Source organism: Ceratotherium simum, chromosome 4 (genome assembly GCF_057802395.1).
Source record: "Ceratotherium simum simum isolate JZ-2026a chromosome 4, ASM5780239v1, whole genome shotgun sequence".
Lineage (NCBI taxonomy): Eukaryota > Metazoa > Chordata > Mammalia > Perissodactyla > Rhinocerotidae > Ceratotherium > Ceratotherium simum.
Genome location: NC_141903.1, coordinates 56,391,837 through 56,494,294, shown reverse-complemented (window position 1 = coordinate 56,494,294; position 102,458 = coordinate 56,391,837). Strand labels below are relative to the sequence as shown.

Genomic DNA, 102,458 nt, shown 5'->3' with positions numbered 1-102,458 from the left:
TGGTTTGTGATGATCACAGTCTCAGCGAATAACTCTAATGGTGGTTTATAAGCTGACTTTGGAATCTGTGATGTGATGTTATGCCAGTCTAATGATGTTGAGTTGTGTGTGTCACGGTGTGGCCCCACAACTGTAGACTCCTGGTTCTGAAGAGCAATGACTCATTTTGACATCACCATGGCCTTCAACATGGGCTCCAGGGAAAATTAGCTTTCTGCTTCTGGCTCCTCCATCCTTGGCATGAAGGACACAAAATAGGGAGGAGTAGTAAAGTAGAGCTTCCAGAAGGGACCAGACTCCTGGCCTGCTTACAGCTGGATTTTGTTAATTTTGTTTTAGTTTTTCTTTTTCTATTCTGCTTTATTTTCTTCTTGTATTAAGGACTTATCTGTTGTGTGTCTCAATATCTTAGAACATAGTTCATAATATTAGAGGAATGGATATTCTATCAAGGCACCTGACTATGGATTCAATTTGTGACTTAGTTTCCTCTTCCTCAGAGAGAGAAGTGCCAGAACATCAACCAAGTCACAAAGGTAGCCCTTCTGGAAGGAAGGGGGTGGCATTTTGGAACCAAGCGGGGTGGCCTCCTGTAGAAGACTTGAGGGCTAGCTCCCTGGAGTCACTGATTGTTACTTGACACGGTGTTTCTGGGGCCTGCTTGGTGCATTTAGAGGTACCTTGTGTGGGAACTAAAATTGCTGAACCCTAAGAGTTGCCGTCTTGGCGTCCCCAGGGTGGGATGTGGCTGAGTGAAGGATCTCTGAGAGTGAAGGATCACTCTCAGAGAGCCAGAGTGGCCTGTGCAAGGATCTGGGTAAGTAACACAGCATGGGAGAATGGACGGTATATGTATGAGGACCAATTTTTAACAACAATCCCAAGTGACAACAAAAACCCAAAAAGAAAATCAAACAAAAAACCCAAAAAAACAAAAACAAAAACTCTACAGTGGTAGAGTTAATTAGACCTTTGTTCTCTCTCCACTTAAAGTGTGGCCTCCTCAGCCACCTTCCATCATTGTGAATTTTCAGAAAAAGCTGGTTGGAGATATGGTCATTTGAAACAGTTTTTAAAATAAAGTTACCCTTTCATTGGGTAAATGCCAGAAGAATTCCATCATCTTTTGGGAGTGGGGGATGGTTTGGGAGGTGCCAGGTAGGAGCACCTCTATTCCTATTTTAGTTTAATATCTATCTCTTTAATCTTTGTCTTCCTGCTTCTGCCTTGTTTTCTTTTATTTTTCTATATTTATTATTTATTTCTACTCTTAAAATATTTATAAATTTTTTAATTCTTGTATTCTTAAATCTATTTTCATTTCTGTCTTGCTAATGATTATTTTAAATGTTTATTTCATGATTTTCATTCTTTATTTTATAAAATCCTTTTATTTTTCTAAATTTTTGTCATTAGGAATTTTATCATTTATGTATATATAATTTCTATTATTTTATATTATTCTTAATTTAAACTGGCAGGATTCTTTTCTTTGCTTAAAACTTCATCTTATCTCCTTTTTCTTTTAAATTTCTTTTTATTCTGAATTTTTAGTCAATCACTTCTTAAATGTTTGGCCTCTATTAACTTTAGATATTTTTTCTTGTTCCTTATCCTTTAAATTTTGTTTGACTTCATGATTTGTTTTTCTGGAACTTGGATCAAAGCTTGACCACCCAGGAGCTGCATGGACCTTGGAGCTGCCTCTATAACAACCCTTCTGAGTTCCATTTGCCCCTTCATCCCTTCTAAGGAGAGTGCTCCTAAAAACCTTACTCCTGATGACTCCAGATGAGTCTCCCTAGGGCTATACTTACTTTCTGTTTGTAGATGAGGGGGCTTGACCCACCAGGAGTTGTGAAGGTAGTTATTTGAGCATAGTGTCTCTAGGATCAAAATATACTGGCAACCAATAAAGTTGTTCCTTGACATCTATTAAAATGAAAAAACAAAAAAACCCAAAAAACAGAAAGCGAGAATGGAAGAGCAGGAGGCTGAGGGTGGTCATCCCGATAAAAAGTCATGATCCCTTGTTCTGTTCCCATGCTTGAGCCAGTCTTCAGATCTGGAACCCATTGACTGAAGAAGTTACTGGTCTCTAGGAGGAAGGACCTTGCAACACCATGGCTAGTATTTACTGAGATGATGCCTCCAGTCCTTCCACAAAGAGACCTATAGCCATTTACGTGGGTGACTTTACACTGGGGAAAGGGGAGTAACAAATTTTGAGGAGTATTGGACACAGGATCTGAGCTGATACCGTGAGACCCAAAGCATGCTACCCAGAGACCCAAAGTGTCATCATGGACCCTTATGAGACTGAGGGTTAACAAGGGCCAGGTAATAAATGGAGTCCTGGCTAAAGTCTGGCTCACAGTTCCTGAGCGCACAATTGGAATCGAGCTTCTTGGTAGTTGGAGTAACTCCAATATTGAATCCCTTGTCTGTAGAGTAAGAGCATCATAGTGGGGAATACCAAATAGGAACCTTGGAATCCATCCCTCCCTCCCCGGTTAGATAGTAAACCAAAGACATATTGTACTCCAGGGAGGATGGCAGAGACCAATGCCACCATTAAAGACCTAAAAGATGCAGGGCTGGCGGTTCCTATCATATTTCCATTTAATTCCAGACTGACTCCTGCAGAAACCAGATGAATCCTAGAGAATGACTGTAGACTATTGCGGATTTGACGAAGTAGCACCAATTGCAATTGTGAATGACTAGTTATTTTGAAAGGGTCAGTGTCCATTCTCACAGGATAGATAACCTATTTGAGGTACAGGTTTGCCTTTGCTATCCATGAGCCTCAGCAAGCATCATTATCTGGGGGCTTTTGGAATGCTTGATCCATAGACATGGAATCCCACACAGCATAGCATCTGACTTGGGAACCCACTTTGCCGTGAAAAAGTTGTGGGAGAAGGCCTCTGACTATGGGATTCACTGGTTGTAGCACATGCTACACCATCTAGAGGCAGCTGACCTTACACAATGATGGAAAAGCCTTCTAAAGGTGCAACTCAATTGCTGGCTTGAAGAAAATGTTCTGAAAAGATGGGGTGTTGTCCTTCATAATGCAGTGGATTTATTAAATCAGAGACTAATATGCTGTTTCCCCATTTGCAAGGGTACAAGTCTGGAAAACAATGAGTAAAGACAGGAATGGCCCCATCCACTATTCCTTCTAAAGACTCCCTAGGAAATTTTGTATTTCTCATCTCTGCAATTCTGGGCTCTGTGTGGTTGGAAGTTCTGGTACCCTAAGGGAATGCGCTCTTCCTAGGGAACACAGCAAGGGTATCATTGAACTATAAGTTATGGCTGCCATAGGGCACTTTGAACTCCTTGTGCTCAGGGACCAGCAGGAAAATAGAGGAGTTGCCATCCTGACAGGGGTAATTGACCCTGATCAGCAGGAAGAGGTAGGACTGTTTTTACACAATGGGGACAGCAACGTGATCCACTTGGGCACCTTCAGGTACTTCCTTTGCCCTGTTGTAACTGAGTGGACATGTGCACCACCCCTAGACTGAGAAAGGTATGACTATCAACTGATCAGACCCCTTAGGAATGCAAGTTTGGTTCATACCATCAGATAAGCCAATAGACCTGCTGAGGATAAAGGGAATCTAGAAGATGATGGAAGAGGGAGGGGGCGGGTACCAGTTGTGGCCTTGAGATCAACTGCTATGTCAGAGACTGTAGTACATCCCACTAACCTCCTTTTACTGATTTTCCACTCATAAAGAGAGGCCCATAAGAAACGACAGAGGAGCTGCTTCCTGAACCTGTCTGGAAAAATAGATCTGCACAGTGGTCGGTGGAAGCCATGAGAATGTACCTAGCTGACCTCCAGGGCACGTAATTGAAGGAGGGCCCAAGCTGCTGGGCTTGAAATCCATGCCTGAAGGAGGCCATGCCTCCTATGGGCTGCTCCTCACTGAGTGAGGTGAGACGTGGGAGACTCTCTGATGGCAGCCTTTGGGCTCAGGGACTCCCCAGCAGCTGTATCAACCCTTCCATCGACTGCAAGGCAGTCTAGAACACTTCCACCCAACCTTCTCTCCCTCTCTCTTTCACTTGAGGTCAGATTTACATTGAGGTCTTATGACTCTCCCATTCCGCCCTGGCTCCTTGCCTATTTCTTTTCTCACAAGCATTTTCCATGAAAAAAATCCTTGCACATTTAATCTCATCTTGGCATTTGGTATCTGCTTCTGGGAGGATCCAGACTCCCACAGGGCTGTGACTTTGTTCTGGCAGTAAGCAACTTACTTGTCAATCAGGTTCATGCTTCTGAGGCTTGATTTTAGGCTTTGGTGGGCCAGATCTAAAATAGTCTTTTTTTCTAGGATTAGTTTAGCCCTAAAACTAAGGAGTTTTCTTTCTGGAGTTTCTGATTAAATGCCCTGAAGTTCAACAAGGCCTCTCCACTCTGGCTGGCTGGAACATGAATATCTCCCAGCATTTTGTGAGCTCTAGAATTGTTCAGCTTACAGCTTTCTGGTTGTTTTTTTTGCCTGGCTTTATGGCATTTTATCCTGCGCACATGCAGCTAAGGATGCAGTAGTTGACTCAACAGACTCCTGTGCAAATTTCTCTGCATAACTCCCTCCTCTCTGGTATTCTGCTCTATTAATACAAGGCATCTCAGTCTCCCCAAACTCCAGTCTAGAAAGCCAGGATAATCATAAATGTTACTTCATTTGTGACCCTTCTCTTAGAGAGGAATCATGATCCTGTACTGATTGTTGTTTAATATCTGAAAACAGTTGCTTCATAAATTTTATCTCGTTTTCTGGCTGACTACCATAGGAAGGCAGTTATCACAGGAGGGCACATCTGGCTCCAGTTACTTTATCATGGCTGGAAGTGGAACCCCAGCACCAGCACCTCCCTTAGACCTGGGTGAGTGGAGCTCCCGCTCTGGTTGTGCCTCAGAGGGTACTGTGCTTTGGATGACCTTTTTTGAAGTTTTTAAGTCCCCTCTGCCCCTGCTGCCCAAGACCAGCTGGGGCCACCAGCACCATCCTGTTGGGGTGTCCTGAGTCCAGACTGGGACTCACATGGACTCTGGTCCCCATTTCTCCCCTTCTGGGTGCTCTCTAACCCAAAGCAGGAGTGTGGCTTAACTAGTGCGTTGCTTCCTGTGCTTGATGTGGTATTTCTTTTGCAAGATTATGTGAGATTGGGCTTCAGAAAGGTGCTGATATCCTGATTTTGGACGACTCCCACTCTCGTGGGACACAGTGTAAGTTCAATTCTCTGGTCTACCACTAGTCTACCACCGACCCTTGGGCTTTATTCATGTGTGTGGGCCCATGCATCAGTTCTCACATTCATATTCCAGCTGGTCTACAACACCAAAGGGGGTAAGGGGGGAATGGCACATGTCCTTTATCCTTTGTGCCCCCGTCATGGGCACCCAGGGCAGTCCCCTCACCCCCTCCACAAGCTCTGTACCATGTGTCAGGTGGTCTTCCGTTGGTGGCTGCACCTATTTCCTCTGAGAGCTTTTGAGAGCATTGCTCTGCAGTGCCAAGGGGTATGTTTAGGAAGTGAAAGAGCAGGTCACACATAATAGATCCATTCCAATATTTCCGTAAGCAGGGGCTTTTTGATTCCTTCCACTACAGTGGTTCTCAACATTAGAATAACTTGGAGAACTTTAAAAATACCAATACTTGGGCCACACCCAAGACTAATTGCAACAAAATTTCTGGGCATGGGGCTTCAGCATCGTTATTTTGAAAACTGAGGTGATTCTAATTTAATTCTGGCGTATCAGGCTCATTGACTGTAGGCTACTGCTGAGTTTAGGTTTCAATTAATACTAATCCAGATCTTCAAGCTAACATATTAAATATGGAGGCTTACATGAGAGCATCCTTATCATAAATTTGTCCTGACTCAATCTTATATTTGGTCTAACACCCTTAGAATCCTTTCCCATATACGTTTCCCAGACTTCTGCTGATACAAAATTGAAGGATTCTAGGAGTGTAGGCTTTCTTCCTGGAGAAGACTTTGCACCTCTTTTTCTAAAATGATATATTAGAATCTCATTTTGAGCCTGGAGGCAATGAGAAGTGCGTGGGTGAGGCCTGAGAATAAGTATTCCTTTTCAAGGCAACTGCTCCAGATGAGGCAGAAAGGTTTTTCTGCAAGGAGAGGTTGTTTCCTCAGACAGAATAGAGAGCTGCTTCCACCAGTAAAGAGGGTTCAGAGCAAACTGATGGGTTGAAATTCTCAGCTTTGTCTATGTCTGTCCAAATATCCCCACCTGAAGTCTCAGCATCCCACTCCTTCCTAAATAGTGCCCTTACCTTGGCACTAGAGACCTGGTGAGGTTGCACGTTCAACTGACATTGCAGCTCTGGGCCTAACCCAAACTATATTGGTCTTGCAGCTAGGTGAGGTAAGGGACTACTTTAAGTAACCATAGAGATTTTCTGACTGTCCATTTATACCTTGAGATGGGAGATGAAGCCTTAAATTTATCTTTTTCTTTTTGGCTTTCTCCAGGGCAATCAGAAGAAGCCATAATAATCCACAATCCTCATGATCACCATTGTCATCATAACAGCTAAGCCCTATAGTCATTCAATTCCCAATGCCTTGCTTTCTACCTGTAATCTATCCTATGCCACACTGGTGAGAATTTGAGTAAGCACTGTCCCAGCAAGGAGGATATTCATGTGGTCTTCAAATATGTGAGCTGTCCAATCCCATAATCACGTTTTGAGAGCCTATTTCCTGGGACAATTCCTGATAAAATTATCGTGTCAGGTCCCAACAGAAAATAGATTGCACAATCGATGGGTTTAACTGGAGAGAATTTAACAGAGGGGCTCTTTCTAGAAGTGTGGGCAGGATTAAGGGAGGCAATAAGGAATCTTTACACACCCAGGAACTACCAACAATGAGAAATCATTACCACACTTAAACCCCCAGGGGACAAGAGGAAGTGGTTCTACCAGAGCCTGGAGAAAGCTGGACTGTGGAAGAGAGCCACTCAACAGCAGCTGTGGCCATAGATGAACTCAGCCCTTGCCAGAATCATAGTGCTGTGGTACAGAAGGAGCTAAGGAGAAGAAATACCTCAACCTCTCTTTCTTTCTGCCTTTTGATCTCTTGATGATGCCTCCCATTGGTCAAATCCAACTGGACTCAGAGGTCAAGAGAGGCTGGCTAGGGCCGGCCCCATGGCTTAGCAGTTAAGTGCTCGCGCTCTGCTACTGGCGGCCCGGGTTCAGATCCCAGGCGCGCCCTGACGCACCACTTCTCTGGCCATGCTGAGGCCGCGTCCCACATACAGCAACTAGTAGGATGTGCAACTATGACATACAACTATCTACTGGGGCTTTGGGGAAAAAAAAAAAGGAGGTGGATTGGCAATAGATGTTAGCTCAGAGCCGGTCTTCTTCAGCAAAAAGAGGAGGATTAGCATGGGTGTTAGCTCAGGGCTGATCTTCCTCACAAAAAAAAAAAGAGAGGCTGGCTAATGCAGTTAGTAGAGATCAGCCTCCCAGAGCAGAGAACAGAGCAAAGATTGGATTGGATGATGGAGAACTGATAATAATTAGCCCAAGATAACCAATTTCTATACAAAAAGCTGCTACAGGAACAAAACAGACGTTTTTGAAATCTCTATTGATCTTAGCCTTTGCTATCTATGAATTTATCTTTGGCCACTGATGGGATGCTCCCAGGATATAGGAATTTAAAAAAAGGTTTTATTATTCTTGATCTTATTTTAATACTATCTAGTCCATGGGAAAGCTTCTTAGTGAGGTGGTAATAGAACCAGGAAGGGAAATAAATTATCCAACTCTTAACTTGCTGTTCAGTTCTCTACCTGAACTCCAGAACTTTCTCTGTTTTGTTTTTGTTTAGTGATCCTGATTTACACAAATGCTGAAGCTTCACTTGATGCTGACTAATGGTCTTCTGGCCTGTGAGCAGGCTGAGAGAGATGCCAGTTATAGGGCAGTGCTCGGTAAAACTCTTGCCTCCTCACGGCATAGGAAATGGGGTGGAGTGGTAATTTTAGAGAGAACACTGGAGAACTGAAGGTGCAGTTGGCAGGTCTGAGCTTCATTTTTGGGTGAGCTTCATTTCCTATGGCTCATAAACTGTGTGACAAATGATAGCCACATGGAAATTATTTTCTGTACATCCTTAGGTTAAAATAATGTTTGGCACCACACAACATTTCCCTGAGGTTTTGCTTTGTGATAGCTTCCTCTTTGTAAGTATTTTATTTAAATCCTGAGGCAAGAATGACTGTACCAAACTGTTTTCTTGAAGTATGGCAAGACTGCTAATTATCTTCCAATGTCCCTTTGTTCTTTCCTCCTTTTAGTAATAGAAATCCCTCCATAGAATTTTAGAGACACATCTAGTTTTCCTTAGAGCTAGACATGGCCATGTGATTTCCTTACCATTGGAATATGAACCAAAAAGACATGTGCAACACACCTGCATTGCTTTCCTAAAAGGCATCACATGCCCTCCGTGTTCTCTCTTTTCTCTTCACGGAGCCAGGCTGCAGATGTGGCACTAGTGAGCCAGTGTTGAGCTGGGGGATGGCCGATGTCGTGGAAGACAGCCACCGGCCCATCTTGGATCCTCTCCTTACCTCTGGACTATTACGTGAAAAAAATAAACTGTCTTGCTTGAGCCACTGCTTTTTTGGATGCCTTCGTTACAGCAGCTTAGCCTAAACCTTAGCTAATGTATCAGGGCTCATTTGGAAGTAACATATGACAACTGTTTTGTGCAAATTTGAGAAGTTCACCTGTAATCTCTAACTTCCCATCTAAATAAACAGATGACCAAACAAAATATTTTATTGAAAATCAAGGGGTTTTTCTTTTTGAGGAAGATTGGCCCTGCACTAACATCTGTTGCCAATCTTCCTCTTTTTTTTTTTCTCTCCAAAGCCCCAGTACATAGTTGCATATCGTAGTTGTAGAGTTGTAGCTCTTCTATGTGGGAAGCTCTTCTACGTGGGACGCTGCCTCAGCATGACTTGAGGAGTGATGAATAGGTCCGCGCCCAGGATCTGAACCCACGAACCCTCAGCCACTGAAGCACAACGCATGAATTTAACCGCTATGCCACCGAGCTGGCCCCGAAAATCAAGTTTTTTATTTGATTTTATGTAATTAGATGGATAGCTGGAAAAGAAATGAGCACATATTTTAATATATGTTTTTTAGTGTTATTATCTAGGATAGTTTTAGCCTTCATGTGTTTTTCTTCCTCCTGTTTTTTTAAATGACTGTTTTCCATACTTATGGTTCCCCCAGATTGTGTACAAGATACTACAGAGAAGAAAACACTCACAACTTTATCCTCCTCTTCTTTACAGTTTGTTCTCAATTATTATATGTGAACTGCCAATGTCAGGCAGTGTGTTTTCTAGTTTAGGAAAGAGAAATGGTTTACACACAGTTGATCTTCATTTTAAACACGTTAACTTAATGAAAGTGACTCAAGTATTATGTGCAATATGACAGAGTAGGAGAAAAAAATCCTTGGGAACTAATCATTTGAACCCGTTATTCATTCCACAAACATTTATTGAACATATTATGCTGTAAGGGTGCTGTGCTTGGTGCTTCATTGACACTCAAGCCATGGTTTCTGTGACAAATGCCTTTAATGTATAGAAGGGAAGAGAGCTATTTGCACATGTCTTGTATAAGACTGTAAGTGATGGGATAGAAGCTTCTGTTAAACAGCATCTCGTGAGGTTGTCACTAAAATACCTAATCAGCTTAGAAAATGATAAAATAGCACCACCAAAAATTAGGAGTAACAACTATTGATAGAATTTGAAGGAGTTTCTAGTTACTGCTAGTTTCATGCAGTCAGAAACAGGGCAAATCTGCCGGCCTGAAAGTACATAAGATGCTCCCTACCCTGCCCCTACCTCCAACTGTCCACTCCCTAGATCAGAAACAGGAGCATTGTTCTGACTAGAAACTGACAGGTGTCACCTGCTCTACAAGTGTGGTTTCTGGATGCAGCCAGAGTGTTACTGCTTCCCAATTCTCTTCTTCCCTTCCCCTCTTTTACTACATCCAATAAATAATACAACTCCTAGGGAGTTGAGGAAGGTATTCAGAGAGTGACATTTTGCATCCAAGGTGGTATTATCCCTGCAAAGGAAGCATTTTAAGTGGAGACAGAGACAAGAGGCAGCAAAGCCTTTTGGACATTAGAGTTTCCTTATATTCCGTCTATTCAGTGTCAGAGAACTGGACAGTGGTAGTGGTGGTCGTGGGGGCAGAGAGTAGAAACTTCATTTCAGCCTCATGGAGCCCTGTATTAGACCCACTTTCCCCATTCACAGGTGTGTAGGACTCTTGATTTCACTCTCTATCTACTTGGTCAAATATCTTTCTCATTACTAGGCCTGGATACTGTCCTGGCCCAAGTCCCAGTACTGATTAGAATTTTCCTTTTGTGTAACTATATTGTGGGGAGAAACGTGATTAATTCTCCAAGAACTACAGAGAAAAATGAGTTAAGATAAAAATGAAGAGAAAGAGCATAATAGACAAAGAAGACAAATGACAGAGATTCCACCCGAGAAGAAACAGAAGAAGCAATAATTGAAAACATAAGTCTAAAGAATTTTCTTAAAAACATTACAAATCTCAAAAAAACTCATGGTGTTCTAATTTTAAAAAATCAATGAAAGAGGCTTGCTCTTGAACACCTCCTAGCAATAATTTTTGAATTATGAGGATAAAGAAAAAAATTTCATATGTATCCTGACACAAGTGTAACAGAATTTTAAACAGGACTTTTTCTATAGTGTGCTAGTTTGAGTCTTCCAAGAAGCAGACTCCAAGATGGGATTAGATATGGAAAGGATTTATTGGGGAAAATGACTGTGGGAGGAAAAGGGCAGGGAGCCAGAGGAGGTAGGAGAGCCTTCAGACTGTGATGCTGGTCAGACTTCCATGTAGGAGGCAGGGAAGAGAGGAGGGTTGGATAAGAAGAGTCTCAGACTGCAATGGAGTGTTAAGAAAGTTTCTGGCAGGCCAATGGGAAGTCTTCCAGCCGGAGTTGCTTATCAGCTGAGTCCCTCAGAGGACCTTCATTAACATGCCTGCTATGCTCAGTCATTCATTGGCTGGGAGCGGCCCACGGGATGCGGGATGTGTGGCCTCAGTGTGAACACAGTGGTGGATTCAGAGCAGGAGCTGGGGCTGTCAATCAATTGCACTCACTGCAGCAGCAGATCTGAACCACACATTTTTATGGCCGCTTCATGCATCAGCCCAAACCCTGAGGATCATGGATGATAAGTATTGACACACTCTAAAAGTTTATAGACGCATGTAAGCAGGACTCAGTAAAGGACAGCAGAAGTAGTCTAGAGACTGCCGCTCCAGCCAGGCTCTAGAAGAGAAGGCTACAGTTTGGAATTTCAAAAGAAAATATTTGAAAGGAAACTCCTCTCTTCCTGGAAGGCAACTCTTCTCTCTTCAGCTGTCTCTATTCTGCTTTAATATCAGAAAAGGTATTTGCAACATAAATATCCAACAAAGGACTCATATCTAGAAAATATACAAGTCAATAAGAAAAAGACAACCAGTAGAAAAATGTGCAAAACCGTTGAATAAGCACTTCACAAATGAGGAAATCCAAAGACCTAATGATTATGTGAAAAGTCCTTAGACTTATTATAAATTAAGGAAGTGAAAATTAAAACCACACACATACCAAAATGGCTAAAATTTAAAAGTTTTTAAATTTTAATTAAAAAAATTTAAAATTGGCAAAGTTATGGAGCAGTGGGAACTCTTATACACAGCTGGTAGGAGTGTAAATTAGTACTGCCGATAGCTTTGCATCATCTACCTAAGTTGAAGGTACACACATATTCTATGGTTTAATAATTTCATCCCTAGGTATATAGTCAACAAAAATGTAGACCAGAAGACATACATACAAGAGTACCTACAGCAGCACGTTTCATAATAGCCACACATTAAAAACAACTCAAATATCCATCGACAGTAAAATAGATAAATCATACAATATGCATACAATGGAATACTATATATTGGCAAGGATAAATCAAAAGTTAAATGCAACATCGTGTGTGAATCTTACAAACATAATGAGCTAAAAAGCCAGATATCATAGAGTACATATTAAGGTTCCTTTTTACACAAACTTCAAAACTAGAAAAAACTAATATATAAGGATTAGGGATGCACATATAGGTGGTAAGATAACAAAGAAAATGAAGAAATGAATATAATAAAACTAGAGGACAGGAGTTTTTTGGGGAGGGGAGTTTATTAGACGGGGATGGTAGAGGGGTTTCTGGGGGTGCTGGTAATGACTTCTTTCTTTTTTCTTATTTCTTCTAGTCTTTTACTCCAACACAATGTTCATTTTTCAAAAGGATTCATATTTTTCCCTTAACAGTTCAATTGTTAAATTTCCAAAGCAACAGGTACAATTATAAACAAACATTCATCGACTAAACATCCAGAGTGACAATAACTTTTAAGCTAATGTTGTTTGCATATTCCAGGGTTTTAATAAGTAACAGCACTTGATCACTATTAATAATAAAACCTTACTATTTGCTTAGGTTTACGGTATGTTGTTCTTATTGTGATGAGATACACATAACATAATCTTTATCATTTTAACCATTTGTAAGTGTTTATTCAGTGGCATTAAACACATTCAGAGTGTTGTGTGACCATCACCACTATCTATACCTAAAACTTGTTTATCCCCAACAAAAACGTTGTACCCATTAAACAATAACTCTCCCTTTCCCCTCACCCCAGCTCCTGGTAACCTCTAATCTACTTTCTGTCTCTGTGTATTTGCCTCTTCTAGGTACCTCATATAACCTCATATCATCATGCAATATTTATCCTTCTGTGTGTGGCTTATTTCACTAAGCATAATGTTTTCAAGGTCCATCCATGTTGTAGCCCATATCAAAATTTCAATCCTTTTTATGGCTGAATATTCCATTGTATGTATATACCACATTTTGTTTATACTTTGATCTGTTGATGGACATTTGGGTTGTTTCCACCTTTTGGCTATTGTGAATAATGTTGCTATGAACATTGGTATACAAATATCTTTTTGATTCTCTGTTTTTAATTTTTATGGATATATACGTAGGAGTGGAATTTGCTTGGTCATATGGTAGTTCTATTCAATCTTTTGAGAAACTGCCAAACTATTATTCATAGAGGCTGCACCATTTTACATTCCCACCAGCAGTGCATGAGGGTTCCAATTTTTCCACATCCTCTCCAATACTTATTTTCCATTTTTGTTTTTGTTTTTTTTATTATAGCCATCCTAGTAGGTATGAAGTGGTATCTCATTGTGGTTTTGATTTGCATTTCCCTGATGACTAATGATGCTAGGTATCTTTTTATGTGCTTATGGCCATCTGTCTGTCTTCTTTGAAGAAATGTCTATTTAAGTCATTTGCCCATTTTTGAATTTGGTTGTTTGGGGTTTTTTTTGTTGTCATAGGAGTTCTTTATATATTCTGGATATTAATTCCTTATCGGATATATAATTAACAAATATTTTCATTTTCTAAGTTGTCTTTTTGATTTCTTGATAGTGTCTTTTTTTTGTGAGGAAGATCAGCCCTATGCTAACATCTGCCAATCCTCCTCTTTTTTTTTTGCTGAGGAAGAGGGGCCTTGGGCTAACATCCGTGCCCATCTTCCTCCACTTTATATGGGACACTGCCACAGCATGGCTTGACAAGGGGTGTGTCAGTGCGTGCCCGGGATCCGAACCTGCGAACCCCGGGCCGCCTCAGCGCAGCACACGCACTTAACCGCTTGTGCCACCGGGCTGGACCCTCTTGGTAGTGTCTTTTGATGCACAAATTACTTAATTTTGATGAAGCCCAATTTATTTTTCTTTTGTTTCCTGTGCTTTTGATGTCATATTCATGAAGTCATTGCCAAATCCAATGTCATAAAGACTTTCTCCCAATGTTCTCTTCTATGAGTTTTTTATTTTTACCTCTTGTGTTTAGATCTTTGATCCATTTTGAGTTTATTTTTCTATATGGTATAAGATAAGGTTTCCATTTCATTCTTTTGCACATGAATATCCAGTTTTGCCAGCACTGTTTGTTGAAAAGACTGTCCTTTCTCCATTAAATAGTCTTGGCACTTTTGTTGAAACTCAATTGACAATATATGGGGGTTTATTTCTGGGACATCTATTCTATTCTATTGGTCTATATGTCTGTCCTTATGCCAGTACCACACTGTTTTAATTACTTTAGCTTTGCAGTAAGTTTCAAAGTCAAGAAGTGTGAGTCCACCAACTTTCTTTTTCAAGATTATTTTGGCTATTTGGGGCCATTTGCAGTTTCATATGAATCTGAGGGCTGGCTTTTCCATTTCTGTGAAATAGGCTCTTGGAATTTTTATAGGGATTGTGTTGAATCTGTTTATCACTTTGAGCAGCATTGACATCTTAACAATGTTAAGTCTTCCTATTCCTGAACGTGGGATGTCTTTCCATTTATTTAGGTCTTTAATTTCTTTCAGCAATGTTTTGTAGTTTTCAGCATACAAGTCTTTCACCTCCTTGGTTAGATTTATTCTTAAGAATTTAACTCTTTTACATACGATTGTAAATGGAATTGCTTTCCTAATTTCATTTTCAGATTATTCATTGCTGGTGTATAGAAACACAACTAATTTTTGTGTGTTGGTCTTGTATCCTGCAACTTTGCTAAATTCATTTTTTAGCTGTAGCAGCTTTCTTGTGAATTATTTGGGATTTTCTATATAAAGGATCATGTTTTCTGCAAATATAGATAGTTTTATCTCTTCCTTTTGAATTTGGATTACTTTCATTTTTTTTTTTCTTATCTAATAGCTCTAGCTAGAACTGTCAGTACAATGGTGAATAGCAGTGATGAAAGCAAGCATCCTTGGCTTGTTCCTGATTTCAGGGGGGAAAGCTTTCAGTCTTTCACCATTGAATATGATGTTAGCTGTGGGTTTTTCATAAATACTCTTTATCATATTGAGGAACTTTTCCCTTTATTCTTAGTTTTTTGAGAGTTTTTATCGATAAAAAGTTGGTGGATTCTGTCAAATGCCTTTTCCGCATCAAGATGATCATGCCATTTTTTTCTCTTTGTTCTATGAATGCATTGTATTACATAAATGAATTTTCATATGTTGAACCAGGCTTTCATTCTTGGGATAAATCCCACTTGGTCATGAGGAATAATCCTTTTAATACTCTATTGGATTTTATTTGCTAATATTTTGTTGAGGATTTTACATCTATACTCATAAAGATAGTGGTCTGTAATTTTTTCTTGTGATGTGTTTATCTGGCTTGGTATCAAAGGATTGCTATTATAAAATGTTTCCTCCCCTTCAATTTTTTGGAAGAGTTAAGAAGGATTAGTTTTAATTACTCTTTAAATGTGTGGTAGAATTCACTGGTGAAGCCATCTGGCCCAAGACTTTTGTTTTGAAGGAGGTTTTTGATTACTTATTCGATTCGATCTCTATTTTCTATTTCCCCTTGAGTCAGTTTAAGTAATTTGTGTGTTTCAGAGAATTTGTCTTTTGGGTTAACTAATTTGTTGGCATGTAATTGTTTACACTATTCTGTTATAATGCTTTTTATCTCTGTAAAGTTGATAGTAATGTCTCCACTTTTATTTCTGATTTTAGTTATTTGCGTCTTCTCTCTCTCTCTTTTCTTTTGTCACTCTAGCTAAAGGGTTGTCAATTTTGTTGATCTTTTCCAAGAACCAACTTTTGGTTTCATTGATTTTCTCTATTGTTTTTCTATTCTCTATTTTGTTCATCTCCACTCTAATCTTTATTATTTCCTATCTTTGACTTTAGTTTGCTCTTTTTCTAATTCCTTAAGGTGTAAATTTAGGTTATTGATTTCAGATCTTTCTTCTTTTTTAATGTAGGCATTTATAGCTATAAATTTCCCTCTGAGCATTGCTTTCACTGTATCCTGTAAGCTTTGGTATGTTGTGTTTTTGTTTTCATTTGACTCTAAGTGTTTTCTAATTTCTCTTGTGATTTATTTTTTGACCCATTAGTTGTTTGATAGTATGTTGCTAATTTCCGCATATTTGTGCATTTTTCAGTATTCTTTCAGTTATTGATTTCTAACTTCATCCCACTGTGTTCAGAACAGATGCTTTGTATAATATCCATCTTTTAAACCAACTGAGACTTGTTTTCTGGCCTAACATATGGTCTATCCGTGGAGTAGTCTCAGGTGTGCTTGAGAAGAATGTGTATTCTGCTGTCATTTGGATGGAGTGTTGTGTATATGTTTGTTAGGCCTAGTTGATTTATTGTGTTGTTCAAGTCTTCTGTTTCCTTACTTATCATCTGTCTGGTTGATCTATCCGTTATTGAAAGTAGGCTACTGAAGTCTGCAACTATTATTGTAGAACTTTCTAATTCTCCCTTCAATTCTGTCAATTTTTGCTTCACGTATTTCAAGGTTATGTTATAGATGTGTAAATGTTTATAATTATTATATCTTCTTCCTGTATTGAAACTTTTATTAATATATAATATCCATCTTTGCCTCTTGTAACCTTTTTTGATTTAAAGTTTATTTTATTTGATATTAGTATAGCCACCTCAGCTCTCTTTTGGTCACTATTTGCATGGAATATCTTTTTCCCTCCTTTCACTTTCAACCTGTGTCTTTGGATGTAAAGTGAGTCTCTTGTAGAGAGCAAATAGTTAAATCATGTTTAAAAAAAATCCGTTCTGCCAATTTCTGTCTTTTGGATGGAGAGTTTAATTCATTTACATTTAAAGTAAGTACTTATAAAGAGGGATTTACTTCTGACATTTTGCTATTTTGTTTTCTATATGCTTTATTATTTTTTTATTTCCCACATTACTGCCTTCTTTTGTATTTAGTTGATTTTTGTATGGAACGTTTTGAAGCCTTTCTCATTTCTTTATGTGCATTATCTATAGATATATTCTTTGTGGTTTCCATGGGGATTACATTTAACATTCTAAAGTTATAACAATCTAATTTGAATTTATACCAGCTTAACTTCAATAACATACGACTCTGTTCCTGTACAGCTTGATACCCCCTTTCCTGTTTTTGATATCACAGATTACATCTTTATATATTGTGTGCCTAGTACCATAAACTAATAGTTGTTTTTTATGCATTTGTCTTTAAATCACATAGAAAATAAAAAGTGGAGTTACAAACCAAAATTACAATAATACTAGCTTTTATAATTGCCCATGTTTTATTCATTACCAGAGATCTTTATTTCTTTATATGGCCTTGAGTTACTGCTTACTATGCTTTCATTTTAACCTGGACTCCCATTATCATTTCTTGCAGGGCAGATCTAGTGGTAACAAACTCCCTCACCTTTTGTTTATCTGGGAATGTCTTTTTTTCCCTTATTTTTGAAGGACAGTTTTGCTGGATATAGAATTATAAGCTGACAGTTTTTTTCTTTCAGCATTTTGACTATATCAATCTACTGCCTTCTAGTCTCCACAGTTTCTGATGAGAAGTCAGCTGATAGTCTTATTGGGAATCCCTTGTATGTGACAAATCATTTCTCTCTTGCTGTTTGCAAGATTCTCTCTTTGTCCTTGGCTGTTGATGGTTTGATTATAATGTGTCTTGGTGTGGATTTCTTCGAGTTTATCCTACTTGGAATTTGTGGAGCTTGTCAGATTTATAGATTTCTATCTTGCAAAAAATTTGGGAAAATTTTGGACATTATTTATTCAAATAATGTCTCTACCTCTTTCTCTCTCTTGTCTTTCTGGGACTCCCACAGTCTGTATATTGGTTTGCTTGATGGTGTCCCACAGGTCTCATAGGCCCTGTTTATTTTTCTTCATCCTTGTTTTTCTTTCTGCTACTCAGCCTGGATAATCTCATTTGACCTATCTTCAATTTCACTGACTCTTTCTTCTTCCTAATTAAAAACTGCTGTTGAGCCCCTTTAGTGAATTTTTTTATTTCCGTTATTGTACTTTCAACTCCAGAATTTCTATTTGGTTCTTCTTTTAGAATTTCTCTTTATTAATATTCTCTATTTGATGAAATATCATTCCCATACTTTCCTTTAGTTCTTTAGACATGACTACGTTTGTTTCTTTTTTTTTTTAACTATTTAAAATAGCTAATTTTAAGTCTTTGTCTAGTAAGCCCAATATCTGAAAGTCCTCAGGGACATTTTCTATTGACTACTTTTTTCCCTGTGTATGGGCATACTTTCTTATTTCTTTGCATGTCTCATAATTTTGGGGGGCAAACATGATATTTTAAATTATGTGACAACTCTGAAAAAAAGATTCTCTTGCCTCTTTAGGGTTTGTTGTTGCTGACTGTTGTCATTTGTCTGCTTAGATACTTTTCTAAACTAATTCAGTAAAGTTTGTATTCTTTGTTGTGGTGGTCACTGATATCTCTGCTCAGTTAGCTTAGTGGTCAGCTAATGGTTAGACAGGGATTTCCTTCAATACCTAGAACCAATAAGTCTCCTAGTTTTTGCCAAGGGGCCCTGCATGTGTGTTGAAGCATCCTTTCAACACTTGGCTAGGCTGTTGACAACTCTGCCTTAGCCTTCACATCTGGCTTGAGCAATTCCTCAAGATTAGCTAGATGTGAGAGCTCAGGGCCTTCTCAGGTCTTTTCTGAGCATATGTACAGCCTTAGTCATGTGTATAGCCCTATGCATGCATGTGGCCTTGCAGATTTTCAGGACCATATTGGAGCTTTTCAAAGCCCCCTGTAGATATCTAATTCCTGAACTTTTACTTTTAAGATTCTAATGATATCTAATTCCTAATTAATCCTAATTAGGAATTATCTAATTCCTAATATCTAATTCCTAATTAGATATCTAATTATATCTAATCAAGATATCTAATTCCTGAGCTTTTACTTAGAGAATGGTCTAAGCATTTGCCTCAATACTGCCCACCTCAGTCAGTGGTTGCCTGTGGTTGTTTTCAACCAATGACCCTGGTGAAAGGCTGTTTACACTGGATGAACTCTGAATCAGGTCAAATAAAGATAGCCTTGAGAGTAGAGTCTTCCAGAGAATCACCAGATAGATCAAATAATGACAAGTCTTTGAGAATGAGGCTTTGATGGGACTTTTAACACTTTTATGCTCCTTCCAGTAGCTGCTAGGCTGCTGGTTTTCACCATGATAACAGGCTGTTGATTTTTAAGGCTACCGCAGAGCCGAGTAGAAGGAAATGAGAATAAAGCAAATGAAAATGCCATAAAGCTCATTGTTTTTTCTGAGATTGGGCTGTTTTTCTTGAACAAACACTCCCTGTATTGCTGCAAGCTTTTGGTTACTTTCCAGAGTTCTGATTAGTCAATTCTGACAGTTTTTCCAGTGTTCATATTGCTTTCATAGAGGAGAGGATTTTCAGTTGTCCTTACTCTTCCTTACTTCTGGATATCTGGTTTTTGACTCTTGATCAATTTATGATGTGCAATTAAGGTCTGAAATTCTCCCTGGAGGCCACTAGGGTTAGTTTCTTTACTGATGGTTTGCAACTGGATTTATGGGTCTGACAAACCTGGCTTGATTATTTAAAGGGCCTCTCTAAGAGCTTCTCCTTTGAGCTTTTTGTAAACAAGATTCCTCTCACAGACCTTGGTGGTTCAAGATAGTGACACAACATGGTCCATTTATGCAAATAAGGGCCCTTGGGGAGCTTGTATATGGGCTGCCTCTCTGACTTCCAGTGCTTGCCTGTATCCTCTTTCTCTTGCTGCACCATATCCTTTGCTTTTAAATAAAAGCCTATGTGAAGATATTCTGTGGAGTCTGGTGAATCCTTTCAAATAACCAAACTGGGAAAATCTTTGCAAAGGTATATCCATGCAATATAATACTATTCAGCTATAGAAAAGAATGTGAAAGATACTTGTGGACTAATATGGAAAGACATCTGGGATATACTGTTAAATGAAAATGCAAGATGCAGAATTGCATATTTGGTATACTATTTTTTATGTAAGAAAGGGGAGAAATACAAGGGTGCATAATTGTATCTGTTTGATTTGCATAAGGAAACACTGAAAGGATACACAAAAAAGCTATTAAAAATTATTAACTATGGAAGTGATGGAAGCAAGATATCTCAACAAATAAATTTTCATATTGTTTTGATTTTTGAATCTTACAAATATATTACCCATTCAAAAAATTTAAATTATCAAAGTAGATGAAGAAAAAAAGAAAAATTAGGTCATGTGGCCAAAGGGGATAATAAAGTATTATAGAGGTTCATAATAAGTACCAATAAATAAAGATGGAAAAATAATAGACATGCCAAAGTATAAACATAAACAACAAAAGTAAATAGCGACACAAGATACACAGGTGAAGTTTCACCTGGGTAGCATATAAAAGGCTTGGATTATTTTTTCAGCTTAGGCTATCTGAGCAGCATACATTTTTGGTGGGATATTTCTTTTTGTAAGGTGCTGTCCTGTGCATTGTAGGATGTTTAGCAGGATCCCTGGCATGTACTCACTAGATACCAGTAACACCACCTCCTGCCCCCAAAGTTGTGACAACCAAAAAATGTCTCCAAACCTTGCCAAATGTCCAGGGGAGAGGGGCACCAAAAGCATGCCCAACTGAGAATGACTGCTTCAGCTGATTTGAATAGTAACTAGTTTTTCTGAACAGCTCATTTAAAAAAAAAATTTCCTTCTAATTTTCCAGTGAATGTTTTCCTGATAGCTGATCTATGTCCCAGAACTACTCTTTCATTGAGATGTCAAATATTTCATATAATAGTATTTTCCAGTTCTTTTTTTATTATTAACGTAAGCATGGCTCAGCCAATATATTATTTTGCCATTTCTTTTGCTTGACATTAATGATTTATCAGAAATATTTCCCCTTTTAATAAGATATTTAAATTGATGAATCATTTGGTGTGATTTTGTTACTTTGAAACTTTTTGTGTGGTAGCCAATCTCTAATTCTTTAAGGATGTTAGAGAAATGGAATTAAATACTCATGTCCACGTATACACTTTTCAGTAGAGTTTCTTATATAAAATCGAGAAGAGGGCTACCTCTAATACGAATTTGAAGTACTTGTTACTGACTCCCTTTTTTTTTTTTTTTTTTATCTTTCCTTGGGAGTCTGGAATCCTTCAAAATCCTTCAAAACATTGTGCAGGGGGTGGTAAGGCCAATGATTAATTAGCTCCATATCTGTGACAATCCCCATCTAACAGTGACGTAAACGCAGAGGCTCTGGCTAGCTCAGCAGCTCACAATTCTGGCAGCCCGACTTGTGGTGGGTTATGTAGAGAGAAACAGAAGGAGCTGCTCCTCCCTCAGCTCTACTCAGGATCTTCTGAGAGTGATGCATGTGGTCATAATTATATTTAAATATGACTGTTCTGTTACTGAAGAAAGCAAATCAAACCTGTAATCGGGAACCTGGGCCACAGACTACAGCACAACCATCTGCGTGAGCTTGGAGACGAGTCTCCTTCCTCTTTGTCTCTTGTTCCGGAGGTTTTTCATGTTGATGTGATTAATTTCAGGTCAAGGAGCGGGGAAGATCACATTTTCCAGGAGAATCATCTTGGTTTACCCCGTCTCTGAACTCAGGTGGAAGGGTTTCTTCAACTGGAAGGGAGATAACAGTTCAAAGCAGGAAAGCGAAGACAGTTTTATGACTGCGACAGAAAATCTCTCTTCGTTCTGAAAAATCTGAAGGAGTCTAAAGACGGGATGCGCTCAAATAAATCTTCAGCCAGCAGCAGGATCTTTAACCAACCTGTCCTCCCTCTTCCCCAGCGCCTCCTAAGTGCTTGCAACCCGGTTCCCAGTCCACTCCAGCGCGTGCGTGCAGACTCGCTCACAGGCGGGGGACGTCTCCCAGGGGCGCCCGCTAAATGGCAAACAGATGCCCGACGTGCCAAAGACTTCGCGGAGGAGGGCACCGCCTGGGAGAGGCGTTCCAGCCCGGTGGTTTCCTAGTGGAAAGTCCGTACTGTCGTATTCTCTTTGCTTGAAAGGGGAGAGTTTTGAAAGCAGGGCGTCCCATTTCCCCAGGCAGGGATGCGGAGACCCAGACCCGGCTCCAGGACTGGAAACCACTTCCCAGCAGCTGAGGAGCTAAGTGGCGGCTTGCCGCCCGGCCCTTTCCTCTCCTTCACCCGGGGCACGCAGACGCCACGCTCCCTGGCTTTGCCTCGCTGCCTCCTCGAGCCCCACTTCCCAAGCCCTGAATAGGCCGCAGGACTCCCGACCTTGTTTCCGTCCTCCCACTCGCTGCCTGGGCCGCGTGAGTCCGAGCTTATTCGCGAATTAAAGGCCAAAGATTTGGCTCCGGAAGTTAGCTTTGACAGCACGGCTGTCCCTCTTAGGGTCATTTCAGAGAGTGCCCCCAAAAATCCCGGTACTTGAGCCCCCCCCACCCCCTAACCCATGAATCCCCGAGTGGTGCCCAGCAGGTGTGCTGCCGGCAGCTCCACTGCAGTCAAGGAGCTGCGGGGGCTCTGTACCTGTCTCTTTCCCGACAACACCTGAGACCGCACCGGGGCACACCCAACAAACCCCGTGAATCCAAATATCCCGACAGAGGTGTCCAAATTCGAGTTTGGTCCGACCGTTCCCCTCCCGCGGCCACTCTGAAAGCCTCTTCTGCGAGGTCTTTTCCTTCGGACTCGAAGAGGCGCGCGCTTCGGTGCGCTGGGTCCACCTCTGCCCTAGGCTCTGGCGGGGGCGGGGGTGGGTAGGCAGGGACCTGGATCTGATTAGCTAGGAGGGGGAAAGCCGTGGGCCTGACTGCTCTCTCCTGTCTCTCGGGCTCCTCGAGGAGGAGGAGGGACGGTACAAAAGAGGAGGGGCGGGGGTCCCATCTCTGAGCACCCGAGCCTGTGGTTTGAGCCGCCGCAGCCGGGACCCGGCTCTCACCTCGCCCCCGCCCCGGGCCCCAGCCATGGGGCCCCCTTCCAGCTCTGGCTTCTACGTGAGCCGCGCCGTAGCCCTGCTGCTGGCGGGGCTGGCCGCCGCGCTCCTGCTGGCGCTGGCGGTGCTGGCAGCTCTGTACGGCCACTGCGCGCGCGTCCCGCCGTCGGAGATTCAGCACCGCGGGGTCCCGGACGCCGCGCCCGTCCCGCCCCGCAAGCAGAAGGAGCCGCCGCCAACGCCGAAGTCCGGCCCCGCTCGTGAGCCGGAGGTGGCGGCCACTCCGAGCGACTGGCGACCCCCAGGGCCCTGGGACCAGCTGCGCCTGCCTCCCTGGCTCGTGCCGCTGCACTATGAGCTGGAGCTGTGGCCCCGGCTGCGGCCAGACGAGCACTCGGGGCCAGCATTGCGCTTCACTGGCCGCGTGAACATCACGGTGCGCTGCACAGTGTCCACCGCGCGGCTGCTGCTGCACAGCCTCTTCCTGGACTGTGCCAGCGCCGAGGTGCGGGGCCCTCTGTCCCCGGGCACCGGAGACGCCACCGTCGGCCGCGTGCCCGTGAACGACGTGTGGTTCGCGTTGGACATGGAGTACATGGTGCTGGAGCTCGGCGAGGCCCTGCAGCCCGGGAGCAGCTACGAGCTGCAGCTCAGCTTCTCGGGCCCAGTGTACCAGGACACCTGGGAGGGACTCTTCCTCAACCTCTACACGGACCAGGGTGAGCGCAGGTAAGGGCAGGCCGACCCCGGGCCTCCTCGGCCCCCGCGCGGGCTGCGGGTCCACCTGCTTACATGCGTCCAGGTGCGCATCTCCCGCCCTTCCCAGAAGCCCCCAGGCCGTCCCTTGCGACTTTTTCTTCTTGAACCACAGGGCGAGCGCCTCCTTCCTCCCCTTCCCTTCAGATAGTCTGCTCGGAATAAAGGCTTCGAGACCGTGGTCCTTCCTCTGGCCAGTTTTCGGCCCCATCCCTGCCTATCCAGTTTGTTTCTATCGTTGCCCCTTTTAAGGTCACTCTACCCTGGAAGTTTATCGTCCTTTTCAGAAAGCCCCTTTCTTCTCTACCCCGGAATTTCTTCACCGCAGTGAACAAATCCCTTGCTACTCCAAGTTTGGTCCACGGGCCAGCAATAGCTGTAATATCTGGAGCTTGTTAGAAATGCAGACTCTTAGGCCCCACTCTCGACCAAGGGGATCGTAATATGCGTTTTAACGACATCCTCGGGTGATTCACGGGCGTTCAAGTCGGAGAAGAGCCGGGCGGTAGCACCCTTGCCCGCTCCGCCGTTCCCTCCTGGAGCGCCGCTCGGCGCGCAGCTCCCTGCTCTGCCTCTTTTCCTCAGAACTCTGTAACCGCCGCTCTTGCAACAAACAGACCCTCTTTGGTGCCGTTTGTTCTCGTGTTTTTTCTTTTTGCTAAGGTTTTCCAAAACTTCGGAATCCCCTTTAATTCGTCCCCTCCCACCCCTCGCCTGCGGCCCGCGTCTCTTTCCTGCGGTGAGCATCCTCTACCCCGCCCGACTCTGAACGGCTCTGCAGAGCGTCGAGGGCGGCGCTTTCGGGATTCCTCCGCTGGAAAAAAAAAAAAAGAAGCGACAAGAGACCTCCCCTCCGAGCTGGCAAGCTCACTTAGTGTACATGTGTTCTCTTTACATTCGTTTGAGATAATGTCTCCCACACGGAATGCTTCCAGCTCAAAAATTGCCTCTTTCCACGCTCTGTGACCACATTACTGACCTCCGGCGAGCTGGCCAAATGGTTTATGTGGACGATACCAAAAGGGTCTTTTTTCAAACTGGCGATCTCCTCCTTCACTCACGCACTGGTGGAGCATTTGCGGTTTACACAACTGTATGTACTTTGCCCTTTAATATTAAAGAAAATGTTCTCAGATGTTCTATGAGGGGAAAACCCCCCCACTAAATTACCCCCTAAATCATCTCCTGCACTATTTTCAAAACTTCAGGGGTTTTAAAATAAGTTTAATGAACTGCCTTAGTAGATGTGTAATCTGTAACTTTTGTTTTTAAGGACAGTATGTCTGGTTTTTCTCTTTCAAAAATGTATTAATGCTTGAAAAATAGTTTTGAAAAGTTTCTCATTAGGATGATGTGTTACCGGATTTATGGGCACTGTGTGTGGAAATCTTTTGAAATAACTCTATGTGGTTCAGGGTGCAGGATTTTTCGGAGGAAAAAAATGGACTTTCCACACATATCGAGCAGTGTTTTCTGCTGTCAGTCAGTAAATCTGCAACTGTTCACCCATCTCTTCCTTCTTCCTGTCTTAATGCAGCTATGGCCCAGACAAACTGCTCTAGCAAACATGGGAAAGCAAAGTCTCTTTCCATTTTTCTGTTGAGCCGCCAACTCTAGTGGTGACTAGAAACCATCTTTTGAGAACATTAAAATTCAAACAAGCAGAAATCTTAATAAGTCCTACAGATGTTCGTAGACCCAAGTAGAGCTCCAGAACTGTGGCATCTTAGAGGAGTGGTTGCCTCTAAGTTGTTTTCTGGGTCTCTGCTTCTGAAACCACAAGAAAAAGAAGCCTGTCACTGAGCTTGAAGCCAAGGTCACACAGAACCTGGACAAAATGATGACTTGTGAGGCAGATTTTGGAAGCCCCACAGGCCTGAGTTTGAACCTGAGCTGTGTGACTTGAGCCAGTGTCTTCATCTGTCTCAGTTTGTTGTCTCATTCATGAAATAGACATAATAAGTGCCAACTTTCAGAGCGTTGTGAGAATTAAATGAGAAAGAGGGGACAGTGACTGGTACACAACCTGTGCAGTGAAAGCTACTATCATTAGCTCAGGGTATAATTGTTAGGAGCAGCCTCCTGTTATCTAAACATGGAACCTTCTACGTTCCTGGTAGATAACGAGTCTAAGAATATTCCCAGATGGGAAGCAAGTGCCTATTGATTTCACATTTTTCTTGGGATGTCTAATTCCAGCTGCAAAGGTTGGAACATGTTTACCTCTCTTCTTGGTGACCCCTCATCCCAGTGGGGACAGGCTAATGTTTTAAAATAATTTTACTCAACATTAAGGGAAAAGAAAAAGAAAATCATTCCAGAAAATACAAAGAGCATCACTATCCGACACTTCTAAGGTTGAGGTTATGATTTTCTAGCTTTAGAAGCTGTTGTGGATGCTACCCACCTATGTTTGCCCTTTCTCTGCTTGGCTGGTGCCATCGCATTTCTGCCGTATAGGAGCCATCTACTGGATGCCTTGAACATGTGCTTCTGTATATCAGAGTTTGGTTCCCTCCTTTCATGTATAGAAAGTCAAGAGCAAGATCCAAATGTTAATGTCCCTCAGAGCAGTATTTTCTTCATTCCTTGGCATATCACCATTTCAGGTTTTACAGTATTCACCTATCTCCAGCCATGTTATTTGCTAAAAAAAGTTACTTGACTCAAAAATATTAAGTAGATTTATTGAAAAGCACCTCTATACCATTGTCATGGATGGAAAACCACTTGCAGTTTATACAAAGTAATGGCACTGACTAGTTCACTAAAACAAAACAATGTTAATAAGTTCTACCCATTATTACTGCCTGCTGAAGGATCGGAAGGCTCTGAATCTGAAGGCTGCTCTCTCTTTGTTAAAAAAAGAGAAATTAAAACTAGATGTTCAAAATAAATAACACCAAACTAAGACTTTCTATTGACCTAATCAGAATGATTCATAAAATTGGAAAAGGACTGGCTTTCTCGTGTGTGAGTCAGATCTATATAACAGTGTGTCTGGGGGCTACCAAAAATCTTTCTCCATCTATACTTTGGGAAATCCCAAATTAGAGTAGTGGTTCACAGACTTTAATGTGCATCAGAATCACCAGAGGAGCATATCAAACATGCAGATTTCTGGGGCACACCCTCAAAAATTCCAGATAAGTACACCCATGTTCATAGCAACATTATTCACAACAAGGTGGAAGCAACCCAAGTGTCCACTGATGGATGAATGGGTAAACAAATGTGATATATACATACATGAGAATATTATTCAGCCCTAAAGAGGAAAGAAACTCTGACATATGCTACTACATGGATAAATCTTGAGGACTTTATATAAGGTGTCTAGAGTAGTCAAATTCATAGAGACAGAGAGTAGAATGGTGATTGCTAGGGGCTGGGGGAGTGGGGAGTTGTTGTTTAATGAATATTGAGTTTTAGTTTTACAATATGAAATGAGTTCTGGAGATTGGTTGCACAACAATGTGAATGTACTTAACACTACTCAACTGTACATTTTAAAATGGTTAAGATGGTAAATTTTATGTTACGTGTATTTTACTACAATTTAAAATTTAAAAAGAGAAAAAAAGTTCTAGATCATTGAGTTTTGAGTGGGGTTTGGAAATTTATATATTTCAGTTGCTTCAGATAATTCTGATGCCCACAATCAGTGCCCCATACTTTTTTCTAACTGTTGTTTTGAAATCATTATAGATTTATGTAAAGTTGCAAAGATAGTACAGAGAGGTCTCATGTACCCTTCATCCAGTTTCCCCAAATGGTTATATGTTACATAATTATAGTACAATATCAAAAGCAGGAATTTGATACTGGTACTATGTATGTATATTGTTCTATGTCATTTATCACATGGGTAGATTTGTGAAACCACTACTACAATCAAACCACTACTACAATCAAGATACAGAACTGTTCCATCACCTCAGAGATCATGCTCATACTTTCCCTTTATACTTACACCACCTCTTCCCCCACCATCCCTAACCCCTGGCAGCCACTAACCTGTTCTCCATCTCTATAATTTTGTCATTTTGAGAATATTATATAAATGGAATCATATAGTATGTGACCTTTAGAGACTGGCTATTCTCACTCAGCATAATGGCCTTGGGATCCACCCAAGTTGCGTGTGTCCATAGTTTGATCTTTTTAATTGCTGATTAGTATTCCATGGTACGGATGTAAAGTTTGTTTAACTCATCACCTATTGAGGGACATTTTGGTTGTTTCCAGTTTTTGGCTATTACAAATAAAGTTTCTGTGAGCAATTGTGTATAGATTTTTGTGTGAATGTGAGTTTTTATTTTTCTAAGACAAACGCCCAGGAGTACAATCTCTGGGTGGTATGGTAGTTGCATGTTTAGTTTTTAAGAAACTGCCAAACTGTGTCCCAAAGTGTCTGCACCATTTTACATTCCCACCAGCAATGTATGAGTGAGACAGTTTCTCTGCATCCTGGCCACCATTTGGTGTTGTCACTGTTTTTCATGCTAACTGTCCTGATAGGTGTATAGTGATATCTCATTGTGGTTTTAATTTGCATTTCTCTAGTGGCTAATGATGTTGAACATGTTTGCATGCTTATTTGCCATCTGTATATCACTTCAATGAAATGTCTCTTCAAGTCTTTTTCCCATTTTCTAATTGAATTGTTTGTTTTTTTACTGTTGAGTTCTGGGAGTTCTTTATATATTCTAGATCTGAGTTTGTTATGAGATACATGGCTTACAAATATGTTCTCCCAGTCTGTAGCTTGTCTTTTCATCTTCTTAATAAGGTCTTTCAGAGAGCAAAAGTTTTTAATTTTAATGAAGTCCAATTTATCAATTTTTTTTATAGGTCATGCTTTTGTTGTCATTTCTAAGAATGATTTTTTTAAGGATTTATTTTTTTAAGAGCAATTTGGAGTTTACAACAAAATTGAGAGGGAGATACAGAGATTTCTCATATATCCGCATCCCTACACGTGCATACCCTCCCCCATTATAAACATCCCTCATCAGAATGGTACATTTTTTTTTTTAACAAGGAAGAACCTATATTGACATATCGTAATCACCCAAAGTCCATAGTTTGCTTTAGGATTCACTGTTGATGTTGTATATTCTATAAGTTTGGACAAATGTATAATGACGTATATCCATCATTATAATAAAATACGGAATATTTTCACTGCCCTAAAAATCCTGTTATCTGCCTATTCATCTCCCTTCTCCCTGCAACCATTGATCTTTTTATTGCCTCTGTAGTTTTGCCTTTTCTATAATGTCACATAGTCTGAATCATATAGTATGTGGCCTTTTCAGATTGGCTTCTTTCACTTAGTAAAATGCATTTAAGGTTCATCTATGGTTTTTCATGGCTTGATAACTCATATTTCTTAGCGCTGAATAGTATTCCATTGTCTGTATGTACCACAGTTTATTTATCCATTCACTTACTGAAGGACATCTTGGTTGCTTCCAAATTTGGGGAATTATGGTAAAAGCTGCTATAAACTCTATGTTCAGGTTCAAATAAATTTTCAACTTCTTTAGATAAATATCAAGGAGCATAATTGCTGGATTGTATGGTAAATGTGTGTTTAGTTTTATAAGAAACCACCAAACTGTCTTCCAAAGTGGCTGTACCATTTTGCATTCCCACCAGCAATGAATGAGAGTTCCTGTGGTTCCATATCCTTGCCAGCATTTGGTGTTGTCAGTTTTCTAGATTCTGGCCATTCTGGTATGTGTTTAGTGATATCTCATTGTTGTTTTAATTTGCATTTCCCTGATGACATATGATGTGGAACATCTTTTCATATGCTTATTTGCCATCTGTATAATTTCTTTGGTGTGGTGTTTGTTGAAGTCTTTGCACATTTTTTTTTTTTTGTGAGGAAGATCAGCTCTGCCAATTCTCCTCTTTTTGCTGAGGGAGACTGGCCCTGGGCTAACATCTGTGCCCATCTTCCTCCACTTGATATGGGATGCCGCCACAGCACAGCCCGACAAGCAGTGTGTCGGTGCATGCCCAGGATCTGAACCCAGGCTGCCACAGTGGAGCGAGTGCACTCAACCGCCATGCCATGGGGCTGGCTCCCTTTTGCCCATTTTTTAAATCAAGTTGTTTGTTTTCTTATTGTTGAGTTTTAAGAGTTCTTTATATATTTTGGATAACAGTCCTTTATCAGATATGTCTTTTGCAAATATTTTCTCCCAGTCTGTGGCTTCTCTTCTCATTCTCTTTATATTTTCTTTTACAGAGCAGAAGTTTTTACTTTTAATGAAGTCCAATTTATCAGTTATTTCTTTCATGGATCCTGTCTTTGCTGTAGTATCTAAAAAGACGTCACCATACCCAAAGTCATTTAGGTTTTATCCTATGTTATCTTCTGGGAGTTTTATAGTTTTTCATTTTACATTTAGTGGTCTATGATTCATTATGAGTTAATTTTTTGTGAAGGTTGTAAGGTCTGGGTCTATATTCATTTTTTTGCATGTGGATGTCCAGTAGTTCCAGCAACATTTGTTGAATAGACTATCTTTGTTCCATTGTATTGCCTTTGCTCCTTTGTCGAAGATCAGATGACTGTACTTATGTAGGTCTATTTCTGGGCTCTCTATTCTATTCCATTGATCTATTTATCTATTCTTTTCCCAATACCACACTGTCTTGATTACTGTAGCGTTATAGTGAGTCTTGAAGTCAGGTAGTATTAATTTTCCAACTTTGTTCTTCTCCTTCAATATTGTGTTGGCTATTCTGGGTCTTTTGCCTATCACTATGAACCTTAGAAGCAGTTTGTCAATATCCACAAACTTAACTTGCTGGGATTTTAAAATTGGGATAGCTTTGAATCTATAGATCAAGTTGGGGAGAACTGACATCTTGATAATATTGAGTCTTCCTATCCATGAACATGGGATATCTCTCCATTTATTTAATTCTTCTTTGATTTCATTCATCAGAGTTTTCTATTTTTTCTCACATAGATCTTACATATATTTTGTTAGATTTATATCTAAGTATTTCATTTTGGGCATTGGTAATGTAAATGGTATTGTGTTTTTGATTCCAAATTCCACTTAGTCATTGTTGGTATAGGAAATCAATTGACTTTTGTATATTAACCTTGTATCCTGCAACCTTGCTATAATCACTTATTAGTTCCAGGAGTTTTTTTTGTCAATTCTTTTGGATTTTCTACATAGACAATCAGGTCGTCTGTGAGTAAAGAGTGTTTTATTTCTTCCTTCCTAATCTATACACCTTGTATTTCCTTTTCTTTACTTATTGCCTTAGGAAGAACTTCCAGTACAATGTGGAAAAAGAGTCGTGAGAAGGGACATCCTTGCCTTGTACCTGATCTTAGTGGGAAGGATTCAAGTTCTTACCATTGGGTATGATGTTAGCTGTAGATTTTTTGTAGATGGTCTTTATCAAGATGAAGAAGTTCCCCTCTATTCCTAGTTTACTGAGAGTTTTTATCATGAATGGGTGTTAGATTATGTAAAATGCTTTTTCTGCATCTATTAACAGATGATCATGTGATTTTTCTTATCTAGTCTGTTCATGTGATGGATTACATTAATTGATTTTCGAATGTTGAACCAGGCTTGCATACCTGGGATAAATCCAACTTGGTTATGGTGTATAATTCTTTTTATACATTGTTGGATTTGATTTGCTACTGTATATATTATTTTTGGTGAGGAAGATTAGCCCTGAGCTAACATCTGTTGCCAATTCTCCTCTTTTTGCTGAGGAAGATTGGGCCCTGAGCTAACATCTGTGCCCATCTTCCTCTACTTTATATGTGGGATGCCTGCCACAGCATGGCTTGATAAGTGGTGCATAGGTCCACGCCCGGAATCCAAACCTGAACCCTGGACCACCAAAGCAGCAGAGCGTGTGAACTTAACCACTTCCCTGCTGGGCTGGCCCCTGACTTGCTAATATTTTGTTGAGAGTGTTTTCATCTCTGTTCATGAGAGATATTGGTCTGTACTTTTCTTTTCCTGTAATGTTTTGGTCTGATTTTGATATTAGGTTAATGCTGTCTGCATTGAATGAGTTAGGATGTATTCCTTCTGTTTCTATCCTCTGAAAGAGATTACAGAGAATTGATATAATTTCCTCCTTAAAAGTTTGGTAGAATTCACCAGTGAACCCATCTGTGCCTGGTGATTTCTGTTTTGGAAGGTTATTAATTATTGAATCAATTTCTTTAATAGATATAGGCTTATTCAGATTGTCTATTTCTTCTTATGTGAGTTTTGGCAGATTGTGTCTTTCAAGGAATTGGTCCATTTTATCTAGATTATCAAATTTGTGGGCATAGAGTAGTTCATAATATTTCTTATTATCCTTTTAATGTCCATGGGATCTGTAGTGATGTCCCCTCTTTCATTTCTGATATTGGTACTGATATAGTTGGATTAATTTGTTGTTGTTGTTGTTGTTAGTGCTGTCACTAGATTTCGACTTCTAGCAACCCTGTGTACAGCAGAACAGAACTCTGCCTGGTCTTTTCACACCATCCTATCACTTCCAGTGCTGTATCAGACAATGCTCCACTGCTATTCATAGGGTTTTCATGGCCAATTTTTCAATTTTTCCAAAGTCAGTGGCCAGAACCTTCTTCCTAGTCTGTCTTAGTCTGGAAGCTCTGCTTAAACCTGTCCACCATGGGTGACCCTGCTGGTATTTGAAATACTTGGTGGCATAGCTTTCAGCATCACAGCAACATGCAGCCACCACAGTATGACAACCAATAGACTAGTGGTATGGCTCGCTGACTGGGAAATGAATCTAGGCTATGGAGATGAGAGCAATGAATCTTAACCACTAGACTGCCAGGGCTGGCTAGTTGGATTATTATTTACCATATTTGTTACTGTTTTCTATTTGTTGCCCTTGTTCTTTTTTCCTATCTTTGTCTTCCACTTTTCTTCTGCCTTTCTTTACTATGTTGTATCTTCCAGTCCATGAATACAGAATGTCTGTTCATTTATTTAGATCTTTGCTTTATTTCATCAGCATTTTATCATTTTCAGCATATAAGTCCCATACCCGTTTTGTTAGCTTTGCACCTAAATATTTAATTTTACTTGAGCAATTGTAAATGGTACTGTATTTTTAATTTTTGTGTGTTTGTTGCTATTATGTAGACATACTGAGTTTTGTATGTCTATCTTGTATTTTGGACTTGCTGATCTCACTTACTAGATCTAGGAGGGTTTTTTTTTTGTAGATTCCTTGGGATTTTCTATGTAGATAATCATGTCCTCTGCAAACAGAGACATTTGACTTCTTCCATTCCAATCCGTATGCAATTTCTTTTCTTTTCTTGCCTTATTTTGCTGGCTAAAACTTCTAGTACTATGTTGAATAAGAGTGATAAAAGTAGACATTCTTTTTTTTTTTTAATTTATCTATTTATTTTTTTTTCCCCCAAAGCCCCAGTAGATAGTTGTATGTCATAGGTGCACATCCTTCTAGTTGCTATATGTGGGACGCGGCCTCAGCATGGCCGGGAAGCGGTGTGTCGGTGCGCGCCCAGGATCCGAACCTGGGCCGCCAGCAGTGGAGTGTGAGCACTTAACCGCTAAGCCACAGGGCCGGCCCAAAAGTAGACATTCTTGACTTCTTGATCTTAGGGAAAAGTTTTTAGCCTTTTACCATTAAGTATGATGTTATGTGTAGGGTTTTTTTGTATATATTTTCTATCAAGTTGAGGAAGTTCCCCTCTATTCATGTTATTTGTGAGAGTTTTTTTTTTTCTTATCATGAATGGATGTTGGATTTTGTCAAACACTTTTTCTGCATCAGTTGATATGATCATGTGATTTTTCTTCTTTAGACTGTTAATATGGTGTATTATATTGATGGATTTTTGAATATTGAACCAGCCTTAGTGTCCCCTGACTTTGATAAGAGCAGTTGCTGTATAGTAAGGGAGAGTAGTGGAAAGCCCTTCCAATGTGGAGAGGAAGGCTGGGAAGAGAGAGAGAAGCACAAGTGGAGATAATAAGTGTTTTTTCTTTTCACCCTCCTCCTTCTGACAGGGTATGACACTGAGACGAATTTTCCTGTGAAAGTAATTTCTTAGGAAGTGTTCCCAAGAAAAACCAACTGGAGAACGAGGGAGTGTGACTGGGAAGGGAAGCAGGCCAAGCCAGGGTATGAGATCAATCGAAGTCCCATGGAGGAGAGTTCTGGAGAGAGTGTGAGCCATACCTCAAAATTGTCCCCATCGGGAGCAAGGGAGCAGGAGCATTTGTACCCCCGATATCTGTAAGTCGTTGGTTACAGACTGGCCCTTGGGCCAAGTTAATTCTCAGGCAGTCTCCTCCTTAGTGCTGCAGGCAGTGCAGTTCCACAAGGAGACACAGGTGCTGACTGTTGGATGAGAGAGCAAAAATGATATCGAGATCTGAGAAGATATCACAGAGTGCTGACATTACCTGTAGCAGGGTAGAACATAATGAAGGGTGGAGGATGCAGCAAAAATACCCAAAGAGTACCTAAGGAAGATCTCAGAGCAGGAGCCTTGTTCTTTCTTTTGTGGTCAGCATGGCTCTGCAGCCAGTGTGGCTTCTAATTCGTAGAATAGAAATGGCTTAGGCCATTGGGTCTAGATAGTTCAAGAGGTTCCCGTGATTTATCTGAGGCCTCATGGGATCTAGAATTTCGCACATGGCCTGAGGATATTGACGAGGGAGCTATAGATGGGCCACCATGCTAGGGATCAAAGTAACTGTGTTGCAGTGAATGCTGTTGAGTGCTTGCCCAAGGTGTGGTTCTGAAGGGAGTTGCAGCCAGGACTGGCCATGCGAGCTAGAGCCCAGGTAAGGGCCATGTCATCATTGGGGACCACTGAGCCTTGACTGTTATGAAGGAATGGTTCACAAGTCATACTAGTCAAGAGTATGCAGTCACACTAGTCTAGTGAATCCAAGAATTTCTCTCCGTTCAAAAGGTCTCCATCCTCTCTCCTCTTCCCCAATCTGGCATCTGGTATAAAGGAAGCCTCTTAGTTCTCATGTCCTAAGGAAATAAAGGAGCCCTGAAAGGGAATTTGGACTTTGAATTGACTATCCCCCCAAATAAGACTGTTTTAAACTCAGTAACAATAAATAACCTTTAATTGGTAAGCTTTCGTTTTTTTCCCTCTACCATCAGTGAGAACATGAGTTCCAGAGTATAAAGAGTTAATTATAAGACAGTTTGCTTTACACATCTGACTTTCAGTAAGTAAATTTTAACAAATAATCCCCTACATGTAAAATAAATGTCTCATCCAACACGAATGACTGGAGTTTATAACATTCTAATTCATCCAAGGTTTCCAAACAATTATTATCAAGGACTCCACGAAACATTATACTACAAAAGCATATTTTGTGTCAGTTGCTTCTAACCTTTGGACGCTATTGCAGAGGATGCTTATGCTAACTGCCAGTTACTCAGCTTGTTGAGGGTTGCTCAGTTATCTGATAAGAGATGCACTGGGAAAGTAAAAAAAAAAAAAAAAAGTTGCGTTTTTTTCTTGTAAGTACAAGTCACTCAAATGGCCCTGGACAACAGAATGGCTAACAAGTTGTCTTTGGCCATTTTAAAAGCATTAGGAGGCTTTTTCTGAAATATCTTCCCAGGGATAAAATTAGTTACTTAGAGGATCATGTTTCACTTGTACCCCTTGAAGATAAGCTTGATCTTCCATGAGATCCTTGTTCATAACACTAATCCCAATTAATAAATAGCCCTTGGAATCTCTTTCATTAGGGTGATACTGTACCATTACGAGTTATGAGAATTTTTTTTTTTTAATTTTCACCTCTTCATTATCTGTGTGCAAGACTCACATAAGGTATGGATAGATGTGGGAAGCATGGGATCTAACTCCATGAAAAACAATACAAAAACAATACAAAGTACTAGGGCCATCTCCTTTTCTTATTGACATAAGTAGATTGAGAAGGTTTAGAATGAGGTCTTTTTAAGTTTACTGTGAAGAAAATGCCTTCCTTTTGTTTGAAAAATCTGAAGTTCAGATGGACATTAGAAATGCCAAGCCCTGCCTAACCTGAGCACAACACTTTTGAAAGAATATGCCCTATGCAAGGACCATGCTCTACACGAGCGATCTTTTCCCCACCTTCCTGTTCCAGCTTTCTTGTGATTACTATTTACATGATATATCTTTTTTTATTCTTTTATTTTTAACCTATATGTGTCTTGATTTTAAAAGTGAATTTCTTACCAAAAACATAGTGTTAGGTCTTACAGTCTGACAATCTCTGCCCTTTAATTGGGATGTTTAGATTATTTACATTTGATCTAATTATTGATTTGGTTGGGCTTAAATCTACTGTCTTGCTGTTTGCTATTGTCCCATGTGTTCTTTGTTCTATTTTTCTCTTTCTTTGCCTTTTTTGGATTGAGTAGTTTTTAATATTTCATTTAATTTTAACTCAGCTAATTAGCTATATCTTTTTGTGTGTGGTGGGGGGGGAGTAGAGCAGGAGGATTGCTCTAAGATTTACAATATGCATCTCTAACTTATCATAGACTACAGTTAAATGATATTATACCACTTCACATATTATATATGAATCTTAGAACCATATCCTTCCATTTTCCCTCTCCTTTGTGCTGTGGTTGCTACACACTTTACTTCTACATTGGTTATAAACCCTATAATATATTGTTGTTTTTGCTTTAAACAATCTAAATAAATTTTTACAAGATAAAAATTGTTTTTATTTACCTATGTAAATACCATCTCCAGTATTCTTCATTCCTTTGTGTACATCTAAGTTTCAATGTTGTATTATTTTGCTTCCGCCTGAAAGACTTTAGTATTTCTTCAAGTTCACGTCTACTGGTGATAAATTCTGTCAGCTTTTTTTTGTCTGAAAAACTTTCACTTTTCCTTCATTTTGGAAAGATATTTTGTTGGGTATAGAATTTGGTTCTAGGTAGATTTCCCATAAGCATCTTTGCCATAAACATGTTTGCTGCAAGAATTTTTGCCACAAACATTTTCGCCATACAATTAGCCATAAGGTAATTTTGCTGTAAAAGATGAAATAACTGGTTGACACTTTTTGGTTTCATTTCTCCATTGACAAATCAATCAACTGCCTTTGGCAGACTTAATGTATTTAAGCTAATTGTCAGTTTGGTTTTATTTGCTTTCCATTGACAAAGTTCTTACAGTACTCCCATTTTTATATTTCCTACATTTCCTGAAGAACTTTGGAACGTCTGTCAATGGACATGTGACACTATTGCATTTCACAATGCAATACAAAGCTCAGTTACAAATATGCATCCTAGTATTTGAAAACTGATACCTCTGTTAATGAAGGAAGAAGTTTTAGTGAAAAAGAAAAGTGTGATGGATGCCAAATGAGGAGAACAAATCATGGTGTAGATTCATGGCAGTACTGCACACGTAACTGTTTTTATTTTGTGGATTGTACCTAAGCACTTGTCTTCCAAGTCTTTCATTCATAATATTATACAATTTTTTTGTCTCCTTGTTGATTTGTATCCTTGTAAGATATATATGTATACATTTATTTATTTATTTATGGCAAAGATATATGTGTGTCTTTTACAGCAAAATTGCTGTAAAATTCAATAAATTTGATGTTACAAAAATTACCAAAAGATGGAAATGAAAACATACTGTCAACCATTTATTTTATCTTTTATAGTAAAATTGCATTATGGTCAATTAGTTAGGCTGTGAAAATGTTTTCACCAAAAATGCTTGTGGCAAACGTGTTTGTGGTGAAGATGCTTAGGGTGAAAATACCAGACAATCAAATTCTAGATTGGCAGGTTTGTTTCTGTTGTTGTTTTTAAGGTCAGCAGTTCAAAGATGTTATTTTATTGTCTTCTGGCTTGCATAGTTTCTGAAAAGAAGTCTATGGATTTTAATTTTTGTTCCTCTATATGTAATTTGCCTTTTTTCTCTGTTTTTGAGTTTCTCTTTATTAGTTGTTTTCAGTGATTTGATTATGATTTACTTACCTCAGTATGGTTATCATCAGTTTATCCTGTTTGAGGTTTAAGGAGCTTCTTGTATCTGTGGATTTATAGTGTTCATCAAATTTGAAAAAACTTTCAGCCATATTTCTTAAATTATTTTTTCTGTCCCCTGCATCTTCTCCTTTTATTCTGGGACTCTAATTACCTATTAGGCTACCTGACATTATCTAACAGATCACTGAAGTTCTTTTCATAATTTTTCAATATTTTTTCATTGTGTATTTTATTTCAGGTAGTTTCTATTGTTTTGTCTTCAATTCCATCTTTTCTTCTTCTGCAGTGTCTAATCTGCTTTTAATCCCATCCAGTAAAATTTTTAAGATATTACATATTTTATCTCTAAAATTTCTACGTTTTTGTATCTTTCATTTTATGCCTTATTATGTTCATGTTTTCCTTTATGTCCTAGAGCATATTAAGCATATTTATAACTGTTTTAACATCCTTGTCTGCTAATTTCATCATCTCTGTCAATTTTCATTTTGTTTCTAACTTCTTTTTCTCCAGGTTATAGTGCACATTTTCTTGCTTCTTTGTATTTATAGTAATTTTTAAACAGCTTTATGGAAGTATAATTGACATACAATATACTGTACAAATTTAAAGTGTAAAACTCAATAAGTTTTGGCTTATGTATACATATGTTGTGGTGAAAGCATCACCACAATCAAGATAATAAACATATCCATCAACTCCAAAATTTCTTGTGCCTGTTTATAGTCCTTCCTTTCTACACCACCATGACACCCTCATCCCCAGGAAACCATGGATCTGCTTTCTATAACTATAGATTAATTTGCATTTCATAATGTTTTATATAAAGGGAATAATACAGTATGTACTTGTTCATGTCTGACTCTTTCCACTCAGGAGAATTAATCTGAGGTTCATCCTTGTGTGTATCAATTCCTTTTTATTGCTAGTAGCATTCCATTGTATGGCTATACCACAATTTGTTGATCCATGCACCTGTTAATGGACATTTGGTTGTTTCCAGGTTTGGGCTATTATAAACAAAGCTTCTAGAAATATTCATGTACAAGACTTTGTATGAATTCATTTCTCTTGAGTAAACAATTAGGAGTGGAATGGCTGGATCATATGGTAGGTGAATGTTTAATTTTTTTAAGAAACTGAAAAACCGTTTTCCAAAGAGTTGGACAATTTCACATTTTTGTCAACAGTATAAGAGAATTCTAATTGCTTCACATCCTCACCAACACTTGGTATTGCCAGGCTTTTTCATTTTAGCCATTCTAATAGGTGGTTTTCATTGCAGTTTTTTGTGTTTTTTTTTCTTTTTTCTTTTTTTTTGTAGAGGAAGATTAGCCCTGAGCTAACATTCGTTGCCAATCCTCCTCTTTTTGCTGAGGAAGATTGGCCCTGGGCTAACATCTGTGTCCATTTTCCTCTATTTTATATGTGGGATGCCTGCCACAGCATGGCTTGATAAACGGTGCGTAGGTCCGTGCCTGGGATCTGAACCTGCAAACCCCAGGCCACCAAAGTGGAGCATGTGAACTTAACCACTATGCCACTGGGCTCGCCCCTTATGGCAGTTTTAATTTTTATTTTCCTAATTACTAATAATGTTGTGTATCATTTCCTATATTTATTTGCCATGTATCTTCATAAATTGTCTGTTAAAACCTTTTGCCCATTATTTCATGTTTGTTTTCTTATTGTTGAATTTTGAGAGGGTCTTTTTTCAAATATGTAATTTGCAAATATTTTCTCAGTCTGTGGCTTGTCTTTTTATCCTCTTAACAGTGTCTTTCAAAGAGCATAAGTTTTTCATTTTGATGAAATCCAGTTCATCAATTTTTCCTTTTATGTATCAGCCATATAGTGTTGTTATCTAAGAAAACATTGCCTTTGCCAAACTCACAAAAAATTTCTCCTATCTCTTTTTCTAGAAGTTTTATAATTTTAGGTTTTGTAATTAGATTTATGATCCATTTTGAGTTAATTTTTGTATATGGTGTGAGGTAGGGATTGAAGTTCAATTTTTTTTGTATATGGAAATTGAACTGTTCTGACACCATTTGTTGAAAAGTCTATTCTTTCTCCATTGAATTGTCTTTGTACCTTTGTAAAAAATCAGGTGTTCATATATGAGGGTACATTTTTGGATTGCCTAGTCTCTTCCATCGATCTATTTGCGTATCTTTATGCCAATTCCACGCTGTCTTGATTACTATAGTTTCATAACTAGTCTTGAAATCAGGGAGTATTCATCCACTGACTTTGTTTTCTTTTTCAAAGTTTTTTAGGCTATTCTAGGTCCTTTGCATTTTCATATGAATTTTTAGAATTAGCTTGTAAATTTCTACCCAAAAACCAAGTCTGCTGAGATTTTGATTGGGATTGTGTTGAATCTGTAGAACAATTGGGAGAGAATTCAAGTTTTAAAAATATTGAATTTTCCAACCTATGGATGTGGTATATCTCTCTATTTATTTATGTCTTCTTTAATTTCTCTCAGTGAGGTTTTATAGTTTTAACTGTGCATATTTTGCCTGTTGTGTCAGATTTATCCCTATTTCATTTTTAAAATCTGTTATAAATAGTATTTTTTTAAATTCCAATTTCCAATTGTTTGTTGCTGGTTAATTTTTGTATGTTGCTCATGTATGCTATAACTTTACTAAATTCACTTCTGTCTTTTAGTAGCTTTTTTGTTGATACTTGTTGTGACTTTGTTAAATTGACATTTGTTAAGGAGACCACCCAGGTGTTAGATGGTGAGCCATGGTTCAACAAAAGACCACAAGGGAATTGAAATAGAGAAGTTTATTATTCACAGGTCCTGGAAGAAGTACATGGCACGACTTGAGGGGTCACATGGGGAGGTCAAAACAGGGTACAGGCTGAGATCAATAGGACCTGGGGCACATGCCTTTATTAGGGCCCATGGTTGGAGTGCTTTGGGTTTCCTGGGCTAAGGCCAGATTGGGAAATTGGAAGTATTCCTTTCGCTTTAATTTTCTGGAAGGATTTGTGTAGAATTGGCATTATTTCTTCCTTAAATGCTTGGTTGAATTTTACCGATGAAGTAAATGCTTGGGCCTGGAACTCCTTTGTGGGATGTTTTTTAACTACAAATTATGTTTCTTTAATAGATATAGGGCTATCTATTAGCTTATCTATTTCTTCATGAGTGGGCTTTGGTAGTTTGAGTCTTCCAAGGAACTTGTTTATTTAATCAGAGTTATCAAATTTATAAGTATAAGGTTGTTTAAAATATTCTTTTATTATTATTTTAATATCTGTAGAATCTGTAGTGATGTCACCTCTCTCAACCCTGACATTGGTCATTTGTATCTTCTCTCTTTGGGGAGCTGGAGCCCTGGTTCTGGTACCACCCCTGCCACTTACTAGTTGTTTAACTAGTTGCATAAACTCCCAGGGCCTAAGATTTTACATCTGTAAATTAAGAGGCTAGGGCTCTCCAAGGTCTCTTCCACTTCTAATAGTCAATAAGTTTGATCAGTCTGCCTAGAGATTTATCTACTTTATTAATCTTTTTATAGAACTAATTATTTGTTTCATTGACTTTTTCTATTGTTTTTGTTTTTTATTTCAATGATTTATGCATTATTCTTTATTATTTCCTTTCTTCTTCTTACTTGGGGTGTTCATTTCTTTTTCTTTTTCTATTTCCTTAAGGCGGGTGCAAGGTCACTGATTCAAGATCTTTCTTCTCTAATACAGGCGTTTAGTGCTACTGCTTTAGTGGCATTCCACAAATGATGTTATGTTGTTTTTTTATTTTCATTCAGTTCAAAATACTTTCTAATTTCCCTTTTGATTTCTTCTTTGATTCATGGGTTATTTAGAACTGTACAATTTAGTTTCCAAGTATTTGGGCATTTTCTCATTTTTTATTGAGTGCCTGACCTTTTGTATTTTATGTTGCAGGTGCTGTATTTTGTTCTATTGCTTTAATGAATGCTGGCTTTTTTTGGATAGGCATGTAAGTTACTTGGTGATCCTCTTGATCCTTATATGATCTCTTGAGGCTTGTGTTTAAGCCCTTTGAGAGTGGATCTAAAATTGCCTTGAATCTAGGGCTTCTTTAGCTTGCTACTCAGGCTTTGCCCTTCTGTTCTCTGTTGAAAAAGCCATATATTCTGGATATTTCTGTACTCTGGCTTGTGGAAATTTGAACAATTCCTAGCGCTATGTGAGCTCTGGGGATTGTTCAGCTTTCCCCGCCCTGGTAGCTATTCTTTCCCCAACAACTTTTCTTTGCTTGACCTCATGAAGTGCGGCTTAATATTTGACCAAAGCCTCAAAGGAGATTCTATGCAGATTTCCGAGTGTCTTTCTCTGCATAACTATACTCCTCTCTTATACTCTGCCCTGCAAATTCTAGCTATCCTGGTCTCCCTGAGCTCCCGTCACTGTCACCTTAACTCAGTGAGGCCACTGAACTCTTTGTCAGTTCCCTTTCCCTGTGCTGCGGTTCAGAAATTGCTTCCAAGTAGAAAAACAGGGTGATCATAATGTTCACCTTGTTTGTTTCTCTTCTCTTGGGAATCATAGGCCTATGCTTCCTGTTATCTAATGTCTGAAAACAGTTTGGTTTATATATTTTGTCAGGTTTTTTAGTTGTTTTCAGCAGAATGCTAATTCTAGCCCATGGTAGAAAACAGAAGTCTCATAATTTCTAGATTTGATAATGCTAATAATTATAAAGTTAATTCTCAGTCATCTCTATGATATCTAAGTTTTCTTTTAGTATTTGTTATATTATGTACTTCAAAGTAGGCAGTGCACTGGAAAGGACCCCAGATTAGGGAGCTGGAACCCTGCATCCCTGCCACTTACTAGTTATCTAGTCAGTTGCATAATCTCCCAGGGTATCAGCTTTTACATCTGTAAATTAAGATGGTGGGAGTCTCCAAGGTCTCTTCCACTTTTGAAATTCAATGAAAGAGAGAATATATAATCCCATTCTTGTTCAAAGTGTCCTTTAGGAATACTTCTTGCATTTCTGATCATACCATTTTCTTTATAAAAGGTAAGATAGAATATGGAGGTATTTAGAGAAATGAAAATAGAAAAATCAAGAGAAGGGAGTGGCTTGCTAGTGTGAAATGGCTGGAGAAAATTAGGACCTTTACTTGGGTCAAATTAAGGTGAGAGCAGCACGATCAAAATCAATCAGTTTGTGCAGGTGTAGAAAGAGTGAACAGAGAATTGAAAAAGACTTCCTTCCAGTCGCTGTTTATGCTGGGAAATCTGGCACAGTCCTGGCGGTGTGACACACAAGAGAGAAATTTGAGTAATATTAGGAAAGAATTTAGAAGTCTCAAAACAAGGTCAGTGAACTCAAGTGCCAGGCACATGATGTTGTTGGTGTCACAGAGAAAAGAGGTCATTTCATTATCCTAGAGAGGTGGCGAACCCACATATTTCATGTGGCCGAGCAGTTTTCTCTGGGTCATGGTTTTGCTTGTCAAAGATTTAAATTTTGTATCTTTTAAAAACAAGTGTAACTAGTATATTGAAAAAGCATACCTCATAGTTCAGTGAAAAAGCAACCATGTTTCTCCCACTGTCCTTTCACAATTTAGTCTCTGGGGTCATCTTTCCTGCTCCAGCACGAATACTCTAGCAGCCTACAATTTCCTGCTCATTCTTAGGTGAGAGATGATCTATGGTCACTAAGTCACAAACACTGTCCAAATGCAAAAATTAGAAAATTCAGTCCTGTGTGATACTCAAAACTTTAAACTTAATTTACTGTCAAATCTCCCTTGCTCTCCCTCCACCCTCACTTCCCCACGCTTGGGCTGGCTTCAGGAGAGAAGCCTGCAGTAAGGGAAAGGGTAGTGGTCCTTTCCTTTCTCCACCTCATGTTTCTAGGTCTCCACTTCCATTTGAGAGCTGCTGTTTCAGCCCCACCAGGTCCAGTGGGACTGGAGGAGACAGAGAGAGGTGACACATAGAGCAGTTCTTACTTGAACCAGTATTCTCATCATTTGGTCTCACTCCGGTCTAGCAGATGTCTTTTCACCTTGAGATGTCATTTTTCTGGACTCTTCAGAGTTTTCTCACTATTTCTCTTTCTCCTACAATCCCCTCAACACTGCAGGATGCTTCTTCTGTTTTTCTGTTCTGATGGTCAGTTGTGACGCTTTCCTCAGCCCCTAGACATCGAGTAGTGCATCTCCAAACTCCTCTAGCCTCCTCCAGGTGGCTCTATTGGACAGAACCCAAGATAGTCCTCATACTGGCTCATTCTGTGTCTCAGGGCCCACAGCTCTTCCAAGGAACACTCATATATCCCTGGCCTGGGACTGACGTGGGTCCCAAGGCAGCAGCACTCTTCTTGTGCTGTCTCCAAAGCACTCAGTTCTCTTGCCTTTCACTTCCCACTTGGCAGGAGTTAGACTCCGGCCAATGTCAGTGTCAGCTTTCTCAAGAGTGAATTGGGCACCAGCCTCTGTCTCTCATCTTCCGGAAACACTTCTACTGCTCTCCAGGGATCTTCTCCCTCTAGCTCAGGGTTAGAAGCTTGTAGCTCCTCCCAACTCCCTGAGAGCTTGAGGGCTCGGCAAAACAACGCTCCTCTCCCACCAAGAAATCTCTTCTCTGATCTCTTTTCTCTCTGTTCCTTGACCCTTCTTCTATGACCTTGATGTAGCTGAGAAGCCCAAGAGGGGCCCATGGGTTCTCAAGGCCATTTACTTTGAAAATCTTCATGACATGGTCTGGCACCTTTCTTTGGAAGTTTACTTCTGCTGTTTTGTTGCCTGGTGGAAACGTCAGCTTTAAGATCCTATTACACAAGTCATAAACAAACATGATTCATGGGCCAATCCTTAAACCACAGTTGAGTGGTGTAACATCTGTCATTACTATAAACATTTTGATTTCTGAGCGTGTTATTGTATAAAAAAAAATTGGGGGGACAACTCTCCAAAGAGTCTTATTTAATTCTTGACCAGCTATGTTATTCAGCACTTGCTAACTAGAACTATAGGCATACGGAGTTCATAAAATAATTTGGAAAGAAATACCTTACTGAGTGGATATTTTTATACAGTAGTAGATGGACTCCCAAGGACATCATGTGGTCTTGACTGCTAAAACCTCTTCCAGCACAAGAAAGTAGTGAGTCCATGATTCTCTGGCTGTTCAAGAGGGCAGGAAAGGTGGCTTTTCAATACTGAGCCACTAGGAGACAAAGTCTCCCAAAATAACTCCCTCTGCAGCTGACCACTCTAAACCCAGACTTCATAGGCACCATAATAGCGTGTTTCAGTGAGGTTTGAAGGGAGGAGAGGGCGTGGATGGTTCTATTTTCTGAAGTCAGGATATTTTTACAGGGCTGCTTGAGTCCAAAGCAGAGAGAGAAGGGAAATAAATACCAGCCTTTGGTCTCCAGATGTGGCACAACCAGATCGTGTGTGCTGCTGGCTGGCCCAGACCTTTGCAGTTAAGATTGAGTCCAGAAAGGCTGTGTCTTGTAGAGATTTTTCCCTTTTTATTTGTTTGTATAAAACCAGGGAGGGAAATAGTTGAGTAAAATCCAAGAGAGTTTCTTTTGTTTTTCTCTGGAGACCTGAGTCATGGTATTGGAAGCACTTGCTTGAAATTTGATTTGGTAGAGTGGTGACTCTCTAAGCTGGTGTCTCCTAGACTTTTTGAACCTGTAGTCCCTTTTGATGAGCGTAAAAGTTTCCCCCTTCCATGCAGAGTCTGATTTTCCCCCTCCTCCCCACCTTGCAACGTCCTTGAGATTCATATGCTTTGTGCAGTCATAGCAGTGGAGAAGATATTATCAAGCTTTACTTTCTACAGTTTCTGTTACAAAAACAATAGCATTTGTTGGCTTTCCAAATATATAAGGATGTATTATATAATTAGATGTGCTTTTTCATGCTCATATCCTGCCATTTGTACAAAATGTTCTTCTGGACCTCCATGAGCCCTCTGAAATTGTAGGACATTTTGTACAAATGGCAATATATTAGCATGAAAAAGTGATGTCCTGAAGGCCATGTGTGAACTTCCAGGGGGACGGTTTCTCCCAACCCTAGATGACTCAGTCATGGCCACTTTCTTCCATCCTGTTGGATATCTTCATCCCTGTTAGAATCGTTTTTATAGCTTTAAGAGGATTTAGAGATCGTCTAGTCCCATCCCTGTATTTTACAGAAATGAATGTCCAGAGGGTTTAAGCAATTTTCCCAAAGTTGCACCACTCTATTTACACTGCAGATCCTGAACAGGAACCCAGGTCACTGATCTCGCTGCTCAATATTCTTTCCACTATATTGTCAATTACTTGATTCTTCTCTACTTTATCCCATACATTTTAAAGATAGCCACCAATACTACAAAACAAACAAATGCCAGTGTAACAAACTCTGCAAAAATACTTTGTATTCTTTTGAATATACTAATATCAATCTGCCTTTATTTTATAGTACCTCCAAGGCTGAGAAAATACTTATTCAATTATTATGAACTCATATTTTTGCCAAGTATTATAAATGGTACAGAAAAAAAATACATAACCCCTAACTTCTGGTAGTTTAAAATTTGTTAAGGAGACAAACGTGGTTCATATTCAGCTTGAGGTCAACTGTGACCTTTGGGACCTTTTAAGATGCATTGGTAATTAGTGATTACCAACCCTCCACCCCTACTCTGTAACTTATCCCTCCTTGAATTCTTCTATAGTTCATCTATTCCACGAACAATTTGTGAGATTGGAAGGAATACAGGAGAATTCAAAGGTCATTTATTGGTAAATTTAGTTACTAATAATATGAAAGCTCAAACAGCTGATGAATAAATGTAAAACAATAGGATATGTTGGAGTACATGAGGAAGCCATTTGGTTTAAAACTAACTTGGCCTGACCTTGTTTTTCCAGAAAGGCCTGACGTGGCCTGCTGAGCATGCATTGTACATCTGCTTCAAACATTTACAATCTCCCAAAGCCAAGAATGATGCCCTTAAAGATAGGGATGTTGTCTCCCCACAAATCAGCATTTCTTTAAGGATAAGCATTTCTTCCCAGAAACTAAGGATTAATTACTGACCTGTTTTAACTCATCTCGTGACCACTGACCTGCTGACCACCGACTTGCTGTGCTCACCTTGTGACCACTGACCTGCTGTGCTAGCTAAGCATCTTGTGATAGTAGTAAAAGAGATATTCTGTCGTATGTGTCATATTCCTGTCTTTGTTCCAAGACAGTATGTAACCACTCTGTACACCCCACTTCTTCGGAGAGCTTCCTCCTTTGATGGAAAACTTCTCCCTGGCTATCATCCTCAAATTGGCTAATAATAAACGTACCCCAATTTTGATTTATAGATTGATTATGGATTATTTGCATTGACACAGCAATAAGAGGCTGATAGTGTTATTATTTTCTAGATGGGGAAACTGAGGCTCAGCAAGAACGTGTCACTTGTTCAGGATTGCTCATTTGGTAGTAGACTAAGCAGAGTCTTGTAGCCAAAGTGGCTGGTGTCAGAGTCCACAGGCCTCCACGCAAGCAAGAGTATAATAAAGTGGAAAAAAGCAAATAAGACAAAATTGGCTTGTTGAAAATTATAGTTTGTTACACTGAAGTTATGAGTGCCTCTAATGAGCTGACTGTCAGAGGCTTTTGAATGTGCTGACGGTTCTGTGTGTCCTTCCTAAAGCTATGTGAACTTTTATGTGAGCAGGGGCCCTATCCTGGTGGAGGAAGAATTCACAGAGGCGGGGTGGGCCATACTCTCTCAAGAGATCTTTATTGAGTTTGCCTTTTATTTATCTAAGAATTGGGCCTGGGACTGGCCCAGTGGTGTAGTGGTTAAGTTCGCATTCTCTGCTTCAGAGGCCCGGGGTTCGCGGGTTTGGATCCTGGGTGCGGACCTCCACAGTGCTCATCAAGCCATGCTGTGGCGGGGTCCCACATACAAAGTGGAGGAAGATTGGCACAGATGTTAGCTCAGGGCCCATCTTTCTCACCAAAAAAGAAAAAAGAATTGGGCCTGAAGCAAGAATAAATGCATCAGAGACAGAGCATTAAGTCTCAGGACCTTAGAAGGGAACAGGAATTTATCATCCACAAGTGTCATCTAAAAATGGTTCCCAGGTCATAGAGTCTTGGAAAAATGGGATAATGAGACTACAGATTTATTTTGGGGAAAAAGTTGTCTTCTAGGATACAAGCTCTTATCAAACTCTGGCAGTGTTTGCAGAGGGTGGACCTGAGAATCTCCTTGTTTGTTCAAGGTACTCTTATCCCTAAGCCTTCCCCTATAAATCACCAGCGCACGGTGGGATAATGTCACTTTTCATATTTTTCCATGCAGATGGGGGAAGGAGCAGTAGGGACTTGATAAATCTACCCATATGTAAATGAAAGTTGTTTCGTTCAGTTGGCATGTACCCATGTTGTTTACTCCCAGGGGTGTGCAAAATAAAACTTTTTGCAAGTTTTCAACCAGGAAGAAAAGAGAACATGTGTGAAAAAGATAAAAGTGTGGACATTCTTCAGCTGACTTGTACTTTGGTGGAGGATGAAAGTAATAGACCATTCCCAAAGAAGTAATCCTAGCTTAAAAGATACTTGGTTCTCAAAAGCCTGGTGATGCATATTTGTTATAGTTGTTCCCATTTTGTTTGTAAAAGGTTTTAAAGGTATATGACGTAATGAAGTAAATATTATTTTGTGGTTGAAAATTAAATAGTTCTTTTGTATTTTAGGTCTTACAAGAATTCTAACGGGCAGTGAGAATTGAAGTGTGTGAGTTATGAGAGGGCAGTGAGCAAGATGAGGAGAAAACATTCTAGCTCCTTCCTGCATATAATTATGAGCCATAATCCCTCAATCTATTTTTTTTTCACTTCCACTGGTTTGAGATATAAATAAATAGATTTTTCCCCAAAATGTATTTCAGGGCGCTGTTAGCATCTCATATGGAACCAACATTTGCCAGGTATGTTTTCCCTTGTTTTGATGAGCCAGCTCTGAAGACAACTTTTAATATTACAATTATTCATCATCCAAGTTATGTGGCCCTTTCCAACATGCCAAAGCTAGGTAAGTAATGTTTCCTGTCATCTCACATATATATATTTTTATATGTTAATTATATATATACATAGCCAGCCCTGGTGATCTAGTGGTTAAGACTCGGCACTCTCACTGCTGTGACCTTGGTTCAATTCCAGGTCAGGGAACCATACCACCCATCTGTTGGTTTTCATATTTTGGTGGCTGCATGTTGCTGTGATGCTGAAAGCTATACCACTGGTATTTCAAATACCAGTAGGGTCACCCATGGTGGGCAGGTTTCAGGAGAGCTTCCAGATGAAAACAGACTAGGAAGAAGGTCCTGGCCACCCACTTCTAAAAACTTCGCCATGAAAACCCTATAATAGCAGTGAAGTATTATCTGATACAGCGCCAGAAGGTGAGAGAATGGCACAAAAGGACTGGGCAGGGTTCTGCTCTGCTGTACACCGAGTCGCTAGGAGTCAGAATCAACATGACAGCACTAACCACAACAGCAAAAGTAGCTTTTATAGCAATAGCTTTTCTAGGCACTGTGTTTGTAGTGTATTATAATTAGGGAGAATAGTCACATGGGGTATGTGTCAGCACCCACATCCTGGAGATGGTAAATCCTCATCTTTTTGTACTAGAAGCTGGAGACATTATACTGCTCCTATACACTGGCAGCCTCTGCCCATTAGTTTTGGCTTCAGCTATTGATCATTAGTGATAACGAGCTAGTGGGCTTAGTCTGAATCTGGTGCACAGATGTGTTTTATTTGGTTCACGTGACTTTTTTCTTTTGATTGAATTAATATCCAACTTTTAAAAAGTCAGAGAGTTCTCATAAAAGTCAAAATTCTTACTTCCTTGGAAACTGAGAACATCTAACAACACTGGGCCTGCAGCTCCTACATAACAGCGATAGTTACAGCCAAGAAGAGGTGACAATCGACTTGACAAGTGATTTCAAAGGTAGATATTATTGCTTAAGTTTACAGTGATTTGGACTAAAATCAATTTCTCTAGGTCAGTCTGAAAAAGAAGACGTGAATGGAAGCAAATGGACTGTTACCACCTTTTATACCACTCCCCTCATGCCAACTTATTTAGTAGCATTTGCTATATGTGACTGTGACCATGTCAACAGAACCGAAAGGGGCCAGGAGGTGAGTAAGGAAGATTCTCCAGGTAAGGGTACTATTTGTATGGCTGCAGGTTGTTCATCCATGCTTTCTGCATCCAGGGGTTATGCCTACATATCCCACTACCTCCTGGTTCTTGCTCATACTTTTTTCAAGCCCTGTTAAAGTTCTTAGTGTGGCTTTGCAGAAAGGGACACAACAATTCCCACTGCAGCTCTGTGGAGGGGTCTCTATGGAAAGGCTGCACATTAAGCTGACTCAAGGCAGGTTCTGAGCCCCTCCTCCCAGGCTGTTGCTGCCTCTCAGAGGACAGGAGAGAGTAGGGACAGCTGCCACACTAACACCTCGAAGCTCAGGTTTCCCTGCTGTTTACCAGCCTACACTGTTAATGCAGCCTTGAAGCTGGGTTGATACTCAAAATGTCAGCAACGAGTATGGCACGGGCCCCAAACAACCAAAGCAGACACCAGCTGGGACAACTGCTATGGCTGAAATGGCACACATGGGTTAAATGTCACCCCCATCTAGAAGCAGGCCTGCTGGGGTCCTCAACTCTGGGCACGCAGCACTTCCCCAGAGTTGTATAAAGTAGGTGATCTGTCCTGAAATACCTAGTTTTCACCCAATTATACCCTCATTACATAATCATCCTTTAGGAAAATATCAAGGTTATTGTGTCAGTACTTTATATACTGGTTCACTCCCTGTACCGCAGTGTGGAGGTAAGTAAGGCCAGTGCCTTAGGCCCAGTTCCTTCTAGTCAGATCAACCTCATGGAGCTGAGGAAAATCAGGCCCTACAGCTGCCTGAGGCTCTCTCCTGGGCCCGAGATCTTCCAGGCTCATGCCATTGACTTGTGGGGACAAGGAAGCTGTGGATAAGCCAAGTCTATCACCAGAGAGAGAATCACTCAAAGCTACTCCTCCTAATGAATTAATAAAACTGTGTTAGATGCAAACAACAGCTTGTTATCATCCTTAGCTGTTGGCTTCAGCCTGATTTTCCTTATTGAATAATCACTGGTAGATCCTTGGTATTCACAGAAAGAACATTGGCCAAGTGACACGTTCATAACATATATTGATAAATCTACTCAGGCATGATTTGGAAGCACATACTTTATAACTGGCATGAAGGAGTGGGCCCCAGAGCTAATGAGTGACCCAAGGTGGTCCATCAGCATCCACATCTCAAGTGGCTTGTTGCTCTCAATGCTGCTTCACAGTAAACAATTCTTGTAAAAGGGTCAAATCTGTTTCTTCCTGAAAGATCACCCTCAAAAGAAAGCCAATTGCCACAGAAGCAAAGAGGAAATGGAGCATGCCTGAGAAAGTGATGTTCTTAGCCAGAAAATTGAAATTTGGGATGAGTTTATCAGTGGAATGTTGCATTTGGCTATGGCTCAGCTCTACAAAGTGAAGGAGTCCACCATATACTCTACAGGGGAACCAGAACGTACTCTTGGAATAGAGTCCAGACTATACAAAAATTGCTCATTAAGTAAGAGATAAAAATTTAGTGAAATTGAACATGCGGTTAATGTATAGCATGAGGATAAACATAGGAAACACATAACAAGGCTGGAAATAACGTATCTTGAGTAGAATTTAGCACACATGGGCATGTGTAAAGATATTCCTCTCTTAGATGGTGAGGTCTGCTGTGTCTCAGGTGTCCCCAAGAACACACGTGGGATTTCAAAGGAACTTTGTGGCTGCATCTCCAAAATGTTCCTCACCGGTTTGTGTTCCTTGCTGCCCTGCCAGGGGCCACCTGCCTCTCCTACCCAGCTTGAAATCTCCATTATTTGCTTCCCTTTTGTCTTATAGAATGGTAGTTTATGGGAGGAGTTTTATAAACTGAAAATTAACATACAAACGTTAAATGTTATTACCATTATTTTCCAAAAGGCTACAGTTAACAAGCAGACATTCTCTTGAATGTGGGGAGAGGTGACTGTTCCTTGCACTCAGTAGTGTGGGCTTTGGTTTAGCCTCCGAAGTTAGAACTGAAGTTGGGAGGGTAAGTGTAGTGTAGGGGCAGGGCTGAGTCCTGGGCCCCTCTTTCCCAGGAGAATGAGGCCTTTGCAGCATGTTGGGGGCCGCCCACAGGAATGAGGGCATCAAGGCGGGAGGCTTCAAAAACACGTGGTTGCATTTTGTGAAAGGGGAGCGTTCCTGAAGACCTCACGTAATTCAAGACAAATTTTCTACCAAAAATAAACGCAAAGCAAGGTGAATGTGTTCTTGGTGTGCAACAGTCTGCAAGCGTTGTTGTGCTGCTTTTTGTTTTCTTAGCATTTTCTCTAATGCTTTGCGGAGAGCTCTTTCTCAAATTAAGTGTACTCACATCAGGACAATTATTTTAATTCCCTCATCTCTAACTTTCATTCCAGGATTAATTAGTTTCATTCATGTTCTTTAGCATTAACGCCAGCAACTCCATTTATAAGTGCTTATGTGGTGTTGTTGTAGGGGGTAAAATGATTTCCTATTAAAATAATAATAAATGTTAAAACAATAGCAAGTTAGTCACCAAAGTCTCACATATAAGTTCCCAAGTGCCCAAACAATAGCACGGTTACCTTAAACTAACAAAACACGGCAGGGATTTCTTTTTACCTAGTAACGTGAAAGTGTCATAAACAGGGAATGTAGTTCGCTTACTTCAACAACTGTAAAATCATAAGACTTCTGACGAACTTTTTAAAATTAGGGAAATTAACCTTATTTCAAATTTTGAAAATAAGATGGGACTATTAATGTTTTCGGTAACAAACCATTTTCAACTTGCATGATTCAAATTTGTTTAATATGTGACATACTGTATAACCCCACTCATTGCACAAATCTATTTTGGATCATTGGAGATATGTCTTGAAGAGGGAACCAGGGGTCCAAGGTGCCCTTTTACTGTGATATAGAGTCTGCGTTTTCTGTGGGGGTAGATACGACTCCAAGAATTATTTTTGAATTACAGAAGTTCTACATGTTACTCTAAAAGAGAGAGAGAACACAATTTCAGGGGAACCACTGTTCACAACCTAGTGAATAGCCTTCTGGGCTTTTCTCAATACATGTACACATTTAAACCTTGTATTATGTAGCTTCTTCTGAAAAAGTAAGGCTTTGGCTCTAGAGCATCACGGAATTGAAGCAGGGAGGCTGCCACTTTCGAAAATCACTACTGCTTTTCCTAATCACTGCTTAATTGTTTTGATTTAGATACGCATCTGGGCCCGGAAAGATGCTATCGTGAATGGATACGCAGACTTTGCTTTGAACATCACAGGTCCCATCTTCTCTTTTATGGAAGATTTATACAATATTAGTTATCCTCTTCCAAAAACAGGTGAGGTGTCTTCCCTTCCAATGCAATTGATTTCCTATTATGGGGGCCCTGGGTTGAGGTCAAAAGATATGCAAATGAGCCTCCAAGGACCATTGTCACCCTTTAGCTGCTATTTTGGAGTTAGCCCCACTGGCCTCCCATCATTATGTCCCCCACCTTCCTGAACACATAGAGGCCCATCTGCTCTTTCTCTGTATGGTGCCATGTGCCCAGCACATGCTCAGAGAGCTCTCAGCCTAAATTTATTTTATTTTTTCCCCCAAAGCCCCAGTAGATAGTTGTATGTCATAGCTGCACATCCTTCTAGTTGCTGTATGTGGGACGTGGCCTCAGCATGGCCGGAGAAGCGGTGCGTCGGTGCGCGCCCGGGATCCGAACCCGGGCCACCAGCAGTGGAGCGTGCGCACTTAACCGCTAAGCCACTGGGCCGGCCCCGCTCTCAGCCTCTAGATCCCTTCTGGGTACTCACTGACAGCCTCACATCCTCCAGACCCTGGCTTCTCTCTTGCATTCTGTCCTTCACTTTCATAACACAAGTGTGCAATGCAATGTTCTGGATCCTTTTAGCAAGCCCATGTGAGTTACTCCTGTTGCTTTTAGTTTTGTTGGTTTCTTAAAAAATATTCTTTAGCCATGAGTCATTGGATTAGGACTAGGGGGTCCCATCTGTGAATTTTTGTTGTATAAAATTGGAATCATGTGTGAACATAATATGATCCTCGAGGAAATATGTAAACATCTTATCTCTCATAGATCTGTACAGTATGTCCTTAAAATTGTGTGAGTCACTCGGTTCAGAAAGTTGTTCAATGTTTTTTCTCTCTAAATTGAGGGTATCATGTAAATGTATTTTGTTTCTCTGACATGTTAGTCGAAGTCTTGGAAAAAGGATGCTCTGCCTATACTGGCAGATGGTGGAAGAAGGTGGGGAGTAAATATGTGGGAGCTCAAGCCTCCTGAACCCCAGGAAGCCAGGGGCTCTGCAGCTCAATCCTTCTGGCTAAGGAGGAATGGGGAGTGAAGGAATGGGAGCCTTGGCCCACTCAGGGATCCTGGAGGTAATAGCTGTCATTTTGGGAGTTGGAGGCAGCCTGAGCCTGGGCATGGAGACCAAGCTTCTGGCACGTCTGTGGCTGGAGGATCTCAAGATGACCCTTGTCTAGGCAAGAAAAGTTCCATTTATCTTTATTTAGATAAAGAGAAGTCCAGAGTTGTTCTTGATACCCTGTTCATCAAAGCATCTCCTCCATCCAGTTAGTCACCTCCTTATTACGTCTACCTCCATCCACTTCTTCCCATCCCCCTGTGTGCTCCCTAGTTTGCATCACTAACATCTCTACCATAACAGCCCTGGTCTGGTTCCACCACTTTTCCTCTTGCCCCCTCCAATCCATTTTCCACATTGAAGCCAGAGGGATCTTTCCAAAGCAAAATCCAATCATGTTACTGTCCTCTTTAAAACCTCTCTGTGGCTTCTATTGCCCTGAGGATAAAGGTCGAACTTCATACCCTGTCTTTACAACAGTGCGTCTCTTGCCAACCTCTTGGGGCTTTTGGCAGTTCCTCGGAGTGGGAAGGATGCTCTGGTACTGTCTCTGTCCTCTCCTACACTCTCATCTTCCTCTCCTCTTCTTCAGGCTCTTGCACATGCAGTTTGCACATCCTGCAATGCTTTTCACCCAACTGGTTGATTCTTACATTTCTCAACTCAGTGCTGCCTCGTCCAGGAAGCTTTCCCTGACTCCCTTTCTTATGCTTCCACAGCATCCCGTGTACCCCTGCATTCAAGCCCTTGATCTACTAGATCCTAATTGTTTTCCTATTAGGTCAAGGGTAACTTGGGATCAGGATCGGGATTGTCTTTTCCTTTGTACCCTCGGAGCCTGTGACAGTGCTTCTCTCAGAGTGGTAAATAGTGAACTTTTTTTTGGTGAGAGGAATAAATACATTCAATTAGTTCAGTAGTTCCATGTAAATTCTGACTAGATTATCAACTCCTGGAAGTCAGGGGTATATTTAGCACTTTATTTCTTTTGATGAGGAAGATTCCCCCTGAGCTAACATCTGTGCCAATCTTCCTCTATTTTGTATGTGGGATGTGGCCATAGCATGGCTTGACGAGCAGTGTGTATGTCTGGACCTAGGATCCGAACCGGTGAACCCCAGGCTGCCAGAGTGAAGCATGCAAACTTAACTACTACGCTACTGGGTCAGCCTGTATTTGGCATTTTTTTTGGTGTCCTTCATAGCATCTCAACCAATGTTACTCTATGAGCACACATAGGAGGTGTTCAATCAAAATTGCATTTTGATAGATGATTAAAATAAGGAGTTTATTTATTATGGGATCTTTAAGAAAAAGATAAACTAATATTTCCTATTTTACTTTAACTCTTGGTAGAATCACTTAAAAAAACCAGAAAACAAAAAACAAACCATACTTTCCCTACCAGCATTTCCCACGGGTGCCGAACTCTCACTCTCAGTGAGTCAGGTGAAAAGCCACTGTGTTTATTTCTCTCGTATTGCTCTTGTAGCTTGTCAATGAATTCTGAGCCTTGGAATCTAAACCATGTTCATGTATCTATTGTATAGAAGAGACTTTTTCTGATGGTGCTTTCATTTTAATTCACTCGGTTTAAAGTCAAAAGTGGACTGAAATATCAAAATATTACAGAGACTGGTAGAATTGGCTGTTTGGGTTGTTATATGTTTTGAGAGAAAAAGTGGCATGATGCTTTTAGGAATAAATGTGGGCATGTAAGATTTGCAAACTTTTAAAATGGCAACTTCCCTAAAGTTTTTATTATGCTGTTAATTTGTATCAATAGTGACTAACTATATGTATTATATGTCCCAGCATGATTTGTATTTTTGTAGCAATAAAACTCAAGTGCAATATAAGTCATAAAGCAGTGAAATAATGACCATAATCAATGAGAATCTACTGAGTAAATACTATTACCTATTACTTTTCTAGGTGCTCTGTGAATGCAAAAGAAGTAGTTGGCTGAGGCTCTGTTCAAGCAGCTGAGTTAGGGAGATAGCTTCTAAATGTTAGAAACGAAAGCAACAGATTACTAAGCAGGAGATAATGTACTAGCTAAGTAAAAGTCTTAAAAGAAAGAGGATTCAGAAGTGGTGATTGGAATATCCCAAATACATAAAGAACATCTACAAATAAATAAGAAAAATACAATAGAAAAACAAGTAAAAGATATCTGAATAGATATTTTACAGAAAAGCAGACACATGGCTAATAAACTTAAGAGATATTTAACCTCATTAAGTAACCTGAGAAATGAATATCCAAGGCCACAAGGAGGCACCATTTTATACCTATTCAATTGTCAAAAAGTAGGCATTCTGACAAATGCCAAGTGTTAGAAAGTGACATTGTTGAAGGAAGTATCAATTGTTACAACCCTGAAATACATTTATTATCCTGCAGTGTTGATCATTAGAATACCTTAAAACCCAGTAGTTCCATTCCTAGATACATCCCCAAGAGGCATTTGAGCACATATGTACAGAAGACATGAGCAAGAATGTTCATAGCTACACTTTTCATGACAGCCCCAAAATGAAAGCAACCAAAGGGGTTATTGACAGGAGAATGGATGGATAAATTGTGGTTCATTCACACAATGGAAAACTATATAGCAATGAAAATGAAACACTCTTTCTAAAGTTAAAAAAAGTAACTAAACAGGGCCGACCCAGTGGCACAGTGATTAAGTTCGCACGCTCTGCATCAGCAGCCTGGGGTTCGCCGGTTTGGATCCTGGGCGTGGACTTACGCACCGCGTATCAAGCTATGCTGTTGCAGGCATCACGTATATAAAGTGGAGGAAGATGGGCACGGATGTTAGCCCAGGGCCAATCTTCCTAGCGAAAAGAGGAGGACTGGGAACAGATGTTAGCTCAGGGCTAATCTTCCTCACCAAAAAAACACAAACAAGTACCTAAACAATACAATATTTAAGCATGTATGTATATATATTTTTAAAGCAAGGGAATGATAAATACAAAAGGTAGGATAGTAGTGAAGCCCTGGAAGAGTAGGCTAAAGGATGAGTTGAGAAGGAGCACAGAGAAAGATGTTAAGTCAGCTGCTCTCAAACTTGAGCATGCATTGGAATCCCCTGGAAGGCTTGTTAAAACACAGATTGCTGCTCCTGACCCCAGAATTTCTGATTCATTAGGTGTGGTGTTGGTTCCAGAATTTTCATTTCTAATAAGTTCCCAGGAGGTGCTGATGCTGCTGGTCTGCATATCACAATGTGAGTTATTAGTAATATTCTAAATTAGGGATTGGTGAACTATCAAATCCAGCCCATTGCCCATTTTTATGTGGCCCATGAGCTAAGAATGGTTTTTACATTTTTAAGTGGTTGAAAAAAATCAAAAGAATAATAATATTTTGTGACACATGGAAATTATATGAAATTCAAATTTCAGGGTCCATAAATTGTTTTATTGGAACACAGCATGCTCCTTTGCTCACATATTGTTTCTGGCATATGTAGTATCTAGCTTTTGCACTGTGATGCTAGAGTTCAATATGCAACAGAAAACACAGCCTGAAAAACCAAAAATATTTACTCTCTGGCCCTTTACAGAAAAAGTTTGCCGACTCCTGTTGTAAAGGGTAAGTGGCAGATTTATGGGTATTTGTATTATTATTTTAAAATAATGAGTTAATCATTAAAATAAAACTGGGTCGTGTGTGAACCAATGATGATAGTTTATCAAGAAACAAGAATTTTGTTTACTCCAATTCTATGCATCTGAAGTAAAAAAAAAAATTTTTTTTAATAGTTATTAGAGTTGGAAAGAAATGGCTTCTTAGAGTTGGTGAGATTAGACCACAAGTATTGGTGGCATTCATAGATTGAGCAGGGGGTATCCTGGGAGAGCAACCAGCTTGAGCAGAGAAAGGCTCAGTGGTTGCAGAGAACAACAGAGCTTGTCTTGAGTGGAGCAGAGCAGTTTTTTGTGAGAAAAGTGGGTGGGTTTCGGGGTAGGATGGGTGTGGATGGAGGAAAAGGAAGCTTAGAAGAAGGGGAAACCTAGGCTGAGGCAACTAAGTATGCCCAAAGATAATAGAGCATTGACTGGTGGAGGCCACTTAATAATCTGGGTACACTTTACTATACACTGTCAACTTCAACCACGTGTAAAGTCAACTTAAATTATTGAACATAGCACAGTGTAGAACATTCATTAGGCAAATGTAGCATGGATTATAAGAACGATATTTGTTCCATTAGCAAAAGAAAATAAAAACGTTTATTGTTCCTCTAGTTATAAAAGTAATAAATGATCACACTGTAGAAAAGTGTGGAAAAATAAGGAAAAGCAAAAAAAAAAGAGAGAAAAATCTCCTGAAATGCTGCCACGCAGAGATTACCACGGCTAACATTTGGCCTTATTGTCCCAATGTCTTCTTTAGTCTCAATCTCTGCCTTTCTCTGTATTTCCTTCTTTGTTTTTAACAAAGATGGTACCATAGAGTTGACACGGTTCTTTGAATAGTTTTTTTTATTTAAGTTAACAGTATGTAGCAACATGATCCAGATAACTAAATATTCTTTTTTGTTGTCATTTTTAAGACATAGAATACCTACATATCAATCTGACAAAATATTTAATCCTCAGTGGTTGAACATTTGGACTGATTCTACCATTTTGGGGGGCCACTTTTAAAACACTAAAGAAAACCCTTGTAAAGAAATGTTTATAAATATCCATGCCATTTGTCTTAGTATAATTCCAAAAGTCAAAGAGTGGGAACATTTTTAAAGATTATGAAGCATTTTGCTGGATTGCTCCAGAAAGATTGTACAAGTTCACACCCTCACCAACTGGCTATATGTCAGTTTTCCTATACCTAATTATAATATTAATTATTGACACTAATACTAACCAATACTAATTATTAATCTCAAACATTTGAAAGAGTAAGTTATAACATTGTTTTAATTTTTGTTTTTGATAACTGATGAAGTTGACCATTTCTTTTTTACTTTTTTTTTGTGTGTGTGAGGAGGACTAGCCCTGAGCTAACATCCGATGCCAATCCTAGCCTTTTTTCTTGAGGAAGATTGGCCCTGGGCTAACATCCATGCCCATCTTCCTCTGCATTATATGGGATGCCGCCACAGCATGGCTTGACAAGCGGTGCATCGGTGCATGCTGGGGATCCTAAACTGCGAACCCTGGGCCACCGCAGTGGAGCGCACACACACAACCTCTTCACCATTGGGCCGGCCCCATCTTTTTTACTTTTTTTACTGTGGTAACATTGATATATAACAGTGTATAAATTTCAGGTGTACATCATTATATTTCGATTTCTGTATAGACTACATCATGTTCACCATACAAGGCTAATTACCATCCATCACCACACACATGTGCCCTATGACTCCTTTCGTCCTCCTCCTTCCCCCTTTACCTTCTGGTAACCACCAGTCTAATCTCTGCGTCTATGTGTTTGTTGTTGTTGTTTTTATCTTCCACTTATAAGTGAAATCATACAGTTCTTGACTTTCTCCGTCTGACTTATTTCGCTTAGCATAATACCTTCAAGGTCCATCCCTGTTGTCGCAAATGGCAAGGTTTCATCTTTTTTTATAGCTGAGTGGTATTCCACTGTGTATATACACCACACCTTTATCCATTTATCCCTTGATGGGCACTTAGGTTGTTTCTATGTCTTGGCTATTGTGAATAATGCTGCAATGAACATAGGGATGCATAAATCTCTTTGAATTCTTATTTACATGTTTTTGGATAAATATCCAGTAGTGGGATAGCTGGATCATGTGGTATTTCTATTTTTAATTTTTTGAGAAATCTCCATACTGTTTTCCATAGTGGCTGCACCAGTTTGCATTCCCACCAGCAGGGTATGAGGGTTCTCTTTTCTCCACATCTCTCCAAACACTTTTTATTTCTTGTCTTGTTAGTTATAGCCATTCTGACGGGTGTGAGGTGATATCTCATTGTAGTTCTGATTTGCATTTCCCTAATAATTAGTGATGTTGAACATCTTTTCGTGTGCCTGTTGGCCATCTGTATATCTTCTTTGGAAAAATGTCTGTTCATATCCTCTGCCCATTTTTTGATCGGGTTGTTTGTTTTTGTGTTGTTGAGTTGTATGAGTTTTTTATATATTTTGGAAATTAACCCCTTACCGGATATATGATTTGCAAATATTTTCTCCCAGTTAGTGGGTTGTCTTTTCATTTTGTTGATGGTTTCCTTTGCTGTAGAGAAGCTTTTTAGTCTGATGTCCCATTTGTTTGTTTTCTTTTGTTTCACTTGCCTGAGTAGACATGACATTTGAAAAGATACTGCTAATACTGATGTCAAAGAGTGTACTGCCTATATTTTATTCTAGGAGTTTTATGGTTACAGGTCTTACATTCAAGTCTTTAATCCATTTTGAGTTAATTTTTGTGTAAGATAGTGGTCTACTTTCACTCTTTTGCATGTGGCTGTCCAGTTTTCCCACCATCGTTTATTGAAGAGACTTTCCTTTCTCCATTGTGTTTTCTTGCCTCCCTTGTCGAAGATTAGCTGTCCATAGATGTGTGGGTTTATTTCTGGGCTGTCTATTCTATTCCATTGATCTATGTGTCTGTTTTTGTGCTATTTTGATTACTATAGCTTTGTAGTATATTTTTAAATCAGGAAGTATGATACCTCCAACTTTGTTCTTTTTTCTCGGAATTTCTTTTGCTATTTGGGCTCTTTCATTATGCTATATAAATTTTAGGATTCTTTGTTCTTTTTCTGTGAAAAATGTTGTTGGGGCTTTGATAGGGATTGCATTGAATCTGTAGATTGCTTTAGGAAGTATGGACATTTTCACTATGTTAATTCTTCCAGTGCATGAGCACAGAATATCTTCCCATTTCTTCGAGTTTTCTTTGATTTCTTTCAACAATGTTTTATAGTTTTCAGTGTAGAAGTGTTTCACCTCTTTGGTTAAATTTATTCCTACATATTTTATTCTTTTTGTTCCAATCATAAATGGAATTGTATTCTTTTTATTTTCTGAGGAAGATTGGCTCTGAGCTAACATCCGTTGCCAATCTTCCTCTTTTTGCTTGAGGAACATTGGCCCTGAGCTAACATCTGTGCCAATTTTCCTCTATTTTGTATGTGGGTCACCACCACAGCATGGCCACTGGCAAGTGGTGTAGGTCTACGCCTGGGAACCAAACCCGAGCTGCCAAAGTGGAATGCACTGAACTTAACCACTAGATCATGAGATGGCCCTGGAATTGTATTCTTAATTTCTCTTTCTGCTATTTTGTTGTTAGGGTATAGAAACACAACTAATTTTTGTATGTTTATTTTGTATCATGCAACTTGACTGTATTCATTTATTATTTCTAATAGTTTTTTGGTGGATTCTTTCGGATTTTCTATATATAAAATCATGTCATCTGCAAACAGTGACAGTTTTACTTCTTCCTTTCCACTCTGGATTCCTTTTATCTTTTTTTCTTGCCTGATTGCTCTGGCTAGGACTTCCAATACTATGTTAAATAGGAGTGGTGAAAGTGGGCATCCTTGTCTGGTTCCTCTTCTTAAAGGGTTAGCTTTCAGTTTTTCACCATTGAGAATGATATTAGCTGTGAGTTTGTCATATATGGCCTTTATTATGTTGAGATACTTTCCTTCTATACCCGTTTTATTCAGAGTTTTTATTGTAAATGGATGCTGTGTCTTGTCGAATGCTTTCTCTGCATCTATTGAGATGATCATGCGATTTTTATTCTTCATTTTGTTGATGTGGTGTATCATGTTGATTGATTTGTCAATGTTGAACCATCCCTGCATCCCTGGAATAAATCTCACTTTATCACGGTGTATGATATTTTTACTGTATTGTTGTGTTCAATTTGCTAGTATCTTGTTGAGGATTTTTTGCATCTATGTTCATTAGCGATATTGGCCTGTAATTTTCTTTTTTGTGTGTTGTTTTTGTCTGGTCTCAGTATCAGGGTAATGTTGACCTCATAGACTGAGTTAGGAAGCTTCCCCTCCTCTTCAGTATTTTGGAAGAGTTTGAGAAGGGTAGGTATTAAGACTTCTCTGAATGTTTGGTAGAATTCACTGGGGGAAGCTGTCTGGTCCTGGGCTTTTATTTTTGGGGAGGTTTTTGATTACTGTTTCAATCTCCTTACTGGTGATTTGTCTCCTCAAATTTTCTTCTCTTCTCTATCACAAATTTCTTCTTGATTCAGTTTTGGAAGATTGCATGATTCTAAGAATTTATCCATTTCTTCTAGATTATCCAATTTGTTCTCATATAGCTTTTCATACTATTGTCTTATAATCCTTTGTATTTCTGAGGTGTCTGTTATAATTTCTCCTCTTTCAGTTCTGATTTTGTTTATTTGAGCCTTCTCTCTTTATTTCTTTGTGAGTCTAGCTAAAGGTTTGTCATTTTGTTTATCTTTTCAAAGAACTGGCTCTTAGTTTCATTGATTTTTTTTCCATTCTTTTTTTCAGTCTCTATTTCATTTATTTCTGCTCTGATTTTTATTATTTCCTTCCTTCTACTGATTTTGGGCTTTGTTTGTTCTTCTTTCTCTGGTTTCTTTAGGTTCACTGTTAGATTGTTTATTTGAAATTTTTCATATTTGTTGAAGTAAGCCTGTATTGCTATGAACTTCTCTCAGTACTGCTTGTGCTGTGTCCCATAAATTTTGGCATGTTGTATTTTCATTTGTCTTCAGGTATTTTTTTAAAGATTTTTATTTATTCAGTTTTTTCCCCCCAAAGCCCCAGTAGATAGTTGTATGTCATAGGTTCACATCCTTCTAGTTGCTGTACGTGGGACTCGGCCTCACGTTGGACGGAGAAGTGGTGCTTCGGGGCGCTCCCGGGATCCGAACCCGGGCCGCCAGCATCAGAGCGCGCGCACTTAACCGCTAAGCCACGGAGCCGGCCCTTGATTTCTCCTTTGATTTTTTCATTGACCCAATAGGTGTTCAGTAGCGTTTTGTTTAATCTCGACATATTTGTAGCTTTTCCAGCTTTCTTCTTGTAGTTGATTTCTAGTTTCATAGTGTTGTGGTCAGAAAAGATGCTTAGTATTATTTCAATCTTTTTAAATTTATTGAGACTTGTTTTGTGGCCTAATATGTGATCTATCCTGGAGAATTTGAAAAGAATGTGTATTTGGGATTTTTGGATGGAATGTTCTGTATATCTCTGCTAACTCCATCTAGTCTAATGTGTCATTTAAAGCCAATGGTTCCTTATTGATCTTCTGTATGGATGATCCATCCATTGATGTAAGTGGAGTATTGAAGTTCCCTACTATTATTGTGTTACTGTCTATTTCTCCTTTTCTGTCTGTTAATAATTGCTTTATATATTTAGGTGCTCCTCTGTTGGGTGCATAGATATTTACAAGTGTTATGTCCTCTTGTTGGATTGTTCCCTTTATCTTTATGTAGTGCAGTCCTTTGTCTCTTGTTACAGTTTTTGTTTTAAGGTCTATTTTGTCTGATGTAAATATTGCTACAGCAGCTTTCTTTTCATTGCCATTTGCATGGAGCGTCTTTTTCCATCCCTTCACTTTCAGTTTGTGAGTGTCTTCAGGCCTAAATGTGTCTTTTTTATCCATTCAGCCACGCTTTGTCTTTTGATTGGAGCATTTAGTCCATTGACATTTAAAGTAGCTATTGACAAGTATGTACTTATTGCCATTTTGTTACTTTTTTAATGGGTGTTTTGGTAGTTCTTCTCTGTTCCTTTCTTCTTCTCTTGCTCTCTTCCTTTGTGATTTGATGGCTTTCTTTAGTATTATGTTTGGGTTCCTTTCTCTTAATTTTTTATGTATTTATAATAGGTTTCTGGTTTGTGATTACCATGAGGTTCATATATAATAACCCATGTAAATAGCAATCTATATTAAGTTGATGATCTCTTAAGTTTGACCTCTTACTAAAAGCCCTACACTTTTACTCCCCTCTTCCCACGTTTTATGTTTTTGATATCATATTTAACCTTTTTTTGTATGCATGTATCCCTTACCCTCTCATCTTGGAGATAGATATTTTTAGTACTTTTGTCTTTTGACCTTCATATTAGCTTATAAGTGGTTGATCTGCTACCTTTACTGTATATTTGTTTTTACCAGTGATTTTTTTTTTCTTTGATAATTTTCTTACTTCTATTTGTGGGCCTTTCTTTTCCACTTAAATAAGTCCCTTTAATATTTCTTGTAAGGCTGGTTTATTGGTGATAAACTCCTTTAGTTTTTGCTTGTCTGGAAAACTCTTTATCTCTCGTTCCATTCTGAATGATAACCTTGCCTGGTCGAGTATTCCTGGCTCTAGGTTTATTCCTTTCAGCACTTTCAATATATCTTGCCACTCCCTTCTAGCCTGCAAAGTTTCTGCTAAGAAGTCAGCTGATAGCTTTATGGGGTTTCCTTTGTATGTAACTTGTTGCCTTTCTCTTGCAGCTTTTAGGATTCGCTCTTCATCTTTAATTCTTGACATTTTAATTATAACGTGTCTTGATGTGGGCCTCTTTGGATTCATCTTGTTTAGTGCTCTTTGTGCTTCCTGTACCTGGATGTCTGTTTCCTTCCTTAGGTTAGGAAAGTTTTCAGCTATTATTTCTTCAAATGGGTTCTCTGCCCCTTTGTCTCTCTCTTCTCCTTCTGGGACACCTACAATATGGATGTTAGTGTGCTTGATGTTGTCCCAGAGGTCCCTTAGACTGTCCTCGTTCTTTTTAGTTCTTTTTTCTTTTTTCTGTTCAGTTTGAGTGATTTCCTCTACTGTTTAGTCCAGTTCACTGATCTGTTCTGTGTCATCTACTCTGCTGTTGATTCCCTCTGGTGAATTTTTCATTTCCATTAATGTATTCTTCAGTTCTGATTGGTTCTTTTTTTGTTTTGTTTTGTTTTGTGAGGAAGATCAGCCCTGAGCTAACATATATGCCAATCCTCCTCTTTTTGCTGAGGAAGACTGGCCCTGGGCTAACATTTGTGCCCATCTTCCTCCACTTTTTTTTATATGGGACACCACCACAGCATGGCCTGACAAGCAGTGCATTGGTGCACACCCGGGATCTGAACCCAGGCTGCCAGCAGTGGAGCGCGTGCACTTAACCGCTACGCCATGGGGCCAGCCCCCGATTGGTTCTTTTTTAATTTTCCAGTTCTTTGTTGAATTTCTCACTGTGTTCATTTCTTCTTCTCCCAAGATCAGTGAGCATCTTTATGACTATTAGTTTGTACTCTTTGTCAGGTATTGTTTATCTCTGTTTCATTTAGTTCTTTTTCTGAGAATTTATCCTGTTCCCTTATTTGGAATATATTCCTTTGTCGCCTCATTTTGCCTACTTCTCTGTGCTTGTATCTATGTATTAGATTAATCAGCTATGTCTCCCGATCTTGGAGATGTGGGTTTATGTAAGAGATGCCTTGTGGTGCCCAGCAATGTGCTTCCTTCTCATCACCAGTTCTAAATGTTCCATGAGTGTCCTCTGTGTGGGCTACATTTGCCCTTCTGTTGTGGGAGTAGGCTAGGCTGGCCCCCCGGCCAGCTGGTTTTAATGCTCAGCCATGTGCAGCTGCTACAGTCACTGTAGTCACTTTATTGGGTGGGCCAAGCCTCAGCACAGCTGGCTACAAGGTCTAATAGCATACACCCGCTGCTGTTTTGCTGTTAAGTGAGTCAGGCCTCCAGCAGGCTGGTTGGTAGGCTCAGGAGCTCACAATTGCTGTAGGCCTCTGGCCTGCAAGGCCGTTGTCAGCTCTCTAATGAGCGCAACTGGCTGGGACCAGCCCCAGGCGTGGAGGCACACAATTGTTTCAGGCATTGGAAGGTGGGGCAGATCCCCTGAATGGCTATTTGAGATGGCCAGTGCCATAAGTCTGTTGCAGCTGACCCACGCCACTGCTCACAGGCCCACACACCCTGCCAACACTGTCCCCCATGGGCTTGCTGGTGGGCGGGGCCAGTCCCGAGGGTGGGCTGCCTGCCCTGGCTGAGCTGGATTAAATTGGTGCTCTAGTGGGCAGGGCAAAGCCCTGTGCTAACAGGCCAGAGGAAGAAATCCAATGGTGTCTGCCAGCATCTGTGTCAGCACACCTATACTAGGTCGCAATAATGCCTGCTACCAGTGTCTCTTCCCTGGGGAGGTGGGCCCAGCCACCTCCTGCCTCTCTGAGATGCACTCAGAGCTTATCAAGTGAGTCTGTTTTACCAAAGGACTATGCACCTTTCTTTCTGGTGATTTTGTGTTGGTTTCCAGAACAGGTGAATCTATGTGCAGGCCCTTTAAGAGCAGGCTTTTCTTTCTCTTATGTTCAATAGCTTTTCTGGGAGTATTCCTCATTGGTTTTAATAGCCAGCAAAGCCAGATATTAAGGCACTCATCTTGGTTGTGCTGAATTCAAAGGCTGCTTATTGTGGCATAGCTCTCCCACTCAGATCCTCTGCTTCTGCAGGAAAAGCTTACCATCTTAAGATTGCTCTTGGCTGTGAAGCGCCACAGCTAGAATGTGTTTTTTTCCTCAGCAGATGGTATTTCTGCCTCTTCTACCTCTGTCAGTGTTGTCCCTTGTTGTTGGGGTTCTTTTTATCCAGTTTCCAGATCTCTCTCAGAGGTAATTGTTCCACAGGTAGTTGTAGATTTGTTGTGTCTGTGGGAGGAGGTGGGTTCAGAGTCCTCCTACACCGCCATCTTCCCAACAATCCCTGAAGTTGAACATTTTAAATAAGAGTTTTGACTGTTTGAATTATTTATTTAGTGAATTGCTCACATTTTTGTTCTTTCTTTTTGATTTGTCAGAGTTCTTTAAATATTGAAAAAATATTGTCTAGTTGTGACATATGCTGCAAATATTTTTCCCAGTTTGTAGTTTGCCTTTCAAATTTGTTTATGATGTCTTTTGGTGAACTAAAATATTTGATTTTAAATAGACTTTATTTTTTAGAGCAGTTTTAGGTTTACAGAAAAATTGGCAGAAAGTGTGGAGAGTTCCCACATACCTTCTCTCCCTTCCCCCCAACTCCATCCCTCCCTCCAGTTTCTGCTATTGTTAACATCTTGCATTGGTATGGTACATTTGTTACAATTAATGAACCAATAGTGATACATTATTATTAACTAAAGTCCATAGTTTACTTTAGAGTTCACTCTTTGTGTTGTACAGTTCTTTGAGTTTTGACAAATGTATAATACATGTATCCGCCATTACAGTATCATACAGAATAGTTTCACTATCATAAAAATTCCCTGTGCTCCACCTATTCATCCTCCTCCTTTCCCCAAAGTCCCTGAAAACCACTGATCTTTTTATTATCTCTATAGTTTTGCCTTTTCCATAATGAGATATAGTTGGAATAATACCATGTGTAGCTTTTCTATACTGGCTTCTTTCACTTAGTAATTATGCATTTAAGGTTTCTCCATGACTTTTCATAGCTTGATAGCTTATTTTTTTTCATCACTGAATAATACTCCATTGTATGGATGTACCATGACTTGTTTATCCATTCACCTATTGAAGGATGTCTTGATCGCTTCCCATTTTGGGCAATTATCAATAAAGATGCTATAAACATTTGTGTGCAAGTTTTTGTATGGACATAAGGTTTCAACTCATTTGGGTAAATACTAGGAGCTCAGTTGCTAGACTGTATGGTCAGCCTGTATTTAGCTTTATAAGAAACTGCTAAACTGTCTTCCAAAGTGGCTATACCATTTTGCATTCCCACCAGCAATGAATGAGAGTTCCTGTTGTTCCACATCTTCTCCAGCATTTGGTGTTGTGTTTTGAATTTTAGCCATCCTAACCAAGGTGTAGTGGTATCTCATTGTTGTTTTAATTCACAATTTCCTGGGGCCGGCCCTGTGGCGTAGCGGTTAAGTGCGCAGAGCTGGCGAACCCAGGTTCGGATCCCGGGCGTGCACCGACACACCGCTTGTCAGGCCATGCTGTGGCGGCGTCCCATATAAAGTGGAGGAAGATGGCCATGGATGTTAGCTCAGGGCCAGTCTTCCTCAGCAAAAAGAGGAGGATTGGTATGGATGTTAGCTCAGGACTGATCTTCCTCACACACACACAAACACACTAAAATAAATTAATTAGTTAAATTTAAAAAATTTGCAATTTCCTAATGACATAAGATTTTGAGCATCTTTGCATATGCTTATTTTGCCATTTGTATATCTTCTTTAGTGAAGTATCTGTTTAGATCTTTTGCCAGTTTTGTAGAGTTGTTTATTTTATTGTTGAGTTTTAAGAGTTCGTATATTTTGCATACAAGTCCTTTATCAGAAGTGTTTGATTTTTATATAGTCAAAACAATTTATTTTCTGGCTTTTGTCTCTGGTATTAGTATATAAAGCCTTCTCTCCCCTCAGATTATAAATAGTCACTTGTATTTTCTTTCAGTAGTTTTATAATTTCATTTTGAAATATTTATATCTGGAAATTTCAAATTTTTTAGAAGAGATGATTTCATTTTTCCTTACATTTAAATCCACTTAGATATAATTGCCTTGCCTACTTTTGACAAACGTGCAATGGAAAATTGGGGACTACTGGTGTTCGACGAGTCATTATTGTTGCTACAACCAGAGGATCAGCTAACAGAAAAGAAGACTGTGATCTTCTCCATTGTCTCCCATGAGATCGGACATCAGGCATGTGGTAAAATGTTCTTTCTTATTTACATGAAGATATTTTCCAGCTGTTCTACCAAAAATAGCAAAACCAAAAAACCCTGCTGTATACCAAATTTTAAAAAATTGTTCTAAAAGTGGGAGTGAGTTAAAGCAAGGAAGGATCTGTGTAATCAGATCCCGGGTGGATTTGAACTATTGGTGGTGGATCGTATTGATGAGACCTTACAGTCCATTTGAGGGTCCACTATTTACATCCAAAGATTAACTGTGCTCCACAAAATCCTCTTCAGAAAAAGTAAGCCAAGCAGAGCGCTGATGATTTGTTTTCATTCCATCTTAAGATAAGGGATATTGTAAAATGTCACTGAAAGATATCCACATTTCATCAGGAGATTGTGATAAACTTGGATTTTTTTTTTTTTGGTGTTTTAGAGAGAGGTTAACGGGATGTAGGCAATATTGGTGTCAGTGAGATAAGCAGTAATTAATTGTCAAGCTGCATCCCCAAAGGCACTGTAAACAAGAATTTATTTCATTAGATCTATATGCTTTCACGTTGTGATTTAAGAAGTTTAGTTTTTTGATCTGATGGAGAGTCTCACATCTGCATTTTCACCTCAACTCCATTAATACAGGTTTGTCAGGAAAGAAATCATCTAAACTATGAAATTATCTTCTTCTTGTGTGGGTCCATAAGAAGTTTTAAGAAAGAGTGATTTACTGGGATTGAATAACACCCTGTTACACAGTCAACATACACTTTCACAAATTTTGATCAGTCACCCAAAGTGTCATTTTTTTTATTAGAGCCTAAATGACGTGTTGTTTTGGAATATAGGCTGCTAACTATTAGTAAATCACAGCTGTTATAAGAATTTGGTTAAATACCAGGGGGTGGATTTGTTGGTTTTGGAAATTATTGTGTTTTTCTTTCCTGATTCTATTCATCATCCATTTACACTTTCTTTTTGTTAAGCTCAAATAGAAAATAATTATAGCTGGACCACTTTACAGAACATACGGTTATTTGAGTAATTAGTACATAGCGCAGATCCAATCATGTTCTTAGAACATAATAACTTCATACAGTGAAATCCTGATATAGTCTATTTAGAGTATAAGATGCTGTAGTTGGTAGGTGTTAAATGAACGTACGGGACTTCTGCTCTATTTAATTTAACATAACTTTTGGGCAAAGTGGACAGTTTAAGAAATGATATTTTAGCTTACCTTATTTTTGAACATCACAATTTTAAAACAAAAATTGTTTTCAATCATTGGATGTGAAATAATTATTTCAGAGAGATGCATGATTGATATCTCTTCATGTTAAAACAACACCGTGCTTTTTGGAGTCTTGTTTTCAAGTTTTATTATTGATGGCAAATAAAGTTTAATTATATCTTTGACCTTATGTTTATTTAACATGCAATTACAGTAAATATTACTTAAAAATTAAATTTAAGAAAGCTCTTTTTTTCCCCATCTCCAAAAGTGGTTTGGAAACCTGGTTACCATGGATTGGTGGAACAATCTCTGGCTCAATGAGGGTTTTGCATCTTATTTTGAGTTTGAAGTAATTAACCACTTCTATCCTAAATTCCCAAGAGTAAGTATGTCTGTTAAATTTATTTATAAATTTTTCTCCTAATTATAAAAGTAATGCATATTCATTGTTGAAAATATGTGAAATACAGAAAAAATACAAGGAATATTAAATTATCTGTAATACCAGAGATGATCAGTGTTATCTTTTTGATGTGTTTTCTTTTTCCACACTTTTACTTATTGTAAATATTCATAAAAGTGGGACTTATACAGAAATATGTAATGCCTTTTCTACTTCATATTATATCACGAGCATTTCCACAAATCATTAAATGATTTTTGAAAACAAGATTTTTAAGGGTTGCCTAATATTTTATTATATCATCTTATAAGATGTATGTATATAATCTTTCCCTATTGTTAGATTTTAGGTTATTTTAACTTATTGCTACCTAAACTAAATTTTAAAGCAGTTGTAATCAGTAGTCTATGACTTGAATGATAAATAATATGCTATCATATATTATAAGTATTATATATTTTATTTTATATAATATAGCTGATCTTATATAGAGTATTAATAGCTGATGTTATAGTTGCTATTGTATTTTCCCCTCCGAAGTTCCTTCTGCCCACCATGTCTCTGTGCTTGGAACTACTCTTCGTGCTGCTCTTTGCAGGACCCTACCTCATCTCTCCTCCCAAGTGTTTCCAAGGCTCGATTCTTGGCCTCTTTTCTCCTCTCCCTACACTCACTCATTCAACGAGTGTATTGATGTTTGAAATGCTGATCTCTACTGGCCAGATCTTTCTTACAGGCTAAATTTATTCACTTGGAAGGAGATTCTACGATTATGTTCTTTCTATTACATTGCTAGTAAAATTTTCCTTCTTTTATGAAAGGTTGGAGATGGTAGATAGATGATATTTGTCTTGGCCCCACAGAAACTTTAAAAAAAAAAATTCTTTTTCACCTGTTCGTGAAGTCGCAGTTTCTGGGAAGCACTGATATAGCAGCCTCTTACTGCCCCAGTTGCATACCGCCCACCCTACCCTTTGCAGGCATTGTGTAAAATGCCCATCACCCTGCCGTGCAGCTGCTCTACGGTGCCTCTGCTCTTCCTCCCCTGGATTGGACATCATTATATAGATCAGGAGAATGAAGCATTGACAGGTTAAGTGACTTGCCCGAGATCATTTGCCTGATTGGGTCAGGACAGTGACTATAAGCCAGTTGTCTGGGTCTAGTCTGATGTGGAGGATCATGATGATGACAACAATAATACTGTATTGGTAACAACAATTTACCGTTCACTGAACACTGAGGACTTAAGTGCCAGGTGGTATGAGTTCTATACCTACATCATCTTATTCAATCCTGAAAACAATCATGTGAGTGTAGTTGTTATTTTTTCCATTTTATAGTTGAGAAACTGAGGCATAGAAGCGTTAAGTAAGTTGTTCAAGGTCTCACAGTTATTATATGTCAGAGATGAGATTCAATTCCAGGTTTCTCTGTCTGCAAAGCCCATGCCTTTAACCACTGTGCTCTGCAGAGAAAACACATGGGCATGTTCTTGTTCTCAAGGAGCTAATGGGGTGTGTGTGTGTGTTCATTGTATGACTCTTTTCATATACATAAACTTTATATACATACAGTAAATCTTAGTTGTCTTCAAAAGTCATTTCTGCATATCTGTACGTACAAAATTGTTTATATCTCTCTTTTATAAAATAGAACTACACATGGTCGGTGTCATTTATAACTGTTTTTGAATGCATTTGGTTGTATCCCAAATTAACTCTGTGCTTAGAATCAATAAGGAAAAATTTTCTTTCCCATAAAACAATTAGAGTCACCCTCTATGTTCTTAAGTGAATATAATATGTTATTAACATCAATCAGTTACCTGTTAATGCAACTAAAATGGCTAAGATATTATCATATCTTGGAAATCTGGGTGAAAACATATTTCTAGTGTTTCTGAAGCTAAAATGGTAAGATTAGCCTTTTTTTGTACCATTTAGTTATTTCTTTTTTATCACTGGTTTCTTAATCACTCTTTTCTGAGTCTACATTTCTCAATAACTTGTGGAACTGAGTGAATATAACCTTTGCCAGAAGAGTATCAGATCCTGGCACTTGAGAAAAGCCGAGACCTTGTTTCAATGATCTTCGAGAGATCAAGAATTTTGGCTTCTTTTTAATCTATTCTAGATTGAAATTGAGTAAGGGAATCACAGAACCATATGCAGAAACAGATTTCCGTTTTTCTATTTCTTGGTCTAATTTCAGCATAAAGTTATTTAAACATGAGATGAATGGGTCATAGTCAAGGATTCAGAACGTTAAGGACCAATTGGTTTCTTGATCCCTGAAGCTCCAGCTCTGACACAGCCACTGACTGACTCTTCTCTATCCCTCTTCTGACTGTTCTAGGGAAGCAGCAGAGTTGGTCGAGGGAACAGGCATATATGGGCCTTGCAGGCAGTCAGATCTTGTTCTGTTTTTATGATCATTGTAAGTGGAGGCAAGCAGTTGAATGCTTCTGAGCTTTAGTTCCTCATCTGTAAAATAAGTTTAATGCAGTTATTCAACAGATTATTGAGTATCTGCTAGGTACTGTTGTGACAACTACCATTTACTAAGCACTCATTGTGTGCTTGTAGAGTATTATATACATTATCTGATTCAACTCTCATAAGAAGGAGGAGGAGGAGGGAGAGGGAGAAGGAGAGGGAAGGGAAGAGGGAGAGAGGGAGACAAAGAGGTAATTACAGTAGTGGTTAACCCTTATTGAGCATGTCCTATTTGCCAGGCACTGTGCTAAGAATTTTATGTACATTAATTTAGTCCTGATAATAATCCAGTGAGGACAGTGTTCTTTCCCCTATTATCAGATGATGAAACTGAGTTTCAGAGAGATAAAGTTGCCTTTTATGGGTCACACAACTCCTAAGAGGAGGACTCAGTCAGGCAGCTTGACTCCAAAGTTTGTGCTTTTAACCAGAGTGATTTCCACACAAATTTATTATAATCAATACTGTTCTATTTCTTAGGATAATAATAGATTTAGTAGAACTAGGTCTTGTTCTCTGGGCTCTCACAGCTTGCAGGAAGAAAGTGATGGTGAGTGTACAGTCTCACTTTATCCAGTCACTATATGCAGTGGCTAGATATGTTTTTTAGAAAAGCTGACATCACTTTTTGATGTAGTGTTTCTCTCTGGCAGGACTGGAACAGGTTGGGACAAGCATCACCTTATGGGAAGTCCAGGATAGAAAGACCTCAGGGATGTTCAGGAAGAGGTGTTTGCCCATTCGTCACAGTTACCTTGTGTGATTCCAATGATACGTGGATGATTACACAAAACCTTATACCAGGCAGGCAGAAGAGAGACAGACAATCCATTCTGAGGGAGAAAAGACCCACAAAATATGGAAAAGGCTATGTGGAGAAAAGTGTTCATTAAAACATTGTTTACAACAGCAAAAAACTGGAAGCAACTTAAATGCCTAACTAATAGGGAAATGATTAAGTCAATTATGGTGCATTGACCTGATGGGGTACTACGCAGCCATGCATTTTTTTATTTTAATGTTTTCTTTTGCAAAAGTTACATCTGCTGTACTTTAAAAAGAAGAAAATCAATCTGTGATTTGACCACCTTGTGATAATCACTGTTAAGTTTTTGTTTATTTCCTTCCAATTTATATTTGTTTTATTTATAATGCAGCAGCAATTGTTAAGGATAGTTATGAAGATGAGATAGCAAAATTTTAATATGAATGCTATAATAAGTAAATAAGCAGGTGTAGAGGAGTAAGAACTATTCCTCTACCCTCTAGGTTCTTGTGGCTGGTCTAAGAATTAAATTGACATGAGACAGAATAACAGGAGAAAATCAAAAAAATTTAATCACCTGTATACATGGGAGAAACTCAGAAAAACTGAGTAACTTGCCAAAATGGCTGAAGCCACTACCTTAAATACCATCTGTAGCTAAGGACAAAGGAGGATGTTGGGGGTAGTGGTTTGGAACTTCAAAGAGGAGGAAGGCAATTCACGTGGAGACAGAAGAGCAAAGGTTTGGTAACAAGTGTTTGCTGGGCCATGGCCTTGCTAGGTGCCTTCCTATCTACCACACCTACAATTGTCTATGGTGATACCTCCTTCCTGGTACATGCCTTCTATTTTAAATTCTTTTAGGCAGTTAGGGGGAAGGTCAAAGGTTTTTTGTTTTGTTTTGGTTTTCTTTTGAGTTCTTTTGTTCTCAAAAATAATCAAGCCCAAGAGACACATTTCAGGGTGGCAAATTCTGATCCCCTACACAGGATAAAAAGGTTTTACAACTGTGAGAATAAATAAATACAGAGGAAAAAAGATTGGAAAGAACTGTACTGACATTCTAATGTGGTTATTGGAGTGTGTATTTTCTCCTTTTTCTTCGTTGTGCTTATATGACACGTGGGTTAACAGTGAGGCACTCTCAAGAACTCTTGAGTGTTAAACTAATAAAAGCCATACTTATGCAGATGTCTCCTCTAAATCCTTGCTACTCAAAGTGTGATTCTCAAACTAGCAACGTCAGCATCATCTGGTGGTTTATTAGAAATATAAGCCTTACAGACCAACTGAATTAGAATATGAGTTTGACAAAATCCCCAGGCAATGCTTATTCACATTAAAGTTTGACATGCGTTGCTTTAAATGACAGGCTTTCTCATTTTTGGAAGAGCAGAGTTTGATAGTAGCCTAATCAATGGCATTAATAAATCTAAAAATAATGTGCTAATAGGAGAGAGCTGATTGGAACATTGACAAATGGAGGCAGGGCAGAATTTGAGAGTTTATCTGACACTGTTGAGAGGTGAGAGAGTCACTTGGGGACCCCAGAGAGAATCACTAGGGAGTTGAGGCTTCATGTGGATGATCGGGGGCTCGCCCAGCTCTGCAGGGTATGAAGGAGCTGTCCCTGCAGCTATTCCACTGCCCTTTCTTTGGCTCTGTCATCCCAGGCACCTCTTGGCTACCCTTTGGTTTTCCTTCTAGCATCCCTTCAGAAAGAAATGGCCCTTGTCATGTGTCTGAGAGGGATCTAGTCTTTTGGAGAGTCCTGTACTTCTCATTAAAATGTAATAAATTGCCTTCTCTTAATGCATGAGCTATAAACTCTAGTATCCAGTCTGTGGATTTATTTCCAATTACAAATTATTTTATCAGCATCCTTGTGAATTTGTAAATCTGGCATGCTTTTGGTTCGTACATGTCCGTGTAAGAGAGACTGATAAATTTTAAGGGGTTACTAATAAAATTACCAATAAAATTCTAGAAGATTAAAATGATCTTGAGATGCTATTTCTTGGGGGGCTCTGTCTGTGTAGACAGGGACCTCCTTAGGGGAAATGTAGATGGCTCTCTTGGAAACCACATTAACTTTTGTAATTGATTTTTGTAAATTGAAATATAAAACGATACCAAATGGGAGGGAAAGTATTCTAGAATTTTGTTATTCAAAGAATCTTGACTTATTTAGCATATTGCAGTTCACACAGCACTGCTCCATTACTGTTTGTCCCCTCTTCAGTGTCAGTTTTTGAAAGTTATTTTAGGAACATTGAATTTTGTGTTTCTATGACACCTCAGAAGTTAATGTGGCTGAATCTTTTCCTTTTAGAATGAGGTCTTTTTTACTAACATTTTGTATGGTGTCCTCAAAGAAGATCATGCCCTGGTATTTAGAGCTGTATCCATGAAGGCGGAAAATTTCACAGAAACAGATGAAATAAATGAGGTGTTTGACTTATTTACTTACAGCAAGGTAAAATCACTTATATATTTCCTTTTGTTCTACACTCTTGAAGAAAGTTGCATAAAATAGATTTTAAGGGTCATAGGCTAATATGCTACTATACAACTTTTGATACAAATAATCTTAATTTTATTCAGTAGATGGATTTCAGAAAATGTAGTTAAGTCGATTTTTATCTAATAAATATTAGTCGAGCCCATATTAGGTGCTTGGTACCATCTACCATTATAAAGAGACTTAGACAGATTGCTACTTTGAAGACAAACTCTTCTGTTTGGTGGAAATTTATTCTTGCCATGTAAATATCTCAATTTAAAAATTTTGTGTACCCTGAACTCTTTATATGTAGGACATTGGCTCACCTTTTACCTATTAATTAGTGACAGTCTACTATTTTATTAGCATATTTTGGGATAACATAACCGTTCAACTAAAGCGCACAATGCGATCAGGGGCATAGCCCAAAATATTGCATATCAAAATGAAATCTGTCTGTATTTAGATATTGAATTTTGTTCAGATAACGGACAGCTTCTTATGTCTTAGGGAGCGTCTATGGTCCGGATGCTTTCCAGTTTCCTGAATGAGAATTTATTTATCAGCGCACTTAAGGTGAGTTTACAAAGTCATTGTTACCTGGAAGACAGTAAACATAAATTGCTTTGGCATGTTATTTATCTTAACCTTAACTGTTCTATTTTTACAGTCCTATTTGGAGACATTTTCTTACTCAAATGCTGAGCAAGATGATCTATGGAAGCATTTTCAGATGGTAATTGTCCTTCTTCCTGACATGTTTTTGCTGAGTTGTTTTGTGTACAACAAAATCGGGAGGCCAGGCATATATGGCAATGCCACAGGAAAACAATGTTGCCTTGTTTGTGAAACTCCCTTAGGTCAGGGGTTGTTTCTTTAGTCTTCACCACTGTATTCCCAGTGCCCAGAACAGAGCCTGCGCATATTAGATCCATAAATGCGTGTTCAGTGAATGAATGAATGAACTAAGAAACTTTCATATATTGAGTTGAACAGAGTTCTGAATTTGGCCTAGAGTATCACCCACTGGAAATTGCTATATAAATGAGGAATAGAATAGCTATATGGTTTTTTTTAGGAGATAGCTACCTGAAAAGATTTCGATGATAAATAACTGCTTTTGTGATGATTTCTTAAAACAGGCCATAGATGACCAGAGTAAAATTCTTTTGCCAGCAACAGTAAAAAGCATAATGGACAGTTGGACACACCAGAGTGGTTTTCCAGTTATCACCTTAAATGTATCTACTGGCGTCATGAAACAGGAGCCATTTTACCTTGGAAAGGTTAAAAACCAGACCCTTCTAACCCACAAGTAGGTAGAATTGCTCCTCTGTCTTCACCTTCCTTGAGATTGAGCTCTGATCAATGGAAACCAGCCTGTGGGTGAGGAGCATAACCCCTACTGGCTACACACCCTTCTGCAGAGTGACTCTGGGAGGGCGACTTAGTGCTCCATGCAGCACGTTACTGGGCTGCCAGGATGACGTACAGCCCCTGATGTCCTGAGCAAGGCCAGAGACCTGCATTTAGGCATTCAAGGCAATGCTCCTCCCCTGGAATTTAGGGTTGCACTAGTAACCAAAGCTTTGAGTGTTATGCATTCCTTTTTGTCCTTCAGACAGAGGTAATGAATTACTCAGGATTCTGGGTGAGAGACAAAAAGATAGAGCCATGAATGGCCTCATGTTACTTAAGAGAAAAGGTGATCCTGTTGCAAAGTAGTCTTCTCTTCCCTAGAAACAGACCTGAAAGGTAACTGTATCCTTGAGGAATAGTTCTGTGCATGTCTGCACATGCACGTATGTGTGTATTTATAGCCATACTTATTAGAATTATGGCTTTTAGATTCTGTTAGACCTGGGTTTAAGTATTGACTTCACTGAAATCCAAACCTTAGGTAAGTCTTATTTAGGTCTCTGAGTTTCAGTTGCCTTATCTATAAAGTAAATGTAATAACATGTATCCCAGAGGATTGTTGTAAAAATGAAATGAAATAACAGGTGTAAAGTGGCTTAGCATTCATCACTTTCTCCTTCCTTTCTCTTCTCTTTCTTAACTTGTTAGATAATTTTCAACTATTTTTGATCCTCATATCTCATTGTAGTAAGTATCAGCACAAATGAGTAATTAATCTTCAAATACCACCACCAAAATCTTCTGGTCCTCCTACTCTTTCTTTAAAATCCTAGGGGACAGGAACAGGAGACCTGGATGTCCCTTGTCACTATGACATTCTGTGAATTTTGAGAAGTGTGCCTTAGCTATCAGATAAACACAGACCCTCAGTTCAAAGTCTTTGAGAAATCAGACTTGTGAGCATTTGAGCAAGATTGGAAATACTGCCCAAACTCCAAGTAGCGTGTCTCTTCAGACGACTAACATCCTCCCTGTGGTCGGCTACTTCATCCAGGTCACATCTACTGATGTGGGAAGAATGTTGGCATTCAGTAAATATGAATAATCTGTCTGATTTGTGCTGAACGCTTTTCAGATGGGGAGAAAGCTTGAGGTGGAAAAGCATTTTGAAATATTTGAAGCTTTTTCTTCTTAAAGTACACTTCACCTCTCTTGGCACGGATAGATTTGTGTCTGTCTGCAGCATTTGAACAACCCCTGAGTAAGCCTATGTGGCTAAAATTTAATAAAATAGGTCTTGAAAGTTTCAGATACAAGATAGTCTTAATAGCTACTTTAGGTTATAAGAAGAAGTAAATCTGTAAGACACAAGAAGAGAGAGTAAACAAATAGCCAAAGTAAAACTGGCTTATAAAAATAACAGTGAATAATCCTAAGAGCAAAATGCTGCATATCCAGAGGGAATGACCAAAGAATTCGAGTTCTGTTGTTTTATCATCTTGTTTAATATTGGCTCAGAGTTTATATTCCTGTGTGTGAAAATTAACTGAATTTTCAATTTTTTTCCAATAAGTGACACATGGATTATACCTATTCTTTGGATAAAAAATGGAACTACACAGTCTTTAGTCTGGCTAGATAATAGCAGCAGTAAGTAACAAATTTAAAAAATATCTTCACATATATACATAAATATATATTATATGTATATGTACAGGCAGAGAATAAAATGTTGAAATGTCTAGCTTTTAAAAAGCTATCTTGTTTAAAACTAAAATATTATATCATTCTTGTTGAACATAAAGTTTTAATGAAAAGTTATAAATCAAAAGCCATTATATGTGAAAAAATATAATTATATGGTAGGATCGGTATACATTTTAGAATTCATTTACTTTTCGTTTTCTTTGGTTTATTGTTTAGAATTAAGAGGATATAGTATAAACATGTATTGAAATATTTTAAAAATATACCATTTCAAACTTTTCACATATTCCTTTGTAGAAGTATTTCCTGAAATGCAAGTTTCAGATTCTGATCATGACTGGGTGATTTTAAATTTGAATATGTCTGGATATTATAGAGTTAACTATGATAAATTAGGTTGGAAGAAATTAAATCAACAGCTTGAAAAAGATCCTAAGGTAAGGCTATTTTTTATATCTTTCTTCAAATATCATTAATAATGTGCTCTCTAGTCTTTTAGAGGTTGAACTTTCAACTTAAACTTGATGGTTTATAGTCTGGTGGGAAGAGACTCCATCCCCATTACCACCTCTCACCCCAAGGCATACTGGATGTTTTTCTTTCTCTTAGAAGGGGGAGATTTTGTTTGAATGTATTGTGTGTTTTTTTGCTGAGGAAGATTGGCCCTGAGCTAACATCTGTGCCCATCTTCCTCTATTTTGTATGTGGGTGCCACCACAGCATGGCTTGATGAGCGGTGTGTAGGTCCACACCCGGGATTCAAATCTGTGAACCCTGGGCAGCTGAAGCAGAGCACGTGAACTTAGCCACTACGCCGCTCGGCCAGCCCCGAATGTATTGTGTTTTTGAACACTAATCTTGCTTTTCCACAATGATTTTACCTTTCTAAGTAAAAATCAGAACACAAATTAACCATTAGTTTTATGATCTTAGGCAAGTTACTTAAATATTTTGCTTCCATGTCTTCACGTTAAAATGAGAATATCATATTTTTCTTATTCTTTATGCAAATTAAAGACAATGTAGGTAAACATATACTTAAAATTTCTAAGCCCCTAGGAGGTGCACTGTATATGCTAGAAAATGTTAATTTTCTAAGAATTATATTCTCACTCTCCCTCATAGGAGGGAATTTAATTCACAAAATATCACTAATAATCCAATATCACTTTAAAGTGTAAAACAACTGTAAATCATTATGCAATATTTAAATATTAAAATTTTAGCCAGCTCTAATAAGTCAGATTTTAATTGGTTGAATTAAACTAAATCTCCATTGGTGGAAATGGATGCTGGTTTAGAAGTCTATAGAGTTGGCTCTGCTGTGAAACCTTGGGCAGTTCATTGAGAGTCCATTCGTAAAAGTAGAGTGTTGAACTAAAAGATATCTTAGGTGTCTCTCTCTTCGAAAGTTCTTGGAGACACGCGGCAGACTCTCTAGCAGAAGAGGCAGTACCGCATGTTGGTCCAGAGCTTGGGGTCTGGGTGAGGTAGACTTGTGTTCATATTTTTGTTCATCATTTACTAGATATGTGACCTTGGGCCTCTTATTTGACCATTCATGCCTCAATTTCCTTATCTGTATAATAATGAGTATAATAGACCAACCTTAAAGAGTTGTTGTGAAGATTAAATGAGGTTATGTGTGTATCATGTTTAACAGATGCCTGACATAATTCAGGCATTCAGAACATGTTTGATAATTTAAAAAAATTATTATTGGGCTTTTGAATAAAGCCTCAAAAACCACTAATAATAATATTTTCTTTTAAAATCTTTTTCAGATTAGCTAAATTCTTGTTAATTTCTAAGAGTACTCTTAGTTACGGAAGTATTAGGTCACGCCGTTATAGTAATGATTTCTTAAAACCATTGTAGATTTACTATTGAAAAACTGAGGTCAGTTATTCCTACAACATAATTGGTGAGCAAATAGAACAGCATTTCCATTATTAATATTAATGTAGCAAATGTAAGTGTTATTACTGCCAGAAAAGAAATGAGACTACTACCAAGGAAAGAGTTGAGCTTGGCTTGTTCAGATGCTTAAGGGGATGTTGTGAAGAAAAATTTTCTGGGACCATATATGTGAACATGCTGGGAGGTGTTGAAGGAATGCTCTAGGAGACTTTGGGCACCCTTAGGGCACAAACTGAGACAGAGTCCTGAGGTCTGGCAATGCTGAGCTCAAACAGAAGCCTAAGGAGTTAGGTTGGCAATTAACCCCTGCCTTTCCATGATTCAAAGGGCTCTGTTGGTGGTTATTGTGTCAAATTAGTAAAATCTTGAGAAGAAACATACCATTTAAAAGAGTACCTCAATATTGCCAAAATAGTGCTAAATAATATTTATTTAAGGCTTCCTATGCCCAAAATTCCCTGACAATAATTTGGACATTGTAATACAATTTAATATATACTTTCTGTTTGGAGAGGCCTTTTAAACTTGGCTTCCTGTTTTATTTTTTAACATACTGTTTTTCAGGAAGTATTTTGGCAAAACTCTCTGCCATATTTAATCCTTATGATTGATGTTCTGAGGGATCATTTATCAAAAACAGATTTATAATAAATAAATTATGGGACCTATCCCTAGAAATTATTATTTCTCTGCACATGGTATAATTCACATGAAAGTGCTTTGTAAGCAGCAATGATCTCTTTAAATGTCATTATTTTGAAAATTATTTTTTTACTAAGAAAGTCCTCATCTTTTCCTGAACATATTTGGATCTAATTTGCAGGCTATTCCTGTTATTCACAGACTGCAGTTGATTGTTGATGCCTTTTCCTTGGCGAAGTGAGTATATTTTCTTCACTCATGGTTTTAGAGTGTACCTGAAGAAATTTATAAAAATAATAGCCTCATCACATGAAGATGGTTCTTTAGTATATATGGGCCCTAACTTATTTAGATTAAGATCAAATTCTGTGGTTATAGTGAATTTTATAATATATAAGTTGCTGAAATATGCAACAACATGGATGAACCTTGAGGACATTATGCTAAGTGAAATAAGGCAGTCACGAAAAGACAAATGCTGTATGATTCCACTTGTATGAGATACTTAGAGTAGTCAAAATCATAAGGACAGAAAGTAGAATGGTGGTTGCCAAGGGGCTGGAGGGGAGGGGGAATGGAGAGATATTGTTTTATAGGTGTAGAGTTTCAGTTTTACAAGATGAAAAGACTTATGGAGATGGATAGTGGTGATGGTCACATAACATTATGCATGTGTTTAATACCACTGAACAGTACACTTAAAAAATGATTATGACAGTAAGTTTTATGTTTTGTGTATTTTGCCACAATAAAAAAAATTGAAAAAAGCCAATTCAAAAAAAATCATATCAGGAAAGAGCAATAATATCTACTATGATTAGAAATGAAAGCCACAGAAGGTAATGTTTTTTACAACAAGTTGAGAAGAAAGAGTATGTTCTTTCTCAAGTCAAAACTTGGTGGTCAATTATATCAAAGTCTTACATATTTTCAATCAAACTAATTTTGGTATAATAATATTTAAACTCATTATGGAGGATTTTAAAAGAACAGCAAAGATAATTCAATGTTTTAAAAGGAAGCCCTTAGAAGAAAACTTTTAAAAGGATGAAGTAGAGAAGATGTGAATAGAACAAGATAACAGTGTTTAAATATTTAAAGAATTATTTCAAGAAGTATAAGAATCCTTGTTTTTAAAATCTCAATCAAAAATAAAAACTTAGATAAAGTACAAGTGATTCAGGCTTTCATTTGTAAAGGCTATTAAATATTAAAATGGATAAATTTATAAAGATTATAGAAGATGTATTCATATTTTCCTGTAACATTGGAAGTTAAGGAAATAAAGTAGCTGATGTATCAAAAAAAATGTTTCTAGAAATAAATAGATTATCAATTAAGATTTTAAAGTGATTTTTGCTATCCAAAGGTGATGGCTGTAGGTATAATTTTAATGAGCCTGTATTTTAGTATATTACAGAATTATTCATTTTATTTATATTGGATTTACTCAACATAAGCTGTGCTGCCAAGTATTTAACCAGGTAAATTAATATATGTTCAGAATTTAAATTTTCAGACAATAAAATTATGGAGTATAAATAATAAATTATCCAGTGTATTCTCTCTTTCTTTGGCCTGCCATATTTCTTGAATGAATATCTTTTTATTTTATCCTTCTGTTCTCCACTACTTTTTCCCTCTGTGACCTGTGGCACATTTCTTTGCCCACTACTTTGCTGAATCCTCTCTATGGTTAACATGACTTTGATACTGTTGACCACATCCTCCTGGAAACTTCTTTTTTTGGCTTCCTGAGACTCCAGTATGCAAACCTGGCTCTCCTAATGTATCTGACTTCTCTTCTTCCTGCTGCTGTGAGCATCCTTAAGACCAATTGTGGTTATGTTATTTTCTGCTGTCTTTCCTTTGGATAACTCATGCATTCTTATGGTTTCAGTGATCATTTTATTGCAGACATGTACAGTGCCCAGCAGATATAAGTTACTCAATAAATGTTTGTGGAAGGGTATGTTGATAACTTCTAAATCTACATCTCTCTTTGTCTCCTCTTGTCTTCTGTTTATTCTGCGGTCATTTAAATTCAGTACTTTAAACGCTGAATGTTATTTCTGTCTCTAAATTGCTCCTGCTATCAATTGCTTCCTCTCTGTCAAAGGTACCACTATTCTTCCCATCACCCAAACTTGAAACATCAGAGATATCCTTGACTCCTTCCTCTCTCTCCATCTCCCAAATAGTCACCACGTCTTATCTTTTCATTCTTGGGAATGTCTTTTGGATTCTCACCTTACTTACTACCTTCACTGCTTTCATACTAAGCCAAACTTTCATCATCCTTTGCCTGGCCTATTGCGTTAGCTTCCAGCCTTTAGTTTCTTTGAATTCCCTTCTGTCTTGTTCAGCAAAATTGCAATGAAATTTTAAGGCATCAATTACATGATGTTACCCCCAGTTGTTTAAACACCTTCCCACCAAATGTAAACTCTTGATCCTGATATTCAAGGCTCTCCACAGTTTTGAACTCCCCTACCTATTAGCCCCTATCTCTTGCTATACACAAGAGAAACCCCCTGCCTTGGTGAGCATGGTCTGCCCATCACACTAATTCCCATTTTATCTTCTTTCCCCTAAGCTGCCTTCCTCTCTCTCTCTAGCCATTCCAATCCTACCCATCCTTCATTGCCCTTAAGTTTCTCCTCCAGGAGGCCTTCCCTGACTTTTTCATCACGTGTGTATGTTTTCCTTCTTTGCTACTTTATTGTATTCATTGCCTTTTCTAGGACCTTTCATTAACAGATTCTTCTGCATAAGCTTCAGCTCCTCACTGAAGTAATAAGCTCCTCAATGGTAGGCAAGAGTAGTATCTTATATACTAGCTTTTGTTCCCACTAGTAGCTGGCAGAGTATTAGATAAAGAATGACTTTAAATTAATACTTGTTGAATGGAAATTAAGAATCATACTAAATGCACAAATATTCTATTGCCTGATAATCAGTCCAAAGTTTGGCCTGGATTTTCTATAGCCTCCAAGAATTTGTGCACTGGAACCTACCAAATTGAAATGGAGGGTCTGTCAACATTGCTTGGGTTCCATCTTAGAGGGCCCTTTACCCTCTAGCTTCTTGATTTCACATACCTTATTCAAATCAAGCACTGAAGCACGGAACGAATACGGAAAGTGCGCAAACCATTTAGCAAGTAAAGGTTTTTTGAGTGTACGTTTTTTTAAAACCAAACAGAAACAATTATATCGAGATTGAAACAGCACTTGATTTAACCAAGTACCTTGCAGACGAAGATGAAATCATAGTGTGGCATGCAGTTTTGTTGAACCTGGTAACCAAGGATCTTATTTCCAATGTGAACAACTATGATTTATTCCCATTATTAAAGGTAATTTCATTCTTTTTTATGCGGTTTAAAAAAACAATCCTCTCTTCCTCTTTCCATATTCTAGACAGCATCTGTGAGACAGGTCTTTCCCAAAGTAATGGTCTATTAGTTCTGTATATATTCATTTTCTTCAGAATGGCTGATTATTGTTGGAAGAAAATACCTTAGTCATAGACTGTCTAGGAGATGAGTATGAGTGAAATTTGGAAAAGTACTTAATTCTTGGTGAAGTAACAATGTGTCCTATCAGACGTAGATGGAAATGGTATTCTTTTTTTCTTATAGAAAAAGATAGTATCTATTAGCAACTATTTCCCTAAAAGATTGTGAGTCAAACAGAATGACTTTTAACAACTCTATATTTATAATTGAAATACTCTGATTTACAGGGCCAGCACTTAAGACCAGAGAGTATATTCCAGAAAAAGTAAAAGTTTTGAAGCTGCTTTTGATGTTGGGAAGAGAGAAGGGAAATTAGAATTAATGAATGAAGAAATGACGTGCCATCATGTCATTATAAAAGGGGAAAATAACATATGTAAAACAGTATAAAACGGGAAAAGTTCTATTGTTATATCTTATATCATAAAACAAATGGCACAGGTGAATTCAAAGTAGAAGTTCAAGAGCAACCCTTCAGAGAGTTAGGGGCCACAGACAAACCAGCCAGTATGTTAGCTGAGGATTCTAAGTGAGTTTCTGGGGCACTCTGAGGGCGAGACCACAAATACCTTGGGTTCCAGACTTTCTCTGTTCTAGTGTCCTAAGTGCTGATGGGCGCTTACTTGAATGTGGGGATGATGACCAACAGAAGAAGGCACTTAAATGTTTGTGAGATCAAGGTGGCTCATTGATAATATCTGATGACTGGTTCTGAGTAAAGAAGTAAAAACTAATATTTGTTTTTAAAGAATTTCAATGAATTGCATCTAGTTTATTCTTAGGAATGTGATGGTAATTGTATAACTTTTATAATCTTATTATTTACCAATTCTTATTATTTAGTTCAATTGAAGAAACTTTATTTCAGACTCAGGGCTTAAATTTGTCCAAGGCATAAATCAGTTCTCTTTATTTTCTTGGAGGTAGATATACTAAGCATGGAAGTTTTAAGGTAGAAAGTTTAATAGTTTTATATTTTTACATTTTTTTCTCTATTTTGAGGGCAACTGCAAACATTTGCAGTGATAGTGAATGATAATAATAGCTAATATGTACTGAGCTCTTCTTGTGTGTCAGGCAGTGTGCTTACACACATTGCATTGTTTACGAGTTACTTAATATATGGAAACTGAATCTAGAGAGGTTAAAAAATAAACCAGTTACACATTTAGTAACAAATAAAGATCATTTCTGAGGAAATATCTGTCACTTCTCTACTAATGTCTTTTCAGACAAGGAGAAATCCAGTGTTGTGAGCCGGAACTAACAGTATATTTTCTTTATTGTTTATAGAAGTATCTATTAAAGAGACTTATGTCAATATGGAATATTTATTCAACTATAATTCATGAAAATGTGACAACATTGCAAGATGACTATTTAGCTCTGTAAGTATTTTTTGAGCAGTGATAATTGAATAAAATGATTCATATTAATAGATAGGCTTCCAGATTCATAAAATAAGATCTTAATACCTCCGACTTACTGAGAGATTTTTGTATGCTACTTGAGAACAGTAGCTTTGGGATTGGTGAGCTAATGTATCCTAATGGGAAGTAATAGTTAGGGATCTTCATTTACCTACAAAGCACATATATGTACGGATAGGAATTTATAGCTCTATATTCTCAAATCTTAGGCTACTGGTTGAAATTGTAAGTTTATCCTACTATTGTTGAAAGGTTGTTCTAAGCAAAGCTAGCTATACCAATGAATGGAAGGGCATGGGAAAGCAATATACAGGGGAAAAAAGACTCCCCTGTATATTGTTGGTGACAGAAATGCTACCATTATGCAAATATGATGGAGGTTGACAGTGAAATACATCAGTCATTTGTGTGTGAGCATGAGTAAGTATTGCAAACGATTTTCACATCATTGGTTTGGTGAGGGGAGTAAGTATGTTGTCATGATGGTCTGGGAAGGGGGTGAAAGGCAAAATAGGGCTGTGGTACCGCTGACCTCCCTGTGACCCAAGGTTTGTGTGTATAGTCTGGGCTTCTAGATTTAGGGAGGGAATTTGTAACCAACAATGAATAGTACAGGGATTATATTTACAGCTCTAGTCAACATCAAGCTGAAATCAATTAGACCAAGCAAGAAATACCAAATCTACAAAATGTGATTATTTTCTCTCAAGAGTATCCTTCTAAGAAGGGAGAAATTTTAGTGCTAGGGTATGACTGGAAGGACAAAGGGTTGAATGGACAAATAAGTGGAAGATGGTGAATAGTAAGTGGTTAGGCAAGTTGTGTGAATGAAAAGGAAGGCAAAAGTGTACTCAATCAGGCAGCACATGTGTTAACCGGTCATATCCTTGGCTCTCCTAAATTGGACTGAAGTGACCTGCTTTTTTGTAGCATCCTGGGGCCAGTTCTTCTCTTCAGAGCAACCTTGCGGAATTGGACTGTACTGCTAGAGAACTCCATCTTGCTGCAGCCAACTTGGGAGGGGTGGGGAGAGGGGGTGGATATGTAAAGAAGGCCTAGAAGTGTCTCTCAGAGGGCTTCCACCCTTGGACATTCCACTTCTGCTTATCAAAAGGTCAAGCCAGGCTGGGTTGAAACTGGAGGGTGGAGCAATGGAGATTTGGCTCTTGCATTTTCTGGAAGCTTGTGGCCGCTTTCAATTTCTTTACCTCTGACTCCAAACTTGGAGAGTGTAGGGAGACACACCTCAAGGCACTGCTTATCTGGGTTTATTATTGTTCCTCACTGTATTCTTTTTGAACTTATTTTGTTTGGAACTATAATGTGTACCCCTACCCAGCTATAAAAACAAAATGAAACAAAAACCTCTGTTCTTTTTCTGGACATGATTATAAAAGTCAGGAGGAGCAGAGGAAGAAACAGAAGCTTAAGCAATGAAGGCATGTTGTCAAAGAAGAGAAACAAACCATCCCCTCTTGTTTTCATATATGGAGAAAGAACTTTAAGTGTATTAGATCAGATACTCTGCTCACTTTTTTTTTTAATCCATAAGGCAATTATCGTAAAACAGAGGAAAAATAAATTGATAACAGATGTGGAGTGTGTGTACACCCATGTGTGTTGGAGGGAGATGCAGGATGGCAGTAATTTATTTCTAACTTTCAAAAAATACCCGTCTTAGAGCTTATTGGTGCCCGAGATCCTCTCAGCAAGTATTTCTCTAAATCTTAAATACATTTGCCATCCACAAAAGCTACTTTTTAACAAAACTGATGGGGTTATTGGAAGGATGTTTTAAAATAGCCATCCCTTTATGAAACACTTATTCTTGCAGGCAGAAAAAATAAACAACGTAATGCAAAATAAAATGTTTTTCTTTGACTTTTTCTTCAAGAACATCACTGGAAGAACTTTTTAGAACAGCGTGTTGGTTGGGTCTTGAAGACTGTCTTCAACTGTCAAAAGAACTCTTCAGAAACTGGATGAACCATCCAGAGAATGAGTAAGAGTAACATTGTAATTGCCCTTGTTTTTGTCCTATTTCAGCACCAAAAATTTCTCTACCTTTTTGCTGCTCTCAGTCTGGGAGTGATGGTTTTGTTTTCACTTGCTTAATCTCTCTCTCCTACTATTGTGTTTAAAATACCCTTTTTTAAAAACAATTGTCTAATGTAGTTCTGTGTATAACAACAGATTAGAATTAATACACTGAATTGTCAACCAAGACCTCTCATTGCCAGTGCTTTCCCTAATAAGCACTTATGCTTGTTTTGAGTCTTTTTTAGGTTGTTCTTTATGCTTATTTTTGTTATATATATAAATATGTGCATCAGAGCATCTCTTTCCCTGAGTTTGCACTCTAACTGAGAGCTGAGACTAAGACTCTGTCATTTACCTTAAATATATCACCTCAGATGGACAGATGGACTTTTAGGAAATGTGATAATAAGATATGAGACCAAACTGATTTATCAACATACACTGTTTGCACTATTCTAATTTACTACTCCCTTAAAACTCCTTAGTTTCTAAACTAATCTGATGATCTCTTCTCATGATATTAATGCGAATGACGGTTTCCACAATTGCCTTTCTACTTTTGATCTTTATATCTGAGATCTCAAACATTTTTTCTAGATTTACACTTCTAAATATATGACAACCTACATAAACATATAACTTAACTACTGCGAGAAATATCATCGCATGTTGTACCTTACAGAATACCTTATCCGATTAGAAGTGTGATTTTATGTTATGGCATTGCCTTGGGAAATGAAAAAGAATGGGACTTTTTGTTAAATATCTACAATAATAAAACAAAAGAAGAAGAAAGGATGCAACTTGCCTTTGCAATGAGCTGCAGTAAAGATCCATGGATACTTAACAGGTGATTATTGTTAACTTACCTTGAAAGTTCCTGGTGAAGGAAGGCAATTAATAAACTAAAGGGATAAAAATAAAAATGAGCTCATATAAGAATTAATACTATACATATTTGTGCATCACCAGCTTAGAGCCATGTGGGGTTTTAATTCCATGTATTTAAACTAACTCTTTCTATTGGATAATTGCTACATATTTATTTCCCACAAATGCGCTTTTGCAGATATTTGGAGTATGCCATCACTACATCTCCATCCACCTTTAACGAAACAAATATAATCGAAGTTGTGGCAGAATCTGAAGTTGGCCGGTACATCGCAAAAGACTTTTTGGTCAACAATTGGCAAGCTGTGAGCGAAAGGTAGGAAGGAAATGTGGGACCCCTCTTTCCTCTAGGTCATTGGTTTGGTGCCAGTAGCTCAGCTTTAGTCTGGCTAGGTCACAAAAGTCCTTTACATTCAGTAGAGAAGTGATCATTTTTCCTGCATTTAGTCTCACCACAAACTGGTTGTGTTATGGAAGAAAAGGACACTTACCTCCAGTTTTGGCTGTCTGAAATGGATTTGCATGGATACTTACCTACCTCAGTTTCCTCATTGTGCCCCCTAAGAATCTTTTCTTCAGAGACACAGATTAGAGCTAGTCATATTTTTTAGTATGAGTGTACATCATCCGTTCATTTATTTTGCGAAATACGTCACCATATCTTCAAGAAACAACAGTGCTCATATCAGCATGGATGTTGCTTATGTCTTTTATTTGTCGGATTCCCTTTATATATCTGGGTTCCATATTTTTGAACTTTTTTTATATTTCTCACCTTTTAAAATTAAATCTGCTTGCTTCTTAGCTCCTCTGTTGGGTAAAATATACATTGACATGCAAAAATCAGACAGCATGCCTTTGCTGGTTGCTCTTTCTTAGAACATTACCTAACCATACATTCTTAAAAGCCTAGAATCATATGTCCTACAAGTATTCACATACTGTAGAGTTAGCAGATACAAAGTAGCCAACAGTTCGGTCCGTACACCTGTAGAGTTGCAAGATACTTTTTGTAAATAAGTTTATCCCTTTGGGACAGAAAGTATATTTAGAATATAAACGTTTAAGAATGTGAATATGGTTCTCTTACAAGGCAAAATAATGGAATCTTTTTGTTTTGTAGACATTTACTGAACACCTTTACAACAACAAAACTGTGTCTTTAAATTAGAAATTAAAAACATGTAGATAAAAGTTCATTTATACAGTACCATTTATTTTCTAGCTCGTCAGTTGAACACACATAGCATACTTACATATTAAGAAAATTGTTCTTATCTCCTGTTTTAAATTATCTATCATTCTAGATTCATTGCTTCAGAGAGCCTTATGAATTCCTTAAATTTCCTGGGATCCCTAAAACCTTAAGGGTAAATGGTGTCTTCCGTTTTTGCTAAAGTCATTAAAAAGAATCCCCACCTTCCTAGGTCCTACTTCTCAGTGGGAATTTGGGAGTTTGGATTTAGTAAACCAGAATTACTTACCCAGGTCCCCTTGTTCCATGAGGTTTCAGAGATTCCAACCTCATAGAGTTGTCTGTTAGTTTCTGTTCTCTCTCCTTAGAGCTTATAATAAAAAGCTCTGTCCCCATGCCCATTCTAGGTCTGACATGCCTGGCTTTGCCTGGTCTGTGAGGCCATCTGCCCTCTTGCTGCCATGGTCATTTTGCCCAAGGTCATTCACTTCAGCTACAGTCCTTAACTGTTTTCTTCCAGAGTATCTTGCTGAACAATCTAGTCACAATTTTGGAATTAAAATGTTGAGAGAGCAGCCGCTTTAAGAAATTTGTCATGATTTGCCTGAGGACCCAACTTGTAATCACCACAGGCTGTCACATTCTCCATTCCTTCTGATGCACTCCTGGGCCCTGAGGAAGACACAGATTCACAATTACTTCCCAGACTTAGTATTTAGTGGTGCCTGGCACTTGGTATGTGCTTGCAAGTGTTAAGGGTTGTACATGTTGTTGTGGCTCAAGGTGACATGGTGTCTGTCAGCCCTGGGCTGTATCCACACTCAGACAGGTAAGCCTAAGCACAAACCAGACACATCCTCATGTAGCAGAGCTTCGGAATCACCTGGAGTGGCTAATAAACCTAAAGACTTCCAAGGCCCCTTTAAAATCAGAATCTACCAGAATAGGACAGGGAATCTGTACCTTTCACTAGCTCCTCAGGTGACCCCAGGGTAGTTTAACATAGAACCAGTTGATACTGGATTTAAAAATTATCTAAGGCTGTGTTGCTCAATATGATAGCCACTAGCTAACATGTAGATATTTAAATTTAAATTTAATAAAATTTAAAATTCATTTTCTCAGTTGCACTAAACCCATTTTAAGTGCTCAGTGTGGCCAGTAGCTACCTACCATATTGGACAGCTCAGATGCAGAACATTTCCATCATTGCAGAGTTCAGCTGGACAGCACTGCTCTAAGGGGTAAACCAGCCGCTCAATTCATTTTTTCCTCTCTTCTTATACTATACACAGCACGTGTGCCAATAAGCCCCTCAAGTGGCTTTGAGCAACCGTGGGTAAGATTGCTCTTAATTTAAGTGACTCTAAGTGTGTTTTAATTTTTTTCCTTAGAAGAACTTTTTTCTCCATTTAGAGAACAGGAACATGTTAGCAACACTCTCTGAAAAGTCCACTATCTAGCAATTTATGTAAATGATCTACAAAACTGTATTAAATAAGAGTATATAAGAAATTCCTTTTTTAAAAAAACTCTAAATGAATATTATCATTATCCCCAAGAAGTTCCTAGTATTATAAATGTGTGAATTTATAACCATGGCTTGACCTATGGTTATAAATTCTTTTATCCACAAAATGCCCTGCTCATGAAATAGGTGCCTATCCTATGTATGACAAATTCATCTCAGTTCACTCCTCTTGCACATTCTGCTGCAAAAAGTCTTTCAGACTCAAATAAATTTGCTTTCTACATCTAATACATTTATTTTTCGGCTTCAATTTGTATTCACCAGTCTTGCTGAATTTTGCAAATGATTTTGTTTGAATAGTCTTAATATTCATGGATTGTTAGAAGGAAATAAGGATTCAAATTAATAATCAAAATGTTACATACGCTAAAAATGGCATAGGAATGCTCACTTAATTCTTTGTACATCAGAATGTTGAATTATCACTTATTAAAGAGTTATATTTGACATGAATATTTGCATGACACCAGTCTTCATGTAATGATAAAGATAATATCAAAGTGTAAGTAAACAAATGCTTGTGACAAATTAAATTTTATATTAATTATGTGGAAAGGATTTATTCTGAATTGCTAAGATGTGGCTGATCGCTATCAAGTTAGTGCTGTAATTAGTGTCTCTCCAGTGTGTTCCACTGAGCATTATTCATGGAAAATGTTGATAAGCCTTCTTTAACAAAGGACACAATAGGCTAATCAGTTTGGAAACTGTTTTAACCTCCTTTTGCAAATTCACAGTATATGTTAGCATTGTAAAGCCTCCAAGAAGCCCTGAAAAAGGAAATCTAGAGTTTTCCACACACTTTATCCAGCATCTTATAGGTGTAATCCTGCTATGTACCATATATGGTAACGTAAACAAAGTGTCATTTTGCCAGTAGATCAGTTGTCCTGGGAGAAAGACAGATGAGAAACTAAATTCTCCAACCCTCTCATCTGGAGCTGTAACTAGAACGTCTATTTATTGTTTGCTTATTAGTGAACATTTAGGCCTTGGTTTCCTCTTCTATAAAATGAAAGACATAGTATGTGATCAATTCTAAGGTTCTTTCCAGTAATAACAGGTTTTGGTTTTTCTATGCCAAGGCACAGTTAGGTCAAGCTGTTGTTGGGGATATAAAATGATTAGGACGTGTTGTCTGATAAATGCCATAGAGGAGAGATAGAGAGGGCTTCAGAGGTTCAAAGGGAAGAAAGGAATTTGAATAGGCAGAGTTGGAAAAAATCACCTTCTACATGGAAGGACTGAGAAGCTGACTTGGGACTGGTCACAGTAACAGGCTGGAGCTTAGGACACTGGAAAGGAGGAGATAGGGCTGGTCAAGTGTTAGAGTTGAGTACACTGCCAGTAGTAGTTCAGGAATGGCTGCTCCCCTCAACCAGGCCTAGAATTCTTCTCAGGAAGCCTAATCCGAAAATATATTTTGGTATATTTGATTGAGTAAAACAACTTTGGCTTGGTCCTGCCCCTCACTCCCATGTGCAGGGCACTGTACTGGTTGCTGTAGAATAATTAGTTCATTGTTGGACCAAAGATGATCTTTTGAGTAGTGATCCCAAAGAGGGAACCTCCACTGGCCATAAAGACATCTTTCAGGTTACAGAAAAACCAGTATGTACATATAGCTGTGGATAGATCCTGTAGATAGAATGTGTGAAAAGAGATGAAGCACTTTTTATCTGACTTTTTATCGTATCTGGTAGAAATTATATTTGTTCCCTTATGATCCTTGTTAAGTTGCTTCTGGCTTTCTTAAAACAACATAGGCTTCACAGCCTGCAGGAAAACCCTAGGTATATTTGAATATAGAATACAAGGTATAATCAATTTCAAACTCAGCTGGTCCAAAATGAATCCTACCCTCTTCTTCACCAAATACTTGATTTCTTCTCCAAATACAGTTATATTGGCTAAACTCCCTTAAGCTTGAAAACTTGCTCTCATTTTCATTTCCATCTGTTGTACTTCATGATGGGGAACACAGAGTTGAAAGGGTTAAATAGGAGCGCAAGGGAGCCAAGAGAGCTGATAAGTTATTGGAAGGGTGTGCCCAAGCACCGGAGGGCCCTTTCTCACCGCCTGTCACTGGACCACTGGACGGGGCTGGATGCCTGGGTGCCCCCATTGCCTAGTGGCCATGCTCGCCACAGGAAGTCAGACGTGGCAGGAGAAGGGACAGGAGGGGAGGGGAAATGGAAGAAAGGAGAGAGGCAGAAGGCAAGCCAGACTAGAGTACGAAAATCACTGTGCCACACTAGCTTCAAATATTACCAATTTTTTAAAAGGGTAACTCTCCTGACGCACGTTGGCTCTTGTCTTTATATTAATTACAATGTACTTGAATACTGGTAGGATAAACTATTTATAATGTATATATTTTTGTTCAGTAATATTTCAAAGAGATTGCTCTCTCAACAAGAGTGGCAAGTCGTCTCTGTCTCAAATATCTCCTTTTGAAGCTTGCAAGAACAGGAAGGAATGACGTGTGCCGGCTACTCTGATAGGGGCTTCAACATCCATTATCTCATTTAATCGCCAGAACAATGCTTCTAACTATGTGTTATTCCCCATTTTTACAGTTTATAAAGTCGCCCAAGGTAACTTCAAACCCAGCCCTGTCTCTCAGGGAAACTTTCTTCTGTATCTGGTTGAAAATCACACAGTTAGCAGCGTAGGTAGTTTTCCACCTCTCATTTTAAGGTTGGAACTCCGTTTCTTTGCAAATTTTGCCAAATCTTTTGCATCATCACACAGGCTTTTTATACCTGGCCAATAAAACTGGAGAACTAAGAAATATTTCCTCTTTCCCCATAGAAACAGGTTTGCTTGCCTGGATTGTACGTAGACTGTCTCTTGTCCTCCACTTTGCTCAAGTACACACAGCTTAAGTTACAGCTGGAAACTTGAAAAGAACAAAAAGTGCTGTTTTCTCTTGCCTCTGCGTGTTACGACAACGTTAACTCTTACAATTTTTGTTTGTTTGTTTTTTGTGAAGAAGATCAGCCCTGAGCTAACATCCGTGCTAATCCTCCTCTTTTTTTTTTGCTGAGGAAGACCGGCTCTGAGCTAACATCTATTGCCGATTCTCTTCCTTTCTTTTCCCCAAAGCCCCAGTAGATAGTTGTATGTCATAGCTGCACATCCTTATAGTTGCTGTATGTGGGACGTGGCCCCAGCATGGCCGGAGAAGTGGTGCGTCGGTGGGCGCCTGGGATCTGAACCTGGGCCGCCAGTAATGGAGCGCACGCACTTAACCACTAAGCCACGGGCCGGCCCCAACTCTTACAATTTTTAATTTCAAGTAAATCAATTGTGTGTATTAACTATCAAGGCAGTTCAACCATTTCTTATTCAGTCCATTATATGAACCCTATTTTAATTTTTCTCTCTTTTTTAATGCATCCAAAATTCTTTGTTTACTTTTTTAATGACGGCAATGCTTTGAGCAGGTATGTATTTGCTGTCTCTTCGTAGCAATGCTTCATGGATTTTTAAAAAATGATGATTCTTCTTGGGTATTCAAGGACACTAAACTAAAGGGGAAGTTTCAACTACCATGTGTTTTTGAGGGACCGTAAGTAGAGCCAGGTTCCTAGCCTTCAGTGATCACCAACATTTTGAGAATCGCAGAAGATACGGATTTTCTCTTCAAAAAGCATATACAACATACAAAATTTTAAATAAGCTTTCAGGGTATTTTAGTCAGAGTTTCTGAAATTGATCTCATATTAACTACTGTGTTTTAAGGGGCATAATTTGCATATTTACTTGCTCTCATAAATTTTCTTAATTTGAGGTATATGATATCTATTCTAACCACCTCATTTAAAATGATAAAAACAGTTGTTTTTTTTTAAGAAGAGCTTTTTACATTTAAACAAAACTTTAAAAACTATGTGTTACACAAATCAGTATTTAACTATAAATATTTCTTTAGTGCTAATATAATAAATTTTCTATTAAAAGATGAAGCTAAACTAATTCATATATGTTTTCACTTAGATTTGGGAGACAGGAATTACCAGGGGCTTGGCATACTTAGCATTGATCTGCACTATAAAATATGGCTTTATCTTGCAAAACATTTCGCACTCCTGATTAGCATCTTGTTGCTTTGTAGGTATGGAGCACCGTCATTGGTTACTCTAATAGATATCATAGGGAGAACCATAAGTACAGATTCACAGATCATGGAGGTAAGTACTTTAGATAGTGTGAATTATAACGGTAATTTGGAAGCCACTTTTTATGTAATTTGGAGTTGCTAAATTTAAAAATAACATGCTTGTCTGAATTATTTACATTCTGTGCTCCCATTGGTGCTGTTATCACTGTGTAGGAAATGTTTTTAATTATCTCTTGCTCCTGAAATAGAGACCATCCATGTTCATGGAGGACTGGACTTCATCCTTTCTCACCTGAGTTACTGGAGTAGACTCTGGCCTGGGCTCCCTGGCCCAGGCTGGTCTTCCCTCCATCCATCCTCCACATTGCTGCCAGTCACCGCCCTGCTCCCAAAGCTTCAGTAGCTCATCATAGTTTTTAGAAGAAATTTTAAAATCTTTTCATTTGCATGTGAGCCTCTTCATAATTAGCCCATGCCTTGCTCTCTAGCCTCATTTTTGCCCACCTCACCACCAAGTATCAGAGAACAAGAGAGGCAGACACCCCCAAACACTTTTCCTGTAGTTATACTGTACCACTTACAGCTTTTCTTAAATTAGCATGCTGTTTCACATTTTCCAGGTTTTGGAAACACTCTACCATCTGCTGGGGTGCCCTCCCCATGCCTGTCCTTGGCTGGATAATTCCTAATCATCTTTTAAGGCTTTGTGTCTAAGAATTTTTTAATTAACTGATTTACACCCCCTCCTCCTTCTTGCTCCCAAATCATCCTGTGGATATCTTTATCATAGCGCTTACCGCACCATACTGTAATGAGTGTGTGAATGTGTCTACCCCCTGAGGCTATCTCATGAGCTCCTCTAGGACTGAGACCCTATTTTAGTCATATCTGTATCTAGAACCTAACATGGGGCTTGCCATTTCTAGGCTCTGCTTTCCTCTGGGCTGACTTTCTTCTTAGATGGGCTTTCTCCACATGCGGGCAAGAACAGCTGCAGGCATACATGAGCCTTAGCACCCTCAGCTGCAGAAAAAGGAATCCTTTCTCACTGGGCGTCAAGTTCAAGGACCAACTCTGGTCGGTCCCACTTGGGTCACAGTCACCAGCCAGTGTGTCCAGGGGGAATGAAATACTCTGGCCTCGCCTGGGTCACATGCCCACACTTGGAGCCAGCCCCACCCAAACCACAGGCACTGGGACAGCAAAGGGGTAGTTCTGGAAAGAAAAGGGGAGCCTATAACCAGAAGGTAAACTGAAGGGCAAAAGCAAATGTCTACAAAAGAGGCACACACACACAAAGGAAACCAAGAATAAAATATAAATACAACCTCTGCACACCCAGTGGCATAGGTAAAATTAGGAAGATTTATAATATCAGATGTTGGCAAAGATGTGAGGCAACGGGAACTCTCTTATCCTGCTGGTGGAAATGTAACATGGTACAACTACTTTGGAAAACGGGAAGTTTTCTAAACTTAGTTAGACACATATGACCTAATAATGCCACTTTTAGGTTTTTACTCAAGAGAAATGAAAACCTATGCCCACACAAAGACTTGTACATGAATGTTCATAGCAGCTTTATTCACGTCAGCCAAAAACTGGAAGCCATTCAAATGCCCATCAATAGGTGACTGGGTAAGGAAGATGTAATTATCCACACAATGGAATACTAGCCCCCAATAAAAAAAAGGAGCAAGTTTGTGTAGCAACATGGATGAATCGCAAGATGATTATGCTGAGTAAAAGAAACCAGACACATTCTAGGAAATGCAAACCAATGTGTGGTGACAAAGGGCAGATCACTGGTTGCCTGGGACAGAGAGAGGATGGATACAGAAAGGCCTGAAGAAACTTCTGTGGGCAGTGGAAATGTACCGTATCTTGACTGTGGCTGTGGCTTCACAGGTGTGTGCAATGGCCGAAACTCATGGACTTGTACACTTTAAATGGATACAGTTTATTGTGTATATAAATTATGTCTCAATAAAGTTGATTAAAAATGTTTAAAAAATGACTTGAGTGCAAATTAAACACTAGGGCCTGGAACTATATTAATAAGAACAGAAAAAGCCTGTGTAAATAAGAAAGGAAAATCGACTCCCCTGCCCCAGCAAATAAACAAATAAATGTGTAGTCATAAAGGCCTGAAATTTGATCCTGAGCAAAAGAAGGAGAAGCAGTCAGTTACATAGCTGTTATTATGAGAGAGAGAGGGGAAGGGCCGCTAATTCCCGATGGAATCATCTTTGTTTGGGTTTTGGCCCGCCTGAGGCTGAGCTGTCAGGAACTGATTTATGAGGGGTTCCCTGGATAGGAGAGAGCAGGGCACACCCAGAAATGCTGGAACAAAGCTCTGCGAACCACGACTGGGTTTGTGTTGGTATCTTCTGAAGTGCATCAGTTCATTTTTGTCTCTACAGAACCCAGTAAAGTTTTGTTGTTGTTTAATGAACGAATGAAGTTTGTATAAATTTAGCTATCCTCAAAGTCCCAAAACTCTATAGTCACTGATAGTTTATTTAAAAAATACAAAAATGGATTTAGCAGTGTTTAAATTATTGCAATTTTGAAAACAAGTAAATTAGGTACTATGAATATCCTTGTCAAAAAAGTATTAATGCCCAACAGTCCTACTATAATGTATCAGTTCACATGATAATATTGAAAATAATTACTCCTAAAAAGGAAAATGAAAGTCACGTGAATCCCTTCTCCCTCCATACCAGCGCAGTTTCTATACTTTGTCCGAATCTCTTGCTCTGGTCTTTATACTCCCTTCTGCTGGGGCCTGGCCTCCTGCTCTCAAGTACTCATGAAGCCCCACCTGCAATCCCACAGACCCCACTCCCCTCCCACTCACTGCAGGCACACAGCGGTGGACACACGACCAGTAGTATGGGGTGTGGGCACATGGTTCCACTGCCCGGCAGGAGTGGGCAGCTGTGGGAGTGAGCAGAGGTTTGTTTCTGGTTCCTTAACCTGCTTCCTCCTGGAATCTTACTTTTCTATTACGTTGTAATTAGGCTTGATAGCCCTATTACTGCTTAATTTCAAGTGCATTAGGGTTTAAGTGACCTTTTGTGAGCTAGTGTGTGTACACTATCATCTTATGGTAAGATATGTTCTGAGTTCTAATCCACTGACACAGAAATAGACTTTTTGAATATAACTTCTTAGTCAATTGGGGTCTGGCTTATATGTAATATTGCAGCAAATGTTCCCATAACTGATGTTCGCCTTGACTCAATGAAGGAATTTAGCCAATAGATGAATCCACTATAAATATTCTTAAATAAAAGATAATATTTGTAAAGACACAGGTGTTACGTATCAGTTTTGAGCTTTGGAAGTTGCAAAGTTTCTTTTGAGATAAGAAAAGGTCTCCCTGTATCTCTCTCCACGAAACTTGTATGATATCCGATATGCATTCAGGAAGTCTTTGTTGAGCACCTACTATGCACTTGGGGACTAGAGCAGTGAATAAAACAGATGAAGTTCTCACTTCTTGGAGCTTCCAGTCTGCATCTGATTCTTCAGGGCAGAGGTGGTCTTCAGCACACGTTCTCAGTCACAGTCTCCCCAGGGACACACAACCTGGGGGTACACCTTTCTACGCGTTCCAACCATCCTTGTCCATTTGCAAACTCACGTTGCCACTGAACATGCACTTGCCTCGTTGTGTCTCCATGAGAAAGTTAGGTTCCACTGACCCATGAGCTCTTTCTCCTTTCAGATGCAGCAGTTTTGCAGTAACATGTTGGAGGAGCACCAGAGGCTCACGGTTCATGCCAAATTACAGACAATAAAGAACGAAAATCTGGAGAATAAGAAGCGAAATGCCAGGATAGCTGCATGGCTACGGGAAAACACATAATCTGGCGGCTACTTTCGGCTCACCGCTTGCATATTATAATGTAGCTTGCTCACAGTTTTGTCTTCCAACGCTTTGTGAGTCTGGCAAACCACATGTTTTGTTGTTTGTAGTTCAGCACACTTATGGCTCAGAGTCGTGTTCTTCCCATATTGTCACGTTTGGCCCCGAGGCTCAGTGATTGCCGAGGATTTTGCCAACACTGCTGTATTTCTGGGGAAAATTTTACTTCATGTTGGGCTATCAAACCACAGAATTTATTTTAAATGCCTTGTAAAAACAAATTTACCTTAGAAAGTCTTGCTCATTCTGTTATGAAGGCCAGTGGAATATGAGATAATTGGCTAAATGAGCACATTCCTTTCTGAGGGAAATACAGATTTGCAATACTCTAGGGCTTATTTAGTTGAATATTTAAAAGAGCAGTGAGCAAATAACACAACCATGTAAAGCAACAGAAACCAGAAAAATAATACTCAGTAGAAGTCAGAAAAGCCAAAGAAAAGCAAGTTTTAAAAAGGGACAGACAATTTTATGAGCCATGTTAAGTGCCCTAAGGGCAAGAAGTGTGTCTTTTCCTGCCCATTTCTCTCTCCCCACGGTGCCTACTGCATTGCACCACACTTTACTGGCCTCTGAACTTTATGGAGTCACAAAAAGACACAGGATTGTAGGATCCGTGAAGTGCCCTTAGGATCGCTGCTGTGGAGGCCGGAAGGGAGAGGAAGGCTCTGCCCTGAAGCTCTTGACTGTGTTTTCACCTGTGGGATGGACACTCTTTCAGCCAAAGTTTATGAGCCAAAAGAATGATGTCAACAGATCGTAGCAATTATTGGCTAATCTTCAGCGCAAAGGGAAATTGTCAAATAAAGAGAAATAGAACTAAAAGGCTAACCAGAGCATAATCTTTACAGCTTTGCACTCAGGGGATTAAGTTTGAAACTTGGTTTCATTTGGCCAAATTGAACCTGCTTGTAGTCTGGAAAACTTTAAACATTTTCACCCGTCACAATGTGTGGAATTAGCTTGGTTTTGTTACACCTGATTAAATCAGGACAGTTAAGGCACATCATCCTACCCTAGACTTTGTGTGTATATGATTTAATTCTGTGTTTTAATTTTGATTTTGTTTTTGTAGAATGGGGGTAAAACTACAGATCTCCTATCTACCTCAGAGCGATATTGTAAAGATTAAGGAATACGTCAATTAAAGGCCTTTAAATGTGTTATATAAACTCACGGCAATGTGATCTAAGGTTTTTTCCCCTATTTCTTGTATAAGTTAATGCAGCCACAAATTAAAGTGCAATACAAAAGTTCACTTTCGTATTCGCTTCACAAGAAGATGCTCCGAGTATGAGGGGGAAGCTATGGGACTTGGCCATGCGGAAAAACCAAAGCACAGTCTACTCAGACTTGACCATGGGTCATAGGTCAGAGAGTTTTTTCTTTAAATTTAGGAATTTAACATTTAAGCAATAAAATATCTCCATGTCTTCAATTTGTTATGTGTGAGATAGCTCCTGTACTTTTTTAAACATTCGTTCTCTATTTCCTATATTTTCTCTGATCATCAGTCTGATCTTTTGATAAGCGTGTCACATGTCCTTTCAACTTCTTTTCTCTTCCTCCTCTCCATCTCCTCCACTTCCACTCCGTCCTTCTCCTTGGGCTCCCCGTCTTCCTTCTCCTTTCCTTCTCTGCCTTCCTTCTGCCTGGTTGGCCCTGTCCTCTGTCCTTGGTCTTCCTACACTGCTGTGCTCCAGTCCACCAAGTGCACGTGGAGGCTGACAGTGGGCGCCCA

General features: G+C 38.9%; 1 protein-coding gene across 1 annotated transcript; it reads left to right on the top strand.

The window, feature by feature from the left end:
* Positions 1-23,032: 23,032 nt before the first annotated feature.
* LVRN (laeverin) lies at positions 23,033-102,075 on the top strand. The gene is made up of 20 exons (XM_087430315.1): positions 23,033-23,730; positions 48,745-48,887; positions 49,872-50,011; positions 53,212-53,338; positions 68,886-69,047; positions 70,489-70,631; positions 76,249-76,392; positions 76,930-76,995; positions 77,090-77,155; positions 77,562-77,734; positions 79,352-79,428; positions 79,783-79,922; positions 82,229-82,284; positions 85,252-85,405; positions 86,861-86,955; positions 88,892-88,999; positions 89,720-89,887; positions 90,107-90,244; positions 96,775-96,850; positions 100,517-102,075. Exons 1-20 carry the CDS (start codon positions 23,033-23,035, stop codon positions 100,655-100,657), a joined length of 3,015 nt encoding a protein of 1,004 aa, XP_087286441.1. The 3' UTR covers positions 100,658-102,075.
* The last annotated feature ends 383 nt before the right edge of the window (positions 102,076-102,458 follow it).

Coding starts and splice junctions, on each gene's coding strand:
- LVRN (XM_087430315.1), top strand. CDS start 23,033: ATGGGGCCCCCTTCCAGCTCTGGCTTCTACGTGAGCCGCGCCGTAGCC. Junction 50,012..53,211: donor GAACCGAAAGGGGCCAGGAG/GTGAGTAAGGAA, acceptor GTTTTGATTTAG/ATACGCATCTGGGCCCGGAA. Junction 86,956..88,891: donor CAAGATGACTATTTAGCTCT/GTAAGTATTTTT, acceptor TTTTTCTTCAAG/AACATCACTGGAAGAACTTT.